Source organism: Diadema antillarum, unplaced genomic scaffold (genome assembly GCF_040938485.1).
Source record: "Diadema antillarum isolate AM-2024a unplaced genomic scaffold, OU_Dant_1.0 seq00001791_RagTag, whole genome shotgun sequence".
Classification (NCBI taxonomy): domain Eukaryota; kingdom Metazoa; phylum Echinodermata; class Echinoidea; order Diadematoida; family Diadematidae; genus Diadema; species Diadema antillarum.
The window spans coordinates 170,668-314,846 of NW_027272469.1; the positions used below are offsets into that span (position 1 = coordinate 170,668).

Sequence of the window (144,179 nt, forward strand, 5' to 3'; positions counted from 1 at the left end):
TATAGACCAAATTAACACGACCAACTAAAACAGAGTAAAGCAGTGTTTGGTTTCGTTTAGCTAAAAAAGTTTTTTTTTTTCATGAGGCACTTTATTTATCTGTTAGTCTTTGTATATAATCATTATTCACCTAAGCATACAATTTTACTTTCGTAGGTCTATCAGTGAGCGCAAAATGAAATATCACTCTAAACTGAGTCACTTTCGACAAAATAATTGCAATGAGTTGCAAGCACTTGAATATCGATGTATCATCTACTAACCATAGTTCAGTAAATATCATAAAAAGCAGATCATCAGTGAATGTATAAAAGTGCTGAGGTATGTAATTCTATTATTACGTTTAAAGGTACTTAGTATAAGTTCGTATCTTGGCTGCTACCAATCAATCAATTTGAGAACTATAATATCTTATCTTATAACTTTCTGAGTTTTTGTTGTTGTCAATGTCCGCGAATTTTCTACATGCTAGTTATTTGTTTGTAATCACTGCATTCAATCCTACACTTTGAAGATCTAGTGGATTTTGTCTTCAACGTGATTGTTTGTTTAAGTTTGTGTGAGCAAGTCATCCTGCCGTTATGGTTATCTTGATGAGGGCTAAAACAAATCCAAGTATAAACATTATTGTGTAAAAAGAAAAATTAGGTGACCAGTTACATCCACGGCTATAGAAAAATTAGGGGCTTTGAAAAAAAAAATCACAGTCACTCTTTGTCTAACAGTCCTCCTCTGCGGTGTCGATGCACTCTTCTGAGATGTGTATGAAGACAATAAAATCCATTAATAGCTGTATATATTATTGAGTGCCCACCTTTCTTCCTCCATGGCCCGCATACATGCGTCTGCATCGAAGCCAGCCGAAGGTAACACCACTTTCCCTCCATTGAGCAAGGAGATGATAATAGCTCCCATGCCGAATAAGTGGAACAATGGGGTCGGCACGCAAGACGACTGAGAAGAAAGAATATTGGGAATTATTATTATCATTATTATTACTATTATTATTATTATTATTATTATCAGTAGTAGTAGTAGTAGTAGTAGTAGTAATAGTATTGCTATCATTATCATTTTTATTATTACCGTTATTATATAGCGCAAAATTCCTTTGGCAAAATCTCTATGCACTTTAGAGGGAGAAAAAAAGAAAAAGATGATTACAGAAATGATATAGTAGTGCATAATCATATAGGCCATTGTCTAACAATCATTATGTTACCTTTTAAACAAATAAGTTTTTAAGGATGTTTTGAACTTTTCACTGGTACTTGCATTTTGCGATGTTGTTCCATAGTTCTGGTGAAGCATGCCTGAAACTTTCGTTTACCATTGTAGTTTGTTGAAATGGAGGGCATACTTATTAATCATTATGTTTGTTCACTTCTTTATTTCAGTCGTTGTCGTTCTTTCTTGCCCTTCTTATCGTGTCTAATGTCCTCAACTTGCCGCTGGAAACGCTTACTGCATAGATATTTAATCAGATTTGTCATCCATGATCGCAATGAATAATTCCTGATCCTACCAAAGATACAAATGTATTGAAGCGATGTGGAAATCAAACCTCGTATGCTCGTTTGATGACAACTTAGTCAGGGGGCAATAATAAAATGATAATTACACCTTGGCGGATTTCAGAAATTAATGCTATCGAACGTGATAGTTATACAGTACAGTATACGTCTTTTCAAGACCTCTAATATGGGTGATACAAATGATTATAAAAGCAGAAAATATACGCAAATGACTGTATCAAATCTTGCAAAGTTTGTTGCATAATAGTAATAATACTAATGACAATGGTAATAATGATGATGATGATAATAATAATAATAATGATAATAATAATAACAATAATGATAATCAGGCAAATTTGTATAGCGCAGCTACTATGTAAATATACTCTACTGCGCTGTGATTTAAGAAAGCTTCTAACATTGTTACATCACAAACAACAATAGTATTCTATTTAGCAAAGAGCAATAGATTTTGAAAGGAAAAGAGAAAACATGACCGAGCTCACAATGTGCGAGGTTTTCGGTAGCATGAACTCAACGATTCCCATGTTGTTAAGAAGACCAAAGTGAGTCAGAGACGTAGCCTTGGGGCTCCCAGTCGTTCCCTGAAAAAAAAAGAGAAACGCGTGCGTCATTGTCGTCATCACGAATAATAAAGTACATATGTATATGATTATGATCAGTAATTCATGATGACGACATTATATGACCACATAGTACCCTATCATCATTGCGAGAGACACTTCATTTATCATTTTCATTTCACATAATTTCTATATAGTAATATTAAATTCTTCATTATCTCAAGAACATACTCATTATGAAACATTAACAGTGAATGAGTGTATGTGCTTGCATTCATAAATTAAGTTAATGTTTGATAATCATGTACTTGTCTTGCCACTGTTTGAAGCCAAGAAAATAAAAAAAAAAGTAATCCAAACAATTTGTACATTGTGTCCTACTTAAAAGAGAATTGTGTCCGAGGGGAACATGCTGTACGTGTGATGTTGGCGGAGATGGAACATTAAACAGAAACCAAAAGAGGATCTATAACTTCCCTATCATATGAAATACAAAAAAAAAAAAAATGTCACCAAACCTCTCTGATGCTAATACTAGTACTCTGGCAAGTCCGATCTTACAAATTTTCTCGAGACATTCGATAGAAATTGCACGGAGTGACAAACCAACACCAGACAGCCATCTTTTATTCTTGAAAACGATTTCTATGGTGGTAAAAGCCGTGCATTGTTTCATCGGGCAACGTCTCACCGAAGTAAACTGGATGTTGATGACGTCATCAAACTGCAAAGTTTTTCGGCCTTGGTCGACAAGAGCGCGCTCCTCAGCTCCGCCCATCTGCATGACGTCATTCATAGAGAAAGCTCCCGGATGGGCTTCGTCGCCCATGACGATTACTGACTCCAACTGAGGAAAGCTGGGGAGAGTGCGAGGTGGGCATTATTTGTTTTATAAAACAAAATAACGTACATAGTTTGTAATGCAAGCAAAGTGTTACGTGAAAAACATATCGCTCATTTTCATTTCTATATCTACTAAGGTAGGAAAAATTCTACGCTAAAATCATGCATGTGCTGGAAAATAGTCCTGGAGTTGACATTGACGAGGATTGCACCCTTAGAAAAGGATAAGAAGGAAATACCATGACTTGTGCAATACCTATAACCTGAAAGACAAAGGTACAGTTATCATACGTGTGTCGCACATACTATGTATTTCAGAGAGTTTGGACACGTGTCAGTTAGAGCAAGGTCCGGTCCATCAGTATGCATAGTGTAATAATAGCTCTTTTAATCAGAGTAAACATAATGCTGTTGCTATTTTTGCAGTTAGGTAGAGAGACAAAGCCATGTATTAGTGTCTTATCATCATTCAATTAGATCCCCCATACTAGAACGTGTCTCAAAATAATCAGCATTCCCACACTGCGATAACCAGCAATCAATCATTGCAATAACGCAGGCCATAAGGTTCAAGGGGCCGATTTGAATAATGAATTGTATTGTCAAGTGGCGTCATTCACAAGGGTGAATATAAATCTCTATCCTACGGTACGATGTCCTCATAATTATATTCAATACATTATTGCCAACGTTTAATAATTAATTGGATAATGTAATTATTATCGTGCGTCAGTCTAAATTATGTATGTAAATGTCGATCAAATACAATATCATCTCATTAGTATTTTGGTTATCATTTCACATTGCACTTAGCGCTAAAAATTGTAAATTCATTTGTCATGTTTATGTTAGAATGATTACAAAACGGAATAAAATTGGTTGCGATGGTATAGATACGTTTTGCTCTTGATGTGACCTGGTGTTGAATTCTGAAGTTCGGGACACGACTCGGCCATCATGTTGTAATAGTGCTGCGTCTTATATGGACCAGATGCCACGATAGCTTTGATGCCAACCTGAAATGAAACAAAATAAAAGAACAGCAACACATGAATAGAGTATAGTATTATAATTGGTCTTTTGCGAATTACTGTTCTGCCTCTGTCGGAGAACAGTTCTTTCCATTCCTATTGAATGAATTCGAGTTGGATAATGATATATACTGTATTCAAAAGCTATACCTTGTATGCGTTTTTAAAGTAAGATACAGGAGGAAGAGTAAGTATTGCTCCTTAAGATCCGAGAGGGTAGACGGATTTTGTTGTTGTTGTCGCTGTTGCTGTAGCAGAACTGATTAGATATTCAAGCAATAACTAAATGGTAATGAAAAGATAACGAGAGAAAATTTAATTTCTTTTCATGAAGGCTTTCAGGAACTTCTCATCTTTCTAAAACATTGTGTATATTTATGATATTTGCGACACGACTATGACTTACAATCGAAGCTCCGTCTGGTATCATTATTTTGCATAGTTATCATAACTTAATTAAACCGTAATTGACATTGATCCTTTGATGAAGAATAATTCTCGCCACCGACAATAGGCAATATCAAGTGATATCGTACGATACCTCCGATATCAAACCTCTCAGGCTGGGGCAGTAACTTCCGGTTTCATGCATTAGTCACGGGGAGGAATGCTGTTTAGCGCCGCTCGGCTCGTCCATGTCGATTTTTGTCCAGTTTTTTCCTTTTAGCATCATCACAAGTACACTCTGCTGCCTCACAGAAAAAACCCATGGTGTAATGGATAGTTATATTCGGGAAATAAACAAACTAAAGTCTAAACAAATATATTTCTTTGGATCCAAAACAAAGCTGGCAAGTTCACGAATCGAAAAGCACACATGCAAATCAATAACCGGATGTCATTACCCCTGCCCTAGAGGTTCGATATCGGAGGTATATCGTACGATATCCCTTGATATCGCCTTGATATCGCCTATTGTTGGTGGCGAGAATTGTCATAAGAAAGTTTTCTTTCTTTCGTTCTTTTTTTTTTTTTGGTTACTTGTTTAATTGCTGTTTTTTGTTTGGTTTGCTGTCGTTTTTAGGGCAGATGAAAATCTTGCCTTTTTCAGCGAATACTGGATGTCGTCCTTCTGGTAGGCTGGGTTCAGGTTGACCAGAATGGCGCCGATCCTGGCGGCAGCAAACTGGGTCAGAACCCAAGAGTAAGAGTTAGGGGCCCAGACTCCCAGTCGATCAGTGCGTCGGACCCCGATGGACAGGAGACCCGCAGCAAAGCGATCTGCCTGTAGAAATAACAACGAATTATGCATACCCACACTTCTTTTCTCTATATCTATCCATGATTGTATAAGAACAGTGTACATATAACTATGGATCCAGCCTTAGGGACACAGTTTGTGTCCCCTTGTACATTTTCAACTACATCACATTCACATTTTGTACTGCTGACATTACCTATAACCTCTATTGCTTTCTACAATGTGTCTCCCAAAAGCTGGATAGAGGATTATTATGTTATATCTTTCTCTCATTCTGAAGAGTTTACTATATAAATATATTAAGCATTGTTTCCATGTGTCTGGAATGTCTTTTTTGTTGTTGCTATTTTACGATTTTAGATGCTGTCAGCTGTTAAAATCATTGACAGTTCCATTATAACCATCATCATTTTCATGATTGTTGATTCATCATCAGTGAAAAGTGCACCGACCTCCTCCCTAAACTGGTGATAGGTCTTCCGTATGCCCTCTGCAGAGGACACCACAAACTCCCTGTCGGGCGATGCCTCCGTGACGTCATCGAGAACCCGGCCAATGGTCTTGCCCTGTAAGGGCAGTGACGCAGGGAAGTCGTTCCCATGTGAGTAGCTGATAGTGATAGTGTACTTACTCCTGACTGGACTTTGGAAGCTGCTGATGACCGGAAACAAATGCATAACCATAGGTATTAGCTCAAGTGCCATGGCTTTTTCTCCTTTGTTTTTATCATTTGTACATCATAACTTACTGAACTTCCTAATGGGCCAAAGATGGATCATTTTTTCTCTGGATAACGTCTGTTTCTTCTGAATCGGTTATACTTTGTATACTATAAAATATACCAATATAACAGCTGCGAAGAACGATACAATTAGTACAAGTAATGATAATGGTGAATCAGGGTGATAAATACTGGTAATAATGATACAAGCAACAAAAATGGTTTACGTTTACAAAGTTACTTTAGTTTCTTCAATGAGGGCAAATATCTGTCTGTAGACTGTAGGCCCTGCTATTATTACCTCCACCCCGCAAAGTATATATACGCAACCCAACACGTGGGTCGAAAGGGGTACCGCAGTAGTATAGACTGATGTTAGTCAATAAAGTCTCCGTTTTCTGAGTCATATATTGTCATCATCCACTATTAAAAACCATGTGATCTCACTATAAGGATCACTATATCCTCAAATGTTTTTGTTTTTTTTTAATATGGTGTTTCTACCACTACAGGGCCTAAACATTGTCGAAATAACTTTGGGCGCCATGGCCATGACCGGCTCACACCTGACCTGTCCAGTCGTATAATTTTTTCTCCTATCGTGTATTATGGACAAGGTTAAACCCATGCACCTGTTATGATGACTTTATATACTCATTAATCAAGTAACAAACAAACAACACGCGCACAACAAAAATTCACACACACACACACACACACACATACCTCTGCGAGGATGTGCTATATTATATCATGAAAGATAAAATACCACTGTACCGATACGCAAACATATTACGTGAGTGATAATCGTCCCGACCTGCGATGATTTTCAGCATTCCAAAACCTTCGCTGGACGATCAGCGGTAAACATTGGGCGATTGGCGTTCTGTGACACGGGAAAGTTCGGACAACGGTTAGCAGGTTCGCCATTTAGACGAGCGACTAATCACGGTTTCGGGTGAAGCACGAAAATGTATAACAACCTCACAAGAATGCTGGTAATGGTGTCTAAGTTCATGACACCGACATGTTCGTGTGATGACGATGTTCTCCACAGATGTTATTCGAGACGAACAGCTTGAAATCAAGTGAAAAGTTACACCCGCCACTGACCTCGGTGGTGTATTCAACCATGAGCTTGCTCCGGGGCCCCTGCTCCCCGAAGGTTTTCAGTCGTTGTAAAACTTTGAGGCCCTTAGAAGATCTCAACGACAATGGGTCAAAGTTCAAAGTGAAATAAAGGTAATGTAGTCAGGAAAAAAGGCCTGACTATAAGTAAATACCGACGCACAACATGAAAACATATATTATGACAGTGAAGCGAGGCATTATCGTTTGGCTGATTTCGCTGACATATTAGCTTGTACTGTTATGGTGAGAGGAATATTCTGTAGATGAAATATTTAGCTGGGAAAGAAGCTCTACTTCCTCGTCTATAGTCTTACTTCTGAGCATAGTTGTCAAATAATATTAGACCCAAATACCGCTGTAACTTGTCACTACTGTATTTTAGAACTGTAACAGCAGCTCCTATTATATCGTCAGATCTGGGCCCTGTTTCATCAAAAGATGTACTAGTAATCGATTTTGAATTTCCTTAACACACAGGCTGCCATAGACTTATGATAGAAATCAACTTTATAATTCATAAAACAGGGCCGTGAATTATTAGTGCTACTATGGCATATCACAGTAATTTTTGTAAATTATACATTGTGTACACCCGCTTTTCTGTAAAGGAATGTATCAGATCAATGCTTTATACTTTATTGATATATCGTTTAGCCAATTACAAGAGCAGGAGACTGCATGATAAAACAAAGAAGATACAAAACATTGAGTGTAAGACAGCATTGCCTGGGAAATGTATGACCTTCAAAGATACTATTATAGAACATAGATTAACTATAATGGGCATCAAAGTTTTAGCTGGAACATTGATTTACTTCCAAATCTATGGCATATTTCTTTATTTTCCCTTTTGAAGGGTCAGGGCATCAACAGAATAACTACCTGCTTTACTCATTGTAATTATAGGTGTTCGTCTCTCTGACAAAGTGGAAAGTCTCGGACACTCGAACATGTTGGCACTTTTTTGTGAAAATCTTTGCGTTTATAGAATTAAAAAAGACGAAGAAACGATTGAAGATTTTTAGTGTTTTCAAAACCAGGACCCTCCTTTATTTCTCTTCTTTTATAATCTCCTTCTCCTGATTAAGATGTTCCTGGAAACAACCATAAAAACAAAGGGTTAGCTTCAAAGCTTCAACGGAGTATCAGACAGAACTGCTCCCCACTGTCGCTTTGATAGACGAATGCTGTTCTCCAATATCAAGAAATACGCTCTGTGATTTCAATTAGTCGTGCATTATAAACAATTTCTCATTTACTTCATTCTTTGCCACAGACCAGCAAGGCGTTGTATTGTGGACAAGAAGTGGAATCCCATCGCAATTTGAGCAAGTGGGGGCAGTGTGGTATACTCGTGGACAGGGCGTGGATTTGTAAGACTCTTTGATTTATCAAATGGAGGTGCAAGTTTCAGGTTCTGCCGATTTTTTTACCTCCTTTGACGGGGGCGTTTGTACCCATCATGTCCCTCTCAATCTGTATAATAGGTGTAACTGCTTGGGTACATGACAGCGCTATAGGGTAATAATAACGACACAGCCCTCTGGAAAACCAGAGGATTTACTCTGCAGGCTAACCTAAGTAAAATCAAACTATGATTATTCATGCGTAGGTTATACGTTCTACAGCATGACATGCGGATACTAGTATGAGAATTCCAATGCCTTTGATTTCCCATGCTCCAAACCGCTTTTTCATCGAGTTTGGGCAAGGCGACCGAAGAAGTAGTTCTTAATTCTAGCAATTTTGTACGGTATTTCAAAGAAAAACAAATTCTTCGAGTTTTCTTCAAATTAATGCCAGTGGACGGGAAAAGGGAATCTTAGTATTTCACGCAAAGTTAACTTTTAATCCCCTTCGGCACCCTTGGTTTAGCAGTGAAATTTCGGACTACAGATAAGTAATTGCAGCACAAATGCGCCGTTCTGCGTATCAATGCTTTCTCTACAATCAAAGAAGTACTTTTTGCTCCTTTTAAAAACTGACTTTTCTTCGCATGTCCTGTTCTTTGCACATTTTTGTTCCTGAAAATTGGAAGGGAAAGCAAACTACTACGTATTCGCTACTGAGTGTCTGATGGGATTTAGGAAAAATTCACATACTGCAAGAGAATTATACTCTCTTCGTCAAAGTAAGTTATGAACACATTGGATAGAGCGTATAACTTCTCCACGGCATACATGGATTATACATCTGAAAGGAAAAGGGGACAAATAGATAGTTGCATGATTTCTCCTCCTTCTTGAGCAAGTCCTCCTTGCTCAGACCCAGCGGCAGTTCAGGATGCCTGGACAGGTCAGCTCCCCCGTATTTTATGGAGTGGTTTTCATACAGAAAACGTAAAATCATGTTGTCGATTTTGACAAAAAAGCTGTGGCAGCGGTGGGATTCGAACCCACGCCATCGAAATGACTGGTGCCTTAAACCAGCGCCTTAGACCGCTCGGCCACGCTACCTCGGTGGCTGCGGAGGTGTTCGTAACGACGAGATCGATCAATTCTGTCCCAGTTGACATGCGCGTTCAACACACCACAGTGCACAGTGATCTATGGGACACGTGCGAATGGCAGGTTGCCCTTTGAACATTACGTGCAGCATCAATGTTGACTTTGGTATACAAGACTTTAGTTTAAAGGAAATATTCCCGACAGAGATGATATAAGTTCTCTATTATGTTGCCTTATTTGGATTAACACTCTTCTTCCCATCATTAGTGACCTTGTCGTCAATCAATTTTCATCAAGTAATATTATAGACCTACGAAGATTACAGAATTCAATAGTGTCCGAAAAAAAAGTTTCTTTTTAATGAATTAGTGCAGCACTGGTTATGCAATGCTTCCACTCGTTATCTATAATCATTTATAGCGTCATCACTCAGATCTATCTTTATACGCTGCACAGCTATTGTCTTGTGGTAAATATTGACACTTTGTTGTTGGTAAACCAGCAAGCCTATACACAGTACTAGTATTCATTTTATGATTTCGTCGATTGAGTTATTTTGCGAGCAATCATGGCAATGTGTTCAGAAGATAACTGATATTATAGTCTTGTAAGTCTGTGCTGTATACATGCGGATATTAATTTTTTTGACTTCTGGAATTATTATTCTCTCTCTCTCTCTCTCTCTCTCTCTTAATTTGTAGTTTTCATGCCCTCTAAAAAGTCATATTTACGCCTTTTTTACTTTCACATTATTTGTAATGGTTCCATGTTCTACATTTCATAATTATAATGTCATACAAATCATGTTAATTTCCATTTGATATCAAGAGAGAAAATAACACAATACAAAACAGATGATTTGTGATGGAAAGAGAGACATATAAATCAAATACAAATAACGTGCGTAATATGAGGAACTTATTAAAAAGCAGAGGCTTGTAAAATGTATTTACAGGCTCTTAAAGTAATGGTTTTAATAGTTTGTTACAATGAATGTCTTAATGACGAAAAATGACGAAACTAAAGTTAAATATCTTTGTACGGGTACCGATCGTGCAAGGGGAGGGTATACAATGGAAGGGCGTAGCTCCCTCAAACAAGAGCGAGCTTTTGCATTTTTACAATAAATGCAACGATCTGGCGCACACTCTCTTTTTATTTGGTGGAGTATGTGGGAATTTGTCGATCACTATATCGTGAAGTAGGTATATTAATGGTGGAAGATCGAGTGTAAAAGGGGGATGTTGGTGGGGGTATCCCCCTCAGCGAAAGCTTTTGCATTTTTAGAATTGAAATGAAATCATTCTGCTGCATATTTTTGTGTAGCATTTGGACAATTCTTAATCCCCAAAAGGTTTTAAACATATGGAAGCGAGTAAGAGGGAGGTGGTGGTGGTGGCGGTGGGGGGGGGGGGGGGGTATCCCCCCTCAAATACGAGGGGTCTTTTTTTTGGGGGGGGGGGTGATTCCGCCCGAGCCTTTTTAGGATTTAACTTTTATCATTCAATATTAGTGAATTGTCTTCATTCTCAGTTCTTTCTTGTCTCCATGTTCGATGCTTTGAACATGAAAAGAGCAAATCTGGATATACTTTGAACTACGAAAATATGAAATAGACCGGTTCTGTAATGTATTCAGATTCTGTGCATGCTTTGTTCACAAAAGCTACCTTGACAATCACAAAGCTTATGTCAGAGGTTTGCCCGACCAAACAACAACTAAGCGAATTTCTGCCTATGGAACTCAATGGGAAGGCGCAGGTGAGTGAAATACTTCCTTATTACTAGGCTGTTAGGGGAAAAAAAAATGTTCAGTCAAGTTACTGCTGAAGCATTTATCTTGAAAAGTTTATGTCATTGCTCTACGAACTAAGTAGGTCTATATACTTACAGTATGAGTGTAAACACATACAATTGCTTGTTGAAGTGAGTTCTTTATCGAAATATATACGTGTATATGCTGAGTAGGAGAGAGCGTTAGACACCACCGTGTCAAACATTTGCAAACACTGTCAGTGTATTCTTTGTAGATATAAATGTACAAAGAGCAATTTTTAGCCATTATTCTACACGTCCTCTTTGGTTTGTAATCACCACGGCTTTAACAGAGGTATCGTTCAACCACATTCATCGAGGCACGTAATGATCTTTGATTACTTTGAGAGCCTTGAAGAAGAGATGAGGATAAAGCACAGTTTCATCAAAAGACAGTTTCTCAACACGTCCAAGGAAAATTAATGTTTCTCCTCCAGTAGGACATAAATGCACGCAAGGTATCCAGTGAACATATTATTTGATACAATCTTATTTAATTGCAACACATCATGGAGTATTTGGCAGATATTTAGACAATGTGCAACGTGTTTTTACTCTGTTTTGCTGGCCAGCATGTTGCCCATAGTCTGGGTGCCAGAGGCTGTGCCTTGTTTTACCGTCTACCCGATGTTTTTGGATTGTTCTACCCTATTTCGAGGGTGCTGAATTCGAATCTGGATGATGCAACTTTTGCATCCTTGAGGGTTTTGAGATATTCAAAATGGCCGCCAAAATGGCCGCCAAAATGTGAAATTCCGATATATTTCCTAATAAATGGCAAAAAATGGACAAAAAATATTGATGTAAGAACATCAATATTTCACATTTTTCACTGTTTCAAAGGAAATATATGGGAATTTCCCTTTTTGGCGGCCATCTTGAATATCTCAAAACCCTCAAGGATGCAAGAGTTGCATCATCCAGATTCGGATTCAGCACCCTCGAAATAGGATAAAACCATCAAAAAACATCGGGCAGACGGTAAAACAAGGTTAGGTCCAAATTCTGACTTTGGCACCCAGACTATAGAAAAAAATCATGCACTTAATGGTAAAAGCACCATGTTATACTTGATACACATGTACATGATGCTAATACAAGTCATTTCTGATATGGAAGCCACTCTGATTCTCCCTCTGGCGGCCGTGGTGGCCATTTTTCAAAATGGCCGCCATGTGATACAGCAATGCTGTGTATTTTGGAAACTATAAGTCTGATTGTCGTGATTCTTGTACCAAGTATAAGTTTTGAGGGTCAAGGATTGCAATAAAATAATTTTTGAGAGGATAAAACCATGACAACCTACTTATTGGCGGCCATTGAAAAAAAAAAAATATGGCCACCATGCTAGATATAACATATCCTTAAATCGTATGGACAAAGGGTCATGACTCTGGTACCAACTTACATGTTTTTGGGCCAAGGATTCCGATAAATACAACTGTAAGTGAATATGAATCGTTTCATCCTACGTTTTGGCGGCCATTTTAATAAATATGGCTGCCATACAACAGATAATGAATATTGTATCTTCGAACTCAAACTAGAAATATCACTTAAGGTGATTAATACCCCCGCCCCGTGACGACAGTCTTACCCAAGGAATGATCTTTCCTTGATCTTCTGCCATTTAAATGCCGTTACCATGGCAACGCAGCTTCCGACACATCCGAAAAATATGTCTTGCACATCTTCCCACCAAGACTATTGTGTGTGCCACATTTCATAAGCTTTTGTCAAAAACTGAGGAAGTAGTTCAATCCACAAGATCTTTCCTTGATCTTCCGCCATTAATATGCCGTTACCATGGCAACGCAGCTTCCGACACGTCCCAAAAATATGTCTTGCACATCATAGACCAATGTGTGTGCCACATTTCATGAGCTTCAGTCGAATACAGAGGAAGTAGTTCAATCCGCAAGATCTTTCCTTGATCTTCTGCCATTTATATACCGTTACCATGGCAACGCATCTTCCGACACGTCCGAAAAATATGTCTTCCACATCTTCCCACCAAGATCAAGGTGTGTGCCACATTTCATAAGCTTTGGTCAAAAAACTGAGGAAGTAGTTAAATCCGCAATATCTTTCCTTGATCTTCTGCCATTAATATGCCGTTACCATGGCAACGTACTTTCGGGTACTGTCAAAAAATGCGTCTTGCACATCTACAACCAAAGGCACACATCTGTGCCAAGTTTCATGGAAATTGGGCAAAAACTGAGGAAGTAGTTTGCAACACAAAATTTTCCATCATTTTGGCTCATAATATGTGAGCTGTTACCATGGCAACATACTTTTTGTCACTGTCAAGAAATGTGTCATGCTGACCTATATCCTAGGACAAACATTCAATATGAATTCCATGAGAATTGGAAGAACACGGATGAAGCAGTTTTGCCATGAAGCATTTTGCCCTATATTTTACCAATAACATGCCGTTACCATGGCAACGCACTTTTTGCCACTGCGGAAATATGTGTCTTGCACATTAACATATTCAGATGAACATCTGTACCTAATTTCATAAAAATTGATCAAAAACTGTGGGAGGAGTTCGCGACGCAAGATTTGTACCCATTTTTGCCCATAATATGCCGTTACCATGGCAACGTACTTTTGGGTACTGTCAAAAAATACGTCTTGCACATCTACAACCCAAGGCACACATCTGTGCCAAGTTTTATGGGAATCGAATGAAAACTGAGGAAGTAGTTCGCGACGCAAGATTTGCAACGGACCGACCGCCCGACCGACCGACCGCCCGACCGCCCGACCGCCCGACCGACCGCCCGACCGCCCGACCGCCCGACCGACCGCCCGACCGACCGTCCGCTGATTCCTATATACCCCCTTCAAACTTCGTTTGGCGGGGGTATAAAGATATATAATCACGATTCAAGTGTAAAAGTATAGTTTTGGGGTGAAGGTTTTCAATATAATGATGTTTTAGCAAAGTGAATAGGTTCATCACATCCTTTGTTTTGGCGGCCATTTAATGAATATGGCCTCCCTCCAGTTATTATAGCGTACGAGTGTTATGAAAACGGGATGCCCATTGTGGATTGATTCTGGTGTAAACGTTTGTTTTAGGGGTCAACAATTACTTGTTCACTCATTTTTAGTATTCTAATTTGGAACATCTGGGCATAGTTAACTTTGTAAGCATTTTGGAAAATATGCTCAACTTCCTTTATAGGATTTGTGTACAGTATGTGAAAAACATGATCTTCACAATTTCATGTCTAAAGTACATATTAATCAATATCATACATTTTCTAGAAATATAGACTCTCGCTTTCTCTGGTCCCTGACCCATGGAATGAACATCCGGCACTTGTTTGAGGTTCATCATTTTCCCTCATCAATACAGAGCGAAGTTTCTTTTTACCAAATTGAATTCTGCATCTCTTATGAAACTTTTCAGAGTTCCTTTGTAATGTAGTTTCTATGTCGTCTCCATCATTACGGCGTGAGATGTTCAGCGTAGTGGGTAAAGAATCGGCCTCATGAAAAGAAATCAGATCTTCTGCCAAAGTTTTGTATCCTTTACCAACATCATTTCTTTTAGACAAAGCTGGACATGATAGGTTTTTTGTGTCATCATCTTGACATAATTATGATGCACTTGGTCCAATCTGTTTCTTTCCTGGGAGCTGGTTTTTCGGTTCAAATGAGTTTTACTTTTGAAGCCATGTTATCCTGCAAATAAAACCAATCACCAATTACTTAAAAAGATAACATTTTATGTAAATGTGCTGAACAGAGGTAAAGCAAAAAACGTATGTGTAATCTTTTTTTTTTTTAGAAATGTGACAAACATTTTCTTTAAATGGATTTGTGGTTGTGAATTTTACCTTTTGATGTATTATGCAAAGAATAAGAACAAGGAAAAATCATATTTTCTGTTTCTGTGTGTAGTTCTACTCTGAATACATTACTTGTTATGGTTGATCTATGCATTGATTTTTATCAATGATTTTAGCCTCTTGAACTGAATTTCACTCTAACCTAACCCCAAAGAAATTATACAAATATACATTTGATGCATTTGCCATTCTCTTATGGAATAAGGATTAAGGTTTCAAAATTCAAAAGCAACTTCTACAGGTAAATGGACAGTGGGCATTCAAACACAATTTTATAACGTAAGAACGCCCATCCAAAATATAAATTACAAGAAAAATTATGCTTATTTGTAAATTTAAGGAAAACCTCAAAAAATACAAATTTCTAGGTTCATAATTATTGGAAGATAAAACTGCAGAATAAAAAATTCAGTAAATCGATCTTACTTACCGGCACCAGTAGAAATACTGAAGACGTTCTCTAAAGCGCGCCTGCATCTACATATGCATTCACGTTCATCACCGCTCATCAATGGATGATCAGGAACAATAATTGTTTTGGATTGTCAGAGCTCATTCGATTCCTTCATAATGATTCCTTATAATTTTGTGTAACAGTTTTGACAAGGTCATACTATGAAATAACGAACAAGAACTGAAAACAAACTTTAGAAATCAGTAGGTCTTATAAGACTGCAATAATCATGTCTTTGTGGCTGGAAACTATGACAGTACACTATAGTTGTAATCTCCTGTCTCTGCATCCAAAATTGGGGTTAAAGTCTTCTATTCCATTCTCACCATTTATTCTATTATTCAACATAATTATCTTTAGTATTCCAGGTTGCAACAATTGCACTTATGTGATGCATACCTACTTGAATAGTGAATGTGATCGAGGTATGGTCAATCAACAGCAATCAATGAACAATGAAGAACTAAACGCCGCATTAACAAAGGAGGTTCATTTTTTACCAGTAATAGGTGAACACGATTCTTGTCCATGGGACAATACATATGGCAAGTAAAGGTGTGTATATATATAGTATATAGGCTATATACAGGGTGGCCCCTCAGAAAACGGAAACGAATATTTTTTTTTCAAAACCAAAACGAAATTGTCCAATTTGGTTGAGTGCTTTTCTTTCTAGACATGTTTTTGTTGATCATTAATTTCTTACTTTATTTTATCAAAGCTCAGCAACGGAGACTACCCAACAGTTGAAGGTCAATTTTCGACAATAATCCTATTCAAGTATTCCACATTGTGATATGCTGCCTCAATTCTTTGTTAGTCTCCCAAGGCAGTGGCTTTTGTTCGATGCTGAAGTTTGTTGAATTGAGCTAAGAAATTTACGCTCGACTCGTCTTTACAAAAAAATATGTAGAATGAAAACTGCTCAACCAAATCGGATGATTTTGGTGTCATTCTTCTTCTAGATTAATTCTCTATAACTCTATGTCATTCATTTTTGCATCAAAGTAATGCAAATGTGCAAATATTTGCGAAAACTTGCGTTTCCGTTAATTCTAGGCCACACTGTATATAATGTGTGTGTGTTTTTTTTTTTGTGTGTGTGTGTGCATACTCTATGTAGTGCGGCAGTCAACGTTATCAAAATGGACATGAAAACGGAATGTGTTAGTTCTCGTCATCAACAAAAGAATGCTTGTTTAAAATCGTTGATCCCAATTAGTTTCAAAGACGTATACAGTATAGTATGTATGCGGTGGCCATGTTTTAAAATGGCAGCCAAAACATAGGATGTGATGGTTGTATACACGAAAAGATGTATCCATTTAAATAATTGAACCTCAAAAACATATTTTTGAACCAGAATCATGAACATGCATCCATTGGTTTTTTAAGATAATATGAATAGCATGTAGAGCGGCAGCCATGTTTTTTTTTTCAAAATGGCCGCTAATAGGCCTAAGTAGGTTGCATGGTTTTTTCCTCTCAAATCTTTTTTTTTTTTTTTTTTCAATCCTTGACCCTCAAAACCTATACTTTGGTACAAGAATCACGACAATCGGACTTTTAGTTTCCAAAATACACAGCATTGCTATATCACATGGCGGCCATTTTGAAAAATGGCCACCACGGTCGCCACAGGCAGAATCAGAGTGGCTTCCATATCAGAAATGACTTGTATTGGCATCATGTACATGGTGTACAAAGTATGGTGCTTTTACCATAATGTGCATGATTCACCCTACATGTGCTCTATATCCGTTGGACTGTGTGCAATTCATCTCTGTTAATAAAAACATAACAATAGATCATGCTTGAGCAGGCAGGGTTTTTGTGTGTGTGTGTGTGTGTGTGTGTGTGTGTGTGTGTGTGTGTGTGTGTCTAGACATTCAGATTATGTCTAGACACCAGATGGTGTTTTACCATGGATCTACAACACACATGGACTATGAACGCGGGTCTTTCTTTGATCCGACGTGCATAACCGCCACCTGATTATGTGCAGTTTGATGATACATGTACATTCAGATGTATGGACAATGACAATTGTGTAATCATTCATCGTAACTGACAAAAGAACCGTTTCCCTAATTTCGGTTTTATTTGGCTGAGGTGCCGTTTCAGACTTAACTGCCTTTGGAAAATCGACAATGATGGGAAGCAGCAAACCTCAAATCCTGACAAATTTCGTGTCACAAAATTAGTAATTACTGAAGTGGACGCTTGTGGACGCGCATGTAACGTTCCTTAATGGTAAGACATAGGCCTATATGTCGTCTACCACTACTGTCCATGTTTTAATACTCTGAAACAATGTGCGAAAATGGGAAAGATTAGATTACAAATTACAACCAACCCGCCGAAATACTTGCTTTCTCTCGTAAAGTACGTGCATTTCACAAATGAAATTAACTGAGCAATGATTTGCCAATGTATACAACTCTTTACTGCACATGCATTTTTCGTTTAAGAGAGTTGTTATCTTCTGCGCGTGTAGTTTGTAGGTATCTCAAAGCGCCTTCTTGTTTTTACTCCAGGCTGGCAGTCGGTGATGCACGATGAGATCAAAGCAGGAAAGCACCTTTAAAATGTTACTATAGTATTGTGACGCTTTTTACAGAAACAGGTGTTTGAATTGATAAACGAGCGTGTGCATGTCCATGTGTGGTAGGTCCTCTTTCATGAAACGAGCACAACATTACAATGTGCAACTTATTGCAACTTCTGGCATAACGCCCTCACAAGTTCATTTTCAGAACAGGCCAATCACATTAACGTCCTTTTATTCCCCCGAAATCTTTGATTGCCTCAAACAATTAAATCGCAAAACAATCATTAATACCACGTATGGTGATTGCATGTTCTGCAATAAAGTTTAGAAAAGAAATTGTGATTGCATACAATAGCTTAAAGGGATGGTACAGTTTCAGTTGAGATAGGGTTGAGATTCCCAATTCACGTGTCTTGATGATGGTTGTTGTTTTTTTTTTTTGAGAAAATGATAAACCTCTTACGAAAATATGAAAGTGCATATAATTCTAAGAGGAATTCAAAGTTTATTTGATTAAAATTGGTTTGAAAATGGCTGAAATATCCAAAACGAAGCAATCCTAGTAAAAGGTGGGACCCATCTTTCATCAAGATTGCTGTGTTTTACGTTGTTTTGTGATATCTCGGCCATTTCAAAACCACATTTTCATCCAATAAACTTTGAATTCCTCTTAGAATTATATGCTTTTTAACATTTCACTAAGTGATTTCTAATTGTATCTCACAAAAAGTTAAAAGCTAAATTCTCACCTCAACCAATATTATACCATCACTTTAAGAAACACTGAAATGAAAAAGAATGCCTAGCTTGGAATCTCCATAAGAAAAGGAAACCAGCTGCTACATGGCCCATATTCCCCCTCACCAACGCCCACATAAACACACAGACACGCATACAGAACACACACATGTCATTACAAACACTCCCATGGCCTCACATACAATGCTACCATGCACCACAGATACATGGATACACACCAACACTTACACACACTCCCACACCCTCACCTTACCCTTACATACCCTTTACTAAACACATACCATGAATATAATATACTTTGGGCTGCTAAAGTCAGCGGGAACTCAGAGAATTTTAATATCAGTTATTCATTTTTTTTTAAATTCATTTATTTTATTTTATTTCATTTTATTTTTTTTAAATTCATTTATTTGATTTGATTTTATTTTATTATTTTTTTTTTGGGGGGGGGGGGGGGGGGAGGAGGGGGGGGGGCAGTGTTCCTCATGCAATAGGCCTACCCAGTGCTCGACTAGGCTTGCTAATTCCTCCTCCTGCACAGCTAGGCCATGTTGTCGACAGAAGCTCCTTGGCAAAACCTAAGGTTGGTATTATTCCGCCTCAAATTACATGCATGCAAGAGCATCTCCCAAGTTTGATTTTGTTGCGAGGCATTTTTTTTTTCAGTCAAAGTATACAGAGACGTATTTACACATATTTTGGAATTGTTCAAAGGCTCAAGCCTTGTGTCAGGATACCATTGAAAGTATGGATTTATGGGAGATCAGAAAAGCAGACTACCAAACCATTTATCAAGGCATCAAACAATCTCTCAATGTATACAACTTCTTTGGAGATATGGATGAAACTGGGAGAATGTGTAAACATAAGAATTCATCCAGAAAAGTCACAGAAACTTGTCACTAAACCAACATTTATGTGGTGTATATCACCATGCCATTCCCCCCCCCAAAAAAAAAGGTGCTAAATCCACTAAATCCCAACGAGATATGCATTCTTAAAACTCCAGTGTAGATACATATATTTTTCCAAAGCACATTTTCTTTTACTACATTGTGGGGTACTATTACCAGACATAAAAGTCATTGAATGAAAACACTTAATAAGCGTGTGAAATAAGTACTGTATTAATAAGGTTTTTCACCTTTCAATCAAAAGTGAATTTAACACCTTTTGGAAAGGAACTTCTCATACAAAGGGTGGAAGAAAAAAATGCTGAAACAAATAGTAGAAAATTAGGAGATTACCTACCAAAATGGGAAGGTTATATAATCTGTGTTTTCCACTCAAATTCTGAAGAAAATAAAAGTATAACTCTCTGAATTTACTTATGGTGTTAAGAAGCTGCAAATTCTAATGTAAGCAGAAAGGCACTGATGAACATTGGATTTTTAATGCAAGGTGTAAGAGGTCTACGTATGTGTGAGATAGGCGTGGGTTTTTTTTTCTCATTCTAGATGATATTGCATACAATTACCAATTCTGTTTGCAATTTACATAGTAGCAAGTGTAACTGTAATATTTGGTTTTACTATTGTTTTGTTATTACAATTTTTGGAACAAAATCAAATAAAGATTTCAGAACCTGCCCCCATAAAAATAAATAAATAAATAAATAAATAAAGGGTGTATGTCATGGACATCCTCCGTTGGTTCCTGTACCTTCAGTAGCTATGCACTACTACTATTAACCACGCAAATAGACACACACACACACACACACACACACACACACATTGCATCACTTATAAATGCATTTTAGCTTTTCAGTTTAACACAAATTAAGACGAAGTACGACACCTGCAGTGCTGTTGTATGTCATATATTTATTTACATATGTTTTGGTACATGAAACATATATATCAAAGTTCCTGACAATGCCTTTTTGATAAAAAAATCAGCTACATTTAAATTCTCACAATCAAATTTCTGCCTGACTCAATTACATCATTATGATAGAGGAGCAACTATATCCTCCACAAGAAAACACGGTATTGCTTATCAGACAACAAATCCCCAAATATTATTCATGACGTCTAAAATTTACACCTATAATCACACATACATAACTTTAAAGAGGCCATTCATTGGAAGTTACACCCCTCATTAGGCAAATTGCTTACACAATTATTTACATTCATATAAAATTTCTAGTACGTACCATTAAATGTCAGTTCCAATGCCATTCCATACGCCTTCACTCTCTTCAAATAATTCACCAGATTATATTCAGCGGTCAATCAGCCATAGTTTACCAAAATAATCAGACAGAAGTATGCTTGTCCAAATGTCAACTCATCTGACAAACTTTGCAAGAGGGCTCCCTCTTGGGGTGAGGATTAGGCAAAGGATTTAAAGAATCTCTAATGATACTGATTGCTGGTGACCACACTGCAAGGTAAGATTTCACTTATAATATTCGGGGGAGGGTTTTGTGAGTTAAGTGTGTGTGCTTGTGGGGGGGGGGGGGTGTTTGTTTATTAAAAGTGAGGTTATGAGAGACAAAATCTAAATCGTTTTCATGATCATTTCTTTCTTTACAAGGATTCACCAGTACAAAATGTGCCATCAAATCAACTAATAAACTATGTACTGTAAAACATGATATATTCGCGGCACAAAATTTTCGTGACTTGGAGCTGACGGCCTTTTTCATGGCATGAAATTTTTGCCACTGGCATTCAATGCATATAGAGTAGACAAGAAATTTCGCGTGCATTTTAATTTCGTGAATCTTGGCACTCGCGAATTTCGTGAAATTAAAATGCACGTGAGCATTCCTCGTTTTACAGTAACTTAAATGTAAGAACTTAACATAGACAATGTTTGATACACACAGAATAGTAAACAGGAGCTGATGAGTTAGCCCTAACATCAACAACTCTGCTTCCTAACTGTAAATTATTTATGCTACCACAAGTGACAATCAGTGAGAAGAAGAAGAAGAAGAAAAAAAAAAACATACTTCAGATTACTGAGAATTCCTTACTTTGTACACTGCTAAATCCTGATGTATCTATGGTGATTTGTGATGTCAAAGACTACAGAAAAACAGTTGCAGGAAAACATGGCAAAGAAGGCAAGTTAGTTATTCACCATGCATATAAAATTGGTTACTATGGAAACACCCTACATTTACAAATCAACCCTCGGTAGTACCTATAGTACTGCACAGTCATAGAACTATTGGTGTGTGTTCATAAAATGTTTTTGGCAACAAATACATATAAATGTAGGTACTGGCATTTGACTCTGGGAGTGAACTACTGAAAAAAAAGTAGAGATATAGAGCACTTTAAAATGTATGGGAGGGCAATAACAACAAGCTCATAAACTTTTTACACTACTGCTTTCAGTTTCAATGACGAAAAACCAACAAGAACAAAAACAAACAAAAGCAGTATCGTATCAAACCATATTGACTGATTCACATGGAAGGGGGGGGGGGGGGGGTAAAGTGAAATTGAGGACTCAAATTGAGGAAAACAAAATTGCTACACTATAGACAAAATATCTTCCTACACAAGACTGACCAGCCACTGATTTGGAGTCAAAAGGTTGTAAGTCAATTTTAGGTATTCCAGCCATTAGAAGCATAAGAGCAATACTCATTCTCATCTATGATGTGACACTAAAATCTCAAGTTAAATTCACTATTTTCTTACAAATCATTGCAAAAAAGGGCACATGGCAAGTTCTGGGGGAATTTTGCTCCAGAAATCATCATCTTGTCATCGTTTGGTATTAGAGAAAAAATTGAACTGGTGGAATTCATTAGATCTGCACAAAATCAGGAAGATATTTACCAAAGAGGGACACAGAAACTTCAATCTTCTAAAAAGGTTGCCAATTTAAAAATCAGTGTAAGATTTACGAATGAACAGCCTTTGAAAAAGGCTATAAGGCCAGATTACAAGGATTAGAACCAGCACTGGCTGTCGGATGGAAGCTGGTCAAGTGGATAAGGCGCCTGTCTGGTGATCAGGAGGTCATAGGTTCAAATCCTGCCCCAGTACGTATGCCTATGTTTTACTTTTTGTTTGTTTTTTCTTTCATGGCCACTACTATTAATTTATTCAGTCCTTATTTACATTGATAGAGGGCAATTTGTCAATCATTTGCACAATGTCTTTTAGATTATTATGCACTATATCATACAAATGATTTTTATCTTTACAAAAAGGAGAGATATTTAGAAAAGAGTTTCTGCTGACTAAGGAGAACGTGATTCAACATCCCACAGAAATTGGTTATAATACGAACTTTAAACATAATGCAAGGACACTCGGAATACACTAATGTATAATGCAATGGGAAAGCTGAGTACATACCACTAACAAAAACAGGCATATTTTGTGCACAGAAAACCAAGAAACGAGAACAATAACAGCTACTCAGTGGCTAACTGCAAAGAAAAACAAATATATCTCTCCCTTGATTAATGATGGGTGAAAAAATATGACAGGAATACCTTCATTACGTGTATACAGAAGAAACTGTACTCCTAAAATGGATCCAATAAACATCATGGCTCAGCAACAGTTTGAGGGGAGAATGGACAAGTATAAAGTAAGTAATGACCATATCAAGGATCGTATACCATCTAAAGTTAGTATCTGAACATACCATGATAGCTGCCATGGTTATGTAAGTGCAGTTTTGTGTGTTTTGACTCTCACTTTGGCATTACATCTTTCATTATAATCTGATTTGCTCTAAAGATAATGATCCTTCATGCTTCTCTATAAGATATATAAAAAAGAACAGCCATGACATACTGACATTCAGGATAGGAAGGTAATCTTCTTGAAGGGAAGCAACATTGCTGTCAAATATTTTCACATTTTCATGTTTACCCCACAGAGAATGCAGAAATTTTCTGTGAACCGTAAAGTCTTTGTCAGATGAAGAAAGTCATCTAGAGGTCACCACGGGACACAAAAATAAATGACTATTAATACCTCTATTAACCCTCAGAGGGCAATTACACACCCCCCCCCCACCCCCCCCCCCCCCCCCCCCCCCCCCCCCACCCCCGCCGGCAAATACTGGTTAGTGATAAGGTCAGAGTCAAGATTAGGGGTAGGGTTAGGTTTCGGGTATAGAGTTTGGGTAAGGGTTAGGATTAGGTTCAGGATTAAGATTAGGGTTAGGGTCAGGGTAAGGGGGGTAATTGCCCAGGGGATAATTGCCCTAGACCCGTCATAACATGTCAAATTTCTGGGTACCTTTCAGATATCACAAATACTTTCACTGACAACAAATCTAACAAATTTTCCATGGAGATAACTGTTCTTCTATGGTTTCTATGGTTACAGAAATTAAACTAAATCTTATTGGACAAAACATTCTCAGGCTGCTGGGTCCAATCAACATAATCAGCAGAACAGGCTGCCACTTGCTGGAAGGTCTCATAGTCACCCCACTTCATAAACGGTCATTCTGATCCACGGCAAAGAAATTACAACTATGGATAAAAAACATTCAAACTTTGAACACATGGTTCCTTCATAATAGCATGCTGTCTGTAACACAGGCATGTCTTCTTTCTTTTGTAAGTATTTGTGATTTATATTGTAAAATTTATGCGTAACATGATGGAAAAATATGTCTTGAAATTTCATCCACCTCAGGTTACATGCAATAAAACCCAAACTGTAAGAATTATTGTATATTCTATACGAGTAAAAAAAACAAACCCACAAACAAACATGAGTGTTAACTTCTGTGGCAGAATTCCACATGCACATTGACAATTTGTTACAGATACTCGCACATACAGATAGGATTGTAATCGTATCAGGACATATATAAGCTGCATTATCAATAATATATCACAAAGGTATTGCAACTTTATAGCAGAAGTACTGTTGTTACATTAATGCTTACTCTAAAATTAGTGCATAGGCCAGTTTTTGGCATTTTCCATTTCATTCTGACCAAAACGAGGGCTGTCAGCTCAGCGTACTTCTACGGGAGGGGAGAAACCTCAAGAGGACTGTAACCATGGCAACAGATGCAGACCGCAGCAAGAAAAACTCTCACTTACACAGGTGACTCTATCCCTCTCATGATTCTGCTTGTCAATTTTCATTTCACATGTGGATTTGAGATCCGACAGAAGAGTTTTGTAAAGTTCCCTCCCTTCTCGGGTTTCTTGGTCACATGTCTCTTTCATTTAGAGGACAACTTGCCACAAACTCTAGCATCAATGAAACTGTTTCCATACTTAAAGTCTATACACCCTTTTACTTCTCACTCTTCACTCCAACATTCACCCTATTTACAGCATTTTTAAGCACTTTTGTTCCACAGACATGAGCAACTATCAACTAGCCGTGCATGATTTCAGCAAGACAATTCTATCTGGTCAGTTCTGATGTAAGACCTTCACTGCTTTCAAAAGTCCATTGTAACAGCTTGGTTGAGACCAACAAAAATGGGGATAAATGTGTTGAAGCAAAGTTTAACTCCAAAGAACAAAGACACTGCATATTGTACATCTCTTTAATCAAAGACAGCAGAAAATATCCCTTATCATCATATCTTTATGGGAGCAAATGCACTTTTTTTTTTACTATATTTTTTACACCATAAGCACTGAAATGGCTCAACATATGAGAGATATATCTGAGAAAAATCACAAAAAATATGTGAGGATTGTTATGACCAATGAAATATCAATGAATGAACTAGAAGTGTACTCTGGACGAGTACATGAAGCTAAGACACTGTGCCATTTTGACATCTTTCATACACATGAAAGAAAGGGTTCCTCAGGACATTAAGGGTATGTGTTGACCAGATGACACACAGATTGCCAGCCATAATGTACACCTAGAGAAGAGACCATGATGTGGCCATACATACTGTCAATCAATCACAAGGTTCACAGCTCTCAGCTCATGATGCTAACATACATTAACCCGTTGAAGGCTAATCTTGAGTACATCAGTACCCAAGCAGGTGTCTACCAGTCTACAGGTGTCCTCTATGGATTAAGTCATGGATTGCACACACATCTACTGAGCCATACAATAAATACAAATTCTCAACTTTCAGAGTTCCTTCAAACTCTGATGACATAAAATCCAAAATATACAAATAATTTCAATCCTCAGCCCCAACTACTCCTGATCTAAATAAAAGACCACCACCTAAAAACATTTTCTGGACTGCTTGACAGACGTGGAGTGACCTGGTTTGACCCCTGTGATGTCACATCAAATGCTTTGGTTTAATTCCTAATTATATTCTGCATCATCCACTAATATTCTTGGGTGAAGGTATGCTTGCCTTGTCTTTAGACTGCTTCATATGTTCAATGAAAATGTTTCTCCACAATTAAAGTTTTTTTTTCACATGAATAGATAAGACCTTTAAGAAGTATATTAGATGAATTGCTAATATATGGGGTCATTTTCATCAATTAGACACACAAATAAAATTACTTTAATAATCCAGTAATTCATAGTATCATCCCCATCAACATTATGTCTTGACATTAAAGGGAACGCAAACCCAAAGAGAAATGTGGATTGAGTGAAAGCAGCAACATTAGTAGAACATATTAGTGAAAGTTTGAGGAAAATTGGACAATTGATGCAAAAGTTATGAATTTTTAAAGTTTTGGTGTTGGAACCGCTGGATGAGGAGACTAATAGAGGTTATGACGTATGAGTGGACAACAAAATAAAGAAAACATAAGGAAAATTCCACAAAAATTCATTTTTCATGAAAATTAGAAATTCCATCAACTTGATACCAACATATGTTAAGGGCAGCAATTATTCCCCCTGCTTTCTGAAAGCGGTTAGTCCAGTGCTCTTTCATAATGCTAGAAAAGAGAATTTTTGTTGAATTTTCTTTATATTTTCTTTGTATTATTGTCCACTCATACGTCATATCCTCTAGTAGTCTCCTCATCCAGTGGTTCCAACACCAAAATTTTTAAAAATTCATAACTTTTGCATCTATTGTCCGATTTTCCTCAAACTTTCACTGATGTGTCCTACTAATGTTGCTGCTTTCACTCAATCCACATTGCTCTTTGGGTTTACGTTCCCTTTAAAGTTGCAGATTCTAGGAGTGGCGTGATTAGTTTGGATGACATGCAAGAGAGAATTGGGGGAATCCAATTCGTCACAATAATTCCACCTATAATCATTATCTGATATCAAACATATAATTCCAGTTCATGGGGGGGGGGGGGGGGGGGGGGGGGGGAATATATCTATATTCAATTGGCTCCCAACCAACTCCCCACATCAAACAATCAGAGGTTTACAATCTTGGTAACCCAATGCTGGTTTTACTTCATCTTCTGCCGACACACTTGTGAAGTCCTCAGACTCTTCTCACAACACGACTTAAAACAGAATCATACTTTTGAATGTTTAGCTCAAACCACTTCCACTTTCTGAAGCAGCTCTCTAAACTTGCTCTGTTCAGCTGCAGTCTTTCTCTATACAATCCTGGTCTATGTAGCATGCATAAGCTAGATTATGGTCCCTAATCTAAAGCTTAAGTTGCACAAACATTAATCCTAAATCTTGCTGTTACGATTCTTTCAACAACCCCCCCCCCCCCCCCAAGAAAAAAGAAGAAGAAAACACAATTGATAGCTGTTTTTTTTTTTTTTTTTAAATACTTCATGGCTCACATAAAAAAAAATCTTGTGGCTAAGATGCAACGTTCTACCGAGAGGTGTGTCAAATCATAGCCCAGCACAATCACTTTTGGTTCCAAATTTACTGAAGCTAGAGAACCTACACCGTGCTCTGGGAGGAAGAAGAGGAAACTCTGTATCAAGGCATGCAATGCAGCAGGAAGTTAATAATGGAAAAAAAAAAGGACTGAAACTCAGCTAAATATGTGATCTGTGGTTAGAAAGTGATGTCCTATCAACTCGATCATAGCCTGAAGGAGAAACTGATATAGAGGGAGATGATATGATTTTGTTCTAAGTTGCTCACAACTTTCATTCGGGGTCTTCCATTGAATTCAAGACTGTTACTGAGTCGTTGTAAGAATAGAACAGTTTTGGTACGTCAAAGGCCTGGAAATTAAAAGCACTCGCACAGACAAAGAGTATCATCAATCACTATACATGGCTGATGATAATATTTCCTGCTTCTAGAGTAATTCAGAATCACTGTATAATCCTCTTTCTCCCCTTCTGCTCTTTCAAACAAACTGGTTCTGTTTCAACCACACCTTTTGAACTCCATTCAAATGAAAAACAAAATATTCTTATGAAAGTGATGATGCCGGAAACTTGGCCAAGAATATTTTTGCTTAGTCATGCAGGCATGGAAAAATGAACCCATAAATCAGGAATAGTTTGAGTGATGAGGACTGCATGAACAGAGAAGGAAGAGCATTTAAATGCCCATGAAGTGACCAGCATGGCATCAAGGGGTTACTTAACTATGATGTTTTCTTGATAAAACCTTGATTGTTCCATGTCTACACACACAGAGAAGAAAAAACAAGTGGAGCGATTTATTTTCCCTTCACTTGAAGAAACATACATTATTTTCATCTCAGAGAAACTTGTTCAAAGCCTAGTCCAATGCAAAAAAAATCTTACTATGTATTGTGTATTACAGGAAATATACCTACTTCTAGTCCCCAATGGGCATATGAGCAAAGGTACATTTAAGAGGTAAATAAGCACTCGTTATCACTTGCCCAATTGTGAGTTTTACTTGCCCTGGACAGGCTGGCAACTGAGTTTGTAACATCTGTGATATTTTACAATGGATGCAGTCATATAGAATGCCAATGGTATAATATGTACTGGTAATATAAAGTTTTAAAAAAAATACAGTCAAATGTAAAACCATTGGAACGTGGAGAAATTTGCTATTTGTGAGTTGTACAAAGGATCTGATATTTAAATGGTCAAAAAGAACTGTTACATTTGTTTGCCTGAACTTTCTCACGATCACATTCTGTACTTTTTCAGCTTTATTATTCCTTTTATGACCACTTTCTCTCATAGAGGAAATCCTTATTACACAAACAGTTGTCCATCGACTGAGCCAGAACTCCAACATAAACTCCAACGAGCTAAATTCAGCTCAAGAACCCCTACAGAGATTTGTCACAGATATCTGCCACCTTCACAGCACAAAGGATAACATGAAAACCACAGATGGATGGAGAATGAAAACTGGCATGCAGAAGATATGCTATACTTTGCTATTAAAGAACAGAATATTGATATGAGAAGCTGTTTCTAACTATATCTTTTACTGTAAATCCTTGGTTAAAGTTTGTACTGCTGATATGAACAAACCATACACAAAACATATTTTAATCATGCTGAAATAGTAGAATATCAAAAACTATGCATAAAAAAACCAGTATGATGATATCAGTAACAGAAGAAATGATTCCGTCATCAGTATGTTCAACAGATATATGAACACTTGTTTGTTTGCCTGTTCAGATAAATGTGCCGTGCCACTTATGCATGAGGGTCATCAGAGATGTGAAATGCCCAATCCCCATCACAATAGAGCTTTTGAAATACAAAACTCACATGAACAGTTTTATGGCAGAGCCGACATGTGTGCACACTGCATACGTAGGGAGGTGAGTTGAAGCCTACTTGAGGAGATATGGGTTATCTTTAATATTCTTATGTTGCTGGTTTTTTTTTCGTTTTTTTTCCTTCAAAATAATGTCTCATTTTCTTCAACCACCAGTAGAGATGGCATCATTTCTTGAGAGTACCCGAGTCACTGTTCTTAGGCCGGTAGCACTCCTCCCGGTTTTGAGTCACCTCCTGCAGTGCTTTAGTCTTCTCCAGATCAAGATGGATGTACTCCACCTGGTCCTTGGGTGAGGTGGCTTTAGGAGGGGGCGCACTGCTCCCCTGGGCGTCGCTGTCATGGTCCAGCTCTAGGTACTCCACGGTGTGGCTGCGGGGTGGGAGTGTCGGCGAGTGGGGGTGGATGGCTGAATCGATGCTGGCGTGGCGCGTCTGAAAATGATGAAACTGTCGTTGGTCATATTTGCGGAGGGGGAAAGTGGCAGGTTATTGGTGATTTGGGAAGGTGGTGGAGGGGGGTGGGATGAAGATGTTGAAGATGACGGTTGAGGAGACGAATCCCGAGAGGAAATAGTGCACGGCAAGGGAGGAAAAGAGAGAGAAAGAGAAGAACATTTTTGTTTGAATGTACCACTGCACACAGGACAACACCAGCGATTGCTTTCATCAACCTTCTTTTCTTCTATATCACTTCCTTTTCCTAACTTGAAAAAGAAAAAAAAACAACAACAACAACTAAGTGGCTATAGTTTGCATGCAGGTTTGCATATGATTTGAAAATAAAATTTACTACCAGGGGCAAGCAGTATAGGCTAGGTGGATATACTACCATTCAAACTAAATGTGCTAACTTATAGATTGGCAATAAAATTGCAAACTCATTTGTATTTCTTTCATTGAGGACTTTAATGCCCTTTATAATTGATTCCCATTTCCCAATGCATCAAATGTTACTTGTGATGTGTAGGAAATCTCACAAATCATGCATGTGATTAAAATGAATGCTGAATCTAACAGCTTCCCTTTACATCATCTTTGGGTTAGTTGCATCTGTTTCCGATATAATTCTTAAAATCATTTTGTCATGAGGCGAATGCACTTTGCACAGAAGTTACAGCTGTTTCCTTTCCGAACAGGATAAAAAAAATATATATATACCTCTAATGACCGGGAAATACACATACCTCTTTATATGTGTAGGAGATGCAAGTTCAGAGAGAAAAGCAGAAATTTGAGTACAAGTGACCCCACAAAAAAAAGAAACATTGAATAGTTCCATACTTGAGAATGGCTTGAAAAGCTGAGTGACTGTGCAACATAATCTTGGTGCATGTCGTGCTGTGGTGGTACATAGCAAACAAAAACAGACAGGAAGGCTAATGTGCGAGGGTACACAAAGAAACAGCAGGTGAACTAAAGCAATATAACATGGTGAGATGAAAACAAAGTGTATCCACAATAAACACCAAACTGATGATGTCATAACTTGCAATGGATGAAAATACATCTATCACTGGATCTTATTAGAAATCCAATTCTGCAATCATATGTGACCTGCTACAACATAAGAATCCGAAAGTCGAGGGAGGTCGATTTTCTGAAAATGACGTGACTTTATTCCCTTACTCTTCTGCTTTAATCTCATACATAACATGACTCATAAAAGTAGCCAGTTACGGAATGAGACCATGTTGAGTGGTCTAGGAAATCAGCGTTTCAAGAAAACCGCATTCAAAGTTTTCCTTCCAACCCAATCGTGATCAAGGGGAGGTAAGACAGTTTTCACCTCTTGACAATGGAAGGTCCACTCATAGCAACCCCCCCCCCCCATGATCATTCAAGCTTAGTGCCAGCGGTCTACGCATGACCAATCAGTAACCAGGATGCCACGCACTGACCAATAAGATCACTCCCTCATTGCTGGGGGCGGAGTTTATCTGCCGCACTACATCCACATCTTTGGACACATTACTGTTCCATTGAAAGTCAGAAAATCATGGCCCAGAAAAACAATAATTTCTTGCCTTTCCTTTGTTCATTTGAATAGCTTCAAAACTTTGGCAGATGATAGACGAAACAGACTACAACATCATGCCAACAACAGAAGTTCGGTGGTTCTGACCGATTTTGATGATCTGACTTCAAACTAGATTTTTTTGACTCAGCCGTCAGTGACTTTCGGATCTTTTTGTTGTGGTGGGTCACATATGGGAAATATCATAGCATGTAATAAATAGATGAAGGATGGTAATAACATTGCATGCATAATAAACTAAAAACCAAAGCAAAATATCTTCTATCCATTAATTAATCACATATGATGGAGCTTGGCAAACTTCATCTCATTTTCATTGGGTGCTTGTGGAATTTTGGGTAAAATCAAGATGAAAATGATGTTTCTGCTGTAAATATTGCATTAGAAGGTGCAATGAAAAGATATGACAACATCTACAAGACCAGCCAAACTATCACAAGCTGCAAGTACCTATTGTCTGTTTACTACCCCTATAAACATTGCAGACTGTATTACATCATTAGTTTAATTGACTCCATACAAAAATCACATGAGAAAACATCACAAACACATACAATACTACCAAAATGTTGTACTTTTTGAATGTTTATATAACATTAAGACATCAATCGCCAGCCATAAATAATGCATCCTATATACATATATTACTTTGTATAAATTTTCATAATAACAAATGAATAACCAACAGCCTGATATAGACAAGCCCACTACAATGTTTACAAAGGCATCTACAAAGGCTTTGATATAACTTCTGGCATACCAGGAAGAAAAGAAAAAAATCTAATCATGGCAGCTTACACAGTGTCATAAAATATATGTCTGACATGGAGACTAAAAACTGGTGATCATTTTGAAAATTCCTCTGAACAGATTACAGGGAGTAATTCTACACTTTTCGTGAAATATTATGTAATAGATGGGGAAGGTATATAGGGGAACCCCAAAATAACAGGCAAAAATTTTGGGTTCTTGGTGTGAATGTAATGTATGCCCACAGGCATTCTTTTCTCTGTATGAAATTGGAATCAGGCTTTTTGGTTTCAAACAAAATGATAAAAGAATTAAAAGGACACATCAATTTCTCTACTGAAATTGAGAATTATCACATCTTCTTCAGCAACCAACTGTCATCTTAGCAAAAGTTTTCTGACAGGAGTGGGGGAGGAGGTTTGGGGGCTTGCAACATTGGCGGTACTTCCTTGAATTCATTGATAGTGGAGCAGAAACAGGAGATAGCCATATAAGGAAATCTGCAAACTTTTGAGGCTTGGATGCTGATCTTAAAATGGATAATAAACACAGTCTGCTCTCTGGGACTCAGGATGCTCAGAGGACTGTCAAACACACATTACTGCCCATAGGAGGAAGTTTGGCTTGGCTAAGCCAGCGACTTACGTCACAGCTTGGCTGGCGTCTTGTTTCGAGCAGTTACACTGTCTGTATCCTGGGCACAGTGACTTCCATACTTTGTAAATGCCTATTTTTCATATCTTTCTAATGACCTTCTGCTAGTTTCAAGTCTTAACAATGCTTCTAGCACCCTGGGATTAGGGGTGGAAGTAAACAAAGCCATTTGTGTCTTGGCCTTGGATGCCACTTACAAAATCTAAAATAGTACAGTCTGTGCATGCTTTGTTGTTGCTTTGTTTTTGCGCTGCCAGGCATAACAAATCTGCCTGCCAGGTACAACAAATCTACCAACTACATAATAACATGGTCACTTCTCACAGGGTGGCAAGTACAGTAGTATGAAGTAATCTGTAGCATTCCCAGCAAAGCACTTGAAAGGAATTTCAGGGCATTGGGATATAGTAGCGGACACAAGTTCATTCTGAGTTCCAGTCACCATTGTCAGCCATTGCTACAGAGGAGGTGCTGTTCTCAACTGCTTACCTCTATCCTGGGCTTTGTGGAAGGCGGCGCGTCCGTGAAGACGTAGGCATCGTCAACCAGAGATGTTGCCGAAGATGGGGGCACTGAGTACGGGTCTACCATCAGCTGGGAGTGGTCCGGGTGGGAGCTGCTGGAAGAGTGGATACTCCGGTGGGGGCGTGGTGGGGTGCTGGGAATGGGCGGAGAATCCCGGTGTCGGCTTCATACAAAGAAAAGAAAGAGAGAGATGATGACAATGATAATGACGAGTGGGGCACATGAGGTTGTGAAAACCAGTAAATGGAGACCCTTAACCTGTTCAGGACGGTTTGATTTTGCTACAACACGCATTTCCCATAGACACTTGCCCGAGTATACTCAGGGCTCGTCCTCATCTAGGCAAAGCTTATTTTAACTCCTTGTAGTGAAAGGAAAATATTTCCAATTAATTTCTTTCCTTTAAAAAAAAAAAGCCCCATCATCATTGGATTTTCTTCTATGGAATTCGAACATCATCTTGGTGGCCTTTAATCTTGACCTTTGACCCTACTACCACCATCATATGCAAATTATGCAAATAATCACTGAATAATTTCTATCCCATCTGTCCACTGACATCACTAAGGGTGGGATTTCACGGAGCACGCGAACGATTTGCAAAGGACGCGAATGACAAAATCCAACATTCGGAAAAGTTTTTCTCCGAATGTTTTCCGACAATGAAGCCGAAAACTATTCTTGCGCAATTTGTGCGAAGTTTCCACGACGTATGTGCGAATGTCGTGTGTATCATTGCTAAAGTACAGCATGTTACGTACACGAAGAACACGCGACGGAAATGCGAACAACGAAAAATTTTCAATAATCATGGGAGAAAATGTACCCAAGGAGAGGTGGAAGCTGTCTTGAGTTGAATTTTTTTCTTTCCTCTATTTCTCCTTTCTTTTTCTCTCATTTCTCTATCGTGTGCTTGCCTACATTCTTTTTCTTAATACCTATCTCCACTATAGTAAGGAGCATTTGATTTTTTTTTCAGTTCCTCCGACACATAATCTCTATAGTTCAAATGAAATTTTACATAGTTAAGATATATTCTAAGTGTATTCTGCGATTTTTTTGTATATCAAACATCTCTTTATCTTTGCTAGTCTTTAATTTCTTTTGTTACTATAGTTGTTAAAGGACAAGTTCACCTTCATAAACATAAGGATTGAGAAAATGCAACAATATTAGTAGAACACATCAGTGAAAGTTTGAGGAAAATCGGACAATCGATGCAAAAGTTATGAATTTTTAAAATTTTTGTGTTGGAACCGCTGGATGAGGAGACTACTACAGCTTGTGAGTCATATGCGTACAACAGGATAAAGAAAATGTAAAGAAAATTCAACATATTTTCACTTTTTTCGCATAATAAAAGAGCACTTGACTTGTCTCTTTCTAAAAGCAGGGGGAATAATATTACCCCTAACATATGTCGGTAACGAGTCAAGGGAATATGTACTTTTTTCAAAAGATGGAATTTTGTGAAATTCTCTTTATATTTTCCTTATATTGTTGTACGCATGTGACATCTAAGTTATTCATACACTGCAGTAGTCTTCTCATCCAGCGGTTACTACACAAAAACTTCAAAAATTCATAACTTTTGAACGGATTGTCTGATTTTCCTCAAACTTTCAATGATGTGTTCTACTAATATTGCTACATTCTCTCAATCCTTATGTTTATGAAGGTGAACTTGTCCTTTAATAATTCTTTGATGTTTAGATGTATTCTACAATTTTTATCTGCAGAAAACGTATAAGTCATGCATCACCCAAACGTGCGCTAAACGTTCGCGAGAATGTCTCAAAAGGTACGCGAACCGTTTGCGATTACGTCGTAAAATGATCGGAAAAACTTCGCAGATTTCGCGTAACATACGCGAGACATTCTCCAAAGTTTCGGAGTCTGTTTGGGGTTTCACGAACATTTTGCGAACATCGCGCGTGTCTTGCGAAGGTCTTGCGCATATGACGAAGCTTTCAAGACAATTTCGAGAACAATTCACGAGCAAATCACGACCAAGTGTGCGGAAAAGGTTCGCAAAAAATTTCAAACTTTTTTGAAATTCTCGCCGAAGTAAAAACGACGTTCGCGAACAACTGACGACGCTTCCGAATGCTCACGACCGTTTGGCGAACTTTTGCAGACTAAAATACGAATGCTGGATTTTGCCATTCGCGTCCTTCGCAAATCGTTCGCGTGCTCCGTGAAATCCCACCCTAAAGAGCATGGTCAGCTGAAGTGTTGTCAAGGCATGTCTTTCTATATTTTGCAGAACTACCATACAATTTCACCTTTTCCATTCATGTTTGGCCAGAGGTTTTATGACTTTTGAGCTTTGCTCTAAAGGATTTCCCCCAAAAGCAACTCAGCGCATCTACACCTCATGAAGCATACCTGGGCCAAAGCATTACAAAAAATCCCCAGACCTTGTTTCTGTTTTTAAATGACAAAATCTGCAAAACTGCAAAATCTGGGTGAGATGGACGGAAAGACTGACAGACAACCAGAAGACATGTTGCCTCCCACACTCTTCAGTACAGAGTCATAATTATGCACCAAAAAACGCTTGCACATTTCATGTTGTTTCAAGCTATGAAGTTTTTACACAAGTTCTAAAAGAAACTGCTGAATGCGACCATTTCTTCATTTCAGAACACTAAATATATTGACTCCTTTACTAGCAGTAATGACAAAAAAAACCCCTAAAACTTCCAAATTTGATTCCCATTAGTTTCACACAAGAAAAAGGGAGAAAAATAAGTTGAACAATGCATTATAAGATGCAACCTTGAATGCATGTAACATGGTTTCAATCCCTCTGTTTCTATTTTGTAGGCAAATTTCCTCTTCTGCACTGAATATTACATCACGCTGTCAGGGGGTTCCCCTAAACAAGCTTTGTCCATTGTCAGACACTCGACTGAGGAATGACTGCTATCTACTAAATATCTTAAAAGACCTGGAAAAGCTGAACTTTAACTACGCCATAAAATGTTGTTTGTAATTTAAAGGACAGTACCAAGAAGAAAAAAAAAAGGACAGTACCAAGAAAAAAAAAAGAACTCTTAGTTATGGAGCAAAAAAACAACAACAAAATAATCAAATACAAAAGTTTTAAAGAGGAAGGTCCGAGAAAAAAACCCAAAACCAACATGATCATGAAAAATGAAATAGAACGTAATTTTCACTTCCCGCAATTACTATCAAAAATAAAATAAAGATTACTGTAAGACTGACTGTGAGTGTGGAGCTAGCAAAGGGCAATGCACCTTCCCTGATACAATACACATGCCATTTATTTTGTGGGGTTTTTTACTTCCATGAATTTCGCGAGTCAGGTGCTCTTTGTAAATTAAACATCACATGAAAATATCAACTCTTATCCCAACATGAATGCAACATATACGCATACACGTACTGGTTTGTAGTGCACAGTACACAAACAAGGTGCATGAAAATAATATACAGTAGTATAGTAGACAAAAGTCTCAGCATACCTACTGTGTGAACGGATGCACTTACATCATTATTTCTCCGTCCATTTCCGTACTTCACGATTGCAAATCTAACCACAAGCAAAATCGTTGGGAAGTCCCGATTTGTGAAAAACTAGACTCGCTAAATATACGGTGTATACGGAATTAATCTGAAAACAGTTTGCATCAGCTATCTATATTGAGTGTGAGAGTTCAGTCACCGATGATGCTATGTCCACTGACTGGCTTTCTTTCTTCTTTTTTTTTTTTCTTGATTAAAATAAGAAATGGCAGAGGAAGAAATGAATGGTATCACAAGACTTATATGGTGTGATGACTAAGCTACAGGATTTTCTCAGCCAGTCAGCATTCACAGCACACAAAGAGTTGAACGAAAGGGAAATCTTACAGGGGAACTACTAGACCATACTACAAAAGGACTGAACAAGATAACATCGACTCTTTCGATCTTTGCAAACACCCAGTGTGCCCTACAGTACTGCCAAACATTGGCGGAGGAAATGAAAAAAAATAAATGAAAACAAATCTACACTGTATGCATAAATGTGCCATGGACAATACATACAGTGAGATGGGGCTGAGTGTGGGACAGGTACCTATTACTTGATATTGATTGTCAAAGACTGTTGCAAGCACAATAGTGTCTGAGCACTAAAAAGAAAAGTTGTAAATGGTTCACTGCTAAGATAGTCAACCACGTAAATGTGACAAAAAAGTTTTCATACACTGAGGACTTCCCTTTTTCTCAAAGAGTTACTCAGACATGCGCATGGCAAAACAAATACACATTTAAGTCATTCATCCTGATGGTAGACTAGCAAAAATTTATGACTGAATAAAAGTGCATGGGAAGGGCTTTGTGATACTTGTGAATGATAGGAACGCATTTTTAAAACTTGAGATGTGCAAAATGCACAAAGGAAGGATTCTAACAAGTAAAGATCAATGGCATGGACTTGGTGCAAAAGGCATAGACATTGCCATGGATGTTACCATGGCAACCGCATCCTGCCCATCTCACCTTGACGATTTCCTGCTGAAGCTCTTGGTGCGATGGTTCTGGACGGGAAAGTCCGGCGGAAGCTCCGGTCCCGTTGCATAGAAGCTACCCTCCATGCCAATCATGTCTGGGTTGATGATGCCTGGTCGGTGGTGGGGGTGGGGGGGGGGGGGGGTGGGGGGGAATAATACCATAAATAATGGTGAATACAATAAAAGAGGTTGGCACATCCAGAAGACCACTGCATATATGCCAATATTTTGTGGAGTTTTTATTTTAACGAATTTTGTGAGTCTGGTATACTCTTTGCAAATTTCACAAAGTCTGAATATATCAACTCTGATCCATAAAGCCTGCTCTGATCCCAACATGAATGCTATGTGCATGCGTACCAAGACAAGTACTGGTATGCAGTACACAGTACAATAACAAGGTACCTGATAACACTGTACATCGTACTCATGAATTTGACCACTCGCGAAAGAAAGTCCCGATTCACAAAAAATTAGACTTGTTAAAAAAAATTTACTCATTATAATATACAGTCTATACAGTAAGCTAGCTGTAGTTCTCATTTGCAATACACGATGTAATGGTTTGGACATATGTGATAACACTCTCACTTTCTGGTAGAACACATTATTGCTGCACATAACTGTCACATTAAGAGATTTAATTTCCCAATCCAATGAATATGAAAGAATAGCTAACTGATAAGACAGTCTGATTGATACCACTTTTGATTACACAGCAGTCCTAAACATTCAAGCTCTCATGATCGTCAGTTTGATAATTAAGCATAATTAAAATTTATATATACTGCAATCAATCTTTAGTTATATATACTACTCAAAAAAAGTTAAGGACCACTTTTTAAAACGTACACATTTGTACACATTTGTACCACTTCACAATGGGCCCACTTTTCAGGATATGCAATAATGCGAGAGACATCATGCAACAACTGAAACCACCCATGTGTGAAATTGTTACAGGGTGTTTGAGGAGATTCAAGACAGCCATATTCGGGTATTTCTAGAAATACAACACCCGGTTTGAAAATTGTATACACACATTAAAAAGTGGTCCTTAACTTTTTTTGAGTAGTGTACATACTGCAATCAATCTTTAGGTATACATACAGCAATCAAACTTTTGTGTCATATGGGCCATGAAACTTTATCTCTTTCCAATAAAATGGACTAAGGAGCAACGGTGAAGCTTAATCTGCAGCTGGGCTACTAATCACCGAACGTGAAATCGTGTAAGTAGAGTGTGCACTCAGAGGTAGACTTAACACTACGTAGAGTGACATACTAGAGTCTGTACTCCTGGGCTTGTTTCTCCTGTCAATAGGGGGCGGCACACTGTCGCCACTCGTCGTGGATGAGATGCTGATGGTTGAACTGGTGCTGGGGCGGGGCGGCCGTCGGGGCACGGCTGGGGCGGCGGAGGGAACCTGGGAGTTCATGTTGGTGTACATGTCTGGGCTGGCCTCGTTCTGACTCTGCATGGGCATGTAGCAGTCCTCGGTGATGGCGCCCCCTAGAGGCAGACCCATCTTGGGACTCTCGCTGCTTCCTGTACAATGACCCATACACATATCCATTGAATCAACATACTACAGCTATGGTACAAAATCATTGCCCTAGCGTGATCTGAAATCAATGTGGTGTGAACATATTCTACGTTGGCTAAAGTTTGGTATATGAACATATCTTTTGACTGGAAAGTATTCTCAATACTTCAAAACATTATCTGTTGTTGGGGCAAAATTAGGAATGCAATGGACTTTGGTAGCAATGACCATAGAACAAGTATGGATGCCATGAGATGAAAAGAAACGAGTCTTATAAAATTGAAATGCTTCTGACTCAAGGTGTGCATTTAGGGACACTCATTTCCAGTAAATTTAATGCATTCCTAATGACAATTCTCATCTTCTTATCTTGCAGACAGGTTGATCCCAGAGAGTAAAGAATGAGAGTACACTACTCTACCTTGCATGGCCATGTAACTACCAGGTTGCTGCTGCTGGCCTATTGGGGAGGCACTCTGGCCATTCTGAAAGCCCAGTGGCACACCACTGGCTACTCTCCCACCAGCCAATGTGTTGGACCTCATGGCCAAGTAGCCTCTACCAGGTGGCATGTGGGAGTTGGGCCTAGCAGCAATGGAAGAACTGGAGCGCTTGGTGTTGATGTAACCCACGGGAATATGCTGTTCTAGCCATTTGTGCTGGCCTCCCATTGTTGGTGGGAGTGGACTGTTCTTCTGGGGAGGGGTGGACCCACTGTTCAGCTCCATGCTGCCCAACCTCCTGCGCACCTCTTGGGGAGAGATATGGTGGTTGGACTGAGGCGGGATGCTGTATGTTTCGTCCACACTTGGTGGAGGTGTGGGTGTGCACATGTAGGAGGGCTTGGCGGGGCGGGGAGGGGCCTCCATGGCATCCGAAGCTGGGCCCATGTCTCTGAACATGCTGAATGAACTGTTCGACCCAATGGACGAATTTAGGTCCATTGCCGGCACAGGGTCATAGGTAGAATGTTCAAGGTCTCCGTTCGCAAAGGACTGATGCGCATTGTTTTGAGAGATCTCTTCAAAGGACCGCGCCAAGTCATCGGTGGATTTGCTGAGTGGTTCCGACGGCCTCAGGTGCGAGGGAATGGGCTGCTTTGGGGTTTTTTGAAGCGGACTTGGCAAGACATCGTACGTGCTCTCAATTGGTGGGGACATGGGTGGAATATCATAGGTATTCTCTTGCTGGGGGTCAACACTGCTCCTCACAGGAGGTACCTGGTAGATCTCGTCAGTAGTTGGAGGGGGTGGGGGTCTCGGTGGAGGTGCATCGTAATTTGACTCCATGACATCACTCTCGGTACTCTCAAACATCATGCCTGAGTTCCTTTCGCTTGACCCGCGCACAAAATCATAAGAAGAATTCCCACCAGTGTCATCCGAATTTGAAAAGGACCCTCTACTGCCTGCAGAAGAGATCTGCCTATCAAACTTGTAGCTCATTGGATCCTTTGTTCCTGGGACCACTTTATAGATGGACTCCTCCGTTCTAGGTCTCCGTGGGACAGGAGGGGCATCACTTATCTGGGCTGGAGGTACATCATAAATATCCATACCGCCCTCAACCTGCGACACTGGTCTGGATTCCGGTGGAGAGGGCGCTGTATCACTGGGTGCACTACTTGACGTGCTGCTCAGAGTGTCCCACTTCTTCTGCTGCTGCTGCGACTGCAAGGCGGCCGACAGCTGGCCGTTGACCTTCGGAGGCAGCTGGTGGTTGGACGAGGGGTTGTCACCCGTGTTGCACTCGTCCAGCTGGATGTACGACTCATCTCCATTTGTACGTGCGACCGGCTGTGCTGTCACCAGGGTGGTCTCCACCGGTTCTGGTGGCAGGCCGTCAGGTACATCACCAATGTCTGATACTGTCAATGCAAAAAGGAGATAAAAGACAATGATAAGAGGATCAGCTAATGAAAGGACATAGTGAATCCTCTAAAGCTGCCAGGTACAAAAGTTTTGCAACCACATGGGACTGTTATAAACTTTACTTAGTGCCACAGACAGAAATATGGACAAATGGGAAATTTAGCTCCGCAAATCATCTATCAGTCTACATAGCTTTATACTCTCTGCAACCACTGAAGGGAAAACACAATCCATTTGGAACAGAATACCAATTATCCTACGAAAAAGTAGAATGAGTAAAGTATGAAATCTAATGAGTCTGACACACACAAATCATTGGACATGGCTTTCAAAATTGAAAGGATAACATCTTGGAGTGAAGAAAGTTTTATTCTACTACGACTGAGCAAAATTTTTTTTTTTTTCACTGCCTGGAATGTCTCTCACCACCCTGATGATTTACTAAAGCACCAAATGCAGCAGACAAAATTCTGACATCCTTCAGAGGTATACGCTGAATATTTCGCTAGGTTTTTATTTTTGCTAATTTTGCAAGTCAGGTCCTATTCGTGAAATTAAAGACACGCAAAAATAATGACTCTGATCCCGATATGACCATGACGCACACGTATACATTTCTTTATTCAGTACAGTTGTACTCCACAATCGCGAATTTAACCACTTAAGAAATTGTTGGGAAGTCCCGATGCGCCAATTATTCAAAATAGCTACATATATGGTGTATACAGTACCAGATGTCAATATTGCAACTGTCTGCCTGGTCTGAACCAGGTACGACCACAAAAGGTGTCACACAAAATCACTGAATTGATCAAGCTTTTTGCTGTTACTTTACATCAGTGCTATATAAGGCTTTCTTTTTTCATCAGTGCCACCCTTTTTTTTTTACATTCATACATTAGGGTAAAGATGAGCGCTCTATTAAATTTCTTAATCTTTTCGGGACAAGGAGAGTTAACTTCGTTTTTGTGTGTGCAAAATAACAAAAGCCATTTGCTGGCTACACCACTAGCTTTTACCCACGATGCATCTGAGACATGAAATACTTAAAGCTAGTCTGTGTGGAGCTTCTTATAAATGTTTGAGCACTATCAAAACTAAACATCAATAGCTCTTCCTGTATGTGCCCCACAACACATACCATATACACACACGTTACACGCAAACACACAACACTGATAACACAACAAACACACATTTACCACAGCACAAACACTAACGCACTGCATGCAATTTTGAGTGCAGATATGCTAATCACTACCCTCATGCTCTTCGTGACAGCTGTACTTTCATTAAAACAAAACAAAACAAAACAAAACAAAACAAAACAAAACAAAACAAAACAAATTTTCCTGAAGATCTGAAATCTGAATCCTGCACAGTCAATGAAGCATTTTGAAGCTGACAATATAAATGCACAATACATACTTCATATCAACACATAGTGGACTACAAGTGTACCTCTATGACGAGCATGGGATTGATTTCCTAACAAAGCACCATGGATTGGGAGTTAATCGTCAAGCTGTACTAATTGGGGGGGGGGGGGGGGGGGAGGGAGGATTACTTTTTCATTTCTTGGCCCATCCAAAACAACACTTTAGCTTTAAAAGATAGTATAGTTTTGGTTGAGATGGGTTTCATGTTTCCAACTTTTTTTGTGAGATAATGAGAAACTTCTTATGAAGTGTAAAAGAGCATACAATTCTAAGAGGAATTTAAAGTTTATTTGAAGAAAATATGTTTTGAAATGGCCGAGATATCTAAAAACAAAGAGGTCCCAATGAAAGGTGGGACCCACCTTTTATTAGGACAACTTTGTTTTACTTTATGACATCTCAGCCATTTCAAAACCAATTTTCATCAAACAGACTTTGAAATAAATAAATAACAAACTTTGAATTTATCTCAGAATAATTGTGTGCTCTTTAATATTTCATAAGTGGTTTCTGATTATCTTGCAAAAAGTTGAAATCTGAATCCCCATCTCAACCAAAACTATACCATCCCTTTAAAGCAATAAGGAGCATTTCACTTAGAGCTGGCCTCGGAAGATGTCGCCATAGATACCAGGAGATACCCTGGATGACATCAAACATTAGGCCTCTATCATATTAGGTTTTTATGTTGCAGTGTTTCTGTTTCTACTCTCGCTTGCATTATCTTGACTTTGTAATCACATAATATCAATCATATGCCCTGCCCATTAAACTGATACGGGTCCCTTTGAGGAATCTTGGGTCTTTGAAAACTTCTTAATCAATACCTGCCAAGGATAGCAAGTCATTTACTTTGACATCTCTTCTTTAAACTGCATCATATAAAGTGATCATCACTGTTCCCTGGTTCCATGAAATTTGCTCCAGCGACAATTGTTCCCATGAAATATCTGCACGCTAAGCCACACATAAAACCTACTCACAACATAACCCTAATCCTAGTCCTCATCTGCGCATTAAACTAAATCTAAAACCCTATCATACCCTTACCCTAACCCTAAGTCCTTGGAAAAAATTACACCGGAGCAAATGTCGCAGGAGCAAACCTCGTGCCACCCTGTTCCCCAGCTCTTTAAAGTAAATATCAGTTTGCAAATGAAGCTTTAAGTCATACAATTACGCCCAAAATTAATCATTTTGACTAATTCAACGAAAGTCTGAATATTGGATTGTTATTATCACCATCATTACTATTAGTCATCACTATAAGGAGCAGTTGTAGTAGTGGTCATAGTAGAAATAGTAGTGGATTAGCACAATTGTTATTGATCCCTTTTCTTCTTATCATTATTCTATTTGACACTTCATAAATGATAGATTTCTATGTAATTTAAAACGATATAAAATGCCCATAGTCATGACATGTGTGAACAATTTCCTTTGCATCAGTCTGAGCTGACAGAATACTGAAACAGCTGAAATGATAAATACAAAGTAGTCCTCGGACCTTCCTCAGTGTGGTCAGACTAATGTCTAGTCAGTAATATAATATGTCATATATATATATCACTTTGTTACCAGTCAAAACTGGTTCCATGACATTTGCTCCTGCAACAATTGCTCCAATGAAATATCTACATGCTAAGCCAAAAATAAATTCTACCCACAAACATTATCCTAACCCTAATCTTAATCCTCATGTAAAACTAAACTTAAAACCCTATCACAACCCTAACCCTAACCCTAGAGTCCTTGGAGAAATAAGACCTGAGCAATTGTCGCAGGAGCAAATGTTGTGTCACCATTAAAACTATCGAAAACAATTGCTAAGGGAAATTACACGCTAACTGTCTATCTTGAGATTTTTGCCAGTGTGGGCATAAGAAATCTCACTAAGTAGCGTGTTCAGCATCGCAATCCAAGTTTCAGGAAATCTTATGATTATTACGGAATTTATCAGGATTACTTGAGAAATAGTGCGATAATTTGTACCACAGCTAGTGTCTGAATGCTGGAGCAAATAATCTATTAGATTTTCTATTCAATCATCAAACATCACAATAGCACTTCAACACAAGGGAAAGGGTCTTCATTTTAGCAGATTTCAGACGTGTGCAGTTTGGTTGACATTTTATCATAATTGTAATTAGTGGGATATTTCTGTCCACAAAAACAGGCACAAAAATTTTGGTATATGGATCATGATTAACACCCTACTAGTTTGTCTGTGTACACGCGTATTGACAGTTCACACGTCACACAAGATAGCATTTAAGTATCTTTCTTAACCCACTCCCCCCCCCCCCCCCTTCCTGTTGGTATAGATACAAGTAGCTACTTGTATGCAACACTTTTGTCTATTGCACTTTGAACAAAAGACAAACATTCATGTTTATTGACTCAAGGTGAACTTCTGCACTGTGTTGACTGATTTTATGGGCATGTGGGATATTGTGCACAAAAATATGACATCTTTCTTCCTCCTTTTCCTATGGGGAGTGTGTACTCAATGTCATGCTTTATTTTGATGTTGGAATACTGCCCAATGCTATGCAAAGAAGTATAGGTAACTAATGTTCAAGCTGGTTGCTGGTACACAAGCTATGAGAGGAGAAACTGGATGCCATTCTAGTGCTCGTATCCCATCTAAACTCTCGGTATCGCTTGCTGCTAGAAGCTTTAAACCTCCACATCAAAGCGCACTTTATACAACGACAAATTGTTGTATGCAGGCTAGAAGGGGAAAGAAAAAGTGTTATAGCATTTTTGAAAATCTGAAATCCTCTCAGCCACCAATATGGCATATATAAGTAAAAGTGCCAAGCGGTATGGTTCTTATGAAATATGCATTAAACGAAACACTCAGCCTGGCAAGAAGGATGAAGTGAATCTTGATCTCATATGACCATGAAATGCAGCAATAGGCTACATCAGAGTACCTTTATAGTTGGTAGTGAAAAGCATGAAGGAGTTAGTACATTGCTGCTCATTGTGCCACCTTTTACCACCGTATTTCTTTTTCCATCCGATTCTTCCTCTTGCTATGGGATTATTAAGTGTCCCATCGTGTAATAAATTGTGCACAGTGATCCCCTACCATAAATCTATCTCAGTCTAAAATGAAAAGCAAACATCAATACCATGAGCTGTATGTTTAAAATATGTTCCCTTTGAATAATATTACTACTATTACTACTACTACTACTACTACTAATAATAATAATAATAATAATGATAATAATAATAATAACAATAATAATAATAATAATGATTATTTACACAGCACTACATCCACATGCTCAAAATGCTTAGAAGTGAAAATGGAAAATGCTATAAACAGGAACAATGCACAACAAACACACAATATAAATGAAAAAAACTCCTTACATGCAAATTTAAAGGGATATGATTTTACTTTCACTCATATGAATATACTGTGTGGTCATATGCTTTTAAGAGTTGCTTTAACCTTTGATAAACAACATGCTCGTGACATGAAAACTTCAAATGGGCATAGTGCCACATTCATGCTAAGTTATAAATAATTAACACATATCACTGGGTATACTTTGATTCAAGGCCAGTGAGTTACATATCACAACAGCTAATAGTACGACTGTTTAATGCCTGCACCTCCTCTGAATGTACTCATTACGAGCTGTATGCAGTAACTCTCTTTTAACGTTGCAACAGTACCAGGAATTCAGATGCATTTCGTCAGGCAATTGCTTCTTTTATGCTTCAAAACAAACCTGGTGTGTAGGTGTATAGGGGTGGGATGCTTGACTTTCAATGATATGGGCAAGTTCAGGGTGAATATGATAAAATGCAGATTATGAATGAAGGCTTCCACGGAAATCAGCTGGATATCATGGTACATGTGTACTACAATTGCAGGAGTTTAAGGCCATCAATGAAAAGTTCCCTTGTCATAATGAGCTATAAAGCATACAAGGAAAACAAGGAAAGTTTAATAGTAAACAGATAAACATCTTAATAGGCACGAATTGATGACAATCAAGGACTTTATTCAAGCTGGTTCACAGAGTCATAATGTAGAAAAGACTGCTGAGTACATAATGGACATGTAAAACTCATTTCAATGTGGCTCCTGACAGTATTGAGCCGACAAGCTTTCATAGTAGCCAATGGCAAAACTGTCATGTACAATAGCAATTGCATATTTACACAATGGCTACAAAAGGGTTAATCCCTGATTACTAAAAGGTTTCTCTCACTGCCAACCTCTACTCCATGAAAGAAGCAGTGAGTCTAAACTTGTCACAACTATCTCAGGAGATTTTATGGAATGGGTCTAGAAAATTCTGCAATTTCATTGGTCGAGAGCAGTGTATCAATTTTTACTGGCTGCACGTTCGATATCAAATAATCATCGTGATCACACACTTGCTATCACCTGTAATCACACACTTGTAGCAAAGAAGTTCATGCACTTAGCAAGAGATAACTAGCCATGCATCCAGTAATAACAAGTAGCAAGAGTTTGCACACTTAACAGCATGCGTTCAAGCACCTAGTAGAGTAAGAAACGGCTAGCTATGCAACCGGTAAATCTACCGTGCATCCAGTAATTACTGAAGCACCATTGCGTCTATGGCAAGCCAAAAGCAAATGCATCCGAGTAAACTGGCCAAGCATTGTTGATTACAGCAAATATGACTAAAACAATGGATTTCTGGCAAAGATTTGTCCCCCGTTCTATAAAACAGATGATGCACATGTCTTTTCATGTGTATAATTGGAATAGTGTGCAAGCAGTGACTACGGAATCTAGTCTAAGCCTACTCAACTTCACCTCAAGTGTTAAACAATTCCATAGTTGTAATCAATTCTGATTGATGCACTCAGACCAGTGGACCACTTTATAAAGCCTCTTGAGACCACTAGCCTAAAACCTATTGATTTTGAACGGGCCATTCCTGACAGGACTGAGAAAGTTAACGTGAAAGAGAAGGAAGACACAGGACTAACATGAACCAGGCAAAGGAACACACATATCATCACAATCCTACATCCGCCACATACAAACAGACGAAGGGCCTACACAAGTGTGGAAATTTTAGCGGTGCTGCAGGTGGTTCTGTGATTTTCAAGAGGCGCAATCAGGAGTACGCAAAGTGATATTATCTGTATCTCCAACATTTGCCAGCTGAAGTTTACATGGGCTGTTATTTGCATCTGAAGGAACGCCCCCTCGCCAACAGGAAAAGGGTAAAGTGCCTGCGACTCTTGTAGTAATAGGCTACTATGGCAACTGCAAAACACCCGCTGATGTGCGCTGCTACTGCACTAAAACTTAGTCTGTGAAAGCCAATTTTGGATCAGCAAAGCTGAATGAGAAATGCATATATATCTACATATATATATATATACAGCTCTGTGTATATATATATATATATATATATATCCTTCACATTTGGCAATTGTTCACATCCTCCTTCGCCTTACTTGCTTCCGTTTCTATCTATCCATCATCAACCTGACATCACTCTATTTCTAAAACTGTTCACATTTAGCTGCCCAGTCAATCAGCAAACATAAAAAAGCGACTAAATCATTCACTAATTCCTGCACAAGTATTATTAGCTCGGAAATTGATATAGATGTCAATGTATAACTTGTTTACATGGAGATTAAAAAGCTCTCTTGTATGACATGGGGCAGCTACCATATGACTGAATATTATCTTGTATGCAAATGAAAAGAATCAAAGGCCACTTAGGAGTTTTTTTTAATGAAATTTTCAAAAGAAGTTGATGTGTAAACAGTAAATGCACAATGCTATGTCATACAGTGTATGTCAGTTGGTTTTATATTCATAGCAAAATGTGAGATATGCACAAAAGAAAAATGCTTCATCTTCAGCTACACTGCCTAATTACAACATTGATGAAGGTATAGGGGCCTACTGGAAAGGGTATGTGGACATGCTACTTGCAAATTCTGATAACGCACACTTTGTTGTACATATATCTGTATAATGGCCAACATTCAAATAAAAAACAAGCTGTGACTTATTCGCTACATTTACAACTTTCTCTCATCTTTGTTTTAAATGAAAATGAATTTTCCAAGTATATCCCAACTCCACATTTCAAAACCATTTCATCATTAATAAATGTGTCCCATAGGTGAGACATTGTGTGCTTTCATTGTGTGTCATATTGTAGAATGTTCCCTTCCATTTCTTTGGTACACTCCACAGTCCACATTCGAAAATCTGCTTAGGTACTTTCACTTGGGCAAAAAAAAAAAACCCTAACAACAACAACGCAGAATAGATTTCTATTTCAATATATTATGAATATTCTGCATCATTTCATATATCAATATCATCAGCGACAAATGTAGAATGTTATAAAGCACCTATTTTTCTAATTTACAAAACATGACTCCCAGAGTGAAATGCAATTTTTGAGCCTTCTACTCATACTTGAAGGCGTATGATCAGGCCGCTGCTCTCGTTGTTATCAGTTATAAGGCCAACAGTAGCCATTACAGGCAGTAAAATGAAATGGGAGAAAGATAAAAAGGTTTTATAGCTACATGACAAGGAGGTACAGTACACTTGTAATACAGGGTAAAGCTTTATACAACTGCTATCATTGCACAGAATGCCTACTTGAAGTAAAATGAGGTTGTTTAGCTGGTGGCCTGCAACAGACATTTGGATGCCATGCACTGTAAAGTCTGCTCAACATTCAAGGAACTTTTTTAAATAGACATGAGCAAACGCAAGCAAACAGAATGGTATGATGTTCATTAGACGTCACATAGATGTAAGAGAAGTTTAGAGTTTCATTTTTTTTCTCGGAACAGTGATATCAACGAAATTAGATGTGAAAATTTAATGAGGCTATAATATCATACTTCAAAATTATCCAACTGTGATATGAGCTGCAACCAGATGTATGCGCATTAGACAAGGAAATAATGTTATACCACACAACTCTCAAACTTGGTGTGCACCCAAAACATTTTTCAGATCATGCTTACTTGATTGTTTGTGTTTGTGTTTGATGATTGCAGCCACAACCCAAATTGTCCATAGTTCTAGCCAGCTATGATTCACAGGGTTACAAACCTCAACAAACCAACCCCCCTGACTACAAGCAAGCAAGAAAGAAACAAAACACACCCATGAAAAACCCATACACTTAACTCATAGTAAAAGCATTTTCTGAAGGGAAAAAAAAAATTCATGAAATAGGAAAAATTATTTTTATGCTAGATGAAAGCTTTGAAACTGAACATTTCCCTTTTTCCTTTTACAGCAATATTTTCTCACTTTTGATGAAAAAAAAAAAGAAGCATAACTGTACTAAATATGGTACAAACACACCACTTGGCAACACTGTGGATTATGCTTTTCAGGTACAATGTAACTCCATAACTCTAAATCCAGAAGAATGAGGGTCCTTATTGGCCCCAACAATTCAATACAATGACCTCACAGAGAGCACTAGGAGGCAATACCATAGTCCTCCCAAACAAGAGATTTACTCCTAGTAAGATTCTCACCCTTTCAGTCTGAGAAAAAAAAAAAAGTCAGAGAGGGAAATCCCCTTTTGGCCTGTCAAATGTTTGTGAGACATTGTTGACGAGATGGGAGATCCCCTTGTGGTGGCCAGACTCTCAGGCATGTACACAATGGAGCTACACCTCCTGCGTCAGTAGTGGAATGACGTGTATGTATTTGTTTCAGTGACTTCCCTCTTTACCAGGGGGGAGAGAATCGACTCCGTGTTCAAGTCAACTTTGAGAAGAAGAGCAAACTCAAACAAAACACCTAAGGTTTCTGTAAAAATTGTTTCACTGAAATGGTACAACCAAAAATATGAAAGTTACAGAATACATGTTTCTACAAGATAGTGGTAATGGTCCTAGTCAATCACAAGAAATCAGATCGTGAATTTCGTGAGAGCCAAGATTCGCAAAATTAAGATGCACGCAAAAGTTCTTGTCTTCACTATATGCATTGAATATAGTAGTAATTCGCGAAAATTTCATGCCGCAGCAAAGGCCGTCTGCTCCAATTTGCAAAAAACTCATGGCATGAAAATATCTTGCTTTAGAGTATGTAGATTAGATGAGGGGATGACATGGCCTCATGGGTTTCCTATTTTGCTCTCACAAAAATCTTCACTAAATAATCTCCTTTTACCTTTCAAATTTTGCATAAATTCAAGAAGGTGGAATCACAGCTCAAAAATCATATTGTTCTGTAGTTGTAACAATCTAGCTTACAATGACTTTGTGAAGAGGGTATTACACTCGCTGTACTCTTGACAAAAGAGGGCAAGTCCAAGATAACACGCGCGTTACGTATGGGACATTCAGAGACTTTTATGACCTGAAAAATAGTGTTAATGGCTTTTGATCATATTAAACTTTATCATGGTGATTGATATTTAGGAGAAGTATAATCATGCAAAAAATGGAGAAAAATGACCTTCACAATTATATTCTAGAAGAGAAAATAAGTGCCGTTACGTATGGGACCAGAAAAATTTTGTTTTTTTGAACATTTTTTTCAACCTCAAAACTCTCTGAAAGTATTTCATTCTACAACTTGTAACTCACTGTGATGAAAGTCACAACACTCAAGATTATCACAGGTGAGTTTCGTGTCATTAGGTAAAAAGCTCTAATTACAGGCTCTAATTAAAGACAGACATGACGTGTTACGTATGGGACAGTTACGTATGGGACAGTTTGTCCCCCATTCATTTAGTGTGTGAAGAACCATGTTTATGGGTATTTTGCATAATTATTGAAGTAAAATCAGTTGAAACTACTCAAATACTGATCCAGATTGTCAAGGAAACAATATTCCCCAAATATTCACCATCCTAGTCTTATTCAATCATATTTTTATATTTTTATGACCAACCTGAGTATGCATGCCCTTTGTCCCCCATTCGTTTAGTGTGTGGAGAGACACGTTTATGGGTATTTTGCAAAATAATTTTGCAAAATACCCATATAAAATTTTTTTGCATAATTATTGAAATGGAATCAGTTGAAACTACTCAAATACTGATTCAGATTGACAAGGGAACAATATTCCCCAAATATTTACCATCATAATCATATTTAATCATATTCTATATTTTTATGACCAACCGGAGTATGTACACGTGTATGCCCTATTTCTATCAGGATAGTTACTACTGAAAAATTGAATAGTTTAAAGTGTTTATTAAAATCCATTGATGATGGGCAGTTTGCCATTTAGTTTCAATAAAAAACAACTTGACAAAAGAAATATTAATTTTTATAATTAAGCAATACCTGCTGCGTGGAACCTCAGTGATCGAGTAGATATATGATGTCTGTCTAGCAGTCAGGTCATTGATTCGAGTCACACCTCAGTATGTATACCCATGAATTTTGTCGTGGCTATTATTGAAACCTGAATAAGGACAATTTTTTGTATCACTTGCAATAAAAAAAAATCATTTTACTTTATTTTTTTTTTTAATATTTATATCACAACCATTTCAAATTGGATCTCGGTCACTAAACTTTGAATTCCTCCTGTCTTAGGATTGTATGCTCTTTAGTAATTCATATAATTGGTTTCCAATCATCTCATTAAATGTTGAAAACTGAATCCCCGTTTCTACAAAAAACTATACAATCCCTTTAATGCTGATTTTTCATTGTGTATTTTGCCATTTTCCACTCCCCCTTTCTGAAAATTGTTCAGTCAAGTACATGTATTGTTTAAAGTGTCTATAACTCAAAAAGTAGTTACAATGTTGGGATGCTTTCTTCAGGATGATTGACCATTTGTGTACTGAGAGACCTTCCCAGCTAGCTACATGCATTCACATGCATTATGTATGAGGATGTCCCATACGTAACGCATTTGTCCCATACGTAACATTATTTCAATGCCTCATAAAAAATATTCCTTTTGCTGCTTTTTCTTTTTTCTATGGTATTTAATTTCTCTAAACAATAAATTAGAACTTTCCAAAAGGGCATTAATATAACCATAGCAATTTCAGAAAAAACCTTAAAAAATGACCTCAATTTGTTACGTATGGGACATCTAATGATAGGACACGAGCTAATTTGCATACTCATTTGCATAATCCCTAAATTTTCATACAAAGTTCAACTATTTGATGAACTTCTTATGTCCACATATTAATCAAATATCATTTGCTTTCCTTTGAATTAATATGAATTTTTATAAATGTCCCATACGTAACGCTGTGTTTCACAATTATGCAAATGAAGCCCTTGAAATTTGCATAAATTTACGTTATATAATTTTTTCCTCCATGGAAATCAAAACTTCAACTCATAAGCTTCAAAATGATACCAAACATGTCAATATTAAGCAAAGATGAATTTTTGCCTTCTGAGGGGACCTTATCTTGGACTTGCCCAAGACTAGACAATATGCATGAACCATTTGCAGAGCATTGAGACAATGACATCAGAGTCTCATCTAATTTGCATACAGGATGGTGACCATGGTTACTGTCCAACAAAAATAAACATAGCTTTTCTTCACTCTTCCTTTACATTATCCCACTAATCTGTTTGTTTAGCATTTATTCTCTTCATTACAGTACAATCTTAAACTTGGAGTTGAGTCTCCCTTTAATGACAGCTCATCACATTACATTGTTGTTGGTTTTTTTTTTCTTTAGTTGCGTATTTTCCAAAGTGCTCATTGCATTAGAAGTTAAATGAGACAATGCTTGCTTGTTGTATTGGACATCGTGGCAGCTCTGATGAGGTAATATCAAGGGTATTCTAAAAGCTCTTTCTCCATTGTGGACCATGGAATATTTGAGCTTTTGGAGTTCTAAATTTTTATGTGGGGTGATTTGCACTGATCAATACCAGCCACTTAAAGAAACTAGATGTTATGCAAATACATGATGACTTGTGTTGACTCCTGATACCCTCAGCATTATCTGTATTGCCAAATGATTATCTAAATACATGCCTTATCTTTCATAATTTTTGACTTTTTTACTTCAGATTACTTAGATACATCTACTAAAGAAATAAAATAAAACAAATTCCTTTAACCACATTCTGTCAGTGACATCATCTGTCAATTATTGCTTTAATAAGCACTAATGTGATTAACAAGCCACTGGCATGCACCTTCCCCTAGACCAAGAATAACTTGCATGATTTCCTGCAGTGTGCTTTGTTAATCATAATTAAGTAACATGGGAAAATTATAAAGCTCTTCAAAGAATTTCTCTATAAATGCCAAGGGCACTGAACGCCATTCCATTGACATTGACACGACATCGGACTTATATCATACATAATATGTCATGGAAGGTAAAGGTACCCTTACCATGAACCTCCATGAGTGTAGTTCTTATCATTTTGATACTTGTTCTTTTTCCCTTCCCACGCAGGAGAGTTAGCTAGAAGTAGCCTTCAAGACTAGCTCACGTAACATCTCTGATCTCCGCCTGACAAAGGAACGTTGTCAGGGTGATACTACTTGTTGTACATACATCTCATCAAATTCCAGGTAAATCCTTCATTTCTTCATTTCATCACCCTTACCCATGCTTTGTGTTTTTGAGGCTACCATGAACTTTAACTGTGGTGCCAGCACAATCAATGATGGCAACAATTAACAACAACAAAATCAATCTAAATCCATCAAACAAAATAACTGATCATCGAAAACAGGAAGCGTTCCTGGTGCACAAATCAGCTGTATTACACCAACGGAAATGCTCTTCTGACTGCTCTGGGAAACACCTTTCATTGTGGACACTCATGTTCACTTGCACGGATAAGTAATACTCCAAAGTCGACATTATGATGTGTTCATGCATCATATCCACTACATCCGTGAAAATCCTACAATTCATCCGTCAAAACAGGACACAGAGCTCATCCCACTTTCTTCTTTTCATATTCTCTCTTTAAACGAGGAAGGAAATGCCACGCTATGAAAAATCATTTATATCAGAAAATCACTTGTTAACGGACTGTACCACTCAGGGTACAAGAGATTAAAATCAATCTTCCACAAACAGGAAAAAAGAAGTGAGAGAAACAAGTGATCATCATGCCAAAATATGGGACATAAATCCCCTGATATGTAGATTTAGCTAAACCTATCATAATACTGTCTCTTTTTTACTAACCACAACCTATATTCAGACAGGTCTGTGTCATCAATACCTGTGTAAATGTATCATGTTTTAAATAGCTTGATAAGTGCTTGGAAAAGTGGTTAAGGTCTAGTACTAGCATTGGGTAAGTTAAGGATTTGGGAAATATACTACACCGTATGTCCCCCCAAAAAATTACAACGGGACCCTCCACAATGATAACTTTAAAAATAGCAAGTCTATCCAAATACAATGTCAGGGTATGAAACTATAACATATTACCCACGTCTTGCAGAAAACCCCATCCGATTTGCTTTGGTGGTCAAAGAGAAATGAGGATTTTTGTAGACCATGTCAGGAATCCCTTCCCTCCAAGTTCTGTCTATTGTGTTCACATATTAATATGCAGTTCCAAGAGCATCCGAGTGCTAAACTTGGAAGAATCACATCCATGACATGCTTCCCAATGATTCACATTTCTCTGTGACCACTTAACCAAATTGAATGGGGTTTTCTGCAAAATATAGGTAAGATGTTATATTTTTAGACCCTGAAATAGCATTCAGACAGTTTAATCATATTGGAAGTTATCAAGGCAAAAATCCGATTGTAATTTTTTGGGGGACATACTGTACAGCCAAGATTTCTCTAGATGACATGGAGAGTAGGACCTTATAGACCACACAGAATCGGATCACATCAATCTAAACGTCTGTAGACCACATACAAATGTTCATTTTCTGACTACAAAAATGTTTGTTATCAGGTCTACGAATATTCATTCCTAACTAGAGTCGTGAGATGTTCAGAAACAGCAACCGAGTCTCCTTGGCAACCAGAACCTACAAACAACATTTAAAGGGGAATTCTGAACCTGCTAAAAGTTAGTCTTATTAAGAGAGAAAAAAAGATGTAAGCACAATAGTGAAAACTTGATCAAAATCGGATGGAAATTAAGAAGAACTTTATGAATCTGTGAAATTTTGCTAATTTTCACAAGACAGTTCTTGAACAGTGGATTTGTTTTATGCATGTAAGTATTGTAAGTGAGTTAATGATATTATCACCCAACAAAACATGCTATATAGTCCATACACAAAATCTTGAAATTTCCAGTGTTTTTATTAAAATGCAACTACGCTCTAGTTTCAAATCCTGACATCTGACTGATCATTATTTTGAAGTTATTCAGCCAGGAATAACATTATATTTCACACTTTTATAGCAGATAATTGACTTTTTGGCAGTTTTTGTACACAATTACTCGAAGTTGGTGAAGTAAGAACATCACAAGCTGACGCATTTGCATATTCACATCAACTATTTGAAGACTGTCTGGCTAAAATTAGCAAATTTTCCCAAATTCTTAACTTCCCAAATTCTTAACTTCCCTAATTCTTATCTGATTTTGATCAAATTTACACAGTTGAGCTAATAAAATATTACCCTTTCTTTTCAAACAAACTTTTGACCAATCATAGATTTACTCTGCAAAGTGCAAAGCCAGTCAGTCAAACATGCACAGTCTCTCAATACTCACTAAATGTGCACATACATGCATACACAACACACACATTTCTGAAGAGTATAGAGTTAGCCATTAAAAGGGAATACATGTTGCCTATGTGTTTTCACATAACATGGCTTTATATATCTGGAACAACTCATAACACCTATTCTTTTGTTGTAATTTCTGAACAAATTGATTCATTTATCCATAACTGCTCTAAATGCAAACTTTGTCCACATTCTATTGAAAATGCCTCACAATGTCTCCCAGAGAAAATCACAAGACGTCAGGGCATTCCGACAATACGCTGAGAATGTTCTCCTACAGTTAGGCATGACCTTGAATGTGTTTGCAGGAAACAAAGGGCATGCAGTAGGAAGATGAAAATCATTCAGAAGTTCTTTCCGCATTTTTTCTTTTTTAATAGCCAAATTATCATGAGTCACAGTTATCTGGAGCCACACATGAGCTTGGATGTAAACAAAACACAAAACATGCAAGGATAAAACATCTAGGTCTTTCTGCTTACATGAATCTTCGGACTGGAACCCGCAGGCCGTGCAGATACTCTGTACCCAGCGAAGCATGTCGGCCTCAGTCTCCGTGACCAGGAAGTACTTGCGGCGCTGGGTCACGATGTCAAAGATGTGGGCATCCTTCAGCTTGCTGCGTGTCTCGAAGGAGAGCCCCTGGTCCACCTGTTCACACTCCCTCAGGTTGATACTCCCCTTGAGTTTGCTGCAGGTGTTGTCTTTGAAGTACTGCAAGTATAACTCGCCGTTTGAACTGCTCAGCTTGAAGTAACGCCGACACCACCGCTGTTTTCAAAAGAGAGCAGCAACGAACAAAAATTATAGTATTATTTTATGCACACTCAAAGATATTTCAAAATTTTACACATACAAAAAAAAGTAACTGTTACATCCTCAAGTAATGGGGAAAAGATTAGGTGAAAATATATTGCTACCATATCAATCATATGCCCTAGCTCAACAGGCATGTTCACTTTTTAGTTTATGACAACACAGGTTCCAACTGAAAGATGATTCAGTTTGAATGAAACAGAGTGAAGTAAAAGCATCATGTGAAATCCTAGCACACACGCACACATACACACACAATTCTACCAGTTTTCATAGACCACTACTCTGTCTACAGATAATAATACAGATGTCCTACAAGAAAGTTTTCTTCAAAAGAACTTTAAAATCATCGATATGGCACAGTGGGAAGAAAAAAGAAAAGTTTTTTGATGATATCTCACAGCCACTGGATGCCACCAGGTCAATCAAACTTAACCAAATGATTTATTTACCAATAATTGTAATTATGAATGAAATACAGTCAAAATCTCACACACCTATTTTGTGTGAAATTTAAACTACCATCCTAAATACCACAGTATTTTGCGATGTTTTTCATGGCATAATGCATTCACATTACAAATTCCCGTGCAAAATACCATGTATTTCAACGTAAATGTGAATGCACAGTATGATATGATCTCATTTCTTCTCTTCTCTTCTCAACGTACCTCTCTTTAAATGTCTAAGGGCTTGTTTAACCCATTGCTCCTGAAAATCTGGTGTGTTCTGTATCAAATCTATGGGACATAAACCCCTATCTCAGAAGCTATGGGTTAATGGCTGACTGGTCCACATATACAGAAGCACTGGCTGCATTGCTGGCAATATACATGTAAGTTTCCTTGGGTCACTGAAAATATGTGTGGGAGATCAACACACATTGTAGGGCAGATAACATTGCACAGAGCAGATGACATCAGGGCCAACATAAATGGCTCAAGTTTGCCAAAGGAAACATGGTCTGACATACTTTCACTAAATGTCTAATGACCCATTTAAAGGGATGGTATAGTTTTGGTTGAGAAAGGGATTCAGATTTTAACTTTTTATGAGATAATTAGAAGTCACTTTTTTGACATATTAAAGAGCAAACAATTCTAAGAGGAATTCAAAGTTTATTTGATGAAAATCAGTTTTGAAATGGTTGGAACCCACCTTTTATGAGGATCACTTTGTTTTATTTTGTTCTTGGATATCTCTGCCATTTTGAAGTCAATTTTTATGAAATAAACTTTGAATGCTACTTAGAAATGTATGCTCTTTCATATTTCATGAAGTCATTTCTAAGTATCTTGCAAAAATTTAAAAGCTGAATCCTCACCTCTACCAATACTATAACATCCCTTTAATTGCTTTCATGATTTAAAATGCCAAGATAAGGGAACAACAAACCAAAGCACGAGAACAAGGAATTATGGCAGACTTTGTCATGTAACCAGGATGATTAAAACTTCTATTTTGTCTGAAATTCCAGTGCACAAGAATCAATACTAAACATTAATACATTCAGACAAATATCACAAGCCCAAAGGGGCAGACACATCTGCTGTTAAAGGGATGGTACAGTATTGGTGGAGATGAGAATTGGGCTTTTAACTTTTTGGGAGATACCAAGAAAACACTTATGAAATAGTACAGAGCATACCATTTTAAGAGGAATTCAAAGTTTATTTGATGAAAATCGGGTCTGGAATGACTGAAACATCCAAAAACAAAGTAAAACAAAGCGATCGTAATAAAGTGTGGGTCCCACACTCACTAGAATCGCTTTGTTTTGGATATCTCGGCCATTTCAAAACCAATTTTCATCAAATAAACGTTGAATTCCTCATGGAATTACATGCTCTTTCATATTTCATAAGAGGTTTCTCATTATCTCACCAAAAAATGTGGGAAACCTGAAATTAGGTCTCAACCAAAACTATACAATCCCTTTAACATGTTCATCTTGGATTCACATAGAGGACGTAAAACCGCATTCTCCAACCTGAACAGAGAGATTGCTTCTGCTTAGAGACTACGAAGGGTAACATGAGCTTTGCCAAGAACATTTTGTGACCATTCGAGATGCAGGCTTTACAATCATAAAATGGGATGAAGTATGTAGCCAATCAGAAGCAATGAAGAGGGGTCATGTGTACCCTCTTTATTTTTTTGCTTACGCACGTCAGTGTCCACAGATAGGTACTGAAGTCACACCACAGGCAAAATCTGGTCATCAGCCATTTATTTCCTGGCAGTCATGCTATTACAGTACCAACGTCAACAGCTCAAATGACTTTATATGGATCAACTAAAGGCTGGCACACACCCCCAGTTTTTGAAACACAATCTGCAATAGCCTCCAACTAGTACCATACAAAAGTACTTTTGTTTACAGCGAAATGTCATCATAAAACCATGAGAGCGTCATGGGAGACCTCGTGCAAACTTTCCACGTAAAGCATCATCGCCCTTTGTGCCACTAAACAATGACCTGCAAACTTAATCGTATGGCATAACCTAGGTGGCCTTGGTTCCAGGTTTAACTTAACAAGATTTTCTCTCCCAACATAGAGCAAGAAGTAACAAAGTGGAACTCATGTCATTTTCATTGTTATGACTACAGAGTTCTCGCAATGATTTCGTCATTTCAGAATTATCTAAAATGAAACTGCACTGCAACACCACTAATATGATACATATGCTGAATACTTACCAGCACATTCAAAATCCTTCCCAAACGTTTGAATTGCGCACAGAACCTGAAATATGCAAGATATCATCGGCTACAACTATTGCCATGTTCCAACACTGGTTCCATATGGAGAATGAAGTATTCACACAACAGCAACTTGTTAATGACTGTTCATAATATGCCTGTTTACTTCCAAACCCAGAGTGCAGGCTCACAAAGCAGGAAAATGCTCTCCAAAAAATATATACCAGACCCCAGGCTTGGCCACAGCTTCCACTGTGGTTCACTTCACTTATATCTATAGGTTAATCAAGTAGAATCTAGTGCCATGTACCATTCAGCAGCTTGCACTATCACAAAAACATTGGACAAGCATATCCTGTGAAAACAAGTGGGTTTTAGTATGACACCACTCAGCAATGATAACAAACAATCTGCTCTTCTTTTCCTTCCGTTCCTCTCTCTCTTCTCCTTCTTCATCTTTTCCTTTTTAAACAGTAAGCGTAGTCAGAGAACGATAATAACCTCCCTAACTCATGTCCACCCCTCCTCATCTCAAGTAAGCATTGAGTAATTTCCTACTGTGTGACATCATCTTTCCCCCAATATACAGTCTTGATAGGATCATGAACGTGATACTTCTATTTTCCCTACTTTCATTTATTCAGCCGCCAGAAATAAATAGCCTATTATTCTTTCAGGAAGTTTCTGCTGCGGCCACCATTATCCATGTCAATTAGACAAAGGAAGGAAGGCCATTATCAAAAGGTATTTTCTGGATAAATTACAGCTGAGAGAGGAAAAAAGCAAGGACCCAAATGACAACAAACTTTCATATTTCAATTCTTATATGCATGACTTCCCCCATTAGGGAGTAAGCTTGTTCTAGAATATTGGGGAAATCCATAGTGATATCCAGAACTCCAAAGTGAAAGTGGTCAGTCCATTCACACAGACAGTGACAAGATACATTAGAAACATCAGAAACATTGCAACTGATTGACAAATTGCCCTACATCGACGTAAATAAGCACTGAATTGATCAGTGTTTTAGTAGTAGCCATGATAAATATCATGGGCGTACATACTCGATGTAGGGCAATTTGTCAATCAGTTGCAATGAAAACGTCTCGACGGAAGAATTTTCATGAATTTGAATAATCAGAAACATTGCACAAGTTGCTACACAATTATACCAACAGTATGCATTTCCTTGACTTGTTGCTGAAATATTTGAAGGAAAATATCATCACCCATGCTTTCTGAATGAGTGAGGTCAAGCGTTCTTTGAAGTGTCCTGGAAAACTTGACTTTTAGAGAATTCTGTTCACATTACCTTCATATTGCTCTATCATCCTGACGTCACAAATTGTATAAAGTTTTCAACCAGGAAGGAAAAAGAACATGCATTCTTGACCTACTACATCATCAAATTTGATGGGTTCATAAAAACAAAATTCATTTCCTAATATTTCTGCTATCCTCCAACCCACCAAGCCTGGCCTGAATGATACTACAATTCTGCTTGTATACAACCCAGTGTCTTGTGGCAATAATGCTCTATCACATGGAAAGATAGGCGCACCATAATAGACAAAGCACATTACTGCTTATATTCAAACTTTGGTGCTGAAGATTTCACAATGGAAGAAGAGGAAGGCAGAGTAAGAGAATGTGTGATAAGCACAATCTTTCCTACAAGTTCCTGAAAGGCTAGAAGAAAGGGAAAGGCAAAGGTCAAACGAGGACGGAAACCATGATGAGCTCACTTCCTGACATTGTGACAATTAATGGCAAATTGATGTGATTTTACTCTTTTTTTTTCTCTCTCTCTCCACTGAGATCAAGGCATGACTGCTTTCACTCACTTCTTAAGGGAAAATCAGCACTCTCAGGCTATACACTTACACAGCCATTCTCTTTTGCAGATTTATAATATTTATCAATTTATCTATCATTTACTTATTCTGTGTTCATTATACAGTGAAGTCTCTTCAATAGGTAAACGCTGCTTTGCAAGAGAGCCGTGGATACATAAAACATTTAAAATCTAAAACAATTTTTGAACATTGAAATATCATACCTGTCCATAACAATACAATACATATATTAGAATAGGTTAAAATAGAGGAAAAATATGTAAAGTTGAATATAGTACAGATCTCTTCATATTTGGAGTTCTGAAGACTCCAAAAATAACTCTATCTCCTTGTGACATCATAATCATCTCTTTTTACTGATACAATTGTCTGAAACAATTGATAAAAAGGAAAAAAAAAAGAAAAGGAGGGGGAAATGGCTATTTTTGTTGTAAATATGACACGAGCTTGCAAGCAAATTCAATGTGAGAAGCAACAGACAAAGTAGCAAACCCAGAATATGATATCTATTTATTTGGGCACCCTGCCCATCCTAATAAGCCATGGTGATCATATCATTACATGGTCACTGTCCCACTGGTTTGCAGACAAAATATTGTAAGTCATGCTATTAGTTGATATGTAACCAACACACCCCCATCCTCTCATACCCACCAGTGTCTAGTTATTATAACACAACAATGTGCATGACACAAGGTTTTCCTTTGATGTATTTTCTTTGATGTAAAAAAAAAGGAAGTAATTCAGCGCAGCTTTTCAGTGAATGGGAGACTTGTGAAGTGATGACATAATAACCTCATCTACAATAAGTTGCATTTATATGGCTACGACTAATATCACTGTTTAATGAAAACAAGTAAAACTGTAGAGTTTCCTCTTTATTATAATCCAATTTCCATAAAACGTCTACCATTCATTTCTTGGAGTTTACTCTTTATTTTATTTCATATTAGTTCATATTTTTCTTTATTTTTTCAGGATGGAATAGGATTATAACTAAGTGGGCAAAATCCTTCCTATGCATTTTTTAATTTTTTTTTAAGTGTCTGTGCTCTGGGGCAACTGCAGACTTTAAGACTTGCTTGGACGGCATTGAATTTAAAAAAAAAAATCATAACAACGCAGAAAACTATGCAAATTTAGATTCTGATAGTTTGAGTGCTCTACAAACATGACTATTTCCCTGGATTTTCAGCAGCCGTTTTTCATGCAAGTTCTCACACACAAGGTTAGCGACAATGCTGCTGCTGTGGTGGGGGAACGTTGAGAAATACAGCGAAAACATCGCTGTACTGACATTTTGGCTAACACAGGGAGATGCTATTTGCAGAGACAAACAGGATATTTTAACGTGCTCCTCGCTAGCTCAACAGGAAGTGCCGACCTCAATGCAAACACTTTCACGTGAGATTCATACCAACAGTAGCTCTTTGATAAAAAAATTCTGAAAAACATGTGAATTAGCAAGTGCATATATCCATTCCCCCATCAGGTCTGGCTTGAATAATCCCTTTTTGTTCTGCAATTTGAACAGTTGGTTTTGATTTCCTAGTCCTTTTCTGTTTGCTGTTGTTTTGGAAGTGAAGGTCCTTTAGTAAGTCAGGACAGGATTCCATGTAATTGCCACAAGTCTATCTAGTATTGAAAGGAAATGTCAAATTTCCATAAAGCGGTGAAAATTTGGTGGGTTTAAAGGATCCTCACTGTCATGGATTCTACCTAAATGGGAATATAAAAACTTACCACTGCACGATATCCTGTCAAATTGCAGAAAAAGCTTTTTATGTTTTTATGTTAATTATGACTTTCCATCTACTGATATATAATACTTCAAATGGTATTAGAAAATGAATAGTTCAAAACACAATTATTTAATTCCATGAATTTGTCTTCAGTTTTTACTGCTGAAAGTACATGGCATGTCACATGTCCCAATCAAAAAAAGGAAAGCACTAGTCTCACTTCCAGGCTTAGGATATAGTAAAAGAAAGACTTTTCCTGAAATTGGAATAGAAACTAGAGCCACCATAGTGAATTTGGTGGTCCCTTATGGCCAAGGAACTCTTGTTTCTATCCAGAAAAGAGAAGAATCGGGTACATCTCTATGGACCTGAAGCCATACGTCTTGAATCTTCACTCCCTCCACCAACTGTGTATTACTCTACTGCCCTCTTGATGACGATAAATAAACAAACACAATGACAAGGACTCTGTGGTGTCATGAATAATAAATGACAATATGAAATGCTCATAATTTGGTTAAAAGCGGTGATCAGGCTGCCCAAAATTGAGGGACATGGGTGTTTTAATTACATTGGCAGGGCCAACAGGTTTCAGGATCACTCACCTGCGTCGTCACCCAATGAATTTCCTCCGGTGGGGATATTATTGGGGAGGTATCTACGACGTGTGTCAGTTAGGTTTTGACCCTTTCATGACCCCCTGAGACCGACATGACACATTCACTGTCATTATTCACGCACATACACACCCACACGCGCGCACACACACACACACATGTGTCATTAATGCAAGTGATGTTACACAATGGACTTCTAAATGAGACAATTACCACTCTCACTACACACTTAATGGGACACTATCATGGAGAGATGAGGTATTGCAAAGGCTGGCCCTATTCGGAATATATTCATGAGTTCCTGTAACATTTCAGAAAAAGCTCACACAACCAGCTCTCACAAGCAGCCCAGTTCAGATACGAATATAAAGCAGTTATGGACTTCTGTAGGCCAACTTCCTAGTCTATGCACAAGATTCATACCATAATTTACTTTCAGAGCATGTACACACTGATGGGCAATTCTATTCTTGCAAGCCTGAGTAAGCCATGGTTTTTAAATGTACTACAATGGACGTTGAAAATGAAGATCAGTTCAATTGAAGAATGACATCTGGGGTGTATTTCATCAACGCTTGTCAGCTCCGACAACTGTCGGCGCTGACCAATTTCAGCAAAATCCTTGGTTTTGATTGGCTGAGATGCTCTGGTCACTGACTGTTACTATGGTGATTCAAGTTGTCAGTGCCGACAAACATTGATGAAACACCCCCCTGCTGATCAGTTCCCTTTAAAGGGACACTACACCACAAGCTAACATCGATATGAAAAGAAATGAGAACAAGCCAATCCTATCAAATGCAAAGACCAACTCTATCACGAATGTGCATTTCTGTACGAATGATGCCTAGAAATTTGACTTATTTGCATGAGTGTTTGGTCTGTATATTTTTTTTTCTTCATGAACCTGGTATGTGGTATAGTACTCTATTCCTTTTTATACAATTCTTTAAAGCATTTGATGTACTTTTATGCAATTCAAGTTTGCACCTTTTCAGCTCACAACAATATGCATTAATGCCCTTCTACTTCCATATGAAACACAAATTCTGTCCCCATTTTTGCTTTGTTTCCACTTGAAATGAGAAGATTCAATCTTTAAAATGTTTTCAACTACAAAAATAAATAGCAGAATTATGTTAAACAGTTATAACAGTAATATAACCTACTCTACAACCTACTCCTCATCCTACGCATAAAAAAAGAAAAAGTAAAGGAAAAACAAAACAAAACAAAACAAAAAAAAAACCTAAGTGACCAACTCAATACCATGATGCATAATGAATCATTAACACAACTAAGGGGCCGTTCACAATTATCAACATTTTCACAAGCGTACAAACCGTACACTGGGGAGAAGGGGGTCAACACCCGGCATACGCTTTCCAATTTCGAAAAATGTCGACACAAACTGAAAAAAAGGCAGACCAAAGGGTAAGCAAGAACTGAACACAGTGAAAATAATGCGAGAAAAAAAAATCAACATTTTTCTTCGTACACTTTAATGGGGGAGGGGGGGGGGGTCTTGAAAAATGTATGGTTTGTACACTTATGAAAATGTTGATAATTGTGAACGACCCCTAATATCATTTACAGAAGCCAACATTTAGGTTGTATAGTTGACATATATTGATCTTATGGACAATGTTGCATCATATACTGTAAAACGAGGAATGTTCGCGTGCATTTTAATTTTGCGAATTTTGCGAGCGCCAAGATTCGCGAAATTAAAATGCACACGAAAGTTCTTGTTTACATTATATGCATTGAATGCCGGTGGCAGTTCGCGAAAATTTCATGCCGCAAAAAAGGCCGTCGGCTCCAATTCGCAAAAAATTCATGCCGCGAATATATCATGTCTTACAGTATTACTGTCTGATGCTAACCATATAACACAGAGCCTTCTGTACAAAGTGTGATACTGAAATCTGAAAGTAAGCATCATCTATCTTACAACAGCACAATAATCACCTGGCATGCTACCTGCCAATTACAATGTCCTGTTTATTTTTTACTCTTCTTATTCCAGAACAGTAATTAAGACTTTGTGGTGCATACACTTACTACGGGCTTTTTTATGTGTGATAGGACTGGGAATAAACCCCCGCTGACAGACTCACGGTCACTTTAATCATATTACATAAGACTATCAATTGATCCTGATGCCAGGGTAGGAATGAGATATTTATTGGATGAGCCCTTAGAACCAATATTTTATTCACGCTCTGACCTTCTGTCCAGCTAAGACTCAGCTGTGTCACGAAATTTACCCTCACCCACTTACTTCACCCACAACTGTGCATAAGTAATGATGATAATGCCGGTCTCAAGGCTTCCCCCACACTCATTAATGAAAGAGAGGGTAGAAACGAAGAGAAGAGCAAGCAGAATGGGAGGAACAGAAGGAACAAGGAAAAAAAGGATGAAAAAGCAGAAGAAAAAAGAACAAGGCATATCCCCGGCTGAGAACCAGAAGGCCGTTATCACTACTTATTTTTATTTATTTATTTATTTTTTTTTTTTGGGGGGGGTATTGAATTACTGGTTTCATGTTGTAGAGCTTGATCTCGTCTACATCATGGTATCACTTTAATATTATTTTCATTTTCAGTAACATGTTTAAAATCAAAAGCACAAGGGTGCTATTTCACCCGATATATGGAACAATGCTTATAAAGCTACCCACTTTTGATTAAATAAGCTTTTATTTTTTTGAAAATTGATTGTTTCATTTTTATTTACACTCAAATCTTAGAAAGCAATGGCGCCCTTTTGGTTCTCAGCTGACCATATAGGCAATTATAGTATTAGAAGACAGCGAAGAAGAGTGTTAAACATGATGACGAGATTTGCATGAAGAGCCCTGTATAGGATTAGGAAGAATGCAGTTTGAGCTTCATCACAGTCCGTAGTACGGTAAAACATTATATTTTCACAGCATGAAATTTTCACGAATGGGAGCCGATGGCCTTATTCGCAGCATGAAATTTTCACGAATTGCCTCTAATCTAACATTTAATGCATATAGTGTAGACAAGATCTTTAGCGCGCATTTCAATTTCGCAAATCTCTGCTCTCGCAAAATTTGCGAAATTAAAATGCATGCGAACATTCCTCGTTTTACAGTATATGCACATTTCAGCTGCAGACAGTTTTGGCATCAAAACAAGATGATTCCAGGATTCATGAGGGAGAAATTTAGGCCATGGCCTGGCGGAAGAGAATTTGACAGTCCGGAAGATTTTATGATTGGCCACTGATTACATGTTGTAGCTGACTGAGAGGGGAGGAAATTTGACGTATGCTTTTAGATCATCCCAGCCCAAATGGCGAGTTGGGAACAAATCAAACAGATCGTTACTACGAGTATGTTTCCTAGAATCCATTACCATAGAGAGAGATCTAGACGGTAATCTATTTGATGCAGGCATCACCTCTGGTTTCATATCCTGTGATTGCCAAGCTTTATGTTGTCTCCCTCCATACCCCCCTCTACCACTCCCCCCCCCCTCCCCATCCCTAAGAGAGGTTAAAGTGAAACCTCATCCACTATTTCAGCTGAAATGAATAAGAATAATACAATTAAACCAACAAACTGTGACACATTATTCAAAGTGCACAAAGTATGAGTTCTTGACAAGTAAAATAATTATGTCACATGTATATGATATGCCAACAAGTTATTTTGGCCAAAATCACATTTCAAGTGTAATGTCACTACTTCACATGTCTCTTTATACTGCCCTGAATGCAATTCCTTGATCAATCAATTCAATATCTATATTTTGTTTTGTTTTTATGCAACTGTACTAAAATACAAATATTTTGCTTGCTCTACAACATTCTTATTCAAAGGTAACAGCAGCCGGGATAAAACTTCTTTGGGGATACTCTAAACTAGTTAAAAAGTTAGTCTAATAAATTCCATAATCACAGTACTGAAATTTAGTCAGAATCAAAAAAAAAAAATAGGGAAGTTGTAAAATTGTGAAGTTTTGCTAGTGTTTGCAAAACAGTTCTTGAATAGTTGATATGAATATGAAAATGAGTGAGCTGATGATGCAGTATTCCATTGATCACGTAAAAAAAAAAGAATGACATTAATTCAATTTTCCTGCTATGAAATGTGTGTAACACTTCCTACCTGAAAATCTTCCAAACAATGATCAGTCAGATTTAGAATTTGAGACTGGGGCATCATTTTTAAACAAGGCCCCCAACCCCTCCCCTGAACTTTCAAGATTTTGTGTAGTAAATGGTAAATTGTGCGACAATGACATCATCTACTCACTCATTTACATACTCCTATTGACTGTTCAAGAAGTGTATAATGAAAATAAGCAAAACTTCAAAATTTCATTACTTTTTGAACTTTTGTGTGACTTTGATCAAATCTTTACTGTCATGCCTATAAGCTTTTGCTCTTTTTTATCAGACTAACTTCTAACTGGTCCAGAATCTCCCTTGAAATAGTACAAATATGAACTAGAACAGAACTATTGTAAACCTTGTCATTACTGGCTGTATCTTCAAAGTGACACAGCCAGAGCCTTCATGCAATTTCTGGTTGCTGCTGCCATCAACTTTCAAGGCTTGCTCAGTCAGAATAAACCACCAAATGTGTTACACAATCCTGTTTCTTCTCTCAATCCCTGGGCGGGAATCTCATCTCAACAAAAGAAACAAAATCTTCCAGAAACTAATGTCTCCTTTGAGTCTCATAACACACAATCTTTTCATCAGAAAATAGGAAAAGAAAGTTCATAGCAAAAGGTTAATTTCCTTTATTTATCAAACATTCTCTTCCTACTCACATATTAAGGACGTGCTAAGATTAACACTCTTCACTAATCACTAGACTTAGTACGTCTATGTATGCATGGTTGGTAATTGCCTGGAGGGGATAAATTTTTGCGTACTTTTATCACCATGGTTGCTTCACTGTCGAATGGACCACACGATGGAGGAATTCCGCCCCCAGAAACATTGATTATTCTCACAAAAATAACTGTGTGATTTGAAGTACGGTTGGTTGACTATCACTGGAAAGGTCAGAGTTTTATAAAAGAGAGACGGAAGGTTCTGTGGCTTTGAATGTCAAGAAAGGGTGTGCAAAACAGCCCGAGAGAGCATAATCATTAAAGCACAGTCCTAGCCAGGATGTCCAGGGACATGACGAAAAAATGGCAAAATGGACTCACAGTTCTCAGTGTGAAACAGCTTTCACATTCAAAAGATTTCAGTCACATTGTTGTTCAATTTATTGTAAAACCTGAAATTTTCACAAATTTCGCAAGCCAAGATTCATGAAATCAAAATGCATGCGAAAGTTCTTGTCTACACCATCATGCATTGAATGCCAGTGGCAATTTGTGTATAATTTCATGCCACAAAAAAGTCCATCGGCTCCAATTCACAAACCTTTCATGCCGTGAATATTTCTGGTTTTACAGTACTACCTATAGAGAATAATACACAAGACAAATCTCTACACTGAACCATACTGTCTGTAGACATGCACTCAACTTTGTGTAATATAACAGCATAACACAGCAACCAAACTTGGACTGTTCTTGTTTCCTCTAACAGTACAAGAAGCTTTTACACCACAATGACATCGCAATAAATTCTAGGCTTTTTTTTAGTTTCTGGGTTTTTAGACAGCACACGTGGTATACAGAAAAACTTTATCATTTTTTTTAAATTCCAGATTTTGCCCATCCCCCCCCCCCCCAGCCCAATTGATCAATTGAGAGGGATATCACACTTAATATAAAAATGTCCTGCATTGCTCAGAAAACTGCTAAAACTAACCAAAGTCACATGATGTGGGTGATAAAACTCTTACCTGCTAACCCAACATCTGTTCAATTCATGTAAACATCCTGTGTATACTCTGGAAACTTCTTGGCTGATTGTTCTGGTAAAGTGCATTGTTTTATCAGAGGATAAAACAACATTGGTTTCTTGGATGAAAAATGCTGTTTTTCCATAGAAACAATGACACCTACATGACCACGACAGCTCTTTGATGTTTCTAATAGGATGCCACACCACATGACTCACACTCAATTGACTTGATACATTCACAATGACGTAACCTTCCCAGCATGTCAAATTTAGTTCATATTTCATGAAACCAGTTGTTTTAGTGTATATATCTATATCTCTATATCTACACCAACTTTCTTGCTGTGGTTTCCATGATTGATTGGCATAAAGTTGTGAGTTTTTGTCACTGTCATGCACACTTACTCAGTGATTTGCCTCATATGAGCAGGGGATATTTCTAAAGTTTGATGAGATTATGGAGTATACTGTAAAACACGATATACTCGCGGCATGAATATTTCGCGTATTGGAACCGACGGCCTTTCTCGCGGCATGAAATTTTCGCGAATTGCCACTGGCATCCAATGCATACTGTGGAGACAAGAATTTTCATGTGCAATTTAATTTCGCAAATGCTGGCGCTCGCGAAATTCGCGAAATTAAAATGCACACGAACATTCCTCATTGTGCAGTACATTACCAACAGAAACAAGATCCTTAATTACTGTATTCTTAAGAGCAATTTTGCGCATTTCCTTTGCTAATCATTCTACCTGATTATATCAAATTTCTTTCAGTATACAATGCTTATGTAATTACCATCTCCCACTAACTTGTCACATGTTTGGTTTTCCCTTTTTTTTTTGTCTGTACTTACACAGTGTATACTCTGTGACTTTTTTTTTTCATTTTTTTGGCGTTGTTTGTAACGACTATTTTGTGTTTTTTTATGTGCATTCTCATTTCTATGTTTTGTTATCATTTCACAGCCTTGCTGAAAAACAGCTTATAGCTGACAGCAAGCTTTTTACCATGGTTAAATAATTAAACTCAACTCAACTCAACTCAGTATCAATGGTGAATGATGATACTTTCACCCATGCCTTTGTCTTGTTGATCTGTTTGATTTAAAAATAATAATAATAATCACACAATTGTCTGATTAAACTTCAGCCTTGTACCAAGTTTAAAACAAAATTAAACTTTTCCAGAGATTGAATCAATTTTGTAGCCATTTGGAACAATTTGAAACAACTACTGAACATGAAAATGGATCATTGAATCCATACAACAATTAAAGTAATTAGAAAAATGAAAATGTGACACCCCCCCCCCCCCCCCCCCCCCCCCATGAGGGAAAAAAGAACAAGCAAGCAGTATCACATCTTTGGCACAAGTGAAGTATGAATTGCTAATTTTCAATGTCATTATAATGACAGTCTAACCCTCAAGACCTTCAAATGTTTGAGTTTTATTTTGACCTTATCGGTTGAGGTAGGTACACTTAGACCTCACACTATCAATACAACATACTCATGTCCTCCACCAAAACCACAAGCAGACAAACAAACAAACAAACAAACAAACAAATGTTTGTAAAATGACAATTACTTGCTCATCCTCCCTCAAGGTTGTGAATTATGAAATTGAATGATAATCAAATAAAAATGTACTACGGATCAATGGCTCGTAACACTTGCCCACGCATTGCTACTGCACATTGTATGATCACTCAGTCATTAAAAATATTTGCATTTAAATTAAATTCAAGCTTTCAACAGTATCTCCCTCTCTCTCTCTCTCTCTCTCATTCTTAGAAACATGTTTTACAGTATAGCAATCAAGCAGTGCTGAAATCATTAGTATCCTCACTTTCTATATCTTCCTTTCTCCAACTGTGCTGACCAAAATTCCTAATCTGTATCACTGTATGTGCTTTATGTTTTTCCTAACTCTTTGCACAACTTGTTAGTGCTGTTTTTTTAATCCATAAGAATATGAATGTACAAAGTGACAGTCTGTTAAGAGTTGGTCTAAGGAGGAAAAATGAAATGGAAATCAAAATCACCCCAAAACATAAAATTTCCTTATTGCAGCTGTGAGCATCTTTAAAGTTAAGTCTGCAATGTGGGCAACAAAATACCTACAAGAGTTTACTATAAGGTGACAAGTACATGTATAACCGTATACCTCACTTGTTTTTGTTTTTTCTATCATTTTGAAAATTAATAGTATATTGCTTTTCAGTTACAAAACCAAAATATGCAACAACAACAAAAAATTTGTTGCTCAAAGCTCATTTTTTGGGGTGCCGTAGACCTACAGGAAATCATTGATTAAAGTCTGATTAATGTATCATGAACAGGATCTAGGGTGTAGTGATATAACGCCAAAGACAACATCAGCAAATTACCTACCGGTAATTTTTTACTCGGAGCTCACTGACAAATCGGGTGTGACAAGATTTTCATCCTGTTTGTTGTTTAACACGCAAGTTTAACACGCAAGAGTGCAAATTAATGAATCGACAAATACTCACACGCAAACGCTGGATATTGAGTAGGATCAAGATCCCATTCCAACTAAAGTTTCCACGTCATGAAAGCACATCAAAATACCAGTGAAAGTTTATACACTCCTGTGGATGTCTTTGGCACACAACCAACAACTGACACACAAAAAATTGAAAGTGACCAACTCTTTGTCACTTACAGAGGAAAAAGCTGCAGGTTGATCTTTTGCTCCTAGTCCCAACACAGATGTTCAAAGTAGGACTGTAATCACAGATATGTTGCACCAAAATCCAGTATTCAACAGCAAAGGTTCTCCGCACCAAAGAAATATCAACAGTATCGGCAAAAAAACTCCACACGATTGATCTCCCCCAAAGCACTCCGCATCGCGCCCCGAATGGCGAGGACGCGATTGAGAAGCCACTGACGTCTACGATTCTGGGACGGATGAATCCGGCAGGAGGGGGACTCAAGTTGGGTGAGAGGAATGGCAGGAAGGAGATATCCTGCCAATCTAATGAAGGCATCAAGGTATGCGCCATTAAATCCTCCGCTGAATCACGGAACACGGACACGCGTGCACACACATATTAACGCACACAGCGCTGGCAGGCAAATTGAGGGGTAGAAAAAATGACAGAGAGAGAGAGAGATTGAGGTGCGTTCACACAAGCTATCTATGGTTGCTTACTGTGTCCAGTGTGAACAAGACACTCCCTGTTTAATCCACTTTATCCCTATCATGATGTGATAACAATATCCATCAGTCCATTTCAATTTTGGCATTCACAAGGTAATATTTAGGGAAGTATGTTATGAATCAGAATGCCAAAATTACTGCTTTTTTTATTGAATGATCTACTTTGTCAATAAATAATGTAATGAGAAGTTTGCTTTGCAGCTACTAAAATTTGGTGACTGGTTCTACAGTGTGATGGTCTTTAAGGGTGAATCTTGTCGAACAACACACTTGCTGTGAACAGAACACAATATTATTATGTCCTAAACCTGACTGTTTAGACTGTTCAAGAACACAACTCCAGATAGAAAGTGAAATACACTATAATTATTCAATCTAAATTAAAGATGAAGATTCATGAGAAGCATATATGCATTGACTTGAAAGCATTGCAACTCCAACTCATGTTTTGCACACATTCAAAATATCACAAATGTGGACCAAAATGATGAAGCATTGAAGCGAAATGAAATTAATCAAAACTCAAACAAAGGCAATAGACCATATTTTGTAAGTTAAAACAAAAATAAGAAATTAAAATGCAGGATGCTACAGAATCAGTCTCATGGGAGTTTTCCTTTTCTCTCTCTCTTTGTCTAAACATCCGAGATTCTATAGACGAGGCAAAATATCATATTGCTCATAAACTGCATCTTCAGTACGTGTTGAGAATGTCAGTGAGGTATGAAATTCAATACAAGAATTATCATTCATCACAGACATTTTCCCGCGCTGCATGAACAAAAGATTACATAATGAATGCTATCTACTCCCTGATCTCTCTTCCAGTCCTGGAAGATTGATAATGATGATAATGATGATGACGATGATGATGATGATGATGTTGACGTGGATGATGATGATGATGATGATTATGATGATGACGGTGATGACAGCTATGATGGTGCTGTCACATTGTTGTGGGGCAATGTCACTATGAAATCATTCCTTCTCAACTTGTGAAACAAGGTTAATTTCAGCTCCTTGGACAGTCCATATGACAGCATTATATCACTTTAATCATTTTGTCTAATTTCATTTCTTCATTCATGTTGACGGTTTGCATCAGAAATAAATGAATCTCTTTAAAAAAACAAAAACAAAAAAAAACTTTGAAAAAGAGAAAAGAAATAGCCCCTCGCCTACCACCTGTATGATGCCCTACCCATTCCGAAGACATTGTATGAATGAAGAAAAGAGAGAGTGTCTGTGTGTATGTGTGTGTGTGGATGCACCAATGGTGAGTGGACAAAGAGCTAAGTGATGCCCAGGCCTGGGCCCCTGATGATGATTTAATTTCCACTCCAAAAGATCAGACATCTCTAATCACGCGGGGATGGATAAGAGTGTACATTTGTTAGCCTCCTCTCAAGTCTTGAGACCTTTTGATTTCAGTCTCCTAATATTTCCTATGAAAGTATTTTCTTGTGTCCCTGTGCACATTAATTTCAAGTTTTATATCATAAGATATCAATCAATATCAATTTATATCAATAACTCTTGCTTGGTCATGCCTGCTTCTCTTTTATCTGTCATCTTCTCCATTTCTGTCCAAAACTTTCTTATTTGGCACAAAGATTTTAACTCTCTACACTGTGGTTGCTATCACACACACACATATGAAAAACAAAAAAGAAGGAATATTCAATTTATGGTACATATAATAGCTGAACCAAATTTGTTGAATGCCAGAGTAGAGATATAAAACTGTCCTCTATCTCCACCTGTAACAAAATATCGAGGGTAAAGAGCACCAAGTTAAATGATACGAGGACCTAATTGTGGACTTTTTCAGGAAAGGGAGGCAAAATGCACATTTAGAAGCATCTCTCTCTTTTTTTTTTAGGTTTAAAAATAAGGAACTAAAACCTCAATCATATGGTCAATGTAGTTTCGTGATCTATACTTCTAAAATCTGTCTTTTAACCTGTTGAGGACGAGTCCCGAGTATACTCGGGCAGGTGTCTATGGGAAATGCGTGTTGTAGCAAAACCAGTCCATCCTCAATGGGCTAACTACAGTGCCTGCAAAAATTACATCAGCAAAAGTCTGTAAGAGTCTATCACTGAATTTATTACATCGGGTTATAGTTCTACACATTTTCAGTCTTGGTATCTTTTTTTTTCATGCTTTGAATGAGGATGTGACAATGTGGATTTATACTTCTTTTTTCTAAAGCCGATGACTAATGCTTTGTCAGTCTGTATGAAAGTCACAACTTTGCTAACATGGTGAAAGTGATTTCTGTTCACTCTGCAGTGCAGATGTGCTTGGCTGTTCCTGAATTCAAGTCAAAAACCCTACCAATATCAGATATATACCATATTCCACTCCTTGCCAGTCACACTGACAAAGAAATTTGTTTCTTGTGTTTCTATGATATTCAGTCACCTGATATGAATGCACACACGTGTGCACACTCAGGGTTGGTGTGATTACGAAAAGAGTGCTGTGAAAGTACAGCCTGGAGTAGAGGCTAAGGCCAATCTGGAAGTTGACAAATCCTGTGCAGCCGAGGACTTCTCTCAGCCTTATCTCTCGGTGAGGAGCGTGTCCTCAATTTGGTACTCATCCTGCCTTCAGGTCTACAATGTCTCATTAACCCATCAAAGTCCTCATTCTTCATTTATTTTGAGACATCCTTACTAGATTTACAGCCAGGATTTTGTCCTCACTCTACCCACCCTCCCCTTTTTCCGCCATTCTCTTCTATTCTGTCACCTGAAGACTTTACCCATCACAGCAGTTATCAATTTCCTTACAAATTTTAGTGCGCTAACGAGTTGTCAATTTGCTAACCTGATTTGACATGGATATTGTTGTTGTGAAAAGAAAAGAAAATCACAAGCTTATAGATCAAAAATTCACTGTTGATGGCATTTGGCTAGGGGCAGGGGTGCACAATGTATGCAAATTTAAAGGCATAATTTACCATTTGCAGATGAGAAACAAAAACCAAGCTTTAGTGCTTCAAAATAGTTCTAAAATGTGAGTTAGGGACAGAAACAACCAATGTAAAAAATTTGAATTGGTAATATCGATATTAAGTATTGTTAGATATACAAAATGTGAACAATAGTTATAATAAAAATGTTTCCAGACTAAACCGTCTACAGCTACGGTTTATTGAGAAAAATACAGATATCTCCTTTAATATATTTTATGCTTTATCGTGGAAATTTTATATGATAGGATGTTTTGTGGTACAACAGACCTACACATATGCATTAAATGTCATATCTTGAAAATTTTTTAAATCACTGTCCCCAAAAGGTAAACAGATTTCCCACCTCCCTGCTTTAACCAGGGAGGGGCTCTGCTTTAACTGAATGAGGGCACCATAGAAAACCCTGTTGTGTGTGTGATTGGCTAAAGTGCTAAAGGTTGAATTGGTTCATTTCTTCTGTTGTGACATCTATTTCTGCCGTCAGAAGCGCCAATATTGCTGCCTTGATTAAAAGATTGACCCTGCAGAAACAAGCTTGTAATTTTGCAAATTATCTTTCTTTCTTTCTTTTTTTCCCCACAGTATTTACTTGCTCCTTTTATTTGTCTATCATTTTTGTTCACTTCTCGCAGCAACAATATCATTATAATGCCCCAGCAATAACTGTACACCTAAATACAATCCTCTGAATTGCTGCTTATCATTTTCAAGCACCTTTTTTCTTCTTGTCATTCAACTCTCAAACTCACAAATAGAACCCTCCCCTCCCCCTAAAAAAGAGACAAAAACAAATAGATGTCTGTGAGTGCGACATGAGAGTAGATGTTGTTTGCATATCTGTCTACTTTTAGATTTGTATTTTTACAAGCCTGAAAAAGTTTGTACATCCTCCAGTAACCCAGCTCCCAATCGTTGACACTGTCAGCCGGCCATAACTTGTAAATCACCACCAATACCATGTTCAAGTTATCTACCATTGCAGTCAAAGTCAAGTCCATCCCAAAGTTTTGAGTGTTTTTATTTCCACATGGACAAAGCCATTATGCTGCTCAAGCCAAAATTGTCACTGCGATGAACCGCAGTATACAGACTCATCAATCTTTGTCTGGAAAAAAAAAAACAGTTAAAGAATAATTGTCAGCTGAGAGCTAGTAAGTTCTAAGATTTGAGTGTAAATAAAATGAAACAATTAATTCTCATACCATGAAAAGTGTATTTAATAAAAAATGAGTAGATTTATAAGCATTGTTACAAATATAGGGTGAAATAGCACCCTTGTGGGTTTATTTTTTACATTTTACTGAAAATGAATATAATTTAAAAATGACACCATCATATAGAGGAGATCGAGCTCTACAACACGATATTATAACTCAGTATCCCCCAAAATTGCGATAAAGCCCTTCTAGTTCTCAGCTGACAATATCAAGTTTAGCATTTCTAATTACTGCTGCAGCAATACTCTGTACAGACAAAGCACCATGGAGTGTTTTTCAGTGTAAGTGTCTGAAACAACACGGCGTGTTAATCTGCTTGGACTACCCACAGATCCATTCCCCCTATGTGATGTGATAAGAGAGGGTAGCGTCTCCACTGGTACTCCAATCATCTACTGGAGGGGAGAAAAATAAGAAGTGAAGGAGGCCCTCTTTTGACTCTCAGGTTACACCCCTTATTTATGACGAGGGTAGCTTACTTTCCATGATGAATTTGGCGAGGACACACCAAGCAAGTTTATTGTATGATATTTCCTGTACAATCTGTGTTCGTCAAGTGGACAAAAAAAAAAGGCAAAATGATTTGCTCCTGTAGAAATAATATACGATCCATCATTCCTCATTTTGAGTGAGAAAAAAAAAAAATAAGAGAAACATGAACCAGGCTTGGGTCAGATAGCTGAAGGATAAGGACCCTGCTAGAAGCACATGTTATGCGCAAGTCTTTTCTTACCATTTTTGGCATAAGGGTACAAGACTAAGCAACTTATATCAAAATAAACCAGTAACGTATTTAACAAAACATAGAAGTTTGCCATGTGTGTATGTTTCTTTTGGTTTTCCTTAGATGTTCCAGGGAAAATACAGCTTTGGGAGATAATTACTCACTGAGAAAAATAATAGAGAAATAAGGGCAAGACATTAATAAACTTTGGGAATAATCAAACAAACTAACATGACGTTTTGGTGTCCAACCATAAATAATTAGACCGTTTCAGATGTGTCTAAATAAATATGTGTGGTAAAACATACTTTAATATTAACCAGATATTTGATTGATCAATTACATGAATATCATACATAAGACTCAATCAGCCTGGGCAACAAAAAACACACGAGTAAAAAAAAAAGTAATCATACACTGGTAATCCAAATAGCTCTGGCAAAATATTTGTTCCTTCTGTAATTTGTTTGGATTTTCTGCACCCAAATTACTTTACTTGGTTAGTTCTACAAATGTATTCTTTGAGAGAACTGTTCATGATGGCTGATTCAGCAGTGCATACAACTCCATGAATGCAATACATTGTGTGAAATGGAAAAATATGCATTTTAAATTTAATAAAAGCTTGCTTTACAGAGACATTGCATGCTAGAAACCATTAAGAGGCTACAAGGGATGAGGATCAGATCTTTTTCATATGATTGTTTGCTGATTTGACATTTTACTTTTGTTATTTGTTATGGTGTTGAAACACCTTTTCCTTCAGCTTTGTGCTAAAGACAAGATAAACGCACTTCTTTCAAATGTACTGATTTGTTTAATTTGGGTCTTATGCATTTTATCTTTTCTTATGGGAGGATTTCATTGTTGGAAAATAGCAATTTCCAAGCAGTATGCACAAATAAGCAATTGGTCCAGAAAATAGTTAATTCCCTAATAGATTCATTAAAGAACAATCAATCTAACTCAACACCTTAAAAGAGGCTAATGACCTTCCTCAATTCTCATATTTCTGTTTCTTGGTGGAGAAAGTGCGCAAATATGAGGTGAGTCTGACAAAGCGGGGGCGCATTTCTTGGGACTGTTTATCCAGCTTGCTTCATCAGTAGTGCAGTACATTGGCAGTCAAAGTTCCCTCTTATTATCCATTTCCATCACTAGTTAAAAATCCCATAAAAAAAAACAACAAAACTGCAAACAATGAGGATGAAAGTTGCTAGGCAACAGTACCAAACACCATCCAACATAATGCCTAAAAAAATTACAGACTGGAATGCAATTTTACTAATTTTGCTGGAACATTTTGCAACGTGAGCTCTCACAGGAGAAAAATTTTGATATTTTCCACCCAACGTCTACTCAACATTTGGATCCCTTCCTATGGCTACACACAAAATATGGCAGCTCTGGCTATTGCTAAAGTTCTCGCAATATTCACAACTTTGCAATTTTTTGTTGCAGTGTGAAAGGAAAGGCAAATCATCAAGATTTTAAATATCACAATATTTGGCAGTCAGAATGGACCTTATTACGTGTCTGGCTCTTCAATCACAAAGTCCATTAGCTGCACTTTCAGAAGGAAATAACTAGCACAGAAGAAAACAATTCTCTCTCCTAGCAAATTTTCCTTTACACTCTATCTTCATTCTAAAAGACATTTATGGTGAAAGACAAATGGATCTATAATGGATTGTAGTATTGTCACACAATGGTGGGACTGTACAAAAAAGGTGAATTGAATTTAAAAAGCATTTATCTCGTTCATCTTAAGAGCATCATGCCTCATTCTATCACTATCAAGAATGGAAACAATATGGGAGAACGTGGGCATGTTATGGCTTTTAGCCATTCAATTTAGAGACATGAAATCCCTCAAAATGTGCAAATTCTATGTAAAAGTTACCCATTGTTCCTCAAGATTACCCAGAATCTGCAGAAAGTTTTTCCTCTACATAATTAAATGAAAACTTGACAAATGGCTAACTAAATATAGAGAACATAGGAGACAGAGCGAGAGAGAAAGAGAGAGAGAGAGAGAGAGGGAGAGAGAGAGAGAGAGAGATAACTACTGTACTGTGTTCATAACTGCTTTGTCAGTTTGTATGTTTACATTAATTTCTAGTGGTTACATTCCACATAAAACAATACTCTTTGAATGAGACTCATAAACCTGAATCTTGGTGTTACACACATCTTTCCCCTGCTATTCAAGAGTGCTAGGGTGAAAGTATGCCAAAGGTCAAACTTGCCCTGCATAACAAAATGTACACATGTAATGTGAAAGCACAGAGAAGCATTTATTTGATTATTTAGGTGAAGCAATAACCTGTTGAAGATAGTCCCAAGTATACTCGACAGGTGTCTATGGGAAATGCGTGTTGCAGCAAAATCAGCCAGTCCTCAGCAGGTTAAGTTTAGGGAGAAAGTACCCCCCCCCCCCAAAAAAAAAAGAACAAAAAGAAAAAGATTTGTTTTGACAGTAGCACTACTTCCCATACCTTCCATTTACCAAAAAAAAAAAAAAAAAAAGGATTACAATGGTTTTATTGCAAGTTCAGATAAAATCCATTTTCATCTTGCCACTTTTGTTCGTCACAGAGCAAGTAAATAATACTCTAGTCTTGTGACTTCGGATGGTATTCTTCACAGCTTATGGGTCTATATATCACATGACACATTGATATCAGAGGGGGTGCAGTAAAAGCGTAACATTTTTGCATGATTGAGTTCCTACGCGCATTCAAGAAGGATAAATGCAACATGTTTTAAATCTCAATGACTGACATTTCCAATAGTGTAAATTCATGTAGACAATCACCTACAAAGTGTAGTTAAGAAAATATTCACATGTATGCTCTATTTTGCATTATAGTCTCTAACAATATCAAATGTGTGTAAAGAAAAAAAAATCCACAATCCAAACTATATTCTCTCCTTATGATAAAGTACTGTCAGCACTTTAATATTTTTCCCCCATTTAATTCACTCATCTGGTGCTGTGAAAAACTTTGAAAAACTCTTGTACATGAGGATAAGCCTTCATGTAATACTTTATGGATGGTGAATGTTCATTTTAACTACTCTGAACCAAAACAAGAGTGAAACATGATCTAAATTCATCCATAAATTCAGACAACCCCCTAAAAACGAATTACTCTCTAAAAAAAATCAAGTGAAAATATTTACTCTTAAAGGAGTGAATTAAAAAAAGAGTGAATTTAGAGTGAAATTGGAGTGAATTTTGAGTGAAAATTCATTTTCACTCATTTTGGAGTAACCTCAAGGATCACTCGAAGTTTTTGGAGTGATCCCTGAGGTCACTCTAAAACAAGTGAAAATGAACATTTTCACTCAAAATTCACTCCAATTTCACTCTAAATTCACTCTTTTTTGTATTCACTCTTCTTGGAGTAAATATTTTCACTCGATTTTTCGTAGAGAGTAGTGCAAAAGAGTATGAAAAGAAACAAGAGTTCAAGGTTGAAAAATGTTTAAACACCTGTTTGAGGATCCCAAGTGAACGAGGTGCCAAAAATTGTACTCTTGGCACTCTAGGCTAAAGTTAACAAGGAAGGGGCCTTTAAAGGACAAATCCACCTTCATATACATAAGGATTGAGAGAATGCAGCAATATTAGCAGAACACATCACAGTTGGTGGAAGTTTGAGGAAAATCGGACAATCTGTCCAAAAGTATAAATGCATTTTTATAGTGTCTGTGCAATCACTGCTGGATGAGAAGACTACTACGGTGTATGATGTCACATGCGTACAATGATATAAGGAAAATAAAAAGAGAATTTCACAAAACTTTACTTTTTGAATAAAGTGCACATTTCTTCGACTTGTTACTGACGTATGTTAGGGGTAATATTATTCCCCCTGCCTACTGAAAGAGAGAAGTTGAGTGTTCTTCTGTTATGCAAAGAAAAATGGAAATATGTTGAATTTTCTTTATTCTTTCTTTATAGAGCTGTACACATGTGACATCACAAGCTATAGTAGTCTTTTCATCCAGTCGTGATTGAGCAGAAATTTCAAAAATTCATAACTTTTGAAGGGATTGTCCAATTTTCCTCAATCTCCCACTGATGTGTTCAACTAATATTGCTGCATTTTCTCAACCCACATGTCTATGAAGGTGGACTCGTCCTTTAAAGTGGAAGTGGAAAATCAAAACCAAACAAACAAAGATATGGGAAAGGTAAAACAAAAAACCATAACAGCATGTTCTCAGGTTTATGTTTACAGGGTCAGAGAGATGGTAGAGAGAGAGGGAGAGAGAGAGGTCACTTTAGGACAAGGATAGCTGGGACAAATTTAAAGGTCAGTTGATCAGAGGTCATATGTGACCTTCAGTTGATACTAGGCTAGGATACACAAAGACTGTTTGTATATCCCAGGCTTCATGTGCCATAGCATCACACACAAATGAAAGCTAACTTGCTCAACATGACAAATAAACATGCAACTCTCTTTGATACATAATACATACCAATTCAGTATCAGGAAAAGGGACCTTGTATTCATAGCATCTTTCAGTTTCCCTCGAATAAATGTGGATGTGACATCTTTTATCAAAGCGACAGTATATATGAACACCTCTCTCTAGACCTGTAAACACTTCAAGAACGCAGAGACTTGCTATTTCCAGGGTATTAAAACCACTTGCCTGGTGTACTCCATATGTGCATATAGTATTCCTTCACCACAGAAGAGAGTTTCGTATCACAGATGCTGAACCGGTTAGCTTCGTGCCCTCCCCTCCACGACGACGACCAAGAATCACAGCATATATCATCAAAACAGATAAAGGTCAAAAATCACATGCACCGCTACCAAATTCCACACATTTTTTCCTCCCAACCTGATGTTTGACAATGGACCTCTGCAGGGGACCCCTTGCTACTACTCACTGCTACCAACTTTAGGGATCTTCCATGCACAAGCACTTCTTCGTTGCATGAGCTCTGCTCAACTTTGGCCAAATATCTGTGAGATTCCAAAATCTCTTCAGCTCTGATCGAAGACAGAATGAGAAATTGTGAGGACGACGATCAAAACAGCATCTCCCCCCTCTCAGCTACAACATTTCTAATGAAGTATGTATGAGTACCAGCAGTGTAGACGGCAGCAATGATATATTCCGGGGGTATTTTTTGTTGTGTTTTTTTGTTTAATCCCACTTATTCCATGGGACTGCAGGAAGAGACAAAAAAATACCCTTATCTCTGTGCAGGGTTACTTCTCAGAAAGATCACCCTTCTATGGTAAAATAAAGAATAAATCACTTTATGTTGTAAACATCCTGTTTCTCTGGGTAGTGCTTTTTTTTCTCTCTCTGTTTTCAATATGGTATGAAAGGATTGATTTACACTAAACATGATACTAGCTGCCTTGTGTGTAGATACACAGATTAAGTTCACCTTGGGCTATATTAAACTTGTTTGTGGCGGTTTATCCTGTCAAGTTCAATGCCGCATGAGGGAAATACATTACATTCTCTTTGTGTATGTGGGATAAGGTGGGAGAACAGATAGCAGCAAGTGATGTTGCTTTGTGATGCAGAAGTATCACAAAATTAATGTCGAATCTATTCACACATTGCAGGGACCCCAACAACACATATTTGCTTTAAAAATCAAACCAGTAGAAAGTGAAAGTTTCACTACAATCAGACTAGAAATATGATCTTTATATCAAAAATTTATCATGTACACAAGTCAGCTGTTCAATATGTTTTCAGGACAGTGTTATATTGGCCACAGTTTCAACGCAAAGGGTTATCAATGACATAATAGGCGCGGTCAGACTGGCAAAAAATCGTGAAGTTTAAGATCTAAAAGTTTTGCCAGTGTGACCGCAAACTTCCTGCGAAACTTCCCGCTAAACTTCTCGATCTGTTCGCGTTCGGTGCCTCTGAAGCGCGAGGCCACTGTCATGACAGATGTGCATTGTTACGTCACAATCACTAGCCATCGGACGGCGCACTCTTGCTTGCGCGCGTACCAATGGCCCAAACTTCGCGATCTTAAACTTCTCGATCTTTTGCCAGTCTGACCGCGCCTAATGTAGCCTCACAAATCTTGCACTTTACTTGCACACAAATCTTCACTTAATTTTCCATTTTCTGACATGATTCACAAAGATGAAATATCCTTGACTTAACATTGTTCTAGAGTTGTAATGATTCCATGATACCAACTTTGTACAGGGGAAAGGGCAATAGTTTTTAAAGATATTGACAAACAAAAATGATCTAGCTGTTATAATCTTATGCACAAACATGTGAGAGAGTTGTAGGCTGATGGTATCCAATGTTTAATTTGCACAGTAAATGTGATCCGAGTCAGTTTCACGCAAATTTTAACTTGAATCATTGATTTAGGTTTTTTTTCCCCAAGACAACTTTAATGTGGAGGATTATGATTTTAAAGCAAAAAAAATGCAATGAAAATTCTGCTAAAACTTCAACAAAGACAGATACACATGACAAGCAGTTTGCGACCAAACCGTCATCAAAGAAATCTACCCACAGCTTTTGTTCTACAATCACTGAAAATAATTACCACACCTATGCAAACTACGATGTTGCCTGCCAATGACACAATTCTGACATGCTTCACATGGGTATGTTGATGATTTCAATTTTTCATGAAAGAATTATTTTTGCTATAATCTTGCTTTTAACACAGCATGAATGTTAACTGCACCATTTCAGACACTCGCTACAAAAAGTACTGTAAACAAATACTTTAACTGTGTGCAAAGTTTAATGCATTTATCTTGGCATGGAACCAAGGAACCACAATAAAAAGAAGGAAATATGCATGCAAATGTTCTGCTCATTTTTTTTTCTAATTTGAACAAACATACAAGCCAGTACGCACTCAATGGGCTCAAATAACAGTGCACTGTACTAATATGCATCGGATGGCTACATAGTATTGCCATCCTGCAACATTCATTCCACATACAGGCATGCAATTAATGTCTGAATTTTTCATCAAATTTAAAGTAAATTGCTTCTGTTCTGCTAACAAAAAAGTGACGAAACAAGCAGAATTTATTCTGTTTGACTGGTGAAGACAAAAGTATGTCATGTAAAAATTTCCTCTGAGCTTTAGACCCTGTGTGGTACACTATGTACATCATGGTGCTGCATTTAACAATGCATGGGTGAGTTTCTTTCACGTCAAGTTTAACAGATGCAGTAATCTTCAAAGGAATTATTGATAATAATAATTTCTCCTAACATAAGAGACAATCACTTTTCAATTATGGATGAATGTGTTCTCCACTGAATGCAATATTCACTGTGAATCATGGGAATTCTGGTTCACTGCACAATCCTCCACTTGAAACAAATTTGACATGATTTCTTCAAGAATATCCTTAGTGTTGACGTAACTTATTATTGATCTGATGACTGTGATATAAAACTATCGAGAGGTCCAGTTCATAAAGGGGTGTGCAATTATTTAAAGTCACAATATTGCAATCACTTTTCTTTCTTTTTTTTATAAGAAGAGCTGAAAACATTTTTTTAAATTGATTTCTTGGTCATATTCTTGATCTGTATGCTTGGCATCATCCAAATAGCTAACAATATATGGAATCAGATAGTGTACGATGATAGTCATACACCTATAGTTATTTGTGCAAAGTCTTGGCACATTTTTAACCCAAAAGCCCACTTGTGTTTGTATTGGGCTGCAATGGTGCTTTATATTCAAGTGAGGCCAACTTCCTCTTCAGACAGTGGGTCCACAAATGTAGATAGGCCTGTGTCTCGTAGAAAGATCCTGTTACTTGGGGCGTTCGTTTCTGTACAGCGGGCATATCATAAGGAGAAGCACATCGACCTTGTGAACTCTACAGTATTTCATGAATATCTCCTGCTCAGAGCTTCTCCAAGGTATCATTTACATATTTTGGCAGACAGACTGGCCATGGCCGACAGAAAAGTTTGCCAAAAAACAGTGAGGCTCTATAGTGTGTGTTGTGTAGTGATATGTGTCCCATCTTGGATTCTATATATAGGGGGAAATTTTCAATCCCAGACTTCTGATCTGCAACAGCAGTGCATGACATGACAAACTTTCAATGGAATATATAAAGTGAATGTATGTACCAACATAAATGCATATTTACACACACTGTACACAATACACCGATACACACACAATACATTGTACATATGAACATATAGGCACCTACACCCATACTTTGATTATGCATACATACACACACACCATTTTTAAACTTTATCCTCAAAAGACCGCTTCCTAGCCAATGTCTGCATTCCTAACATGATTTGAAAGTACAATATTGCAATATTTTCTTTTTTTGGTAAAAAAGCAGAACAAACAGCATTCTATAAGGCCTCGCACAGACATGACTTCATATAGGGCCTACATCTTTTAAAACAGTGGAATTGATTCTTTTATGTCAGTTGAAGATATTTATGGACTAATCATTTTGCGCAGGTGGACAATGTATGACGTTTCCTTTATCAGCAAACCATGATACAGTTAATATTCTGATGTTGTTAAGAATTTATACTAATGTTCAATTATATGACTCACCGATACATTTAATTTATTACTTGTTTGTTAATGTTATTTTCTTTTGAATGTGTCTTTGTACGTAGCTGTAAGTCATCTTTTATTTTAGTTCTTAGCTACTCCCCCCCAATTGCCCTACAAAAACAAACAAACAAACAAACAAACAAACAAACAAACAGTGAATACAATGCAAGTTTATAGATGAACCTACATCGTATGGGTAAATCCAGACAAACTTACAACAAAAAGATTACTAAGGCATTTAATCTCAATTCATTCAGAGTGTATTCTGGGAGACAATTACATTATTTGCCAGCTTGTAGAACCAAAGCAAGCAGAGCACAGGCTGCATCAAAGCAGCACTCACAAAAGAGATGGGTTTCAACACTTGTTTGTTCCTGCCCAAAACCTTTAAAGGGGAAATCCAGTCCAAATATAAGTTAAGCAATAGTCTCATAAGAAAGAGTAAAATATTACGAGTTCAACGGTATAATTTTGATCGAAATCAGAAGAAAAATAAGGAAGTTATGACATTTTGAAGTTTTGCTATTTTTGGGGGAAAGAGTTCTTGAACAGTCAATATGAATATGCAAATGGCAAAGTGAGCATGTCATTCCCTCACAACTTACCATATAGTTTGTACATAAAATTTTGACATTTCCAATTTTTCATTCAAACGCATATGCCCGGGGCTCAATTCCTCGTATATCTAACTGATCACTATTCTTAAGTTATTCAACCAGGAATAACATCATGTTTCAGACTTCAATGACAGAAACATTGAATTTTTGTCATTCTTTTTTTACACGATCAATGGAAAATTGTGAGGGTATGACATGGTTAGCTCACTCATTTGCATATTCATATCCACTGTACAAGAACTGTTTTGCGGAAATTAGCAAAACTTCAAAATGTCAGAACTTCCTTTTTTTTCATCCAATCTCAGTCAAATTTTTACCGTTGAGCTCATAAGATTTTCCTCTTGTTTATCAGACTAAAGGCCATGTCACACCAGCCTTGCGTGTGACTTGCAAAGAACAATTTTAACTAACCGGAGGTCCCCGTAGATGATCCGCACATGACAGTACCTAGCATGTATCTCAAAATTAGTCGCCCAGAGGTGCGCACGCATATTTTTTTACCCGCAACCGTGTTTAGGCCCTGTCACACCTTTCCGGGCAAGCTACTCGGGCTTGTTACGTGTACGGATTTTCTAGCATACCCGACATTCCTGAGGGCGGAAAAGGATTTGTGCGAGTCAGCGCATGTGTCTTACTTGCTGGACGCGTTATACTTGCGAGTATACTGTGTGACCTTTGTACCTGTCGCGTGGGGGCTGACAACTCAGTGAAGGAATTCCTCTAAATGGAATGGCTGAAATCTCACAGAATTTCATTATCTTGGCTGCATACGGGACTGCGAAGTACCTGCGTGGGAATTGCCTGGGAAGTACTGCCGCTAAGGGTCTCCTACTGGCGTTCTGCGTGGACCTCTACGGGCATTCCCGCGACTCACCCGGAAAAAGTTTTGGTCATGCTCAAAACTTGGCTGCGGTTAAATTGGACTTGTGTGAGCACCTCCAGGCAACTACGCACTAGATACTGTCAGGTGCGGACCAACTGCAGAGAGCTCCGGGGAGTAAATTTGTTTCCCCGCAAGTCAAGCCACAGAAGTTCCCCCGTACGGTATGACAAGGCATGAATGAAAATTGCAAACATTCTTGTTCGCCCTGAAAATCTTCTACGTGCTGGAAACTACCTCCTCGCCACAAGCCCGCGTAGCTTGCCCGGAATGATGTGACACGGCCTTTACTTATATTTGGACTAGATTTCCTCTTTAATACTGATCCACTGTCTTAAATTTACCAGAGAGGTGAGAGGCCGACTGAATGCGCATGAAACAACTGTCTTGGGAGGTGGATTCCCATCTAATACTGTTTTCTAACAGCAAGCAATGCGATACTGTCATACTACGCTTTTAACTCTTAAGATCATGACATTAAATACCACTGACATCTAAATGCAGTACAGTTCTCTGAGTAAAGTACTGAAAATATGATCACTTAGCCACAGGCATTGAGTCAAGTCCCCCCCCCCCCCCCCCCTCCCCCGACTGTTGGTTGATCTGGCAAAGTGAAAGAAATATAAGAAACCTGGTTACTTCAGAACAATAGGCAATACCCACAACACTTAATTGTTCTTTGGGTTTTGTGTAACAATAGCGAATTCATGTTGTATTCTACAAAGTTCATTGGGTATCTATGTACATTGATTCCTCATGAAGGTTCATAATGCCTATAAAGAAGGTCAAAAGTTGTTATTTTCATTTTTTAATTATGTTCAAATTCATTTCATTTTTTCCCCCTTCTGAGAGGGGAAGAGACGAAGGCGCGAGAAGTTTCTCGGAAGCGTGGTTATTTCCTTCTCAGCTTCCCCTTCAGTGCACCACCATGTTCCCTTAACCCATTGAGGATGAGTTCCGAGTATACTTGGGCAGGTGTCTATGGGAAATACACCTTGTAGCAAAGTCAGTCCATCCTCAATGGGTTAAGAAAGATACTACCTGGCAAGGATCAACATCGTGCTGACCTGGAAATGAAATCTACAGAGGTTCTCGCTACTTTCACAAAACAGGTGAGTGCCACGTGCGGAGTGGTACCATAGGAATAGGATGTTAGACTGTGAGTGTGATTGGGTATTCAGCTGTGAAACACCTTTGTGCTTCTCGTAACTTCTCACAGCAAACTACTTTGTGAAGTATAGGTGGATGGTACTGAATTGCAAGTTTCAATATAACGTCACTTTGCTTTTCTGAAGTTTTGATGAGACAAAACTGCATGTTTTCATTTGCAAGCATGGGTAACTACATGTATGTACAGTGTGGCATTATACTAGTCTTCATTTCTAGTATATTCATACCACTCAAAATTAATTTCATGGGAGTTTTTTAATGTGTGTATGTGTATACATGTGTATGCGTGTGAGATTCTGTGTGAAAGCACGCATAGTTTGTACTCTGTGTTGGAGGATGTCTATTCTGTGTTGGAGGTTTAAAGGGATGTTTCAGTATTGGTTGAGTGGAGAATTTTGCTTTTAGCTTTTTGCGAGATGCTTAGAAACCACTTCCTGAAATGTTGAAAAGCATACAATTCTAAGAAGAATTCAAACTTTATTTGATGAAAACCTGTTTTGAATGGCTGAGATATCCAAAAACAAAGTAAAACAAAGCAATCCTGATAAAAGGTGGGTCCAACCTTTCCCTTGTTGCTTTGTTTTGGATATCTCAGCCATTTCAAAACCTATTTTCATCAAACAAACTTTGAATTCCTCTTAGAATTATATGTTCTTTCATATTTCATAAGAGGTTCCTCATTACCTCAAAGAGTCACCAACAAAAAACGTTGGAAACTTCAAGCCCTATCTCAACCGAAACAGTACCATCCCTTTAAACTGCCTATAGTAGATTACTGAGAAGAGAATGATTAAGTATCTTTTTTCAGAAGTTCTAAATTAGTGACATGAACTGGCTCTTCCTCCTTTTTCTTTTCTTATAATGAACTAGCATCATGTTTCCTCATAATGCCATTTGACCTGGTCCCTGTAAGATCCTGAGAGACCCACTAACACTTATTTTAATACTCATGTTACTATTGTCTAGTAAATCTTCTTCTATACACTCTCACTTATTCATGCCATTTCACTTTCGTTTCATTCTTTGCATGGGAATTTTCCCCCACATCTTTTTCTTTGAAGCATACTTCTGAGCTACTTTGATTGCTCATGGCAGTTCAAGTTTTCTTTCATAATGCAAATCAACTGAATCCATATTACCTTAAATGGACAGAGGTAAGTCCATCATACAGAATGGTAGAAACTTTATATAAAATGGCCTTAAAGGCATAATTTACCATTTGCAGGTGAAACAAAAACCCAGCAGTAGTGCTTCAAAATAGTGCTAAAATGTGAGTTAGAAACAGAAACAACCAAAGTAAAAATTTGAACCAGTATAATCCATGTAAAGTACTGTTATATAATATAATGTGAACAATAGTTATAATATAAATGTTTCCAGACTAAACTGTGTACAGTTATGCATTTATTAAGAAAAATAGTGATATCTTCTTAAATTTTAGGCTTTATTGAAATAAATATAATATGGTAGGATGTTTTGTGATACAACTGACCTACACAATGCATTAAATGTGATACCTTGAAATTTGCTTAAATCACTGCTCCCAAAGGTAAACAGGACCTTTGAGATACAGAATGCATGTTTCTGACAAAACAAAATATCAGTTGCAACCACATCCTCAGTTACAGGTTATGTTGCCTCACGAGATGTCCATTGACCGGCACATAAAATTGAACTGAATTCCATTTTTTTTTCTTTTTTAGTTCTTTACATTTACAAGAAACAAGGAAGAAAAGGGGTTTTATTCTTGGCATTACTTTGTGTTGTCTGAAGCTTGTAATTAAGATGACCTGTAGGGGACTTGATGTTGCTGAATTACTGACTAAAAATAGAAATGTGATCATCTTTGTGCCTGCAAAGCAATGGAAGAGTATGGATGAGATGACATCATTACCTCATTTGAGGTGCACATGTCACAAACATTGTCACTGCTTAGTAAAAACATAGACTACTCTAAAACATCCAGAAATGTGTGTCAGAAGCAATGATTACTGCTGTACATGTACAAATGGTATTGTACACTGTTCCAAAGCTTCTTTTAATAGTAGATTTATGTTGCAGACAGACACCCTATTATGGTACGACATCCTGAGCAAAAATATGCATTGGACCCATCACATACATTTTTTGCACATGGGCAACAGAATACAAATTCTATGTCCCATCCCCATGGTATATGATCACACTAAATTGTAGACAAGTTGTATACATATACACAACTGTATTAAAAATAATAAAACAGAATACTGGTACCAACTTTATCAGGGTTTATTTCTACATCCTAAACCCAGCACTCATTACAAATTAGTGAGATTTATTCACTCCAGCATTCCCTTCACATGATTTGTCTTTACACTCACACACGTATAGAAGTTGACTTTTATACAGTTATGTGAAGAATATGCAGGCAATATTCATATTTACACACATACACACACACACACACACACACTCACAATGAAGCTACCATTCATAGTCACTGACTGGAACATGGCGTCTTCGCAAAAGTATGCAAGCCACATTGTAATCCCACTATACACCACAAGTCCATGCCGCAAGTCATCTAAATTTAACTTTTTACAATACTATAGTAACTCAGGATGGATAAAAGGTGTTATCCGGGTACAGAAAACTGAGGGACACACCTGCACATCAAACAATGAGACATGCAGTACAGTTGTATCTGAACGCTGCCCTTTTCTGTCAAATGTTAAGACAAACATTCAGACCTGAGGTACTCTTTAAAAGTTGATAACTGGGCTATGTTGATGCTCTACATCAAAAAGCTCACAATTCCCTTTCTGCTATTTCTCAATAGGAATGACAGCTCAACTATAATTTCAATACAACAAAATATCAATACTGAATAAATACTATATGTCAATACACCACTTCATCATTGTATATCACGGGTGCTTGAATAGATTTCATTATTAATACAATGTACAACTGGCATAGATCATATGAATATATGAACAGAGCAAGGTGTTAAACTTATAAAGGTGCCTTATACTGTAACCACAATAGGAAATAAATCACATGTGAATCAGACTTGTGGGCAGATTAACATGAGGAGAACTCATGACTAGACAACCACTGAATAACAAAAAAGCTCAAGAGTACACAGAATACGTATCAAATACCAGTAAATGACTTGTCAGTGAAGGAGAGACATCTTTACACACTGAACTTTATGTGTGTTTTTCCTTTTACTGAAGACTCTGAGGTCATGTACAATGTACGTTGTTTGAATTAAATCTCACAGATTTTCAATAAATCTCTGGCTTACAACAATGAATACTCTGCTTCCAGAGTACTTCTTCCTCTCCTTCTACTCCGCTTCCAATCAAATGACAAAGAGAATTGTCAGAGTCCTAGGGAGAACTTGCAAGTAATCACATGAATACATGATTTTTCTTAACATGTTACTGTATGAGCTATTATTTTTGCATACAGCAATTGTACAGATATTTTCGCGAATGAGGAGATCACAGACATTTTCGCGAATGGACACCAATGCTAACATAAGTGCACTAAATATAAAATATGTAGCGCATGTCAACATTTTCGCGTGTTGTTAATTCGCGGTCCAACAGTGATTCACGAAATTTGCGAAAATCAAACCCTCGCGAGAATAACAGCTTATACAGTTATCACGGTGAGCTCTGAATCTGAAATGAGTTTCTTTGCCATCTACTGCATTTAAATGATATTTCCAGCACCGACTGCACCACATGCTCCATAAAATGTTCATCAAACATGCAACTCTCAACACATGTATTGTATAGGGATGGTACAGTATTGGTAGAGATGAGAATTGGGCTTTTAACTTTTTGTGAGATACCAAGAAAACACTTATGATATAGTACGGAGCATACCATTTTAAGAGGAATTCAAAGTTTATATGATGAAAATCGGGTTTGGAATGACTGAAACATTCAAAAACAAAGCAAAACAATAGCAATCGTAATAAAGTGTGCGTCCTACACTTTATTAGAATCGATGTTTTTTTTGGATATCTCGGCCATTTCAAAACCAATTTTCATCAAATAAACGTTGAATTCCTCATAGAATTACATGCTCTTTTATATTTCCTCAGAGGTTTCTCATTATCTCACCAAAAAATGTTAGAAACCTGAAATTAGGTCTCAACCAAAACTGTACGATCCCTTTATCTATGTGATTTGATGTTCTATGTAGTTTGCACACATGATAGCAAAGGGGAAGTAAACACAAGGTCAAACTACTCTCCAGCTCTTTGAACATTATCCTTGAGGTCACACTGGTCACATCACAAATGTGTACCCAGAGTTGAGCATAACTCCGGTGAAACCACAACTGTCATGGCCAAACATAGGTTCATTAAAGAAACATGTTTGGGAAGGACACATTCAAGTTTGTTTTAAGACATAGAACAATTAATTCTTGTTTCAATAGCAAAAAAATCGAAACAAAACAAAAAAAAAATGTGTTTCTATTTAATGTTTGCTTCCATAGATCTCTATCACCTACATGTACGTAATGCATACTCCTCATATAAATCATATATAATTGTTTTTGCAGCATTAACCACTGGGAGAATAAGGGGAACACCATGATATGTCATACTTAAAAATACCTACTTTTTAAATGCATGAATTGCTTTGCCATTTTTGTTTGTGTTTGTGTTTTTCTTTGTTTTGGCAAGCAGCTAACAAGCATGGGCAAATGCTTATCTAAGCACTGCCTTTTTTATTTGATTACTTTCGTCCATCCTGACACAGGAAAAGAATAATGCCACAAGACCTTGAAGCACAGTGGAAACTATATCAATTATAACTCCAATTGTTTCGAGGTTTTTTATGAAAAGATTCTTTCAGCTTATCAAAATATTGAAGAGGAACCAGTCTGAATTATTTTGATTTCTATGTGTGCATTCATGTTTCCAGACATAATATTTCCAGTACTGTACGAGCTGAAATTTTCGCGGTGGTATTATTTTCGCAAATTTCGCGAATCGCCTTTAAACTGCGAATATAACAACGCGTGAATAACTAAGTTCAGTTAGACCCTTGCAACTGCGAAATTAACAACGCGCAAAAATGTCCGCCAAGTAGCAATTCGCGAAAATATCTGTCCGCGAAAATATCAGCTCATGCAGTAACAGGGGATGAGCTGTATACTCAACTTCACCACTGTCAGCAACTGTTTGATGAGTTAGAGGTTCTGAAAGTGTGAAGTGTATTAAAACATGATCAAAATGTGCTTTGATTCCTGGAAATAGAAAGCAACGACCTGAACACAGGTAAGCTCCATTTCTGGGATTCTGTTTTTCCTACACTGTAGGGTACTATCAATCATGATGAACCATTGTGTAAGCATCTTACTTTAGCTACCAGAGTAACTCACAGAATCCTGATGTATTTGTGTAAGTCCTCATTAGAGATAGGTTCACAGGAGTTTGAGCTGCTTCCAGAGTCCACACAGTATTATACTCAGCATTTTACAACTTTTACAACCTTTTACAACTTTTACAGCCATTTCATTATACAACTTTTTACTACATTATATTAATTCAATGGAAAACTACAAGCTCAGCTTACTAGCAGCCATAATTTAGTTCCCTGTTAGGCAAGATACATTGTACTTTTCATCTTGTTGGCATAAAGCTTAATGGCCATTCAAGGACAATGGAAATGCATGCAGTAAAAGCTTCCATTTAGAATTTGAAAAAAGAAATCATGCCATTTCACAAATATGATTTTCAAGGAACCATCCATAACAGCACAAGTACATTGTAGCTACATGTAAACTGATGGGATACCAGGAATTTGGGCTACTCACTAGCAACCCATTAGCTCACAGGCTAACAGCAATTTGGAATCTCAAGCCATTTCAGTGTTGATGCTGTTGTAATTTTGGCAAAGCAGATATGTAAGGTACATGTAAGAATACACTAGAATACACCTGGAAGAATGTATGTCAAACCTATTGCAGACTGACTTTCCATGTACAGCTGTACCATGCAAATGGCTAACCACAGGTAACCATTATTTTTGCTGGTGGTCAAGGCTCAAGTAGAGGGGGGCGGGGAGAAAAACAAAATGGCAAACTTGTGTGCAATGCACCAAAAACAATCAGAGCCTTGAACTTTTTGTACAATGATGTTTCAGAGCAATTATGCTCCCCCATGTACTTGCTCCTTGCCCCAATATCTTCATGTATTCTTGGCAGGAGATGTGTACATGTGGTTTGCAAAAGTAAACAGAAAATACACCACTTTTGTTATTGTTTTGGAGAGGCACAACTGTATCACTGTCATGAGTCTAGAACTGGACTGAAGGATCCACAGGTAATGGCAAGAGAGAGATGATTTACTTTTGCCCAACATCCCGACTTCCAATCCATGAACGCAAATTGGTAAATTGTCACCATACATGGAGCTCTGGAAACTGAGGCAGTATCAACATACAGTTTCTTGTACATCAAGACAATAGATTCTATTCACCAAAAGTCATCATACAGCCATCTTCCAGTGACACGTACAGAAACAATGGGTGTCAAATCAAAGTTGACACTCACCATTTTAAAACAATCCCAGGTGGTTTATACATCATAGACATGAGAGTCTCCATCAAACAGGCAATAAACTTGATGAGTCAACTCACTTTAATAAATAAGTTTACATAGCTTTACTTCTAACTGCAAATTCTCCTCATCAAAGGTGATTCACACATATGCCTACTATTTTCATGTTTGAAATATTATCAAAACTACTGTAAATGTAACATGCAAAACAAATGCACAATCATAATAATAGCATCTAATCATTGCTACTATTACACAGAGTATATTCTTTTAATAATACAAGTTGTAATCGATGTTGAAAATAGTAGTAGTAGTGGTAGTAGTAGAGAATAGCAGTAGTAATAATAATAATTGCTATCAGTATTACTACATGTATATTATTATTATTATTATTATTATTATTATTATCATTATTACACTGTATATCATTATCATTATCATTTTAACATTGGTAACAATAATCATAACAAAAATAACATACATGGCGCTACACAGTATCAATCCACTTCCTCGTAACATGCTGGATACATGAAGAAAATATTTTCAATACAATGCCCTGTAATAATAATAGAAGTAGTAGTAGTAACTTAGCAATAGTAGTAGTAGTAGTAGTAGTAATAGTAGTAGTAGTAGTAGAAGTAGTAGTACACCTGTAGTAGTAGGAGTACCTTTAGTAGTCAAACTTACATGTACAATAGCAGTACTAGTAGTGAGTAAAAATAGTAGTCATTCTTTTTTTCTTTTTTCTTTTTTTTTTTTTGAAGTGTGGAACTGTACAAATTGTGTACAACATTACCATGAGGAACATTGGGCATACTCTACTATAAAACTAGGAACATTTCCAGCATGAAACTTTTGCAAGTACATTGTAGGAGCAAACAGCCTTTACTGTACACAGCATGACACTTTCGCGAATAGTCACTGGCATGCAACGCATTACATGTGTAGGTAGACAAAACCTTTTGTGTGCATATTTACTTTTGCAAATCTTGGCTCCTACAAGTTGTATGTGAAATTTGCAAAAGTTTCACGCATGCAAAAATGTGTGGTTTTACAGTATCACTTCTTGTGTGTGTGTGTGCATGCGTATCTACATTATGTATAGTATATTGTAAGATTAAAAACCGTTACTATGTCTCATTTAAAAACAGCTTCCAGTTTGGTTGGTGCAGCCCACTTCCTGCGCTGAAATTATCAGCTGGAATGAGCATCATTGAGGAAACTGTGTATACAGACAGTCATTGGTTCTGAATCTTCCCACTGGAAACACACAGTGCAGACAGATGACTACTCATATTCGTAACCAGACCGGCATCAGATCTTCCTGGTTGAGAAGGTCGGTAATTAATGACTAGAATCCAGGCAAAATGATCCACATATGGTAGACTGGTATAGGGCCTGAACTTTCACTTAAATACATACATATTCTGAAAAACACTTATGGCTCTGATGCATAATGGTGTTTCAAATCAAAACCATGGTTTTAAATTTAGACCATGGTTTAAAATGAGAGCAAAATAGGCATAAATTGATCATACATGTACTTACGTCAGGATGCATTCATCATAAATTGGATGTTTGTTGGCATTTGTAATCCATGAATTAGATTTAAACAACTTTAGTTATAAAGACAGACTTAACCTCATTATAAAACGTGTGGTATTAAAGTTAATTCTATTCATTCTTTCTTTTTGAGGGAGGTCAACTTTACAGCTCAAATGCCACTTTGCTAAATATTTTGTAACAAAAAACAAAACAGAATTTGTACAAAGTTTGCCTCTTTTATCATATCCATATGATGAGAAAAAAAGGAACTTACTAGCATTGTTCTAAGATACCACTGATGCAAAGAATAAATCCTAGAGTATTTCAAAGGTTTTAGTTTAATATCTAGTGTTGTTGTTGTTTTTCATTATTATTTTTTTTTTTTTCAGCATAATCGACACAAAACAATATCAATAGATATTGGTCCCAATCTATTATTCTGTTGGTTGGTAGTTTTAGTGCATTATCTTCTGGTTTTTGCCAAACTATTTTCAACAACAAGATGCTAATTATACATTAAAGAAGACTGTACTATGAAATAATGTTTGCCATAATCACATGTACATTATGTAATGAAACTTAAAATCATAGAACAACCCAAAGCCATTAAAAAAGTGCATGATTTGACACAACACTATAAATGTTTATGACAATTTGAAGGTCAGCAAGTGCTCAAATGACATTCGTTTGCCAGCAAAGATAGTTGCTTCGTACATGCCACTGTGCAATCATGTGACATTATAAAACACAACTTTTCTTTTATTTGAAATACATGTACATAAATCAGCATGCTCTTGTCTTGATAGATGTTCTTGACAATGCTACACAAAGTCCTGAAGTCTCCAGAATTAAAGGCATTATTTACCATTTGCAGATGAAACAAAAAATCAGCTTTAGTGACTTCAAAATACATTGTAGAACTTTCTAGAATGTGAGTTAGGGATAGAAACAACCAATGTAAAGATTTGAATCAGTATAATAAACATTAAGTATTGTCAAATATATAAAATGTGAACAATAGTTAAAATAAAAATGATTCTAGACTAAACCGTCTACAGTCATGGTTTAGTGAAAAAAATAGTGATATCTCCTTATAATTTAGGCTTTACTGCAAAATTTGTTTATGAATGGTAGGATGTTTTGTGATACAACTGAGCTAATGCATCAAATGTGATACCGTATCTCGAACATTTTTTTTTAAATCACCAGTCCCAATGGTAAACTATACCTTTAAGTCTGCTGAGAAAAATTTGCTATTAAAAGAAATAATCCTACTTGAAAAAACACAATAAAGGACTCTAACTTAATATGGCGGCGACTTGTTTTAGAAGTCAGCTGAACCCCTCATTTTGTAAATTATGATCAGTGATCTCCACTCAAAGACAACAGCAAGTTGAAGTCATTGCACACTATTTTTTGTTTAATCCAAATTAAACATTCTGACTTTTTTCTGACAAAAACAGGAAAGATTCGAGTGTTCCTGCACATGCGCATTTTCTGAAAAAAAAGAAGGAATAATTCTGGTTCTTCTGGCAGTGTAAATGGCATATACTGAAAGATTCCATGACATATGCTTCTGTGACAATAGCTCCCATGAAATATCTGCATTCAAAGGCAAACATAAATTCTACCCACAAACATAACCCTAACCCTAATCTTAATCCTCACATCAAACTAAACATAAGACCCTATCAAAACCACAATCCTCACCTGTGGTTCTTGGAGAAAATAAAACAATTGTTGCAGGTGAGCAAATGTCCTGTCATCTATTGAAAACCTAGAGTTTTTCCGATTCCACTTTTTTTTTCAGTGTAAATGCCCATCTCATCTGTTTTAAATATGAAATCTTATTGATAGAGTCATTAATAATGCCAGTGAAAATGGCAGTAACAAGTAAACTTTGTAAAGGGAACATTAAAGTTAGATTTCAGTGAGGTCATGAATGTACAGTGTAGCAGGGGGAACTGAAAGGGGGGTACCATCTGATATGCATTGCATTATGTACAGTAATATGTTTGAAAGTATAAATTCATAAAATACACTTCTCTCAAATGGCACACAGTACACACTCAAACCCACAGAAATGGCTTAAACTTGAGGGTAAATCCCACTTTAGATCATTCGGTGCTAACAATAATAGTTTTTGGACTTTTCATTGCTGGTAATGACCTATACATGATTTTATAAGCAGATCAATGCATCCCTGGTTTCTGAAATGCTTAAAGTTCGTCTGATGTATCTGTCACACATTCAAATTTGCGCACTGTAATGACGGCATGTTGACTAAGACATATTTCCCCTCCATAAAACCAGTATTTAAGTGAAAAACTTGGAATCCAACTATATCATGCTACACGTAAGTCTAATCAAACATGATCTTACAAACTCAGTAATTTGTCTCAATTGCTTCCTCTTGGCAAAACATCTGTTCCAAACAACCTCTGGACAATCATTTAAGTATGTAGTGCAGCGAAATAAAAACAAGTACATACATGTATTCAATGAACCTTTGAACAAAAACATAGTATGAGGTTGCTTATCATATCCTAAAAATTAATGACAGCATACTTTGCAGAAAATCATGGGTAAGTTCCCCTTTTATCAAATGTAACATGAATATTTGTCATCCAAATATTCCAATGAACAATGCACAAAATACAACTTTAAACAAACAATGGATACTACCACAACGTCATCCTGTAGAGCTCTCGGCAATGGACAAAATGTGAACCAAAGAGGATCAACAATGCCTGGACTTTGGTCAACCATAAAAAACAACTTTTAAAAAAAACATAAAAATGCGATGATATTGCCAACAATGATAGATAAGGTGATTAAACAGTGAATGACCAATTCATAGATATAAATGAGTGTCGTAATGTCATGTGAATGCATCCTGACAATTTAGTGACACGAGAGTCAAATATAAAAATGCATTTAAAGACGACTGGATCATTAGAGTCCCCTATAATGCCTTTATTACCTCACAAAGCATGGGAGTTTGTATTAACTGACAACACAATGCACAAAACTATGAGTGTACTTCTTTAGGATACAACACTGATTTTAAGCTACCACCACAACAAATGATATGCTCACAGCCAACAGATAACTGCCTTGATGTTGCAAAATGGTACAATCAAATATTAAACATATTAACAATTGTCAAAAGCCATTCCTAAATAGACCCTCTCAATGTAAGGCTAATAAGTTTGAAGTTGGTTTCCTTGGCAATCTATTCAGCTGATCAAACAAATGATCTTGGATGAGATAAAGTTAGGGCTGGTGTACAAATCTGAATTTATCCGAGGTTTCATAATGCTTTAATGAGAGAGGGAGAAGTGTTCTCTCTCTCTCATCTCTCTCTCCTCTCCCTCTCTCTTTCCTTCTGTCTATCTCTCTACACTTATTTTTGTGAATTCATACTATCCAGACTTCATTACAATATCTTGTAAATATTGCTAACTTGCTTTAGAATACCGTCTATAAATATATTTGTGAATTCATATCCAAACTTCATTACAATATCTTGTAAATATTGCTAATTTGCTTTAGAATACTGTCTATAAATATATTTGTGATAGTTCCTACAAATGTATCCCATTGCTGTCCTCTTAATTGCCTCTGGGTTCAGCCATGGCAACAACAACAAAAAAGGGACAGAAAAATAATATACACTGCAGGATTTCGAAGGTCACTGAAGCTGAGCTGGTAAAACAATCTTACTTTCATGCCTTTGAGGGAAAGCAAGTTTCAACCACAAAGTTGGTAACTGTTTCATCCACTCCCCTCTATAAAACAAGAACAGGAGCACTCATCCTGCGAGAAGTTACAAATTACAGGCAGATGTTATTTTCATGTTCAGTCCAGATAGGATCACTTGAGACAAACGATATTACCCCAGTAGTATTTGGTTTACATCTACATTGTAGTTCAGTCAGATGCTCTCACACGCAACACCAATGTAATGTTTTGGTCGCTTCTCTCCCTCTCTTTCTGATCACACCATCTAATAACATGACAATAGCATTTATGTTAGTTTCTCTCTTGAATTAAGTCTTCCTGTCACTCTTGCACATTACCAGATTTGCACTTAACCCGTTGACAATTAGTTGTAGGTATACTCAGGCAGGTGTCTATCCAATAGCAAAATGAGCCCGTCCTCAATGGGTTGAGAGGTAACGGGAGATGTACTTGCCACATTTATCTGTGTTGTGTTTGTATGTGTGTGTGGTTGTTTGTTTTTTTATGGGCTGTTACATATAAAACCATCTTTAACAATGAACACACAATTGTATGAGAAAACAAGCCCAAAAGTAAGCAATGGAGCAAATTTTTTGTCTACATATTTGGCAATCAGGTTTGTGAGTGGCCCTTGACATGAGTGACATTTGAATAGTCTGTAACATCCTGTTTAAAAGCAAAACTCTGTTCTGTGGAAAGTTGTTCACTTTATGAATATCATATCTGATACGACTAACAAAAACAAAAACCCAAATTGCCGATGGAATATTATTAGTTGAACAATTGAACACTAATATTACTAGTACTACAACTACACATGAAGATACAAATTAAATGAAATGTAAACAAATGTTCACCGATGATGGGATGGTATGTCAATTGATCACTCTACTAGCACATGAAAACATTTTAAAATAAAAAGTAAGAACACGACTGCATGAGACAAATATACAACAAAACAAGCATTTTCTATGAAATCATGCAAAACTTACGGCACGATTGATCTTGTGTTCCGGTGGTGACTTGGTCAAATATCCTTCACAAATCACAGTAGACATCTTGAATGTCTTCCAAAAGTACTTTGCTTGGCTTAATCAGATCCACAAATGTATATGGTCATCAACAGCATCAAACTCTAGCCACTACACCAGTCAGCACTAGTAAATTTGACCCAGTCTGGTCTGGGAACTTCAGTTCTCTTACTGCGTCAACTCAACCACAGCAAACACAGCTCTCATTTGAATTGTATGATTTGTATGCATACCACCACTTGCTAGTATTTATTCAACATTGTTATCCAGTTCGAATAATTTGATGGTGATCATCTTCCAAGGCGAGGCCATAATATAGATCCACATTTAGCAAGTCTGTTGCTAGCACTAAGTAGCAGTATTCCATTAATTCAATTCACACATTGTTGGAATGGGTGCATTGATTCATCTGTATGTATTACACACCAACTCATAACAATGCACAACACATCATAATCACCATTGATCACTATTCTCAGTGGCGGTAGTGCAATGGTAATCAAATCCGTCCTCCTGTGGGGTTTGGTCTGCTGGTCGTCTTTGAGCTACTGGAGTAAATTCAACCCTCTCTTTGGAGAACACCAATAATGTTTATTGGTGGGTTAAGTGTCCGCAGAGAGCAGAGCAAATCATGTAAAATGCCACATATGAATCTTGAATATGAGGAGCTGAAATACAGCTTGCTTGGAGTTACTGTCATATATTACTAGACAGATCAGGTGCACGTATCATTCGTTGTGTTGTACAGCGGGCGTGTACCGGGCGAACAGGTCGAAGAATACCGTAAACAGACTGGAGACGAGCAGTAGCGAAGCCTCTCTTTCACGCGCATGTAAGCACTCTCCAACAGCTTTTACAGCTCCAAACTGTTCTCCGTATCACCATCATATCCTGTCCTCTGCATTCTACTTCTATTGGATTTGTTTTCAATCAAGGAAGGTGATGAACGTTCCAGGAAGTACCTTGAATTACATGACCATTCCTCAATCTCACAGTGAGGTCATACCGTTTTCATATGAGACTGGTATACGCGTAACTTACAGGTACATAAAGCATGTTAGGTTGTGGTGTCGTTCCGTGAGCTTATTCCACCAGCGCTTCCCCAATCTTTGCCGAGCTTCCGAGAGAGGCAAGGCGAAAATGGTGCTATACACCAAGAGAGGCGTAATTTGATTGGACCTTGAGAAACGAGTCCACTCAGTCGGGAGTTCAGAATTCTATACTTGGCATTCCGATTTTGTTAGATAATGGTCACTAATTGCCCCGTTAGCTTTACAAATTAATTTTACGATCACACATCACATCGGGTGTAAATTTCAGTGTCCAACAGTCAATAACTTACAAACAGCACTACAATACCTACGGCTTCTCTCGACTGGGACGAAGCCATCGGACCAGCGAATCAAAATCAGCCATCGAAGAAGATCGGCTGGATCCGGAAGTAAACAAAAAGCGTGTGACAGATCCGAAGAAAGAGAAGTATGGACGAGATTTCAAAGAACACGTTTTGCTTGGTTCTGAAATGCGTGTATTACATGAGTTTACCTTTACTTATTAATAGATAGGGGAAGCATTTCCTATGTGCCTGCTGGAATCGAGAACTGCAGACAAATTGTTTAATTTCCATGGATTAGTCTGATAATTAATTGAAGTAACCACATTATTAGCAAACGGAAGCGGACAATCTATCGCGGTCGTTAAAGTCAGAAAATCATTAAAGGGAAATTTAACTCAAGCGCATTTGTGGTTTCAGTGACAGCGTACCGGTAACTTATTAGTAACACACATACAAAATGAGCGCTTTGAATAAAAAAGAAAAGTGGAACTTGGTAGGAATCCCTTTATCATTTTAAGTTTCTTTTTCCTTCTTCTTCGGTGACATCTGGGGCCTGTTGCATAAAACTTACCATTGAATTTCAATGGTAACTACCGTCAAAATTAGGCGTCACAGCCAATCAGCATCAAGGATTATAAAATTTACCGCTAATTTGAAAACTTACCGCTAGAAAGGAGCGATAAGTCCAGCGGTAAGGGTTTTATGCAACAGGGCCCTGGACTGTTGTAATCTCATTATCCAGGAATGATGGCACCGGGTAACCCAGACTTTCAAAATGCATGTTTACATCCGTGGAACGGATCGCCTTATTTTTTATTAAACTTCACTAACCTCTTCTTCTTTGTTGTTGTTGTTGTTGTTGTTGTTGTTGTTGTTCTTGTTGTTGTTGTTTTTGCATTCACTCACTTTGCTAATATATGTTTGGGATAAATTCGTGGGAGCATTATTTTTTGAATAGATTAACTACAACATTACACATGCAGGCGGAGAAACTGAATTCCCCTAATAAAGTGGACATTCTTGAAGGCGATTTAGGCCCTATCGTTTGCAAGAAAACCATGCAAGAAATTAGTATTGTTTTTTTTTTATATAAGAAACGATATATCTGACCAGAAGTGATCGAGGCTTTATACTTCTTCAGTGGCAACTATATAAAAGTGTTTCGTTTCTCTCTTTCTCTCTCGAGATCTCTTTCATGCGCGCGCGTGACGTGTGTGTGTATGTATGTATTATTGTGTGCTTACTGATCTCTGATTGAGTGTATCATATCATAGTGTTATAACTGAGTGTATTACCCTCTGATCTATACTAAAGTATAAGTAACTGTAGCAACGTTGCCAGAGTTGCCATAATTATGCTTTCTGGCATAATTTTAGACGTTTCAGCATCTGGCATTATGCTAGGCATTATTTAGCTGTCTTGTTAGCATAATTCTGGCATAATTTCAATTCAATTTCAATTCAATTCAACTTTATTTCCACATAATCATTAAAAGGATACAAAGGATACATAAAATGTGATATAATAAACCTCAATTGGAATATATAAACTAAAAGAACAATACACATAAGATACCATATTCACCAAAAGGTGTTTCAGCAAACACAAAATGAATTACAAAGAAAGGAAATAACAACATAATGGATGATTTGTGGAGGGATCATGAGAAGTTTTTATGGAGATTCCATAAAACTTATGAGTAAGATCCCCAAAGAGTACAGAAATAAAAGAGAGTATTACAGTGTGTGTGTGTGTGTGTGTGTGTGTGTGTGTGTGTGTGTGTGTGTGTGTAGGGGGGGGTATTTCGACAGAAAGGAAATCTCTAAGCGGTTTTTGTACTGTGGTACCTCTTTTTGGTTGGTTTGTTAGTTTGTGTGCCGAATTTGGACGAAATTGACGCCAAAAAGTTGTGAAGACGTGTCTTTTCAGGTGTTTTGTTTTGTTTTGTTTTGTTTTGTTTTTGGCGATTGAGAGCCACAGTTCAGTTGGGAGCATTAGAAGTTGGGGACTTTTTTTTTTTTTTTTGCTTGTCAGGTGATTTTGTTTTTTTCTTTGTTTTTTTCTTTGCTTGTCGGCTTATCGGGCACCACAAATTGCAGCAAAAGATGGGAGGACGATTGGGCACCACAATGCGCACGGGCACCACAATGCGATTGAGAACCATGATGTGATTGGGCACCACAATTCAATTTTATTTTTTTTTTTTTTTCTTGACAGCTGATGAGGCACCACAATTGGTTGGCTTGATGTGACATATAATTTCATGGCAATTTAGCATAATTTTAGGCCGCTTCAAGCACAATTCCGTGTTTTTAGCTGGTCACACTGAGCTATATAGGACCTGGAGCCTGTTACATAAAAGTTATCATTATGGTAACTTTGCCATCCTATGGTAACTTCCATGGAATTCTTGATTCTGATTGGCTGTTGAGTATTGTTACCATGGTAGTTACCACTGGATGACAAAGTTACCATATAGCTTTTATGCAACAGGCCCCAGATAGGCAGTCAACCTAGTATGGTATAATAGTAGTAGTATATAGGCCCTAGTAGTATACATGTAGTGTAGTAGAAGAAGAAGAAGAAGAAGAAATAGTGTGGTGGTAGTAGTACCCCCCCCCCAATAGTATAATTAGTAAAAGCAGTGGTATAGTAGCAGGATATGTAGGCTTAGTGTGTATGGTTATTATACATACGAATAAACCATGCCTTCATCAGTTTCTGGTTAAAACTATTGGCGGAAGTGACTCCAAAATAGTACAATTCACTGCAATAGGGGCGCAGCCCCAGAGTGAATAGTGCTTTTGGAGACACCGAGGCCCATAATTTTCATCCAGAAACAGGCGAAATTGAGCAGGGTATATGGTTTTATATTTGGGATAAAAAAATAATCAAACAAAAGAAGGGAAAATATAAGAGGTGATAATTCCAGCCGTGGAAGCGATGCTGTGGAGCGATCTTATTATATACATAGTGACCGTTTTGTTTTGTTTTGTCGTAATAGAAAGTTAGTGCCTTTCTCATTGCACTGAATGTATGCGTTTTCTTCCGGTCGCGATCCTGATTAATCAAAAAAAGGAGAGAAACCTTACTGACCATGATTTAGTTCATTATAACTTTCAATTTATTCAACAGTTCCTTCTTTTCATGTCCTGTTAATCAATCTTTCATCATGCATACAACATCTAAAAAGGCTAGAAAGTATTTGTTTTGGTTTATGTGTGTTCAACATAATAAATGCTTTGTCATTATTTTCTCCTTAAATTATACTTCCGTCACATCTTTCGGTTTCGTTCTAAGTTAAATTGTGTAAATATGCGTCGCGAAAAGATGTCAAAATGAGTGATGTGCATCTTTACTTTTTTACCCATATTGAGTTAAAAAAGTAAAATCAATCGAGTCGAATAGTAGGACGGACATAAAAGAAGAAAATGATGAGATTTCGTTAAAAGTTTTATGTCACATGATTTTATGAAACGGTGATATTAATCAAAAGCATTCTGCCACTAGTATACGCAACTGAGGTGCGATATGTGTGATGATATTATATTCAAAAGATGAAATACATGTATATCCTTTTGATTTGCTAATAAAGTGAGATTCCTTTTAGACAAGAAATCAAACAGAATTAAAAAGTCGAATCCTCCGCTTTGTTGTTGTAGGCATGCATAGAGGTGCAGTTTCAAAGGAGAAATATAACAGACTTGGGGAATCAACGTTGACTGCAAAACTATGATTTCTGGGCAGTTTCAATGTCACACCAATGAGACAGTTCAAGGTGCTACGTAAACATTATAATCGTCTCTGTTTACTTATAACTTGTACATGAATTGTAGTTTCGAACGATTGCTCTGCTTTGAGAAAAGAAAAAGATGTAACATCATGCCACTAAAATGAGACAGCGTTCTTATTTAACATTCGATCGAAATGAGATTTATATACCTTCATGTATACACTTCATATTCTTTTCAAATCTGATTAAAGTCAGTTTGAACTGTCACAATATTATATTCGCCATTCCGAAGGTTCGTAATTCCGGGAATGAAATGAAGTTCGTTATTCCGAAGAACTAATCCGAAAGTAAAATTAGGCTCGTTATTTCGAAGGTTCGTTTATCCGAAAGAAAAAGAAAAAGAACAAAGAAAAGAAGGTTCGTTATTGTATGCCACCTTTAGTTCTATATTTTCGGTTTAACGAACCTTATTTCATTTTCTGATTAACGAATCAAAATTGCGAAAATTACTAATAGGGTCAAGAAGTGTACTCTTGCCACGTAGCCCAAAAAGGACACACCATGCAGATGGCGTCATAGTTACAAAACCATTCACCGAAGCATAACTTCAATAACGTTTTTGATACGAAAGTTGTGATGAGATTGAGAATATTATAGGTAATATCATTTGAGTTTGAATACAGCAGTGCACTAGTAGAGACTCCAACTCTCCCGTTTTCGACGGGAGATCTCCCGCCGAAAACCCATTTTGCAGAATCTCCCGGTCTCCCGCTTAATATTTAATTTCTCCCGCCCTGGCTCTGTGTCTCCCGTTGGAAAGGATTTCTTACTTATTGCTATTGTATGCTGAAAAAAAAAAAAGCCTTAGATAGCACCAGAGAGCATCTAGAACCCTAGGAAATTCGCGCTTCGCACACATCAATTTGGAGTCTCCCATTTGCTAGGGGTCTCAGGCGGGAGAATCTCCAGATCAGAAGGTGCTTTGGCCTTTAGGTTGGAGTCTCTGGTACTAGCAAAGATGATAAAGCGCGCTCTTACCATCTTTATTACTTACATTCCAAAAGGACCCGTTTTAATTCGTAGGCCTTTTTGCCTAATACCCCCATTCCACAGAGATTCTCATCGGTCACTCGTCGGAAGCAAGTGTTGCTTCCAGCCATTTACCGAAGTATGTCGGATCGCAGTCTGATGAATCCGACTTGATTGGTTGACTATCAGGTGAGTGTCAGACGTGTGGCGCATGATCCTCATCGGACGATCTTGCCTTATCGGATCATTGATATCACCTGATAGTCGACCAACACAAGTCGGATTCATCAGACTTTAATCCGATTCACTTCGGTGAGTGGCCAAAAGCGATAAACTTTGCTTCCGAACAGAGTGACCGATGAGAGAAAATCTCTCTGGAATGGGGGTAGGACCTACAGGTATACTTGGGTGACCCGCACCTCGTCATAGTTAATGTTTGCCCATAATTGAATCACATTTGGCCACTGAAATTCTTTGAAATCCAACTCACATACAGGAAAAATGCTGAAAATTCCAATGGAATCACAAGTTCACTGATCGATATTGAAAATTTGCAGCTATCGTCGTCAAAGGCGAACGATGCGAAAAAGTTGCGCGCTAAGGAAGGGGCCCGCAACTCGTCACCCGCTCTCCCATAGACTTAGCACGTAAAAGACGTGTGCGATGACCGTGATGTTCCCATAGACATACACGTAAAAGATGCGTGCGGGTGACATATAACACGTATTCCTATAGCCCTATTAAAATTTCAGATTTTCGCGAAAAACTGTTCGGTTTTCACCACAATTTGCTTGGTTGTGGTAGTCCTGCCAAGTTTCAAGCGTACAGAACACAGTCTCGGGCATACATTTTTGTTCAGTGCGCTCAAAACGATTTTAAGCGGGGTGACGGTATTCGGGCCCCTGACGAGGTGCGGGCACCTGGCTATACATGTGAAATCTCGTAGAGCTAAGAGGTGTACTGACGGTTGAGGGCAGCAGGCACTGATTCCATTCAGTGAATTCACGTAACATTGCATGCTGGGTTGCAGGGCTGATGTCTTGGATGTGACACCATGAACGCAGCATCGCTATGTCCCGTTACTTTCAGGAGACTGGTGAGTATTCAATTAACTTTGCTTTAATTTATAGACTGCTGAATCATGTACTAGTGATTAATTTCACTTGTGAAATCTCTGTAGTGGTCAGTTTCCAAGCGGTCATGTTCGAGCGACCCTGGGCCGTGCACACACGGGGCTCAATTGTGTGTAGTCCCACACGTTGAAAATTGCGGTAGCTTCTTCTTACGAATTCTTCTTTGCTTGAATTCCTCCACCCAGTCAGGAGAACTACCGAAGTTGCAGAGTTGTCTAAAACGTGAGGTTTTAGCATACATGCAGAAAGCAGCCGGCCGGCATAGACTTATCTACTTTTTTTTTTTTTTTTTCATGGGGATTGCAGCTGATCGCGGCCAGGGCAGGGATGCAGGCCAGGGCAGGGCAGCAGGGCGTGCGGCCATGCGCGATGCGGGCGCAGGCAGGAGCACTAACCGTGAAATTTACTCACTATCTCTGGCTTTGACCAATTGAAAAATGAGTTGGATACTGTCATATAATATATAGGCGTGAAAGTTAAATCACATCCATAGACAACTCTTTTACTACAACAATACAAGTGTCCTGAAACTGGAAAGCTAGCCTTAGCATTGGGCGTAAAGTTAAATTTACTTAAACCAAACTTATTTGCCTCTCTGTGTCATCATAACATTAAATTAATGTAATAGAAAGTGTCTAATACTCTTTGGTAGGCGTTGTACAGAAAATGTATCGCACGGACAAAAAAAATCTCTTTGGGGTTATATTTTGTTCTTATTTTGACACCAAAACCTCTCTAATAGACTTGAAATTATGCCAATACATTGTATTACGTAACACCCCTCAAAATGTTTTTTTAAGAAATATGACTACATAACAATGATGAGCTGCTCTATTAAATATTTGAATGTTGGCCAGATTGAGGGATTATGTTGTAGAATAATTTTCAAATGCAGTTCAAGTGAATGGTGCATAGGTCTTCTGACATCTGATCCAGAGGACACATGGCTGTTCGTTTTTGTTTTGTTTTTTTTCATTCAATTTTGAACTTGTTCCACAGTATATTGAAAAGAATATTAACATCTGAGGCTACGACATGTATGCTTTCATTGAATGAGTAAATATTCATTGTGCATGCTTTATGTACACGTGTATGTTTATCAGTCCTCTTTTTTTGTCAGTAAATACCTAATAATAAGTAATATTACTAAAAATCAAGACACATGGTGTGAGCGCATCTCATGCATATTTTTCTCCCTCAACCCACATCAATCAGCTACAGGTCAGCTGTGCCTGTGTGAGGCAGTATGTGCCAGTGGCCAGGTCTTTGAGCAGTCACCCTCACCCAACTGACCCCAAAGAAGGGCAGGAGGAGACAGACCCGCACCTCCTGCATGCCGTGTGGCGGATACGGTCACTGAAGGGCCGACCCTACTGGGAGAGGCGCATCATGAAGCAGCTCCGTCTAGAGGATGTAAGTCTTGACAAGAGTCATACCAGTAGTCACCATCAAAGACAGTACCTAACCACAGCTATCAAGTATTCAGTGAAGTATTAATTCATGTTTGCTTAGTTATTTAGGACCTACCCTAACCCCCCCCCCCCCCCCCGAAATAATGCATTTTCATATCTGTCAAGACACATTAAGTCTAGACTAGAAAAAATCTGCAGTCAACTTTGCTTAACCCGCGTAAGTCAAATAATCCCCTGAGTCAAAGGTCTTTTCAGGTCCTCTTCTCTGTATATTCTATTGATTTTGATCCCTCGTAAGTCAGTTTTTCTCTAAAAGTCAAAGCTATTTCTTCAGTCCAAATAGCTTTGACTTAGACAAGGTTGACTGTATATTTCAGTGTGTTTTAAAGTTGGACTTTGCATACTCCCTGTAATTCCAATCTATTCATTTAATTTACATGACTTTATATTTTGATCTGCCCATGCTTTCAGACACGCAAACCTGTGATACACAAGAACACACCCCTAGTGAATGAGCTCCTGACCAAAGTACGACACCTGGTGAGAATCAAACCTGTCAATCCTGTGTATGGGCTCCCTGATGGTGACTATGAGGAAACGCTTCTCAAATGGAATGGAGAATTTGTTGTGAAGAGAAAAATTGAGCCCCTTGAAGCCAGGAAAGCAGAGTTGTCAGATGGCAAGGATGTTTGACAGCAGGGTGGAGAGGAACAAAGTGTCCCAAGGAATGAATGCTGATGAGCTGTGATCAGACTTTACTAGACTGATGCTTTTATTTGTGTTGATGATGACCTTTAGAAGCATCTGATCAACTGTTGTGGATTTTGGACACATAGCTGACAGCTTGTTGGTCTATCATGGTTAACTGTGCATCCATTTCAACAACACTTCTTGAAGGCGTAGTAAATCCCCTGATGCTACCTGTTCGGAAATGCTTGATATGTAGAGGCAAGACTCTTTGAACATAATTTCTCTATAATCATTTGAGAACCAGTGTGCACTGAGTTGACTGGCATGGAAGAAACTCCCATGGATTGTCATTCACACTTCATACAATTTCATAACTTCCTAATTTCTTTCTGATTTTGATCAAATTTACACTGTTGTGCTTACAAGATTGCAATCCTTCTTTTCAGACTAACTTTCAACTGGTCTGGAATTCCCCTTAAACCAAAGTGTCAAGTGTGACACCGTGAAAAACATGTGAGATGGCAAATTGTGCAGTAATCCTTGCATTAATGTAGTAGTCCATGGGCCAGGCCAGATATTGGTACCATCTGAGGTGGCAAAACCTTTTTGGTGTCATTTTGTTTGTCGGGCATAGATATGCTTATCAAGCTATGATAGCATTTCCAAATGAGTAGCTTAGTCATAGTAAATTACTTTTTAACCAATTTGGTTTCGTTGTTATATCCCTATACTTCTGAATCGAAACTAACCGCTATACAAAGAAGAGCACTGTCTTCTGTATGTTCCATAGAGCTGTAAGATGCAGCTCTCTGGTATGTTCACAGGTGTTCTGTTGTAAACGCGGTGCGCTTAGTCTTTATTCAAGGCAGCGAAGGGAATATCCAAAGGTTATGATGTCCACAGCGCATAGTTTTTATTCTAGACGGCGAAGGGAATATCCAAAGCGTATGATACAGTGTATATCTTTTTATCTAAAAAAAAACAACAACAACAAAAGCATTTTCTCGTGAATTTTACCGTATCTTTCAATTATTTATCATTTTCCGGCGAAAACGCTACGGTGAAAACGCTGATACCACGCCAATATCGCTTTATCTCCCTCCAACAATACAAGATAATGCAAAAACAATGTACCGGTACACTACGATACATTATAATGAATGATATTGTAAATGAACAGAGTGATTTTTGTTTAAAACTGATGTATTTGTTGCTAGGGTGGTATAAAAACAGTATAGATAATCCCTTTTATGAGGATTTTTAGATATGATAACGGTACATTGGTCTAGATAAAGACTAAGCGCACCGCGTGACAGCTCTGGACATCATAGCTCTTTGGATATTCCCTTCGCTGCCTTGAATAAAGACTAAGCGCACCGCGTTTACAACAGAACACCTGTGGACATACAGAAGGCAGTGCTCTTCTTTGTATAGCGGTTTAGTTTCGATTCAGAAGTATAGGGATATAAAAACGAGACCAAATTGGTTAAAAATTCATTTATTATGACTAAGCTACTCATTTGGAAATGCTATCATAGCTTGATAAGCATATCTATGCCCGACAAACAAACTGACACCAAAAAGGTTGTGCCACCTGAGATGGTACCAACAACCCATTTTTCGGGTCTTGGCCCATGGACTATAGGAGCCGAGGACTGAAAATGAGTTGTGGCGTTTGTTTACATTCAACATTGATGAGGTCTCATTCACCCTATACAGTGAAACCCCGTTTTAAAAGAAGTTGTATATGTATAACCAAACCCTCTTATTACAGGGTGATTTCACAGGTCCCAACTCTTTATAGTTCTCTGTTTTTGTACCCTGATCACAGTGACAAACCTGATGTAACAATATAAATGTCAGTACATGTACCTGGTATAGTCCTTAGGTCCTCGTTATAACGAGGTTCTCATGCACAGGCAACTCGCGTTGTAAGGGAAGTCCTTGGGACTGGTATTTTATCCCCCCTTATACAAAACATGTATCGAAGTTTTGTACAGAATTGAATTTTGCAACAGACATAATGAAAATGATTTTAGGACCTGAATATTCACTTTAATGTAAATGTAACAATATTTTGTTATAATTGTGTTTGTGTAATGGGAGCGCCGTGAATTGGTGTGTACATGATGTATTCCCTCATGAGAGGGTATTAAAATACATGCCTGTAAATAAGACTTTGTGACTGTGCCACACATTGATTTGATGTTTCAGAAGGCATTGTTCTTAAGATATGTGTTCTATTTGTCCATCAGTTTGGCTTTGTGGGTTAATCGAGTTTGGCCTGTTTGCTGCAGTGAAAATTTCACTGTTCTGTTTGCTTTGAGTTTACGTTGTCGTTTATTAGAGTCAGCATGAACATGAAGTGGAGTTTCTCTTGAAGGCAGAAATGCATTTGTTAATGCCATAGACAAAAAAAGTAAAAAAGAAATGCATTCCCTTACAGGTGAAAGTTTAGTACAAAGTGTATAGTAATGGTGATCGCTTTGAAATGTCTGAAGTCTATTTTGGTGTATATACTCGGTGTGCAATGATTGGTTATTTTTTTCCAGAGGTCAGAGCACACTACACATACTTCCTAAATTCTTCTGTTGAGTTCTCTTTTTCTAATGGCTTGATTGTGAGTTTACAGAGAAAAAAAGACTAGTGCAGTTGGCCCAATACATCAAGTGGACTTGAAGTACTGTTCAACGTACATACCTTCCATATTTTTAGTTACAGAATACAATACTGAAAACAACAATGACTCATTTGATGTCAAATACAGTGTAAGGGGGCTTTATTGATTACACAAAACAATAGCAGTGTCACAAGAAATGAGCAAAATCAAAAGAGAGGAAGACTTGAATTGAACTGATTTGAAATGAACTGATTTGAATTGACTTCCTACAATGGTTTGCAATTTAAAATTGTGATCAGGTTCAGATAATAAAATGACAAACCTTGCCTACCAAAGCCAAACATACAGATGAAAACGAGTTTTGATATTTATGAAACATTCACATACAAATTAAGCTGCATTTCAAGAACAACTGCAATACATGTAGCTACACCAATACCGTTCTCTCACAGTGTAAAATGCCCACATGGTCAATTGCCAGGAAACGACAAAAGTCCAAGGTCACCACACCTCCTTTCAAATTATTTCACTGAAGCCCCCTTACAAGTTTTGCACACAAGGTACAGCATAATTGCACACACATCTTCAATACTAACCTATAAAGCCATTGGCAGAATCTCGTTTCCTTGTCTTTGTTACAAGCCTTGCTGAGGAAAATTTTAAAATTGCACAAATTGTTTCCAATCATCATGAGAAACCAGGGTTTAAAGGGGATGGCTAGTAACTGATCAGTGGGAATCGGTGGGAATGCTGAGGGATGATTGTTCCAATCCTTGTGGGATTCATTTAATAGTACATTATATATCTACTGTTGTGTGAAAATTATTTGCTTCAGAACGGTCTCATATTCAAGTAATGTGCAGATTAATGCCCTGTCCCTGACCAGGCACGCTAACCTGGAAACATTAAACTGCACATAACTTGAACATTATACCATTCTGAAGCAAATAATGTTCACACAACAATAGATATATAATGTACTCTTAAATGAATCTCACAAGGATTGGAACAATCATCCCCCAGCATTCCCACTGATTCCCACTGATCAGTTACTAGCCATCCCCTTTAAGTTGATCTACATGCAACCTAATATCTAGAGGGGAGATACATGCACATGTGAAATTGGGCGAATTGACAAATGGGTCAAATCCTGCAAGGTGAAAGCACTTCCCCAAGTCATAATTTCATGATAAAAAATTTAAAGAGTTGGTAAAGTTTCGGGCTTCTGGTTTGCAACATTTATTGCTGATGATTTTTTTTTCTTTTTGAGATAATAAGAAATCTCTCATGAAATATGAAAGAGCATATAATTCTAAAAGGAATTCAAAGTCTATTTGATGAAAATTGGTTTTGAAATGGCTGACATATCCAAAACAAAACAATCCTGATAAAAGGTGGGACCCACTTTTTACTAGGATCACTTTGTTCTACATTGTTCTTGGATATCTTAGCCTTTTCAAAACCGATTTTCATGATAAACTTTGAATTCCTCTTAAAATCGTGCACTCTTTCACATTTCATGATGAGGTTTCTAAGCATCTCACAAAAAGTTAAAAGCTGAATCCTTATCTTAACCAATAATATACTGTCCCTTTAATCACCAGTTCTAACGACAATATGCAAGACCTGATGCTAAACAGACTGTCCACATTATTCTTTCTTGTCCACTGGAGAGATACATGTAAGTAGTGGCCATTTAATTTCACATGGCAGTGGGCAGTTCTTGCGTGGTCACTAGAGTTTGAATGCCACAAAATGTGCTATTAGATACCATAACCTCAACCACTGCCCATTGCAAGGACAAACAACTGCTCCTGTTAAAACTATACAGTAGATGGTAAATACTCACTGATCCAATTACAAGAATTAGAACTTCACTGACCTATACATGATACAGTGTACACCGTATAATACTCTACCCATTGCTCTCCCCTTTCAGTCTGCAGCTTTACATAACTTCACCTTGAAAGGAAAATATAGCAACTTTCTTTAAATTTTGATGAATATACAAAGTGATTATTCTTTGGCATCATATATTCTATAGACCACCTCAAGATGAGAATTGTTGGAGCAAGTGTTTCTGAGGATTATTAATGGAAGGCAGCAATAAAGAAAATATAAGTCCAATTTCATTTTCACAGGCTAATGCATCTATAAACCTACTGAAATATGTTCATATTGCAAATTTATAAAGCTTTGTTAATGACTACCTTATTTGCAGCTCAAATCAAGGTAAAGTTGATGATCTAAGGTTGTATATAAATATTTGGTAAAGGGGAGTCCCGTTAATAGCGAGGTTGCATGATACAATTCATATCAGCTCTTAGAGAGGTAAATCATCACGTTCAAAATAATCTTTCTGTGCTGACCTGTGGGAATTCGAAGTTTCTGTGATTGCATGTGAGATAAATTATGGGCTAAAAAAAGAATAAGGAAGAATTTGTGCGAATACAAAATTTTTGTCCCAAACCAAACAGCAGGCAAAATCCCACACCTTGTAAAAACCAGCAAATTACTACAATTGTATTGAATAATCACTTTCTATACCTGTCAATATGAATGCTGTATGCTTGCAGTAAATAAATCTTCCAATGATTGTCACACAAATGTGTGCTCCATGCTATGTGAGCTCTCATTGGCTTCGTGGATAAGAGTAATGTGGGCCTGTCAATTGCTTGGGAGATGTCACTGTCTGTAGAAGTATGATTGACTCAGAAACATCCACACTTGACACTGTTGTTTGAGGGATAAGAATGTGTGTGCTTTCCATTCGTACTCAGTATACTTTGCATTCATTGACTGAAACCATGGTCACGTAACTGTCAGATCAGAAGCTAAGAAAAGTGATGCATTATTCACGAGCATAAGTTACAGTAATCGCTGGCACTGCTTGTGTACTTCTGAGAACTCATTGCGCTCACAGGTCCATATTCAAATAGCAGATTGTGTTTTCTGTTTTTTTGTTGTTGTTGTATTTGCATACCTTTATTACCACTAGTTTGCACCTACACAGCACCGTTGTATAATGTGATTGAGATGATATAAAGACGGTCTGTAGATGATGTCTCGATTCATTTACATACGTTACAAAAGGCAGGTCTTGTCTGAGACATGATCATTGTCAAATATAAGACATTCAACAGCAAATGTCAAAAAGTTGTTTTTTTTTTCTTTTTGCACTTTCCTGTCCCATTTCCTGTTCATCAATATTGCATTGTACTGTACTATGTATACAAGCCTAAAATACGAAATAGTAGATATGTCCATACAGTATACGTCTATGGGTGTGTTTAAAGTGTACGGATGCAGGGGTGCAAATACAATAAGGTAAATTAGCAAGACCCAATGACCTCTATATAACGGGACTCCCCTGTATATTTTTTATCTAAATTACATTTTTTCATATGAAAATATACTTACTGTAAAAAGATTAAAATACACTTTTACATAAATCTCTGAAATATTCCTCTAGCCTCGAAAATCAGCCTAGTAATACAAGGTGTATGAAGCTGTAAATGCCACCAATATTGGAAACGCAGATCTTTTACGCTGTACGTCATTCACAGCATTGTCATCCCTCCTTTTCTCAACCAATATATTTTGTCACAAAAGTTCTCTTCATCTTTGATTCACGAACGACTCCAGGCTGCCTTTGATGCCAACCCGAAATAGCGTATCTGATACTTTGACCCCGAGACTGGTCACGCTTGATACATCCATGGCGGCATTGGCAGGGCGGGGCGTTCCCGCAGCAGGGGCACTGGTATTTGCAGTGATATGGTGGCTGGGGAGCTGGAAGACATCTGTGATGATGGTGGCCATCTGGTATCTGGTCAGCTGCTCTGATGTGTTCCAGTGGAAGATACCCTTTACCTCATGACCCTGCGAAGATAGATTAAACAGGGATGAGGTACCATAGATAAACACAGAGATTAAAACAATCAATACCCTGCCATAGGAAGGCATGTGACTTGCACATTCTTTCATTCATATTTCCTCTGATTATCATGAATCCTGAATTCTAGAGTATTCAAACATACATCAACCTGATCATCTGAAGGGCTTTTTACACTCGCAAATTTTTGCTTAGTCCCGTACCAACGGTGGAGCTAAGGGGGGGGGGGGGGGGCCCTTAGCCCCACCCTTGGTACCGGACTTTCCTTAGCCCACTTTCTGTTTACACTTGTTTTTGCCAAAGTGGGCTAGCCCCACCGATAATCCCGTACTATCTGGCCCTGCAAAATATCAGGGTTAGCACCTCAATTGCGGTGCTAACCCCGCAATTGCGGTGCCAAGCAAGCGAGTGTAAACAGAACGAAAAAATAATCCGGGGCTAAGCGACGGAGACGAAGTCCGACCCCCACTGACCAATTAGAAATGAGGTAATCAGGTGCTGCCGGTGCGTTATTGCACTTGTACAGTGCACAGTGTAATCATGAATATTCATATGGTTTGGAAAGTACGGGACTAAGAAATACAAGTGTAAAAAGTCAGTTTTCTCCTTAGCCCAGTACAAGAGCTTAGTACGGGATTTATTGGCGAGTGTAAAAAGCTGAAAAAATTGGTACGGGACAAACGACACTCCTGGGTCAGAGAAAGTATGGGATTAAGAAACACATGTGTAAGAAGGGCTTGAGAGGTCTCTTACATTCAGTTGATAGAATGAAATCAAACACCAAACTTCATGGTTCCCAAGCGCTAGGAGATTGTTCAACCAACTTCAGTCTTCTCTTTTGCATGATATTGCTACATGGATAGCTTAAGATCTATGAATGCATTACTCTTCAACTACTTGTTTACATACACGTTGTTGGGTAATATTCAGAATAATAATTCATACATTAGTGATGCAGTTACAGTTGGTTCTCAGGGCTGTTTCATATATTTCTGTCGACATTTCCAAGCTCAGACTCTGCTAGTTAAAAAATGAAATTCACACAGCTTGTTCAGGCATCAGCTTGAGATCTATGGCACTTAACAATGAGAACATCTTGCTGACTTTCTTCACACGCACACACACTCAAAAATATATTACTGCGCACCATGAAAGTCCATCATCAAAGCTGGTAAACAGTCAATTTCATGGTCTGGTGTTTTGCAGTTACAGAGTATAAAAATTATTCTAAGCTCTCTGATTAGAAAATATACAATTTTTCTAACTTTATTTCCAAAAGCTTCCAAAGTTTTGAGAAAATTAACTTTAAAGTTAGCTGGAGTTGAGCCTGACAGAAGTTAGCAATCTAAACACAAGTTTATGTACTTCACACACCAATTCACACTGTTCATTAAATCATCTCATTTGACATTCAATATTCCATGCTATATCATTTGCAATCTATTTAAAGTAACACGGCGATGAGTCACAAATCACTGGACATAATGTCATCAATCAAGGCGTCTGAAAATGTTTGTGAAGCATTATGATGGACAATATTTGTGTATGGACATGTTACATGCTCACTTGTGAATATTTTTCAGCCATCTGAAGGAGAACTTGGGCAACATCATTCACGTGGGTCGGCCTGCGCTGCTGGTAGTTGCACATTTCAACCACTTTGCTGGTGTCCGTTATCTGGGATAGGATGAAGGTGGCAGAACTCTCATTCAATCGCTCCACTGGACCGTAGAGGAGGGGTAACCGCAAGATGGCACCACCTTAAAGAGAGAGATTAGTGACACCATTATCATCACCTTTATCATCACCATGACAGTCATTACCATAATCAACATCACCAATAGCCTCAACATCATCATCAATGCTCGATATTAGCAGTGGCGTAGTAGCCCAAGGCCACCAGAAATAAATGTCAGGCCACCATTTTTTAAGAAATATGTTTTGGTGGCGTGATTGGGTCACATTACCTTTATCAATGCTACATAATACACAAGCATCACATACCATCATCACCACTAGCTACCACAAGTGCTTGTCCTGGTTTGATGCCATCATTTGGCACCATTAGCACCATCCCTCATTTGTTTAAGACAGAAAAATATATCCATGGCAACCACTGCTTAATACCACCGTATCACTGACAGTAGTGTCTTTGATAACACACCATCTTGCAAATGTGATAGAATATATTTTGAATGGTTCATGACTGGCTTTTTTAACATTCAAAATATCAGTACAAAAACTTTGAGAACTGTTTGTATAATTCGTTGACACAAAGACATTTTATCAATGAACAAGAAATTTACCACGAAACCATAGAGTGTACATTAGTCTGTATCAAAGTAATTAGCTGAATAATGAGCCAATACCTGGATAGTTTGTTAGAGTGGCAATTTCTCCATCTCGCTTGCTCTGCCCGTATTTGTTGAGAGGATTTGGTTCATCGGAGGTCCTGTATGGAGCCTTCTTGCCATCAAACACATAGTTTGTGCTGATGTACACCAGCATGATGCCTCTTGAAGCTGTACATGTAAAATCAAGGAAATTCTTGATGACAATGACCAATAACGTACACACTTTCAAGCAGCACTCTATGATTTATGTTATTCTGTTCTCCCTTTCTAACAACGATTATGGGAGCCAAGTTGGCAGGGGAATACATTTTTTTTTTCTATAATGCAAATACAATTAATAGCAACTGAACAAGTTTTATCTCAATGGCAATCCATAGATGCTACTCTTTAAATTAACCCATTGAAGATGGGTTGATTTTGCTACAACACACATTTCCCATAGACCCCAGTCCAAGTATTCTCAAAGAATTGAGTTTGTAGTGCAGAGTTTGAAAAATTCTGTGCGCAGCAACAGCTGGTAAACAAAAGACAGAATTCTCAGCCTGTTTCCTCCAACAACACATCATATTAAAAAAAGTCAAGAAATCAGGACTTTTCATGGACTAGTAAGTTTCAGCTGAAAAACAATCAACCAAAAACTTAAATGTCAAGGCTTTTTCTTCACAACAGGCATATTATGTCTTTCAGTTGCCTTACAACCATTCTTGACATCTGAACAGCATAATATTGTAATTTTCCACAATCTTTGAAACATCAATGATTATACACCAAGATGAGAATCATGGCTTGATAGGTACTTACCACACTCTTGTGCAATCACAGCAGTTGCAGCCACATTCAGTTGCTTGACGTCCTCTGGATTTCTCTCTACAACATCGGTCCTCCTCTCCGCAGCAGCATGAATGACAACATCAGGCTGAAGGATGGACAGTGGAAAGTGACAAAACACTGATTAACACCACTCCACTTTAACCCATCAAGTCCCGCAAAACACATTTCTGTGTCATTGCTAAATTGATAATTGATTCTTAAATTGGCTTCATATTTTGGAAGATTGAAGTTCTTGTTTCTCTTTCAAATGACAAATATTTGTGTCTTCCTGATTCTATGCACCTGCACTGACTTTTATCAACACCATCTTATTGTTTTCAAGAAAACATATACTGTAAAAGTGGATATTTTCGCGCGACTAATTTTTCGCGCTTGGCCCAGAAAGAAGAGTTTCGCGTGTTTTTAATTCCGTGGAATCAAGACATCACGCACAGGAACATATGGCAAGCTAAAATATTCGCGTGCTTTCATTTTCGCGCTAGTTTTTGGTTGCGCGAAATGCGCGAAAATTACAACACCGCAAAAATTTCCACTTTTACAGTAATTCAGTGTTGCCAATCTAATGAAATAATGATCATTTCTGAAGCAAGATTTCCCAAGTACTCGATGAGTTAAAACAGTACAATGGCTGGAGGAGAATACCAAAAGACATGCTGGGCTTTGTTTGCTGAAATGCTTGTATTTGGAGGTATAAATCTGTATGGATATTTGTCAATGAAATAAAGTGAGAAAGAAGATAAGTAAATATGCTTAGTGCTACAAACCCATTGCCCATGACGTGCAAAACTCACTGTTAGGTGAGTAAGATGAATGGGAACTAGCCAGTTTAAAAACAAAACAAAAATAAACGAGTGGAGTGCTTGCCAGAATACCGGTACTCATAGATTTATGTAAGTGGGAAGAATTTCTGTAGAATTACCCAGATAATGTGGTTACATATCATTTGCATACACAGAATTTGACATTAATTTTGTATGAATTGAAAAACAATGCTACGAAGACCCCCCCCCCAAAAAAAAAAAAAAAAAAAAAAAAAAAAAGTTGGGTTAATTAATATGCACATATGAAGAAATTAAACTTTCATTTCAAAGACCAAATGGTGCAAACTGCTGTCATTGAAGTAAGTCACGCCCAACCTCATCACTCAAGTTTTCCGTACCTGAAATTCTCTAATCACACTCCTGATGGCCTCAGAATCACGTAGATCAACCTTCTTCAGCTTCTCACCGGCCCTTGAGAAGCCCAGGCCAAGGACGTCCCACGAGGCTGACAGGAAGGTGGCCATCACAGCCCGGCCCAGGAGCCCTGAGGCCCCTGTGACCAGGACCTTCCTGGTCATACTCCTCTCCACTCCCTCAATCCCTGCAAAACAACCTTCAATACCACTGGTACTGCATCAGCTACAATGTCTCTGCATGTTTCAAAAAGTATGAGTACCAAGAAAATATTCAGTAGTGAATGTTTAAATCATGCATTCTGCAAGGCAAGGGTATGAGATTCCTTCACATAAATCTAACAGCAAAATGGGTGGAGAAATTTTTTTTTTTCACTACCACAAGCAGTTTTCAGCATTGTCTAGCTAGCAGAGACTCCAACTCTCCCGTTTTCGATGGGAGATCTCCCGCCGAAATCCCATTTTTGCAAAATCTCCCGTTCTCCCGCTTGAGATTTAATTTCTCCCGCCCTGGTTCTGTGTCTCCCGCTTGAAATGATTTCTTACTTAATATCATTGTATGTTGAAAAAATTAGCCTTAGATAGCATAAGAGAGCATCTAGAACCCTAGAGCAAGGAACTTCGCACATATCAAATTGGAGTCTCCCGTTTGCTAGGGGTTTCAGGCGGGAGAATCTCCCGATCAGAAGGTGCTTAGGGTTGGAGTCTCTGAGCTAGTTATGTCAGATTGACGACAGACTTAAAACATTCCTCATGTAATCAGCCTTTCAAGGCCTGCCTGCACAAATGCCATTCTGAAGAACTTGCCAACCATTCTAGTAGTAAAATCTTGTTCCATACTATGTCCTTACTTTGCTCTCAACTCGAGCTTAACTTTAAAAATCAATATCTTAATGTCTCAATTAAATTGGGGTGTTACTTAAGCATATAACTCTTGGGCGCTCCCAGAGTTGTACAGTTGTAAACTGGGGGGGGGGGGGGGGGGGGGGGGGAGCTTCGCGTTCGGCTGGTCGCAGTTAGGGGGTTACCTGTCTACTAAATATCATCCTTCGCTTCAAGATGCTTCATAAAGAGCGTCAACACACCAAATCATAAGTAATCATCGACACTACTTTTGGATATCAAATCTTAGAGAGATCCGTCTGTCCGGTGGAGTCTTTTGCAGTCTCTGCAGAACATACATTGTATCCCAGATGACCAGATACAGACCGATCTTTCAATCAAGGATAATCTATACTTCTACAGTAGACTGTATATACACTGTGTCCTAAAAAAAGAACTGAAAAAACACCTGTTGTGTTATATGAGTGCACTACATTTATCACAAGTGTACACATATTCCATGTATTCTATATTTGAGTGATACGGTCAGAGCAGCAGTCATTACATGATGCTAGTTTATGATAGTGGATTAAAGTTGTTCATTTTATCGTCAAACAACTATGTCCTCTGTTCATCATTGAATCCGGTCCACTATTACAACAACACCAAGAGTTTGGCACACATGGACAGGTAGAATTTTAATAGAACTTATAGTAAATACAACTATGTTATTGCCCCTACTATAATCATTAATATGTAATATGATTAAATTTAGGTGGCTTGAGGATTAGTAGAGTTAGTAGAGTTTAGGATTAGGGTTAGGGTTCAGTTTGGGTAATAGGGTAATGTTGATCTTGGTGCCCTTGCCTAGTCTTAATACTAAATAATCTTTATTTAGGGTAGGTCTAATGCGGTGCAAACTTCAGAGCTATTTACACACCCCTTTCACTGTATTTTAACCCTTTACCATCCATGTAGCCACTGTTATATGTACTTAGTGACCACAGTACATTTTAGATTTGAAGCCCTCTAGCACAAACATATATCATACTACTGCAATGAGTCATATATCATTTGAAAGCTTAGACTTCAAATTTTAATTGACATTTTATACATTTGAGTTCAAGGTCATTACATGGTAAAAAGTCATGATGTAATAGTTTACATAATTCAATAAAAAACATAAGAGATGATGCTTTTCATGAAAATAACATCAATTTTCACCCATAAGCTCAGCCAAATGCTGCAAAAGCAATCACAGGCCACTTCCCTGGACATTCACATATAAAGTCACACAAAGTAGTCAAGAATCATGCAAATAAATTTGAATATTCATTACAATGAGTGAATATACAATTTATTGCAATTTATGGCGAACATACAAAATATATGAAGCAACATTTAGTATCCATTACCAAATAGCACTCATAGAAAGTTAGTTACACAACTTGTCCAGTTAATGTCAAATCATGAGAATACTTTGAGAAATAGTGATATTCAAATTTAATGACATTGTCGAAGGTCATGCATAATTTGCATAATTTCTAAAAAACGATAAGAAAAATCCAATTTAGTGGCATCTAACCACATTTTTCAAGTTTCCTTCCACAACTTTTTGGAAAATAAATTGTTCTTTGCCATATAGAAACATTAGAAACACTTTTCCACGCTGTTGTACAATAATATGGAATGGTAAGAGTCACTTGAGTAGAAGAAGGGCATTAACTGCATAGACTGTGTACAGAGTTAGACACAAGAAATGGGAGGGAAAATCAATTGTACTCTCTATTATGTGAGGGAAAGGTGTCAATATGTTGAATGTTGCTCATTGTTCATGTACACACTTGAATATTTCATTTACTTTTTGACACGAGTACTCCTACATTTATTATTTTTTTGATTTGTAGCTCTTCACTGCCATAATTTCTCTCAACTCAGCTCCTTCTGCTGAAGGAGCATGAACTTTCAACATGCACTGTCTCGTTTTGTCCATGCAGAAATAATGCTCACACCCTTTGCAATAATAATGGGTTCTTATGTTTGGACGTGATTGAACTGGTAAATCATTGGTGAGCCAACAAAGAGAACACCTCTGCCTGTCACGCACTTCTATGTCACTTATTTGACATTGGGAAAAGGTCTCTGCATTGACTTCCATTTTCTTCCTTTTTCGTTCTTCTCTTCTTCTTTCATTCTTTTGTTCAGCACTCAATCTTTTTTTCTTTTTTGTTTCTTCTCGAATGTTTACATTTTGAAGAAAACTTTTGAGATCATTTCTGTCCAAATTCATTAGCTGCACTACTATATCTTTCCGAAACTCGATATGGGGATATCTGGAATCAATATTATCAATGAATGACTGAGGGTCTTCCACACCTTGAAAATATTCTCTCACTGCTTCAGGATTATTCTTGAGCCATTTTTTGTATAAAATGTATGCATTGACAACAGAAATATCTATCACATGAAAGAATAATGTTTTCCACCACTTTGTTGTCTTCTGTAACACATTGTACTTATTTATCAATTGATCAGAAAGGTCAACTCCACCCATGTTCTGATTATAATCCTTTACAACTTCGGGTTGTTGTACCTCTCGTACCTCCCATTTCTCAGCCACTTTGACACGACGCTGCACATTGCGAACATTTTGAGGCAAGTGGCGATGCATTGTTGACATTATAGTGACTAACTTTTTGTCTTTCCACTGGACACAAAGGATTTCATTCATTCGTGTCCAGCGCATGTCCCCCCTCTCTGCCTGTTTCGCCCACTCTTTACTGGTGTCTTTCATGTCACGAGGAAAATGTTTTCGATTGGGTAGTATTGTTCCGGTAACAAAAGTTCTCAATTTGTATAAATCTTTCAGTAGCTGGACACTTGTGTAAAAATTATCTATATAAACGCAATAGCCTTGCCCGAGATACTCTTCCAATAAGTCAAAAACTACTGTATAACCTAATCCATGTTGAAGTCTATTACCATCTTGTTTACCTGTGTAGACAAAAAAATTGCTTGTGTATCCTGTGTCTGCATCAGCTAACACCCATAATTTGAATCCCCACTTCACTGGTTTATCTTTGATATACTGCCGCATGCCCGATCTCCCTTTACTTTTCACCATGCGTTCATCTATGGAGATGCTTCTACCAGGTTGAAATAAAAGCAAACACTTCTCTCTGATAAAATCCAAACAATATTTCACTGCAGTTAGTTTTCCTTCTGTTCTTCTGTTTTCCTTCTCATGATCTACGACATGCAAGAACTGTAATATTTCCTCAAATCTTTTTCTAGTACCAAAAGCACGAGCAATCGGAGTAAACAAAGTCCATGAACTGTTCCAATAATCTGCAGTCGACGGTAGCTCGTGAAACCCCATACATATTATCAGCCCAATAAAGGAGTACATTTCTTCAGGGGTCACTGGATTACTCCAGAACCCCTCCCTATCACCATAGCTTGAGTACCTGTGGATATTAGCCTCTGCATATTTGTTTGTGAAGTTACAAATTATAGAAATGAATTCAAGAGTGAAAAACAACTTGAAGAATTGAATGGGTTTGTTGAGCCCTATCCTTCGTTGCCGTGTCATCCGGTCAAATTGTGGACCTGGTTCTCGTGACGGCCGGAAGAACTCTTGCTCAGCAGCAGTGGGCCCTCCCCCAGTTTCATCCATGTCATCATATGTGTGGAATGACCTGAAAAAAAAAAAAAAAATTAGCATATAGATTTACAGGCTGTATACAGAATGGGACTGAATAAAGTAGTGACATACAACACTAAATAATACTTGTACCACAACCATGCATCCACACATTACCAAACAAATAAAAATAATATATCTTTTTTTTATCTCCACACCATCAATATATGTTTTTTTTTTTGTGTGTGTGTTTGGAATATCTCGTCATACTGATACAATGTTATCATTAGTCTGTATTCATTCACAAATATAGTTCAACACATCATGCAGCTGTATTTCATATTTTACTGGAAATATGGGTGTATATTTACCTTCCCATTGGGAGAACAGGCGTTGGTTGTCTTCTTCCTCGACCTCTTCCTCTGCCTCTCCCTACTGCTCCTCTGTGTTGGTCTTGGACTTGCTGGTCACTATAAACAAACAGAAGATTATTCTTTACAATAAAGATTAATTTTGTTTGGCATCATGACTCATAACTTGTAGTGCTTTATACAATTATAGATAAATAATCTCGTGCTAAATCAAAATAAAAGCAGTATGTAATGTGATTTCATCAACACAGTTGAATCACCGGTGGCCATTTTGTTTCAAATTATAACATAGCAACGTTTGCCAAGGGCAAATTAATTGCTCTTGACATTGATATAAATAATTCCCATGTAAAATCACTTAGAGATTTGTATTCACTGTGTCATAGTAAGTAACTTTTATGTACAAACTTACCTTGTACCAGGGTGTTCTGTGTGAGAATCAGGCTCTTGATCAAAATATACTGCGTTGTCCCTCTGGAAATCACTTTTAAGTTTCAGATGTGTCCATTGATGATCCTTCTGAAGATGATGGCTCATATTCACTATGAGAATCATTTTCTGATTCACTTCGAGAATCAGAGTTATTGCTGAAGAGTGTCTCTTCATTTTGAGAGGTTTTGTTACTCATGGTGACAAAAAAAAAAGCGCCAAATTTTACACATAATACCTCGACACTATATGCACACATGTATCTTAAATGAAGCAAAATCTAAAATGGTGGGCCCCATGGAGCCTCAAGACCCACTGACATATTCATGACACCCTGAGCTTATCTGGGTTGAAAGAAGAAAGTCTGGCAGCTAGGCTGGCCTTGATGAGTGATATATACCACATACATGTGACTCACAGCCATTTGACCCATATAGGTCAGGGGGTAAAAAAAACTGGTTTGGGCAGTCTGGATCTAGTGGATGCAAGTGTACCATGGGTGGTACAATTGGTGGCACGAGGCTGGGGTAGTGGTAGGGTAGTGGTAAAGGGTACTAACAAGTGTCGTACTTCGCACTGCATCTGGCTCAGGCTACTTCAGAGCAGAGCTGCAGAGGTTTTTTCACCTAACCTCCCCGTTCAGAGCATGGACCTATGTTGTAGGTCCATGTTCAGAGTAAGCCCTGGCACCCCTACCCCTATATTGCAGGTGTGTGTGTGTGGGGGGGGGGGGGGGCGGGTAACCCCGGGGCGCTCCTTGTTCACACAGAATTTGCAGGTGTGTGTGGGGGGGGGGGGCGGGTAACCCCGGGGCGCTCCTTGTTCACACAGAATTTGCAGGTGTGTGTGTGTGTGTGGGGGGGGGGGTGGGGGGCGGGTAACCCCGGGGCGCTCCTTGTTCACACAGAATTACACTGCCACGCACTGGTTGTCTGTAGCGCGATAGACGTAGACCCTATCTCCGATGATCTAGACTAGACTAGGGCCTACATATAATTATATGGAACTCTTTCCAACAACTTTAGTGATTGTTGTTATCAGCTGCAATATTCAATCAGTAGATCTATGGCTATGCCTTCCTTTGACAATACGCGCTGAGATCACAAGCCAAGTTAGTTACTGTCGACGTGGCCCGCATGGCCGCAACTATTCACCGTTTACTCTTCGAGGGATGTTCCGCGCGCCGCGCCGCGGACAAGTCTGGCTGGCTGCTCGCTCCGCCATCGCGCCATGGCATGGTACGTGAACATGGTGAAGCCACAACTACACAAGTCACAATAATTATTACAGCCTGTACTACTTAGTCGGATTCTTGGCCAACATTCTTGCCTGCACTCATGTCTCAATTGCTACAATATATCTTACATAATATGATCGTCTTCAAGTAGTTACCAAAGTGCTGCTTTCACCACCACCTCACCGCGCTGACAGGACGACTCTAGCTCTGCTTAGTTGGCGTCTGCTACTGCTAGGTTGTACATTATGCACACAGCGTTAACTACGAGTGGGATCAACAGTGGCCGGCTGGCTGCGCGCACTCGAGGCCTACCGTACCACGGCCGGCCTAGGAAATGCAGAGTTTCCTGCCGTGCCCTTCGTCACACCAGCCTGGTTGGTTGGTCGTTAGTTCAATTCGGGTTTGGGGTGCTTGATGATAAACGAACGCATATTTATGGGTGGTCTGTTTTGACCACAGAACTCTAGTTTTGACTGGACGCGATTCATCGACCGATCCCCGATGCATCTCGTCTCAAGCAAGGAAGAATACCAGTATATTAAAAAAGAAATGCAAAGATGATACATATATACACGTATTACTCTTTAGTTTCCTTCATTGTTTGCATATTGATCTGAGTCAATGAATTTTTTTTTCCCCTCCTGAATAGGCAATGCAACTTGACTATACAGTATATGGTGATGTTGTTGTTGTTGATCATGACATAATTTTGACTTTCTATATTTATTAAAAAGTGTCCACAAATATGATTTTGTTTTTGGCATTTATAATTTTACAGATTTCATTACAACATGTATTTTGACAGATCTCCCCAAAAGCTCTGCAAGATATTTTATGTCAGTTCAATGCAGCATAACATCCATCACACTCCCATACATGTACTGTGAAATGTATTCAATGACATCTGAATTTCCCTTATCTATGTTTTTAGTCATGATAACAATTCATGCTCTGGTTTGTACTGCTTCCATTCAAAACATAACTTGATTCTCTGCTGCATGAAAGTTCCAGTGAAGAACACAAAGAGATAAAATCGTGGCTCCAAAACTTACAATTCACAAGTAGCCTCCATTTATTGAGATTGGACACACAAAGGTAGAATACTGTAGCATTATTCCATGACAACACTTAAAATTACAGATTACAAAAGAGGTTGTGATAATCGCAAATTTTATAGGCACGCACTGGAAGATGCATTGCAATGGTTTCATACTTCTCTACTGGACCACAAGTAATCAAAGGGCACTATTCTATATTATATTTCACTCCTATTATAAAAACATATTGATACTTTCATGTTCCATCTCCTTCTAAGCCAAAAAAAGTTTCCAGGAAATCAGCGGAATATCTAGGGCAATTTGAATGCAGCTCGAAGTCAACTAGGATGCCTATGATTTCTCATGTGATCAGTGTATTCTCTCACAAGTTTAAGCCCTTTCCTGAATAGAAAGATGAATGCAATGATCTTGACCTTGAGAACTGACCTTTAACCCCTTTGCAGAAAGTAAAATTTCTAGATACCTTTATTCCCTTGTTCTTTTTCTAAGCAAATTGCATAATCATCTTTACCCAAATTTGATAAACTTTGACCATTTTATTCTACACAATTGTTTATCTACATGTATTTCGATCCTTACACATTACAAAAGCATATTCAACATTCCTAGCAGAAGCCTTGTGACCTTTAACCTTTAACACAGAAATTGTGATGATATCCCAAACTTGCCAATGTAATTACTGACATACAATTTCTTGTGAATTAATGTCACTTCCATTTTCTGCGCCCTGTTTAAAGTGGTGTCAGCATCTGCCTTTAGATACATATTTTGTCTCCCCCCCCCCAAGAGCACAGAGATTGGCCTAATCAATCTTAGCTAGTCTTTCAGATTATTTTGTTGTAGCTGATGCTGTTACCCAAACTATACAACTTATACAACTATACAGGGGCTTTAAATACATTTCAGTTTTTACACCAGTTGGTGAAATAATTCAAATGTGAAGTAACAGATAAGAAATTTTTTTTTTTTTTCGCCCACAACTCTAACAGACACAATGATACTGATACGCTGGGTATGTGCTGTAATGTCGCAAATATATGATTTGTTCCTGAACGTCTTATTTCCAGAACTCATGGATGCGTGTTAGCTTTACAGCCTATACAAGTCTTTTCAAAGATATTTTTTTACAATTTCTTCCCTTGCTTAGTTCTGCTTATTCACCACTGTCAGAATTGCTTACCAATGGCAACTCTTACATTTGCTTAGATATGACTTAAATTGATGAAATGCCAGATATTTCTATTTGCCCTCATATTGCAGAACCACAAGTTATTGTGTAAAATTTGGTAATTGTCATGTCAATATATGTGCCCTGAGTACAAGAAGAAACATCATGGTAACAAAATATTCCTAGTACTGAAATGAACTGATTTCCTATCATTATTGTTAAAAGAAATCTTTTAACTGTCTGGGGGGGAAAAATACCTCAACACAACATCAGCATCAGAGGATCCACAAAGATTCCACATCATGTTAGCTAATGTTCTACAATTAGCCATGCTGTATCTTACCCCCCCCCCCCAAAAAAAAAAAAAAAAAAAAAAAGAAGAAGAAGAAGAAGAAAAGAATAAATCTTAGGTACCATTCCCGTAATATGTTTGGCTGAATTTTATCAAATTCTGTTGGAGGCTTGTTTGCAAAACACTGCAAAATATTTTATTCAAATTTTGACCATCAATCACTGAAATGGATATATATGGCTCATGCTGGTACACTGCTTGTACCAAGTTTGATTGGATTTAACAGAAGTTCTCCTCATATCATTGCTATGATTGCAAACTACCGTATTCAATTTTGTTCTTGACCCTATGACCTTTGATCTCATGACCTCAATCTGCAAGGTTACCATCCACGGTCACACATAAAATAACCACGTTTTATCTAAATACTTCCCATCCCTTTTTCTTTTTCATGCTTGTGTGGTAACGAGACACTGTTTTTGTACAGACAACCTGAAAACATTACATCTGGCATTGCATCATGGTAGAAGCTTAATCAAAATATTCATACAAAACTTTTCAACTGACATTGTCCGCCATGCCAATTTTTCTGTTACACGAACACATGCACTTTCATTGTGGCATTATGACAACTTGTTCCATCATGTGACTTTGCAATGAACTTCCATTATTGCTGAGACTACAAATATGATTATATAAATTACTAATGAAAACAATTTGTACTGAGCAATAAAAAAAAAAATGAATGAATAATTAAATAGATCTTTAGACAAACAAAGCCACATATACAAAAAAAAAAAAAAATTCCTCATTAGTGGCATGATCAATTTGAAATCCTTTCTATCTTTGGTATCTAAGATATCAAATGGACATTCAACAAATGTTAAAGAAAAAGAAATTACGACAAAAATTATCTTAATACCCTGTCCAAATTCCTGAATTCAAGTATCAGAGAAAACATATCAAAGAAGAGTTCGTGTCATTACATGCACATTTTGAAACATGACTACTGTTATGATAAATTACTAAAATCTGGTTCCTCTAATTGTGGCATGGTTCAAAATTATTACTGTAGCTTCTGTAAAGAGACAGTTTTATCACTTGTATGGGTGACCCTCACACCCTAGTTACTTACTTCAAGCCAAATTTGCTCTGCCTGCAGACTGCTAAAGGACACCTGCCCTACAAACATTCCTAGTGGCCTGTAACTAGGTCAGCCTTGTACACTGGTCAGACTCGACCACCAACAGTTTCGTATCATGAAGCAACACATTAACCAAGTTCCTTCACATCAACCTTGACCTCCTTTTCTGTGTCATTGTGATTTCTATCATTCAACATCTACAATATCATAATTGTATTCATATGTAGCAAAACTTTTGCTGCAAATCACTCTAGGCAGTCTGGGACCTCATGCACAAAAAATGTTGATTGACCACTAAAATGACAGCATGTGTAACTTTGCAATATAAGCGAGTTACAATCACACATTTGGAGGCTTGCAATTCGTCTGTCATCTGCAGCAGCAACAACAGCATTGCTACGTTTCAAGTAGCACATACCAGTAGATGTACATTTGTTGACATTTCATGCGCTGCTTCATGCAGGTATATTACAATTGCAATTATTTATGAACTGTAATCTTGGTAGTATGCATTCCATATATTGTATGGTAATATTGCACATGAAAGTGATAAGAGAACAAAGAAATAAACAACAAACATCTCGGTTTTTATATAATGCTCATATTCTACAGACTGGATGATTACTGTTTGCACTCCTTTCTTCTTTCTCCTCCAACAATACAACTCCTGCTCGAAATCCACTCACTCTTTACTAATCAGTCCATGGATAAGTGCAGTCTTTTCAAGTAATGAGAATCAATTTCATTTTTGAAAAAAATTAAAGGAAGCAAGCAATATCGGAACATTGCAATCTTTGCTTTATAAATCAAAATATACAAATGTGTTAAAGTACAAATATAGAGCTCAGTGTGTAAAGTAGCTCATAAGCTTTAAGCTTAATAATGAAGCACAACCTAGGTGTATAGTAATACAGGACAGGGCACGATTGAGATCAAATGAGAATTCTACAGGCTCTGTATCACAGATACGTGTAGCATGATATCATATTCACACATCATCAGTGTACTTTTCATTTACGAAAACATTTTTTTAGTGGTGACTTTGGGCTTGACTGCACTAACTATGACAAAAAACATTGGCACGACACATACTGTATTAGCCATATATTTCGCAAAGGTTTTTATTTTCGCGAGTCAGGTGATATTCTCAAATTTAACAACATGCAAAAGTATTAACTCCGATCTTGACATGAATGTGACGTGTGTGTATACATTTCTCCATTCATTACTGTACTCAACAATCGCAAATTTAACCACTTGCGAAATTATTGGGAAGTCCTGATTTGCAAAAAATTAGACTCACTAAATATATGGCATATACAGTAGGCAATCTTTGAACCAATGCCTATGTGAACTTTGGTTTTCTTTGCATGGCTGGTTCAAATATGAATCATTTCAGTTTCCCTATGGTAAGGATCTGCCCATTTAACACTACAACAGCTGTGGAGGAATGCACAAATGCTACACAGTACTTCTTGGCATACCCTCTTAAAAAGGGTGCACTGCCCAGGGTTCATATGCTCACAATGGACTTCCTAATCCCTCTGATGCAGCATGACATAGATAGAACATATGAAATCAAATTTTAGATCTCGAACTTAAACTGTCCTCTAAAAGCCATCATTGAGCAGTCATTGCAACTCTAGGATGATTTGACACCAATGATATCTTCAAAAACTATCATTCCCCCTCAAAAAACAAAACAGAATTTTGGCAAGTACTGTAGAACCAAGAATTTTGTGTGCATGAAACTTTTGAGAATTTTGTGAAGATCTAAGATTCACAAAAGTAAAACACACATGAAAGTTTTTGTCTACGAGACTCGTAATTTTTTCATTGTCATCAATTCACGATATTCCATGCCACAAAAGAGGCAGCAGGCTCCATTTTGTGAAGTTTCATGTCACAAATGTTGCGGGTTTTACAGTACATAGGTGGAAGTGAATGGGAGTGGTGACAAGTTATGATGCATTCCTTCATCTAGCTGGCATAAAGTGCACATATTATGACCATTGCCACTGCTTTGAGAAATATCTAAAGATTCTAAAATCCCACAACTTTGCTGGGTAGTTCTTTTGTGCAGATTTTATGAAACTATACCCTTTCCGTTTGCGTGATTTCACTCTTTTAAGTAAAGAAAGTTTAAACTTGGATGAAAATTCCATGACGATCACCGATATTTGAATTCTCCTTTATTTTCCTACTCCAAGCTCCAGATTTTCACAAGGTCCCATTTGAAATTGCAATGGCCAGAAAATTCTGTGTGTCACAAATGGCATGCAATTATCCTAATGTCTGATTTAAAAAAAAAAAAATGACAAAACAATTCCTTTCATTTCCACTGATTTTCTTTGGTACTTGAGGAGACAATCTCTTGAAATCAAACAAAAATCTGAAATACCATACACCTACTGGATAAGTACTCATCACACGATACAGGTAAAGCTAATTGGTACCATATATTCCTCATACAGTCTTGTAAACAATGGTTTTATCTATATTCATGTAAAAGTCAGCTGGCACTTTCACCCCATACAAATATTATATGTGTTCATGGAACACAGTCTTCTATCATTAATAGTCGTAGCAAAACTCTAGGAAATATCCAAATGTCCCCCGCAAAAGTGATGTAATGTGATTTGCCTTGTTGACTTATAATTTTTTTGTTTTTGTGTTTGAAAGTGCAATTTGAATGTGATAGTTCATTCATATCTCGCAGTATTTTACGCATGATATTATCATCATGAGGGAACACAGTTTCCTGTCTTAGTAAAGGTGTCTGGTGCTCCAAAATGGCACAACACTTTGACCCTGTCTATCCTTTGTGGGTAGCTCACTGTACTTTTATCCCTCTAGTCATCTTCATTTTGTCATCAATGAATGAATGTGTAGAGATGCAATCTCGCTTTATGTATATATCGGTATGTCAATATATAAAATGCCATTTTATGCATTCATTCATTAACATGATGTTGCTGAATGAAACCTATACCTGCATGATCCTGGGCTGATCAATAGAAAGTCATACTGCTTTTTGCAAAAAAAAAATCCTTAGGGCTTGAAATACTGCCTACTTCAAGCATCCGTGACGTTGAAGCTTCATGACAGTCCCGATTGCTCTCTAAGAAAAGAACTCTGACACATGCAGACGCTGAATATTGGTACTGTTGTACTTCCTGCAGTCTAGGGAAGAGGACTGAACCTGTGTCAGCTTGCTGAAAGTTCATCTCTCCGAAGCAGCATTTTAATGCATTGCAGAAAAGGACGCTTCCTTCTGTGCAAAAGCACTTGGTGGGAATCGTCAATCATCCCAATCTTCATATCACTTTCCTTTCTATCTTGCTTCGTCGTGCTGGTCTTGCTCAAAACTCCCATACATTCCCTGGTAGACTGCTGAATATCACATCTCCGATCCAGATCAATAATCACATCGGCCTGCACGCTTGATGCATCGAGGGTCAATGGGCACTATTGTCATCTACAGTTCAACTGTAACAATAATTATCATGAAGTCTTTATCGATAAGGGGTTGGGAGGGGAGAAGTCGTGGCTCTGTATAACTTACATGATGATGAACACAAGTCACACTTTAAAAAAAAAAGACTTTGTGTTATCATGGCATCAAAATATACACACAGACGAGATGATCGTTACAATGGAGCTCGCCATCAATCCGGCGTGTCTATTGATATAATCGGCATAACAAGCTTGTCATCCAGTATAGCTTGCTTGGAATGTATGAAGACATCTCTTTCCATCTCCTCCTCCTCTGGAGCCTCGTCTGGCCGTTGGACCGTGATGGAGATGTTGCCGTACTCCTGGAGGAAGGGACAGGTCCCCAGTAGGAAGGAGCAGAAATCTTTCCGGATGCCAAACCACCCTGCATGGAAAGAAATGAGACAGGTAACAGCATTTGTTCTACACAAACTCGCTGGGTGAGAATGAGAAGGGTGTTAAGCTGTCTCAAACACTGTGGCTTTAGTGGCAACTTAACGCCCCTCTCATTCTCACCCGACGAAATGATATTTAGTCATTCCAGTGAGTATGTTTTTAAAGATAATATAAAGTTTTGGTACCTCAAAAGTTTCCCTGAATTTCCTCATCTTAGTTTGTGTTTCAGGTTAAAGTACCTTTCATATAACTAACACTGTGAGACTTACTCGCCCCAAAGTGCTCCCATGTCTTAGTAATCATGCAATTAACTGTGCACACATCACATGCGCACAAATTTCAAATCCATGAACGGATAAGATGTTTGTGTGCGCATGCGCTGGCCGTAGTATTCAGTGTATGTAGCTCTCCCAAGGTCCTCTCGACCGAGTCACATTCAGTCATCAATTCAAACAGAAAGGGACTATTGGCAGAACCAAACGTTGCCCGAAGCCTGTTTTCAATACAACTTAATTGGTAAGTCTTCAAATTGATGAGAAATTTTTGGATTTTAAGTTGATATTTACCCGCGATACTAAATCTGTCATGATCCGGAATGCTACAATGCGAAGCCCCATTACGCTATGCGTATGGGGCTGCACGCTGCTGGTCGCAATTATCATGTAATAATGGTTTCGTACAATACGTGTACTACCTCGCCGCCGTACGGCGGCGGCTCTGGTACGAAACCATTATTGCATGATTACTAAGACATGAGAGCACTTTGGGGCGAGTAAGTCTCACAGTGTTAGTTATATGAAAGGTACTTTAACCTGAAACACAAACTAAGACAAGGAAATTTAGGGAAACTTTTGAGGTACCAAAACTTTATATTATCTTTAATCATGAATTGATAAGACATAACTTTCCATTTTTTGATGATTGCTCACAAATGATAATATCATTAAGGCTTAAAATAGCTGTGATGTTGGACTAACCATCTCATTCTAATCCAATTGTTATTTCTGTTTTTTCTGCTGTCTCTAATTCAATCTTCCCCAAGAGAAAATAATACCATCACATAAAAATGTCTTTGGTACTGTCACATTAATTCAATGTCCTACAAACAGGTGAAACAAGAAAGTGGAGGAAGGTTGGTGTGCAGGCCTTGGCTAGAGAGAAAAGTGGTCATGTCTGTGTGTGAGTGGGATGGGGGGATGGGGTGGGGTGTTTCTCCTTCCGACAGTCATCACAACTCATTCAACAGAACCAACCAAACAAATTACTGAATTGTGCCTAATGACATAGAAACAAGCAAATGAACATGTTTGTCCTATCCACCAGAAGAAATACCACATCCCTGCAGTACACTTACACTGATTTCCGCCTCTCTGTCCAAAGGCAGTTGGTAAAAGAACCATGAGGGATATATACAGAGGACAGAACACAACGGAGAATGGGTAGTGATTCACTTCGTCTAGCTTCTTTACCAGGAGAATCTGTCACAAGAAATGGGTGAGAAAGCAGCATGGCCCTAAGATTACACAAGTATAGGCACAGAAAATAACACCATGGAATGTATGTCAAGTGGACATTTTATGCCTGATAATTGGGAAATCAAAACCAATGTAAGAGTACTGGTAGTATGAACTCACACTGCCACTGAAGGCAAAAGGTCTTTGCATTTGCTGCTCATAAGCCCTTGACTATTATCCCATAACAATGCATACTAGACATTCCTCATCCATTGGCACATTTGAATCAAACTACAGAAACCTAACACTTTCAGAAAATTTGACAATAGTTTACTACTCCTTCATAAGTACAGTGCACTCCCTTTATAACAAGGTAAGTGCCAAAATGTGTCTCGCCCATTCGCGTAGAAGAAATTAATGTTTTTCAAAATCCCGGGAGTTCATTGACACCGCCTATGACCTTTGACCCTGTGGTGACCTTCAACTCCCCAAGGGATATCTAAAATCCAAGTTTGGTCACAAACGGACAGATACATCAAAAGTTATGAGCCATAATCGAAACGCGCCGTAAAAACTTAACATTGGGCCCTAAAAGTTCGTTGACCCCTGTCGGTGACCTTTGACCTTGTGGTGACCTTCAACTCCCCAAGGGACATCTACCATCAAAGTTTGTCACAAACGGACAGATACATCAAAAGTTATGAGCCATAATCGAAACGCGCCATAAAAACTTAACATTGGGCCCTAAAGTTCATTGACCCCTGCCTGTGACCTCTGACCTTGAGGTGACCTTCATGTTTGGTAAAATGTGTAACTTTGAATAACCACTCTTCCCTCCAAGTTTGATTGAAATTAAAGTCCTCAGTAGAGAGTTATTCAAATTTTTGTAGCGTTACGGACGGACGACGAACGGACGGCGGATGGACGACGGACGGACAGACGCCGTAGGCGATCCCTTAGTCTCCCCGCACCTCCGGTGGGCTCGACAACAAACACCGGTTATAACACAGTAAAAATTCGGGCCGTAAAGTTATCCAGTTTATGTATCTTAAATGTTTATTTGTTCGGTTATAAGGAAATTTCGATATAGCGAAAGAAAACTGCCGGTCCCGAGGACTTCGTTATAACGGGAGTCCACTGCAAGTAAGCATAAAAATGTTATTTTTGTAATGTACAGTAAACCTCGGATAAGTCGACGTCGAGTGAGTCGAAAATCACTTAACTCGAAGCAAAATAAGAAGTCCCGATTTTTCCCTATGTGTTTTCTCTAAGAAATATTTGGATAAGCCGAAGTACGAGAGTCGAATTTCGGCTGTGTCGAAGTAAAACATTCAGTCCCTTTTGTACATAATACACGTAGTTTACATCACTTGAGCCGAAGAAGATTTGTCTGGCATTCTCATTACACTTAGAGAACAAAAAAATCGGCATGTCGAAGAACCCCGTCCCTGGCCCGCTGCAGGTAAGCATGCACACTCACCGTACCGCTCTGCACGCATGTCGAATACATACACATGTATACATGTATACACAGAGCACATCGATCCATATACTTTATCCATACACACAGCACATCCATACTTTATCCATGTCAAGCCAGAACTCCTTGGTCAACCAATCGCTGCTTTAATATTTTAGTGACAGGCCAAGTGGGCGGAGCTTGTTTGTGCGTGCCCGACTGGCTGTACAGTTTTGTTCAATGGAGGTGGGATGGGCCTGGGAGAGTGTTTGTCTCAGGGTAGGTTGACAGAGATGGCTACCTATATTGCACCATAGACATAGCACATGCACATTGCCACATTAGCGCAGACATTCTCAGAACTACTTTTAACTACTAGTATTGATACAAATTCCATGTTCAATTTAGAACAAAATAAGAACATTATCTTCAAGAACAGACAAATTTGAATGCAAACACACACACGCACACACACACACACGCATGCAAATGTACTATAATACATGTACATAACTGTGAGTCGAAAAAAAATCGACTCTCGCCAGAGTCGAATTTCACTTAAGTCGACGCATTTTTGTCAGTCCCGAGAGCTTCGACTCATGCGAGGTTTACTGTAATTTGCGGTACAGTATATTCTCAAAGTAACCACACAAATATAAATGACTATGATAATCATGACAGCTTAAACTTACTTCAAACGTAAGGAGTGGCGTTACTAGAAACACAGCTGTCAGAGCGGTCATGAGATTGGCTCGTCGCTGCTCTGCCATAAGTTCCGTGGCTCGTAGGACAAGGAGGGACCATATTACATAATACAGGACTATCAGACACATAAGGCAAGTCAGGATCCAGAGGGGTATAAATACTACCTGTGATGAAACAAAAATTTAAGGAGCATATAATTATAAAAATGTCATTGTTTCATATCCAGTGTGTACACATAGCAGAGAGAGAGAGGAAAAAAAAACATACATTGCTAAAGATCCACTAAGAAAATCTTTGGGTACGATGTCCATAAAAAAATACATATGTATTTCTTATCTGCGATGATTTTTTTTTTTAGTTTTGGAATGGAAATCACGGCAACAGCACTTGACATAGTCATAACTATATGGGTGCTACCATTAATGGCTGTAGAAAAGTTCAGCAAAGGGGGGACAAATGGAAAATACAAAATGGTTTACAGCTGTATCTAGTAAACATATCATAGAGCTTCATTTATTGCAGTAGTGCAACACAAGAGCCACAGGATATGTTTGCTGAAAACCTATTTCGCGAGTACCAAGTACCAAGAAAAATAATAATACATAGGATTTGAACTAACATTATTAAAAAAAGAAATACCAAGTACAAAGAAAAATAATAATACATAGGATTTGAACTAACCTTATCACACACAAAAAAAAAGAAATATACGATGCTAGCAAACAGTCATCTTTTGTGAAACACATTATGTCAGTTATTGCAATTTCAAATTTGGTCTATAAGTCAATACAAATGTAAACATCAAAATTTGGTAGAGAAGCAATTTTTGTCAATTTGCAGAAATGGTAGATATCATCTTCCATGTGGTAAGATCATCACCGAAATTGGAAATTATATTTCTTCTAATTGTTTTAGCATATGGAATACAGTATAAATCATCATTCTGGACTGCTATTGTGATTGTGTGATGGTGCATTGATGTATAGCACAACAGGACAAAAGGTACTTACCCCCCACCTCCAGCTTATGATTTCATCTAGTTTCAGAGCTATGAATATAAACTGCAAAATGTTTATTGAACACATGGCTTCCAGCTGTAAAGTAGAAAAAGAGACAGATAGAAGAAAATAAAGAGTTTAATTCACCATGACTTTATCTGCAGATTCAAGGTGCCAGCACAAGCCGTAAGTTACGAATATTCACAATGCTGATAATTAATGGTTCCTTTCAAGCCTATCAAATTGAGATGAAATCACACAAAAAAAGTAAGTCAAATAAAATAGATAAAAAGGAAATTAAAGTTTTTTTCTCATAACTGTATACTGACATCACAATGCATCACGCCCACAGTCAATTTGTTTCTTGATAATAACTATTGATATCTAATTATTGTGATGTCCATATTTACACATGATTACAAGTTTGCAAAATGAGCAATAAATATAAAAGGTATTACCAACAGACTTCAAATACACAACTTCTGCTAAGCCACCCCCACAAACACAAACAAGAATGCATGAACAGATGAATGAATCTTTAGATATCAAATCGATAGTCTGCATAAAAGTAGCCTGAGCACATTTTTCCACGTGGCGGGGGTACATTCAAAGACAGATGGGGCCTACAGGAGCCATGTTAAATTGATCGAGCATGAAAAATATAAAAATGAGACCCAGCTCTCAAAGTACATCTGGAGCCTAAAAGAAAAACATGCACATTTCACGCTAATGTGGGACATCCAAAAAAAAGTCAAACTTAACAAGAAAGAGTGGTCTGTGCAATCTCTGCCTGTGCAATCTCTGCCTCGATGAGAAGGCCATTATCATCCGAAACAAAAACGAACTCAACAAAAGGTCCGAACTTATATCAAAATGTAGACACCGGAACAGGCAAACCATCCATGCATCAAGCCGATCCACCAAGCCACGTAAACACAGAAGCACATCACTTTGAAAGTCAGTCTGCCTGAAGATTGCCACAGCATGAAACCACCGGTAGTGGACAAGACGCCAAAGCACAAGTACACCTAATATGCTCTGCTTTACAGCATCGAGCACTTTCCATCAATCCTCAACAAACTATATATTTCCAACAGATATATACCCAAAGGATATACAATATATGTATATATATATATATATATATATACATATATATATATATATATATATATATATATATATATATTTCTTCTTTTTTTATCATTATTATCATTTTTGCACAAACCTCATCAAACTACTTGGCACAGCATGCAATAATTCTTTTCACCTTTTACTTTACATTTTTTTCACCTGTGCAATAGAACAAAAGAAAAACAAAAGCAAATAGAAAAAAAAAAGAAAGATGAAGACACTCTATGCTTTACAGCAACAAAAGAATCATATCTTATCACAAAAAAACAAACAAACTACTCCTTTTGAAAATAAATAAGCAAATGAATGACAAGATTCTTGTATTTATTGGAAGTTGTGCAGTAGAGTGGATAAAACTATCAACTCACATTAAGGAGATCATAATTTGAAACCTTGTCCAATGCAAACACCCTTCAATGTGATGATTTTGCCTACAACTTACCCCTCCTGACCCAATTATGAAAATGTGTGCCTAGCAATGCTGGAGTAATAACTACAGTATCATAGGATCCTCTGGAAGAACAGTTCTAACACTAAAGAGGTCATCCTGGGTAAATAAGACCTTACCATATCACGGACATCTCAAATTACACACTGATACACACCTCCAATCCCCTGTCATGCTTGAAGCCCCACACACAGGCTGCTATCGATACTGGCGAGGTCAGGAAGAGCGGCATGAAGACGATGAGCCATGGGTGTCGCCACGGCTCTGAGGCATTGGAGCTCTCCAGCTGGTCGCAGACCAAGATCTCGAAGATGAGGAGGAGGGAGTTGAGGGCCAGGCAGATGATGATGGCTTTCATGTCGATGTACCCTTCTCCTTCCACCCTGATTTATCACAGGACAAAGAAATCAGGTAGCAACATTTATTATCTGGTATTCTGACTGACCGGTCACTGACCATTTTTTTATAAATCAAATTTGCAGACAATTTCTCCTATCAACCCAGTAAAAGCTGTTCAATTCACTCGTGTTAACTTCTCACATTTCAACCCTTGAAATTTGGTTTGCTGACATCAGTTGGTTTCATCGGTATGTGAGGAGAGCTCAATAAAGCTTTCTGATCATTGGAACCGACACTCTGTGTTGTCATTTATAAGGGCACATATGAAAGGTTGACTACTTTGGTAAACAGGCCCATACCATGATATGTGTTTATCTTTTGCTTACAAGTCCTTTCTCTCTCCAGCATTGTGGCGAATGACAAAAACAGCTACCAACATGTATTGTAAGTCTTGTTCAATACTCCCATATAAATTACTTACACACAAACACACACACAAAGTTGCTGAAGGCCATGGTGAATGGGAGATGAACTTGAATACCTTTGTAGTGTGTAACCAATTTGTCATAAAAGAAAATGATTATCTTGTTCTTGTTTCGGGTTGTGCAACGTTTCCAGCAAAAAACAAAACAAAAAACAAAACAAAACAAAAACAAAACAAAACAAACAAAACAAAACAAACCCCAACTCGATAGAAATTAGTTCACTGTATTAAAAGAAGTACCAATAGGTATGCTTTATAATAATGGAAAATAATAAATTGATTGTAAACAAAGACCTATTCTGTGTTCACTTCCATCCTAAACTAAATATGGAGTGATGAGATCTAAGAGGCTTCATCTGAAGGTATGGTTTAGCAGAAATGACACGGATTGCTTCAAGCGCTTCATCCTTCTCAACCTCTCCACCAACCTGTACTCTGGGTGTCTCCACCAGACCACACCCGCCACAACGGCCCCACAGATCACCATGCACTTCCAGAACCACAGCGGCAGGAACACCAGCCAG

General features: G+C 37.8%; 6 protein-coding genes and 1 non-coding gene across 7 annotated transcripts in view; 1 reads left to right on the plus strand and 6 right to left on the minus strand.

Annotated features, from left to right (window-relative positions):
- Positions 1-5,853, minus strand: part of LOC139712310 (medium-chain acyl-CoA ligase ACSF2, mitochondrial-like) — an 18,322-nt gene extending 12,469 nt beyond the window's left edge. The window contains exons 1-6 of the mRNA XM_071624149.1: positions 5,625-5,853; positions 5,018-5,196; positions 3,842-3,960; positions 2,793-2,958; positions 2,015-2,122; positions 815-954 (exon numbers count right to left, since the gene is read on the minus strand). Of these exons, the coding sequence (XP_071480250.1) occupies positions 815-954; positions 2,015-2,122; positions 2,793-2,958; positions 3,842-3,960; positions 5,018-5,196; positions 5,625-5,853 (941 nt within the window). The remainder of the gene's footprint in view (positions 1-814; positions 955-2,014; positions 2,123-2,792; positions 2,959-3,841; positions 3,961-5,017; positions 5,197-5,624) is intronic.
- Positions 5,854-9,402: 3,549 nt separating this feature from the next.
- Positions 9,403-9,484, minus strand: Trnal-aag (transfer RNA leucine (anticodon AAG)). The gene has a single exon. It is a non-coding gene; the product is annotated as a tRNA-Leu (tRNA).
- Positions 9,485-29,648: 20,164 nt separating this feature from the next.
- Positions 29,649-103,488, minus strand: LOC139712314 (uncharacterized). The gene is made up of 7 exons (XM_071624152.1): positions 102,334-103,488; positions 57,004-57,292; positions 39,939-41,384; positions 39,256-39,519; positions 37,960-38,080; positions 33,412-33,610; positions 29,649-29,930 (listed from the first exon to the last, which is right to left on the minus strand). Exons 1-7 carry the CDS (start codon positions 102,397-102,399, stop codon positions 29,649-29,651), a joined length of 2,667 nt encoding a protein of 888 aa, XP_071480253.1. The 5' UTR covers positions 102,400-103,488.
- A 6,018-nt stretch (positions 103,489-109,506) lies between these two features.
- LOC139712309 (large ribosomal subunit protein uL30m-like) lies at positions 109,507-112,256 on the plus strand. The gene is made up of 3 exons (XM_071624148.1): positions 109,507-109,566; positions 110,819-111,016; positions 111,487-112,256. Exons 1-3 carry the CDS (start codon positions 109,525-109,527, stop codon positions 111,706-111,708), a joined length of 462 nt encoding a protein of 153 aa, XP_071480249.1. The 5' UTR covers positions 109,507-109,524; the 3' UTR covers positions 111,709-112,256.
- A 5,652-nt stretch (positions 112,257-117,908) lies between these two features.
- On the minus strand, positions 117,909-122,804 carry LOC139712312 (methionine adenosyltransferase 2 subunit beta-like). The gene is made up of 5 exons (XM_071624151.1): positions 122,565-122,804; positions 121,376-121,490; positions 120,590-120,742; positions 119,787-119,980; positions 117,909-118,207 (listed from the first exon to the last, which is right to left on the minus strand). The coding sequence occupies exons 1-5, from the start codon at positions 122,742-122,744 to the stop codon at positions 117,944-117,946; spliced, it is 906 nt and encodes a 301-aa protein (XP_071480252.1). The 5' UTR covers positions 122,745-122,804; the 3' UTR covers positions 117,909-117,943.
- Positions 122,805-124,656: 1,852 nt separating this feature from the next.
- On the minus strand, positions 124,657-129,068 carry LOC139712311 (piggyBac transposable element-derived protein 4-like). The gene is made up of 4 exons (XM_071624150.1): positions 128,999-129,068; positions 127,481-127,514; positions 125,977-126,691; positions 124,657-124,671 (listed from the first exon to the last, which is right to left on the minus strand). The coding sequence occupies exons 1-4, from the start codon at positions 129,066-129,068 to the stop codon at positions 124,657-124,659; spliced, it is 834 nt and encodes a 277-aa protein (XP_071480251.1).
- Positions 129,069-133,674: 4,606 nt separating this feature from the next.
- Positions 133,675-144,179, minus strand: part of LOC139712315 (transmembrane protein 185A-like) — a 17,125-nt gene continuing 6,620 nt past the window's right edge. Inside the window, exons 2-7 of the mRNA XM_071624153.1 lie at positions 144,084-144,179; positions 142,990-143,215; positions 141,263-141,346; positions 140,240-140,416; positions 137,989-138,112; positions 133,675-136,623 (exon numbers count right to left, since the gene is read on the minus strand). The exon at positions 144,084-144,179 is cut by the window's right edge and continues 81 nt beyond it. Of these exons, the coding sequence (XP_071480254.1) occupies positions 136,412-136,623; positions 137,989-138,112; positions 140,240-140,416; positions 141,263-141,346; positions 142,990-143,215; positions 144,084-144,179 (919 nt within the window). The 3' untranslated portion in view covers positions 133,675-136,411. The remainder of the gene's footprint in view (positions 136,624-137,988; positions 138,113-140,239; positions 140,417-141,262; positions 141,347-142,989; positions 143,216-144,083) is intronic.

Excerpts from the sequence above, each read along its gene's own strand:
- LOC139712314 (XM_071624152.1), bottom strand. The coding sequence starts at position 102,399 with ATGTCTACTGTGATTTGTGAAGGATATTTGACCAAGTCACCACCGGAA. Across the intron at positions 38,081-39,255 it reads GCCCAGGAGTACAGACTCTA|GCATCATCAACCCAGACATG; the intron begins GTATGTCACTCT and ends ACCACCGACCAG. Across the intron at positions 29,931-33,411 it reads CCACAAAGCCCAGGATAGAG|TTTCATCATTTTCAGACGCG; the intron begins GTAAGCAGTTGA and ends GACCAACGACAG.
- LOC139712309 (XM_071624148.1), top strand. The coding sequence starts at position 109,525 with ATGAACGCAGCATCGCTATGTCCCGTTACTTTCAGGAGACTG. Across the intron at positions 109,567-110,818 it reads CCGTTACTTTCAGGAGACTG|CTACAGGTCAGCTGTGCCTG; the intron begins GTGAGTATTCAA and ends CACATCAATCAG. Across the intron at positions 111,017-111,486 it reads AGCAGCTCCGTCTAGAGGAT|ACACGCAAACCTGTGATACA; the intron begins GTAAGTCTTGAC and ends CCATGCTTTCAG.
- LOC139712312 (XM_071624151.1), bottom strand. The coding sequence starts at position 122,744 with ATGACCAGGAAGGTCCTGGTCACAGGGGCCTCAGGGCTCCTGGGCCGG. Across the intron at positions 120,743-121,375 it reads TGTGATTGCACAAGAGTGTG|CTTCAAGAGGCATCATGCTG; the intron begins GTAAGTACCTAT and ends TTACATGTACAG. Across the intron at positions 119,981-120,589 it reads CACTCTAACAAACTATCCAG|GTGGTGCCATCTTGCGGTTA; the intron begins GTATTGGCTCAT and ends TCTCTCTTTAAG.
- LOC139712311 (XM_071624150.1), bottom strand. The coding sequence starts at position 129,068 with ATGGCGGAGCGAGCAGCCAGCCAGACTTGTCCGCGGCGCGGCGCGCGG. Across the intron at positions 127,515-128,998 it reads CATCCCTCGAAGAGTAAACG|TGACCAGCAAGTCCAAGACC; the intron begins GTGAATAGTTGC and ends GTTTGTTTATAG. Across the intron at positions 126,692-127,480 it reads AAGACCAACACAGAGGAGCA|AAAAAGATTTGAGGAAATAT; the intron begins GTAGGGAGAGGC and ends TTTTGGTACTAG.